Source organism: Amblyomma maculatum, chromosome 3 (assembly GCF_055883805.1).
Source record: "Amblyomma maculatum isolate TAMU_Amacu chromosome 3, ASM5588380v1, whole genome shotgun sequence".
NCBI lineage: Eukaryota > Metazoa > Arthropoda > Arachnida > Ixodida > Ixodidae > Amblyomma > Amblyomma maculatum.
In genome coordinates, this window is record NC_139346.1 from 78568272 (window position 1) to 78712450 (window position 144179).

At 45.0% G+C, this 144179-nt stretch overlaps 1 protein-coding gene and 1 pseudogene across 1 annotated transcript; one reads left to right on the forward strand and one right to left on the reverse strand.

The window, feature by feature from the left end:
* Nucleotides 1-27868: 27868 nt before the first annotated feature.
* LOC146195034 (evasin P467-like) lies at nt 27869-99452 on the forward strand. The gene is made up of 7 exons (XM_084596186.1): nt 27869-27887; nt 32416-32473; nt 35199-35234; nt 46999-47028; nt 65244-65323; nt 77856-77921; nt 99226-99452. The coding sequence occupies exons 1-7, from the start codon at nt 27885-27887 to the stop codon at nt 99364-99366; spliced, it is 414 nt and encodes a 137-aa protein (XP_084452312.1). The 5' UTR covers nt 27869-27884; the 3' UTR covers nt 99367-99452.
* Nucleotides 69070-74393, reverse strand: LOC146195035 (uncharacterized; annotated as a pseudogene).
* Nucleotides 99453-144179: the final 44727 nt, after the last annotated feature.

Here is a 144179-nt window from a genome sequence, read left to right on the forward strand (position 1 = left end):
GTTGTCCTAGCTTTCAAAAAAAGCTTGTGTGCCTATAGCTAGCCCACTAGCTAGGCGCACCAGCTGTGGCTGTTGAGGGTTACCTGGCTCGAGTTTCATTATGCAGCATTCGTTATGAGCCCTTTAATGATTAAGACTATACAATTACCATTTCAACCATTGGCTTCAAGAAAAACTAGCATCAATAGAAAAGCAGTAAACTAGCTTAAAAAAAAAAGCTGACAGAAATGTGTGCACCTAGGTGCTATTTATTTTGCACTGTTTTTTTCCATGATCTTGAATGGGACAAAGCACAAAACGAAAACTTCTGCATAACAGCAATTCCACTTCAATGTCCCGAGACTGAAATGCTCTCCATGATGTTTTTCATGTGCCCTGCGTGAAAGATATGCATGAGCAGCTAGTCAAATGATAGCTCTGGTTAGAGGTTAGTAAAGTTATGTAAATCGTACCTTGATGCAAACATTGCACGTAACTCGATTTCTAGACTACTTACAACTTTAGAATTTATGCTTTGTTCCTGAGGCGATAAGTAAAAATTGCAGACTATGTGTTTTTGCTAATAGGATAAATACGGCAAATGAAAAGCCACTGCAGGTATGGCAGACTAAAACCCCTCTATCCTTAATTCGGACAGACAACTAAACAGTTTTCAGTTGCTTTCACTAGCCTAGGCCACTCTGTCGTATTTAAAGGCTTGATTGCATTTAAGCTTTCCTCTCGGTGTCACCTTCAAGTGAAACGGTCATGAATGACACAGTGGTGGTCCTATGAGGCTGATGTACCCCCCCCCCCCTTTTCTCTTTTAAGAACCATTTTGTAACAAGTAAAATTTCCTACTGGTTAGTTTCGAAATCGAGGCAATGACCTTGGAAGCAGCACAGCATTATTCAAGCTGTAATATTTTAAGATAAATATAAAAATGATTACATATATGAATATCGCTCATGTATGTATAACAGTTGCATGAAAAGAATAAGTTAACTTAAAAGATTTTTGTTGTTCGCCATTTATTGTTTAAAAACAGAGCACGAGCATTTCACAGACAAAGGCAGTCTTTTCGCTCCCCCTAAAACCAAACCCTGTGGCTGCCGCTGCCGTGACATGTAAGAGATTGATTAATCACACATTTAAAATGTATGCATGACATGGACTATGTCATGTTTAGCCAGGCCATAGTGACTATAGCTTGAAGGTTACTCTGCAAAGCAAAGAGACATCAGCTTTAGTCACACTGCACATTGGAAATGCATACAATAGTATGTAACAGTGCTCTGCTGAACAAAAAGGCAGAAATTCTGCAAACTTTTTATCTACAAAGACAGAGCCTTTGCTTCCAGCATCTGCTTGCGCTCTAGAGATGCGCCTAAAGAACTGGCCCCATGATTACTATTTAGTGTTCCACTAGTCAATATACCTTTTCATTGATATGTTGAAGAATGTGTATTACATTTGTTTGTTCTGTTAGACAGATTCACGAGCTGTGCCAGTTGTAATTTTATCTCTAGAAATCACCTGGACAAAATACATTGTCTTCAATATGAAGTGAAGTATCATTCTTGGTTACCAATACATTCTTTACAGGTCAGGCTGTATTGAGACCTAGTACATAGACTGAGCCAGAATAAATAATGTCGGTGGCATATATGCAGGGCTCAAATCAGATGCATGATATTGGGGTTTGTATGCCTTTGGGATCATGATGAGGACAGGCAGCATGGAATGCTATATGCGCCATGGCTGTTTACTGTTTGCTTATGAGGCGTACGAAAAACCAAGTGGTTATGTGTCTTTTCTCTGGAAGGCCACAGTATAAGGTGGAACCGTTGGAGAGGCATACTCAATATTTTGGACCGGAATCAGTTGCAAATGTCAGAGAACACTGTGAAGCACCCATACGAAAGTAAAACTGGTGCCTCCTGATTGTGACTTTACTAACATCTTGATATATGTTCAGTCATTTTTGTAGTCTAAATTAACCCACATAGACTGGCTTTACAATTGGCTCTATTTTCAGGTGCTCATATTGGCTGAAACATAAGATTGGACGCTATGTTTCTACAAAGCCTTCAGGTGTTGACAGGTTGAGGTATGAGATTTGATGAAAAGTGTTTACAAAGCCCTTAATATTAAAGTTTTCAGTCATATATCTAGCTCCTACGGCAGGTTATCTATCCACTTCTTCAAGTGGATAACAAGTTCCGCTTTCCAGTTCCACTTTGAGCACAGATTTTAACAAATGCAAAAAACCCTTCCTTCCACTCTGTGCTCAATGGCCTAAAAAAATTATTTCCATTGGTGCCTGTAAGCACAGAAATACATTGAAATTCATTTTCCAGGTACTATTGGTACAAGTTATTCTATTGTGGTAAATTGAATTCAGTTTATTTCTTCTAGATGTGCACCCAATCTTGGAATGGTGACGCGGGTGAAAACTACTACTTGAATGGGACTGTGCACCGAATTTGCAGTTAATTTTTTAAGTCCTTCTAATAAACCACAAAATGAAAAGCTGGCATAAAGAAAGACTAACTCTACAGAATAGTAAGCAATGTATGCAAACTGCAATAAAAAGAGGCAAAATACAGAAGCATCCTTAAGAAACTGCATGTAGACAGTACAGTATAAAACAAAACTGCATACTGCATAGCTGCGATTGTAACTAAAAGCCCCGCTGGCATTAAAAACGGTATAAATAAAATAGGTATAAAAGCACAGATTATGTGGCAATATTTGTTGTCTAATTTTTTACACTGCACAGGAGGAAGTGAGTAATGCATAATGAAAAGAAACGTGAGGAGGTCAGCAACCTTTGCTTACACATAGTGTTCTGTGCTAACATTGGCAGCAATCACTGCAGCCATAGGAACGAGGCAAGACTAGCACAAGTTCATTTTAGCACTAAGTGTTCAGCGCTAACATTGGCAGCAATCACTGCAGCCATGGGAACGAGACACGACTAGCACAAGTTCATTTTAGCACTAAGAAAATATGGCATAAGGGTGACAAGCGTATAGAATATACAGTAGCCATGCTTTGTGGTTACTGCAAGCAAACCTGTAATCTCAAGCAATGCTACAGAATAAGATGAAATGGTAAGCCGTTTAAGTGTGTGCGTAGCATGCATGCGTATGTTTGCACATATCTTTACAGTGATATTTCTGGCCTTTTCTTGACAAGTAAAAATAGTAAGGGTGAATGTAATGGTGATTCTCTTTTCAAAACCACAAGGTAATAGATAACATTGCTAATTAATAAGTGGTGTCATTACCTTTTATAACGAAAAGTTTCAGAAGGGATTTTGGTTGCTGACTAGTAACATTTTCAACCTAATCTAGCTTCTTTTTTTGTTAGTTTGCTTTTCGAAGAACACAATGCAATGTATCAACAAGCATCAGAAACTTGGAAAAGGCCATGTTGAAGTTGGGCGAACGAACATCGAGGAAAAAGAAGGGCAGCTGTGGCTTGCATCTTTCACTGGCATCCTTTGATGTGTATTGAAGTTTGCCTCTTTTCATTTTATTTGCCTCTGTATGCATTCTTGTCTGCGTACAATTCGCCAAGTAACTGGGGGACTATTAGCAAGACACACTTTGAGGCCAATGTATGATGATGTGGGTGATTATACAGTGTGCATTACAAGTACACATACAAACTGCTTCCTGTACTTTGTCCTGTCATCACATTGGGTAAATTTCAAAGATCTTGATGCAAGTGCACTGTAGGGATAGCTGGTGGCTAAACAAACGAGGAAACTGTGTGAGGAGAAAGGAAAATAACAAGAATTGCTTCCCTGTACAGTGGCATTTATTCTTTCCTACTGACCTTGTCCTTTAGCAGTATTTTTTTGCCAGCACCACAGGACATATGTTAATGTGTTGTGTAAAAGTATTCACGGCAGGTTAAGTCGACTTAATTTGCAATCAACAATTTCTGTTCCATGCAACGCAGTGTTGTAATCGTCTTGCAGACTTTCCAGAGAGAAATGCCTTTCTTGAGTCCCACAGTTTCAAAACACACAGCTTCAATGTTTGTCTCATTTCCATAACTAAAGAAAAAGTTCACATATACAGCTATGCCTCGTTAACACACACCCTGTTAATATGGACGTGAATGACTCTTAATACGAGCAGTTTTCCTGCAGATGAAACTTTCAATGCATTTACACTTCATTGACATGGAAGTTTGGTACTTGGACAATAAACAAGAGCTTATTGGAGCCTTGTGACCCATGTATTCTTCATTAATATGCACGGCAATGCTTGCAAACAAAATCGGCACATTGGTAGCAAGGTTTATATTGTAGAGTTTGAGGTCTTACAAGGCTCTTTCGTTTCAGTAGGAAAGTAAAACAGAATGAATCACATCGGCTGTTACTCTGTGAAACTTTCATCATACTGTTCCACTGTGGACAATATTTTGTGAACCCATGAACTGTGAGGCACATTGAATCTTCCCGATCACCACTGCCTGCTCCCAAATCACTTCTCACCTAGGCACAGTTCGCTTGCCTTGGGTCACCATGGCGTGTTTTTGTTGTGCTCATGGGGTCTCGTCAGCTACAAATTAGTAGCGCTTAAGTAGAGTTCTTGAGTGCTTACATGGCCACCACCGTAAATTTGAATTTGCCTTTGCTCGCACGGTTCGTAGCTGCCACCACATTGTCTGTCCACTTTTCTGACTTTTCTAGTATGCCTTTGCTGATTTATCTAGATGTTTCTACGCCGAATTAAAGTTGAGCACTGTCAAATGAACGCGCATTCATAGTTCGACGACCGATGAGCACGATTGCTACTATAGACGAAGCCGTTTTGCTTTACTGTTTTGTGGGTGCAAGTCAGCCCAATAAAGAGCTATTAGTTGCAAAAGTAGCACGCACCGGTCCCATTGATTGAAAGGTATATGCGTGCAGCGAGGATAAAAGACAAGAATCTGCATTGGCGACATTCACCAGGCTTTAAAATCATGAATGCTGAAAGAAACATTCAAAAAGGAATGATATGACGGTTCGGGCATGTATACAATACAGAAAAGAGCTACAAAAAAAAATTCTAGTGGAGCCTGAACCAGCGCACCCGGGAAAGATAACAATTATGGAAGAAGATCTACCAATGATTAGCCTCAAACCAATGCAAGCTCTCTTTTGCCTTCCACTACATTCCCCTAAAGGAAAATTAAAATGAAATATGTGACAGATTTGTGAAAAGGAAATGGAGACTCAAGGTGTTACCTGAAGATAAAAACAGCTCACTCACAACTGATTGATTTCTTGGATGCAGTTCAGTGCTGTAACATGCAAACTAAAGCATGAGGATTTCGGCATGAAACATGTATAGCTATTGGCAATTGCTATGTGGGAATAGAGCCAGGGTAATTAGTTTCCATGATGGCAAATAAAGTATTTACATTAGCTGCAGTTTGCCATGTTGTTACTACATGTTTGTTGCACAGGGCTCTCTTTGTGCTGCTGCTTTATGAAAGCATTGATGTTGGTTAAATGCAGTTTATTTTAATCTGAGAAATGTTTGTGCAATAAAACACATTATTTTAATCCTAGAGTTCCTGAAATCAATACTTAGCATATTGTGTGATGTACTTAAAACAGAAGGTGGCTGTGACATTAAAACAACTAAAAGAGAAAAAAAACAAGACTATGCAGTGTGTGATATACCAGGTGTCCTAGCTTTCAGAAAATCGATGTGCCCTAGCTCAGTGAAATAATCCAGCTGTGGGCTGTTGAAAGTTTCCTGGCCTAGGCTGGTGTTTCATTATTTAACCTTAAAAGGATTAAGGCTATATAGTTAACATTTAAATTATTGGTTTCAAGAACAATTAGTATCAATAAGCAAGTAGAAAACTGTTTTCCAAAACAGCTGACAGAAATGTTTGCACCAAGGTACCTTCTATTTTGCATAACCTTTTTTTCTCTGTCTTGAACGGCAACAAACCCAATAAATAAAGTGTCTGCATGACAGCCATTCCTCTTCAATGTCCCGAAACGTGGCTCGGACAACAAAATTGGCTTCTGTCAGAAGTGCTCTCCATGTGGTGGAGAGATATGTGTGAGCAGCTAGTCATATGAAAGCTCTATTTGGAAGCCAGCTATGGAAATCATGCCATGAAGCAAACATTGCGGGCAGCTGCTTTTCAGCACTATCTGCAACTTTAGAGCTGATGCTTTGCTTCTGGGGCCAATAAATAAGTCACTAATTAGTTTTTACTACCTGCAGAAAAACCATGGCAAATGGAAAGCCACTGGAGACTAGGGCAATCAACTCTGAATAGTTCTCGGTTGGTTTCACTAGCCTAGACCAGTCTACCTAATTTAAGGTTTGATTAAATTTAGCCGGTATACTTGGTATGCATTGTTTGCTGGCATCTCTTGGGGTCAGCTTGAAGTGAAACGGTGATGACGCAGCTGTGGTCTTAACTGATATGGTGGAAGCTGTCCTATAGTCTCTTATCAGATGCTTTGTATTGGAAGGGGGTGCATGCTTCTGGAATCATGATGAGAATAAGCAGCATTTTGAGGTCAATAGTTTGGTTTGGTTTGTAGGGTTTAACGTCCCAAATCAACTCGGGCTATGAGAGACACCGTAAAGGAGGACTCCTGAAATTTCGACCACCTGGGGTTCTTTAACGTGCACTGATATCGCACAGCACACGGGCGCCTTGTTTTTCGCCTCCATCCAAAAGTGACCGCCAAGGCCGGGATTTGATCCCATATCCTTGGGAACAGCAGTCGAGCGCGCCACCCCAGCGGGGACTTTGAGGCCAATGAGATGAGATGGCTAACTATAATGTGCATTACAAGTACACATACACACTGTTTCCTGTACTTTCTCCTGTCGTGACTAAGTAAATTCTAAATGGCTTGATCCCAGTGCACTGTGGGGATAGCTCGTGGGAAAAGAAAAGAGGAAACTGCATGAAGAAACAAGGAGAACAAGAATTGCTACATAGTACAATTCCATTTATTCTTTCCTACTGTCCTTGTCCTTTAGCAGTGTTTTTGCCAGCTCCACAAGACCCATATTAATGCGTTGTGTAAAATATTAAAAACAAGTTAAGCCGACATATTTTCCACTCAACAAATTTTTGTTCCATGAAACACAGTGTTGTAATCATCTTGCACACTTTCCAAAGAGAAATGTCCTTCTTGAGTTCCACAGCCTGGCTGTTTGTGTCATTACCATAACTAGAAAAGAAATAAGTTCACATATACAGCTCGTTAAAATGTGTTTTTGTGACCCATGTAACTTTCATTAATAAGCACAGCAATACTTGCAAACAAAACTACCACTGTGGTACCGAGGTTTCTATTATAGTGTGTGAGGGCTTTTAAGGCTCTTTGTATTTGCGTAGGAAAGTAAAAAAGACAGAATTGCATGGCTGTTACTCTGTAAAACTGCCATCATAATACCGTTCATTGCACTGTGTACAATGTTTTTGTGAATTCATGAATTGTGAGGCACACTGAGACCTTCAGCTCACACACTCCGCTTCCCAAATCACTTTTTCTTATGTTAAAATAGTTAGCAGTAAATTCACCACTGCAAGGCTTGGCAGCTCATTTGCTAGTCATTGCACAAAATAAAATAGGCTGTCCGCTTAGATTGTAACCATTCTGTTATAACCTTATCCTGCAAAGCTAAGGTAACACTCTGCATAGGTGCAAAGCAGAGTAGTGAATCTGTGAATGCAAAAAGCAAATCCAATCTAAGCAGAAAAGGAATGAATTCAGATTAAGTTACATGTGACCTTAGTGTCAACAAGTCAGGTGTTACATGCATGCCTCAGAGCTTTCATAGTGAATCAACATCACCATTATAGAACCAATACCTATGTGATAATGCTCAACATACGATGAAAAGATAAGGTAATGAATCTTTGCAAATGTGGTATGAGACCACGCACAGTGGTGGCCATACAGCAAATGTAAACTGATATGTGAGAAAACCCAGTTGATCACTTTCCAAGGTGCAAAAAATTTAGGCGAGCAGCAAATGCAACAAAGACAAAAAATCAGTATTGCATTCTACATTGTTGTAAGATTTCCACACGTACATCATCGATATCACTCAGTAGGCAAGTAACCATGGGCGTCACAGCAAAATGGAAGCAGCAAATAGGCACGGACATGAGCATCGACATCTGATTTTGATGGCATCGAAAATATCTCAATTGGTACCCCTCAGCAAAGAAATGCAGCTGAACAGCTACTCAATACCATTGAAACTGAGTTGGCATGCAGTCTGGCGAGAGTAGAGCTGTCAAAGCAACCAGTATGGGATGTAATGTGTGCAACTCCATAACAGCATCATGTCAGTATAAAGCCTACATACATCACTTGTTTAAGCAGTTGTCCAATGAACTTAACTCATCCAAGTTATGCAGGAAGAAAGCAGATTGTAACCACAATAATTTCTTCAATTGTTTTATTTCTTTGTAACCAAATATGTTTTCATGCTCAACATGCCTTAGGTACACCGAAGTGTTCATATCATGAGGCACAGTTGCATATGGTGTGCTTTTTTTTCATAAGCATAACCTCCCGCCATACTGTACTTTTTTTTGGCATCGCGTCTAATTGTTTTTTTTTTTTTAAGACCTGATGTGGTAATAAAGTGTTTAGCCCATCACATACAGAAGTGTTCAGTCGACCGATTCATCGCACAGATACTTATTGCAGACATAGGTGCACCATAGCTAGCAGGAAATAAAAATAAACAGGAAGGTACTCTCAAAGTGACAGCTGCCGTGAAAGTACACGGTATTTTCACAGTTTGCACAGTGCCGTCGAGCACCCATACCAGCACAAAGCGCAAACCGCGGAATAGTGGCATATTAGTAGCCCGAAAGCCGTGCGGCTAACATCGTCGAAGGGCTCGGCAAGCACAGCACATACACGGACCGCGATCAACACAGGCGATTGACACATCGCGGAAACAAAGTCGTGTGCTCGTTTCTGTTGCGGTCACTGCGAACAGTGGAACGGGTGCCAGACTAGCTGTCACCAAGTTAATTTCAGCATTAGGAAAACACAGTGTGTGACGAACTTTGCAAACATGGACAGTCCTCTTCTAGGTGGCAGTCGCTCAAGTCGTAAACACTTTCGCAACACATGCACTTTTCGATGCGCTGAGGAGCCGATTCGTGCGCATGAAAATCACCGTGAAACTGTTGCTGGCTGTCGGCCGTGAAGATCCTCGCGGCTAGCGATAATCACAAACACATCGTGACACCGGTGCGACCTAGTACACTTCGCCGGTTGCAAGATCACTGTCTTCAGCTCAGCGCAGATAACAGTGGCGCATATGATCCGACTTGAGGGGAAATCACAGTCGATAGGAACACTAGTAAGCAATGCGCGCAAAGTATATTGCTTTTTGCGGCAGAGCAACAACTACCATCTACGCTTCGCTCGTCGCTTCGCTATCACCGCTGGCGGCCATATTGACTGGCAAGATCGGGGAGGAGGAGCCAGAGACGTCGCCTACAGCGCAACCAATAGCTGCAATCCGGTCGCCTTGCTGATCAGCACGTGCGGGCAAAAAGTTGAGATTGAGTCAACTTTTCTGCGGACGACGGATGCGGGTGTGCGCTATTGTATGCCCCTCCGAACCGGTCGTCTCGGTGCGGCCGCATGCGTGCGGAGCGGGTCTAAAAAGTAACCGTACAGCGGCCTTAAGGCGTCACCTAAATTTAAATCTTTCTTTTACTGATACTATGGGATCGGCAGTAAGGCAGTTTCATGAGAGATCATTTACTCTAGCGCTGAGCAATTACAAAGCGTTGTCGGATGTGCCTTCGATGCGAAACATTTTTGGCCTAGGGACGACTAGAGAGTAGCGCTCGATGAGATTCCCGTAGTCTGCCGCGCAGGTGGGCGGCGCCGCTTCGTAAGTGCTGCTGTATGCGCTGCGAATGTGTCGTCTTCTTTCATGGTGCAGCTGAGAGCTTACGTTTTTCGACGTTTTGCTCAACCATACGTCGTGCAAACGAAGCTGGTACGGTAAGGGGGTATACGATGTTGTTGCGCCGCAGGACGAACACCAAGGCTTTATAAAAACGTCGACGAATGATACTTTAGACACTACTTCTTTTGTGTGCTGGTCTTGAACCGTGGGTTTACTTGAAAGTATACGTTGTTGAAGCAGGACAGCTCGATCCTATATCGAAATGGGTGACACTTCATGTTATCAATGCGGCGATAACTGGAAAGCATCGTTCGTAGTATCTGCATTCAGCGTTCGGGAGCTGCCCGTACGGTTCATTCACTGTGTGTTTGTGTTTACAGTTACCATTGCGATTATAAAATATAATTGAAAAAACATGGATCGTGAAAGATATAACAGATACATCCTCACTGCGGAAGTGGAGCGCAGTCCTTGGCAGTCGCCCCGGCCGCTAGAGCTGTCTCCAACAGCTGCCGCTATGTCAAACGGATGGTATACGGTTTCCTGGCACGCTCAAACAAAGCACAAATAGCACCAAGGTGTCGGATAGCTTTCACGAGCACCGCGAAACAGCACTTTTACACTGCCGCACCGCAGCATCAACACGCACAGTACAGCCCAAGATGACGTCAAGAGGAGCCGGAGAGGACGTTCCCAATGCGGTTCATACGGGGCTCCACCATCAAACTAAGATGGCTGCACACAGGCATCGAAACTAAAAAGGTCTATACGAAGATGCGGAGGACTGGCTGGACATCTTTGAGCGGGTCACCCGCTACAACAACGTGAGCGACGACCGTAAGCTCAATATTGTGTTTTTTTGCGCTTGAAGACTCCACTAAGACATGTTTGGAGAACCATAAGAACAATTTGTCCACCTAGGAGACATTTCGCCGAAATCTCCTATCTACATTGCCGAACGCAGACCGCCGGGAAAAAGCGGAAGCTGCGCTCTACTCCCGCAACCAGCGGACTAACGAAAGCAGCCGCATGTATGCAGAAGACATGACGCGCCTCTTCAAGCGTGCCGACACCTCCATGGCGGAGGAGAAACTTCGCCACGTGATGCGTGGGTCGAGCAGAAGCTTTTTGCCGGTCTTGTGCGCAGTCCACCGCGTATGGTTGCTGAATTCCTCACTGAGTCGACCACCATGGAAACAACGCTCTTGCAACGAGCCCTGCATTGCAATCAGCACGAAAGCATGCTTGGCACGACTGTTTCTTCGGTGTCGCTAGGGAGCGATGTGGCCGCTTTACGTGACCTAATCAGGTAGATCGTCAGGGAGGAACTAGAAACCCTCCATCTTGCCTTCCAGCGTGCCTTCTATAACATCGATGTGGGGAGTCGTCCGGGATGAGGTGCGCCTAGCAGCGCAGCAACACCTCCTTGAGGGTCCTAGCGAGACTGAGGTCAGACCTACTTATGCATCTGTACTCTGCCGAGCGCCAGCACCTGGCTACGATGTCAATACCGTCAATACCATGACTCAGTCAGTGCAGCTGTCTAGGTTTGCACGTGTGCCTGCTCGACAAGCCTATCAGCGGCCACGAAAATGTGAAGTGTGGCGTGCACCAGACCGGCGGCCCCTCTGTCATATTTACAGGTCCTTCCCGTATCGCCGAGTGGGCCTGCTTGGTTTTGCGCCCGACGACCCTTGCCCACGAAACAGCGGACGACCATTCGAAATCGAATCTCACCTGTCGGCCTGTCATAGGCGTGGAACATACGGCCGCTTCGACTCTAGATCATCATCTTCCTCGTCCGATTGCGTTCCTTTTTCTTGTACCTCTAATGCACGTGTCACTCAATGATCTGCGAAGCGCTCTAGATTTTCAGCTGGTCACTCCTACCATTAATGTTACAATACAACATAGCCGCTGCTTGGATATCTTATTCCAAACGTACCCCAGTGCCATCAATCTGGAGCAAAATTCCGTATACTGCAGTGATCCCAAAGCAGCCATCGTATATATTGATGTGGGCAAGCAAAGTGTGTACCGGTCATGAGCTACAGGACGACATCTTTCCCGACAAGAAAATTGAAGCTTGCACTCACTGTGATATGTCAGACACAGAAGAAGACAAACTACAACACATCAGATGCGTCCTAGTACGTCAGCACAATAGCCATTCACAAAGAAAGAAATAATGGTTTGGTCTCAGTCTTAATTGGCAGTCATTAGCTGTCGAAGTGGCGCAGCAAAGGTTTTCGCCTAGTTTAGGCTGCCAAAGTGACCCCACAGTTTCTTCCGACCGCTACCGTGGGCCGCCATCGTATAAACGGCATCTGCTGCTGCCAGCGCATCATCGGTGATCTCGGCGTTCTTATTGCTCACGATTGCTGTCCAAAAATCATCAGTGGGGGCTCCTTGGTCTTCATTTCCAGTTACGACTAGGGCCCTGTCATGTACGTTGATTTGGTTGCAGTCAACGCTTCATATTCGGCCTCACGCCATGCTGCAGCTATGGGCTCTACAATCACTTTTCCTGCTGGTGCCGCTTCGCCCGCTGCCTGCTGTGTGGACGGTGCCGGTGGAGTTACGCTCCCATAGAAAAAATGGGCGGAAAAAAATCTTATCGCTAAAATGCTTAGTACCGACCGAGAGTAGTACAAAGCATATAACGCGGTAAATTGCTATATTTTCCATTATTAGCAATTTGTACGACCGATAAAAAACTCAGATTGTACCCGCAATCGGAACGCACTCTTCTTCCCTCCAAATTTCGCAAGCCACTCTTGTCGCAACAATCCAATCCAATTCGTTATGGCAGTGGGCGAGTTGGGAGCGCCTACCGCACTTGTGCAGCTGCTACTCGTTTTATGACACGTTTTGTCGCATGCGGCTCTCTTTTTTTTTCGAGAAGTTTGCCATCAGGCATAACGAAAAGGGAGAGGAGAGTGGGAGGAAGTTAGAACAAGGAGTGTAAACAGGTCTTCCTTAAATAATCACATAGGCTGCCCATAAACTGATTGTTTAGATCTCACACAGCGCTTCCGCATACTTGTTGAGCACCGACATCTCTTGTTCTTTTCTTGTAGCACCTCAGGGGAGTTAGTAAAACTGAAGCAGAATAAGGCTTGGCGAGCGCCGGACCCCGAAAGAGGTGTGCACTAGCCAGGCAGCAACACAAAATATTGTAGCGTAAAGCTACACTATGCGGGTCAGAGCAGAGTTTTGCTTGTGTGCGCGCCACCCGGTATGCGCATGCGCGAGACAGTTCGCATTAGCGTCCTCGTTCTTCAAAAACGTTCGCGTTTCCTCTTATTCGGCTACACTGCCTCCCTTCGAAAAGAACCATGGTCCTGATGGTAAACCCAAACTAAATTACCAACCGCGCAGAAATGCACATAATTACGGAACGTCTTAATTGAAGCTGATCAATGTAGTGAGGAGAAAAAAGGAAGGGGTATTTTAATCACAGGTAATATGCGTAAGCCGCACTACGGGCACGTTGTCAGGACGCGAGGAACGGCATGACGGCAGGTGCGTTACACATGGCAGTACCTCGTAATTAAGTTCACCTAATCGACAAACAAGTGTGTACGGCCGAAGTAACGCTTCATGACTATAATGCTTAAAGCTACACTACACGGGTCAGAGCCGAGTTTCGCGTGAGTGCGTGCCTCCATTTTGGCTGCAACATCCGATTAGAGACATTTAAATAGAAGATTATTTTTGAGCACTAAGCTTAACGACTACCTGCAGTGGTGTTGCAGTGGTTAGGGTGCTCGACACCTGCACCCGAAGATTCAGGATTGAATCCTGACCACGGTGGCCAGATTTCGATGCAGGCTAGAATATAGGCGCCCGACTGCTGGACAGTGTCAGTGAATAATAAAACATACGAGGTGGTCGAAATTTCCCTACCTCTCCCTTATTGTATCTCTCGTAGCTTGAGTCACTTGGGGATGTTAAGTCCAATAAATCAAACCAAACGCAACCTTAATATCGGTTACACCTAGAGTTGGTTCGATGTGGTTAAGTGCGCTGCTTAACAGATTGCAGATGCTTTTGCTGTGAATTCGTTATTTTAATACCTGCAAGATATATTTTGTTTGAATCTGTGCAGCAAAGATTTAAACATGCAATAAATTTTTATATGACTCGGGAATTGCCATTTTGCCAAACACGTGCGTGGTATCAGAGTGCAATGGTAAACAATGGGAGACTTGGTGCATGTATGCAAAAGCAGAAGCCCGGGCTACTATATTGTGGTAGGTGTTCACAGACGCACATTTTGTATAAATTTTCTCGTTTTATGGCATACCTGGCAGCAATGCTCGGACCAGCCATGTGTCATAAAAATAAGACGCGCAATACCTGCTCAAAGTGTAACGAGTAATTTTGCCATCAACTTTCAGTGGTCACACCTGTATTATTGACAGTACTTACGTTGCAACTACAGTTTTGCCGACTGGGGAATATATATAGGGCCAACGAAAACTGTCTTATTATTTGCAGGTGAAATATTCAGCAGCATTTTGGTTAACCTTGTATTCAAACGCTTATAGCCTTTTGCAGCACTCCTCACCTACGATTATTCAAATCATGGGCATGTTTTGTTGTGTTAAGTTATTATGTCAACTAAGATTTTCTGCATTATACCCTTGGAGGTGCTTCGAAATCATTAATTTCACCCTTTGAGACCAAAACCTATAACCCTTACAAACTGATGGTTGTTATTCATTCTCGGCTTCTGACTCTGCAATGTGACCTGGTGAATAAATATGAGCATGGCTGGCGTATGTGTAAGGCATCTGCAACTCTTTTGGTATGTTTCTTAAGTATACGTTGTTTTGCTTGTATGATAATATTTCTTGCCAATATGGGCCACACTTTTCTAAATAGTATGGTGTGAAAACAGTGTGCGCAAATGATTTCGCTCAATGTCGTGCTTGTGCTGGTCACATGCTCGCATTAAATCACCTTAAAGGCTACTCATCTCACATATCTGTATGTGGTTGCAAAACCACTCAAAATCCAACACCTTGAACAGGCCGGAATTATACGTAGTTGAAGATTCGACGGAAACCCGTCCGGCAAGGGAAATTCAGCATATTGACGAAAACAGCACTCGCCGGAGTCACAGACGAAAAAAGAAAAACAAAACATAAACACATTGACGTTTCGGCACCGCTACGGGTGCCTTGTTCACAATGGAAATGAAAAGAGATGGGCCGTTGCTTACGAAGTTAAAGTGTTGCGTACAAAGTGCATGTACAGCCTCGTCCACTTCTAGCTAGAACACGGTCACTGCTTTTAAAGCAACATTGCATCCGACCCGGCCACGCAGTAATCTAAAGTGGCTGGCCATGTGAAGCAGCACATCCGTGTCTCTGTGTGCTTGCATCGCTTTGCATCGATATCTGCCTGCGTCAGATACAATGTTGCTTTAAAAGCAGTGACCGTGTTCTAGCTAGAAGTGGACGACCCTGTACATCTCGGGTAGATTTCCCCGTGTCCTGTTTATCGCTTCGCTTGTCATTTGGATGTGTAATGATTCCTTGAGTTGGCGGGTAGATAACAGTTTTTCCCTTTCAAGTATCTGCGCTGAATCCCAGTCAATCAGGTGGCCCGTGTCTTGATTGTGCTCTGCTAGAGCGTTAGAATTCACTTTTTTGTTCTTTACGTCACGTTGGTGTTCCTTCAATCGTTTTCTGAAGTCGCCAGTTTCGCCTATGTAGGAAGCGCTGCAATCTTTGCAAGGAATCTTGTAGACGACGCCAGGGTAGCTTGCCTTCTCCAAAGGGTCTTTGACCCGTACCAGATGGTTTCGGAGCTTGCTGGATGGTACATGGGACACTTGGACGTCGTAGGCAGCGAATATCCTGCATAAGGTTTCGCTGATGCCCTGGGCATAAGGAATGACAGCACGCTTTTTCTTTTCTCTTCTTTCTCGGGTTGGAGGGCCTGCAGCGCGTAGTTCTTGCAACGGAGGACATGGGAAGGGTATCCGTTTTCTTTAAGGTCCTTCCGTATGTGGCTCAGTTCACTACGTGTTCTTCATGGGCTTAAGCAAATCCTGAAGGCCCGATTAAAAAGCGCCGAGGCAAACAATCACTTATGCCCTAATGGGTGCGCTGAATGAAAATTCAGATATTTACCCGTGTGCGTAGGCTTTCTGTATACACTCGTCGCTAAACCGTTTCTTGTTCTTTCAACAAGGACGTCAAGGAAGGGGAGTCGCCCGTTGACTTCTTCCATAGTGAACTGGACGCTTTTTTGGAACGAGTTAAGGTGCCGCAGGAATCTTTCAGCGTCCTCTGGACGGATGAGGCAGAAACAATCGTCAACGTAACGAAGGAACAGTCTTGGTGGAGGGTCGAATGACGTCAGTGCGCGGTTTTCAATCGTTTCTAGGGTCAGGTTGGTACAAACCACAGAAATGGAAGCACCCATTGCTGTCCCGAAGACCTGCCTGTAGAACGTCTTGTTGAACTTAAAGTACGTGTTGGACAGGCAGAATTTGAATTGCTGGCATAGATCGTCCGTTTCAATAGGTGAACAAGGCACCCGTAGCGGTGCCGAAACGTCAATGTATTTATGTTTTGTTTTTCTTTTTCTTTTTTCGTCTGTGACTTCGGCGAGTGCTGTTTTCGTCAATATGCGGAATTATACGACTGTGGGTGGTCTTCTCTCTTTATCTGCAGGCAATACCTGTGAGAGCAAAATGCTGTGGTTGCACAAGTATACATTTTCATGATGCGTACAACTGCTCTAGCCATAGAAACAGCTGTATTTGGCAACAATACTGTAACATATTTGTGTTCGTTTGTATTTCATAAATTATGATGTGGAGTACTGACATTGCGAAATACATTCGAGTACATTTCAAGTACATTTATGGGGAAGAATGCATTAGAATATCTATTCTACAAACTGGTAAAAAAAAATAATGAAAATTTAATTTTGTGCCTCATTTCTGTCTAACATTTTCACATGACTGATGTTGTGCATAAGTGTACAGCATGATATTTTATTAAGTATATTGGCTAGATATGGAGTTCGTGGAGTGCCACTAATTTATTAGAAATTGTCTACGAAACAGGTTACAGTTTGTAGAAGTAATAACTTCAATTTGGGACCACTGTTATTTATAGTGTACATTAATGCTATCAAAAATATTCCTAACTCACCTGATTTAATCCCATACGCGGATGATACCGATATTTTTTACCTACTATTTCTTGTCTAAATTGGAAATTACGGACAATTATTATTTCAAGAATTTAGAGATTTGGTTGACGGCAAATAAACTCAGTTTGAATCTTATTAAAACTACTTACATCCTATTCAAGCCAACCAACACCACTGTTCAATGTAATGTTGTAATTAAATATAACAGCAATGTTATAAAGCAAGTTACGTATCACAAGTTTCAAGGGGTTTGGTTCAATAAAAACTTTTCATGGAATACGAACATTTTTTAGTAAAATACTTGAGCAGAATTATAGGATGCCTTTACAGAATTTCTAATTTGGTACCCGTTTGGCTAATGATTTCAATTTTTATGCGCTTTTTTATTCTAAATTAACATACAGTATTCTCATATGGGGAACCACTACTTCTACAAATATTATTAAGTTTCTTGTTCTTGAAAAAAAAACCTTCGAGCTATTGAAGGTTATTAAGTATACCGCGAGACATGCGTATAGCATAGTTGTTAAAAAAAATGCCATTTTAGCCGTTCATCAGATTTACGACTTTCATGTTCTGCAGTATTTTCACCATAATAGGCTGTTACTACTCTACTTGATAGATCTACAGTAATGTATGATCTGAGACCACAAAAAAAAAAGGTTGTACCTATTCCTCGAACAAACTATGGAAAACAGAAATTAAGTTTTCAGGTCCCATCCCTTATCAACAACACAACACCAAATGTGGAATTTGCATTGGCACCTAGCGTATATAAAAAGAACGTAAAACAATAATTATATGAATTTTCCTTATAGTTTCATGAATGATAGTCATTCCAGTTGTCTGATATGCAACCTTTTTTGTGTAAATTATTTTTTCTCTGAAATATATGATTTCAGTGCGTGGTCTGTTGATTTGAATCTTTAAGGAATACTGCATGTGTTATTACCTTTTATATATCGTATGTAAGTGTTGCATAATGCTTTTTTATATTTTATATACACAAGAGGTATGTGCTGTTGTCTACTGTTATCTGTTTTGGGAGCCAAGGCCCAGTCAGGCTTCTCTTGGCTTTCCCTTTCTTGTAGAAAGAAAGAAATAAACTTCAACAATTCAAATGTTATACAGCTTTGGATATACAATTTGCTTTTCATTAAGGCCCTGCAGGAAACTAGTAGGACCTGCCATATATTGTGGCAGAATGCAGTAAACTTCTATAAATATCATCCTTGAAGGATCCAGACAAAATCTGCGATATATAAAAAAGCTTTGTTTATTTTGGGGCCTGAATAAATTTACAGGAATCGTTTGTACCACAGTATTTGTACCTGATGCGCACATGGGTGATTTTGCCTGCTTTTTAAGTGAAAAATGGGGACGATGTTATTATCGCGTTTCGTAAAGCGCTTTACTGGGCACACCGTCGCAAAGCCTCTTTACAAAACGGTCCCGTCGCGTTTTGAGAATGCTTCACTGCATTGTTCGTGCGATCAAAGTGAAGCGTGCAAGCACTCAAAGTAAGATGATGTAGAAAAGCAGTGGTATATTTGGTATTTTACACTAGTCACAAATTCAAATCAACTTTTCGTAAGACGATTCGTTTAACAAGCATATTTCACTCATACAATTTTTCGCAAAGCCTCTATTTAAAACGAAAACCGCATATCTTGCAGTATGCCAATGCGTCCCCGTTTTGAATTCAGGGGTGTTGCAGGCATGTGTTATAATTTGTTCTGCTGCTAAGCGCAAGTCTTTCTTTTAGTGCTATTGTGGTCGGTTTTGCATACCGCTGGTAAATAGGTTTACAAGCAATGTTCCGAGCGACGGGCCCTCTGCCAGCAGTTGGTAAGGAAACCGTGTCGAAGAAAGGATGCAGTGACGGTTACGAAAATGGGAGTGTGCGAGCGTAGCAGCTAGTGAGGCATTGTCTGAAAACAGAATAATGTTGAATAGGTATCTTTAAGCACGTGCGCCTGGTCTTAGCCTGCTTGTTGTCTTTAGCTGACCGCGCTCATGAAGGCTATTCACGTTACAGCACTGTATACAGCGGATGTGTCTCATGAGTGGGATAGTTCTGGGAAGCTTCATTCTTTCTATACACTTTCTTTTAGGGGACGGGGGGAGGGGGATAAAGTCATGACAACCTTTAGGAATGCCAGCAAACAGAAAAAAAGAAGTTGCGGATGTGTATCCCGGGTAAAAATGGTTATCCGAGCGTAAAGTTTATTAAGCATGACTACACAGTGCGCTGAAACGTATGCTTAGAAAACGTTTTAATAGACACTATTCATTGACATTGCCCGGCCAGGACTGGCACTAACCTCATTCGAAGCAAAACTGCGCAACCAAGCGAGGCGAAGCAGACTGTTAAACCCCCAGCCTGGTAACAGTGTACGTTAAAGAACCCTAGCAGGTGGTCGAAATAAATTTTACGGTGCCAAAAGAGACCACACATAGAGACAACGAGACTCGTTGTCTTTATGTGTTTGTTTCTTTTTGCGGCCGCAAATTTATTTACAGTGAACTAAAACCAAGTAGCCTTGCAGCAATTACCCAGGTGGTCGAAATTTCAGTCTCCAATCTCTCAGGGTCTTTCGTTCACCAGTTATGCGTTTTATCTTTACGCGGCGTTATCCTTCGGGGGTCACTCATTCACGAATCATGCATGACCCGAGAGAAATTTAGACCTCTTCGGGCTATCTCTCAGTGTCGCTAACTCACCAATCATGCGTTTTTATTGACCCAGCGTTCACTCTCGGGGTCGCTCATTCATCAATCGTACGTTTTATCTTCACCTGAGAGTCTCGGGTCAAGAGTTTGACCATCTGAGTGCTTGCTGTATGGTTCGCTGATTTTAGTTCATTTTCTTGGGCCAAGCTCGCAGGATTAGTGAATGAGCGACCCGAGAGTCTCGTGTCAAGATACAATGCACGATTGGTGAATCTTGCGTCAAGATAACGCTCACGATCCGAGAATGAGCGACCCCTTAGAGATAAAGCGAAGAGGTCGAAATTTCGTTACGGCGTATTTTGGCTGAAGGTGAAATTTTAGGTCACATTTGCGGCGCAAATAACTTTATTGTAGTTGCAGTGCGAAGAATGCTTTGAAATTGTGGGGGACAACTCTCAGTTTTTCATAGGTGTTACATTTCAATAGGGCAGTATCTAAATGTAACTGGTCGATCCCTATAATATGCGTCAGTAGCGATTCAACCTGGACGAGCGCCAGCACAATACTTGCCTTTGAGGACTGCAGTTAATTAATGCTCCCTAACAGCGCTGTTACATACACGTCTGACACCCGCGGCCTGTCTGCGTACGCCCCCCCCCCCCCCCCCCCCCCCTCACATACTAAAACCGGTACGCGCGCACGTACATACGCTGCTTACCCAAATGCATATAACCGATGCCCTTTTAGTCTTTTTGAAGTTATCACGAAAATGTGTGGTGGAAGGGCGTGGCGTATTCCTTTAGGCAATTTATAAGGGAAGAAAAAAATTACCCACGCAAAGACCTAGTAATTAAACAAAATGAGCCAAGCGTTTGAGAAAAACTACGCGGCTTGACATTTTCGTTGTCATTGCTAGAATGGACGTTCTGATTACCTATGAAGCACGCACAACGGCTACGGTTTCTGCTGTTTACGACGTGAACATCGCGTCATATGCATGCAGACTTGGGCTCTGTTTAAGGCAGCAACGACTGCAGCACGCTTTAACGTGCGCTCGCATCATGCGCCGAGGAAATTTGACATTGGAGGCGGCCTTCTTAGCTGCTCATCGCTTGAGACCAAGCCCTGCTAAGGGCAAGAGCGACAGCTTTGCCCAGTGGCCTCCCACAATAGGCACTCCACTTAAGCGAAGGGTCCTTGACCTGCACTCTTTTTATTTCTTCATTAACAGTTTGCACCCTTACCATGCCCTGACAGACTGAAAGCGCCGTCAGGTGCCACGGCGCGTTCAATAAGCAGGGGCCACGATTTACCTTGTATAGGTAACCGCTGCTTTCAAACTAAGTATCCATTGTCTCTAACTAAAGTCAGAGCCGCTGCTTACTGAATTCATAGCTGCAGAGAGGTGGTCGCATATTCCCTCACTCCTTAGATAGATACTCATCCTACAGCGACTCTAGAGTCCTTAATAATAGTCGCGAGTGTTCAACTGTAACCCTTCAGTGTATACCATTATACTGATTCAATGCAGGGTTTACGCTCCATTTATACATCCCGCATTACCGAAGAACTGCATGGGGAATTGCTATAAAAGTGAATCGTCAATATGACAACATTGAACTGCGTCTTCGTACCCTTCCTTTTCCGGATAAATCCTTCACGTTTACGAAAATATGCATTATTGACACAGACCTAAACGCACTTCTTAATCCTGCACGATCGTTTGTCTACCCCATTATTTTGCATGCCCCAATTGCGCTGCACCCTATGTTAGCTTAGAACACTGCAGGTTCTCCTACCCTGTTGCAATTGAGACACGTTACCTTCTATACCATTCTCCCCCAATGTGCCGGACTTGGTTAGCCACTGACTAGTTGAAAGATCAGTTGGCTTTGGTGACCGTGACCCAGGAAATTCTCGATGCTTAATAAATATTTTCATTTATTTTGTGAGAGTAATTGTGAGAGCACTTAAAAGTATCTATTGTTGTTGCGCAGCAACTACTCTTCCAATAGGTAAGAAGATTGAAATAATGAAGGATTGTATGCTTTGAGACAAGATCTCTTCAGTATCATTCGCCATTTGTTCAGTAGACGTGGTTCGAGAGCTAGATAGGGGCACTTAACTAAACGGGATATTTGTCAACCTAAGATGTCTCAAACTTACATTAGATTGATGAGTAGGTCTGGTGAAAATTTATAAACTTCATACAACCTAAACATTCAAGGCAAATTGTTTTAATATCATCATCATCAGCCTGATTATACCCACTGCAGGGCGAAGGCCTCTCCCATATTTCTCCACTTAACCCGGTCCTGTGCTAGCTGCATCCACTAGACCCTTCGAACTTCTTAATCTCATCCGCCCACCTATCTTTCTGCCGCCCCCTGCTACGCTTTCCTTCCCTTGGAATCCAGTTTGTTACCCTCAGCGATCATCGGTTATCCTCTCTTCGCACTACATGTCCTGCCCATGTCCATTTCTTCTTCTTAATTTCCACTAGAATGTCGGTAACTTGAGTTATTTCTCTGACCCACTCTGCACGCTTTCTATCTCTTAATGTTAGCCCTACCATTTTTCGTTCCATAGCCCTCTGGGTTGTCCTCAACTTAAGTAGAACTCTCTTGGTTAGCATCCACGTTTCAGCCCCATAGATGAGTACAGGCAAGATGCAACTGTTGTATACTTTCCTCTTGAGCGATACCGGTAAGCTGCTAGTCATAATCTGCGAGTTTTTGCCAAATGCGCTCCATCCCAATCTTATTCTTCTTGTTATTTCCTTTTCATGGTCCGGATCTGCGGTTACTACCTGTCCTAAGTAGACATATTCGCCTACTACTTCCAGTATTTCGCTACCTAATGTAAACTGCTGTTCCTTCCCGAGGTTGTTGAACATTACCTTAGTCTTCTGCATATTGAGTTTGAAGCCTACCTTTCTACTTTTTCTGTCTATATCATCAATCATTATTTGCAGTTCATCCCCCGAGTTCCTTAGCAAGGCAATGTCATCAGCAAATCGCAGATTACTGAGGTATTCTCGATCTACCCTTATCCCTAACTGCACCCATTCCAAATCTCTGAATACTTCCTCTAAACAAGCTGTGAATTGTACTGGGGAGATTGTGTCTCCTTGCCTAACACCTTTCTTTATGGGAATTTTGTTACTTTCTTTATGCAGAACTATGGTTGCTGTGCAGCCACTATATATATATTCCAGCACTTTCACGTAAGGCTCGTCTACCCCCTGATTTCGCAATGCCTGCATCACCGCCGAGGTTTCAAATGAGTCAAATGCTTTTTCGTAATCAATGAATGCTATGTATAAGGGCTGCTTATATTCCGAGCATTTTTCTATCCCCTGATTGATGGTATGGATATGATCGATTGTAAAGTACCGTTTCCGAAACCCTGCTTGATCCTTTGCTTAATTGCAGTCTAAGGTTGTCGTGATTCTATTAGCGATTACCTTAGTAAATACCTTATACATAACGGACAGTAAGCTGATTGGTCTGTAATTTTTAAGGTCTTTAGAGTCCCCTTTCTTGTGAATAAGGATAATGTTTGCACTCTTCTATGCTTCCGGTACCGTCGATGACACAAGGCACTGCGTATACAGGGTGGCCAGTTTTTCTAGCATGATATCCCCCCCGTCCTTCAGCAAATCTGTAGTTATGTGATCCTCTCCAGCTGATTTCCCCCTTTTCATAGTTTCTAGAGCTTTCTTGACCTCGTCCTTCGTCACTGGTGGAACGTCTGACTGTTTTCCCTACCGCCAATCTCATTACGGTCCTGACTACTTTGACTACTGTAGAGATCTGTATAGAACTCCTCGGCTACTTTGACTATCTTGTCCATATTAGTGATGACGTTGCCCGCCTTGTCCCTTATCGCATACATCTGGTTTTTGCCTATGCCCAATTTCTTCTTTACCGCTTTAAGGCTTCCCCCGTTCTTTACAGCATGCTCAATTTTCTCCATGTTATACTTCCTTATATCGGCCACCTTGCGCTTATTGATTAGCTTTGATAACTCGGCCAATTCGATCTGGTCTGTTGGATTGGAAGCTTTCATACTCTGCCGTTTCTTAATCAAATCTATGGGAGACTAAAGTAATATTCCACAACAGCGGAAAGCAAAAGTAGTTTGTCACCTGCAGCAATTCCATGGAAGTGCTAAAGGATTATGTCTGCTTAGGACAGGTAATAGTCGATAATACAAATCATGAACGGGAAATAGTTAGAAAAGAATTATGAGGGGCACAAAAGCGGTGCCTTTGCTAGTATTATGCGATAGAATAAAGAAAAAGCCCGCATAAAAATTTCGCTTCAACCAAGGCGTCTGAATGTGCCTGCGTGGTTTAGGGGTAGAGTGCCTCAGTTTGCATCCAAGAGCACAGGAAGAAAGGTTCTTATTCCGCCGTTTCAACTGAAATAAGCAGCGCAGTCCGAGAACTCGCGCTGATTTCATTAAATCATATGGTCTTACTAAGTAGCAGAAACTATCTTAACGTCACTGCTCATCCGCATTGCTACTAGCTACTAGTCGCCAACTTCATGATGGCGATGTTTCGCTCACAATGCGGACGACACGCCGGAGATCTCGGTGAACGAGGCTATGGACATTATCGCCTTGAAACAAAAGGTTCTGCTGGGTGATCAGGCTAGTAAAGTGTGGCGCGCAGAAAGTTTTTGTGCGGTTCGGTTTGTTTCTCAATTTTATCCAAAAAGAAGTACTGCATGAAAAATATGGGTGATTCTGCAGATTTCAATGTGAAGGTTATTCTTGTGACATTAGGTGCTATTTTGCGACAAAGGAGGTAGCTATGTTGAAGTCAAGCAAACGAAAGAATGTAAAATGATATTAAAGTTAGATGACACTACTTCTGGTGTATTGAAATAAAACCAAGCTAAATTAGCATATTCTGTTTTTCAGCAGCAAGAACTCGGATTTTCAAAAGGTTAACGCAAAACATGCCAAAAACATTGCTACGAACATATGCGAGGTGCAGCTGTGCGCGTCTCTCCCCTGGCTGTAGGCGTTTTGCTTGCAGTGTATGCATCGCGGTTAACGTTTGAGACATGAGAATGCGCTCAAGTACCAAAGACGTAGTTTTATCACAGAGCTATGCTGTCTTCTTTTTGTGATGGTTACCTTCCGACGAAAACAACGGAAAAGCTCCAAAACAGATCTCATATAAATTGCGAAAATTGAGGAATTACACACTACGCGGACGATTGAATGCTGTATTTTTAACTTTTCAAGTCTGTGCATATCAGCGAGCCGGTCTTCTATAACTGTTCCGTGGAGCGAGCAACCACATCTGAAGTTGCGTAATTACCATTTTCTAAATGATGCATAAGCATCTTTATTTTCGTGATCTAATTTCTTAATAACTGATGGAAAATAACTTGCGTGCATATGAGCGTTAATTATGTATGCTCCTAACTCCATTCACTCGGCGAGAAAAATATATTTGATAGCAATACCATGCAATATTCTTTTAAATGAGCTGAAATATGGACCACATGCGGAAAGGCAAGAGCGAATGGGGATATGTAAGCTCTGTTTTGCCGGTACGATTCGACAGCTTTTATGGCTCTCCGTCAGCAGCTATTACTGCATGTCCTCGTTGACGTACACACTGTTCATATCTCTTACCTACCAATTCCTTGAATGGCGCTTTTATTATCGCGCAAGTTCTCATTAGGACACTGCCTGTTGTAAGCGGCCACACCACATAAATATAAGTACACGCTATAACTTACCTATGAGAACGTGCCTGTGTCGCCAAGGACAAGTGTGCCTGACTACTTCCTAGAGCAAGCTAAGCTTGGCACCTTTCTCACCGTCCCACCGCAAATATAGAACTATCGTTCGCAATACAACCTAACGTTATGATTTTGTGCTGTCCTTACACCACCCAGGCGCATAGACGGAGAGGTGCCATGCATTCTGGAATACATGGCATGACACCAAGTGTTCATCGTCCCGGCGCCTAAAATTGCAGTGTTGCTCAATCATGTCCTTTACTTTCCGCTCACAACGCGATGCGAGATTTTTCTGCATAAGGGGGCATTTTAACACTCTCGCGTTAAAGTTCACAGAATGATTATGGCAGGCGATAGTGCAACATTTGTGTATAGGAGTTGCGGTATTTGGACTACAAGCTTACCGCTGAAAGAACACATAAACACCAAAATTTGGTGGAACTTGTCCGAAATGAGGCCTACCTTTCTGCGCTCCTTCCATATAACTGCTGCTCAAACAGGGCTTTTCACAAAAAGCGCTGATAACCAGCCGACTCGTGAAGTAGACTTATTCATTGCTTTTCTTCGAACTGTTCCTTGATTTCTGGTTTGGTTGGAGTTGTTGGGTTTAACGCACTAAAGCAACGCAGGCTGTGAGAGAGCCGCAGTGTAGAACTCCGGAAATTTCGTATACATGGGGTTCTTAACGTGCCTTGACCACGCACAACACACAAGCTTCTTGCTTGTCGCCTCCATCGAAAAGTGGCCACCGAGGCCGGGATTCGATCCCGCTTCCTTGGGAACAGTAGTCGAGCACCGTAATCACTGCGACACCCCGGCAGGGCGTTCCGTGATTTCTATCTTCTTCGCTTTGCTGATTGCGATGTATTTACTATATCTATGAGCCTCCTTCGCTTAATCGGCACCGCGTGCTTTCCTATGCCTTGTTAGCGTTTGTTTTCTGTCCCCGTTAACCTGACAGAGACAGTGCATTCTATATATGGCAACAAACTTCATGAGCTGTGGCTATAGCTAACCCATGGCTGCCATCAGCGTCAGAAGCCAGCCTTATGTTAAGCGATAGATAAGAAGATTCTTTCCACAATCGAGCTCATGTGGCGCTATCGCCCTTATCGAGTTTACGTTGTGCTAGGGGACGCAAAATTATCGAAAGTATAATCTATTTTTGGCTAGTCTCACTGCCTTTGATCATCGGTCCTGCCTGCCGTGAAACCCACAGTGCCCGTACCGAACATGTAAGATACAGATTTTTATAGACAAATATTGTGAGCACTGTGTGCCGCTTCATCTTCCACACGGCTGAACGTGCTGCTTCATCTTCATCCTGCTCCCTCTTGTAGATACCCATCGTCATCGCGGAGTGTGTTTGGCTGCAGTGCGCGACCAAGGCTTCAGGTCTGCAATAAAGCCTGATCCCCCAAGTCCGACCTTCGCGTTGCCTTACACGTGGTGGAGGTGCGCCTTGATTTCCCCGCTGCTTCGTCACCTGCATCCACCTGGAGCTTCATTCTGGCCGCCGTTTGACCCCGACCACCATCGTCATGACTCAAGAGGGCCACTCCGCTATTCCGGCTTCTACCAACTCGACTCCAGCTCCAGGAAGTAGAGAGCGTCGCAGATCTACACAATACAATTCACAAATCGCGAAAACTGTGTAGGCGTATCAAATGCCGCTTCATTCTAGATATTTATCGCGCATATCTGACGAGTACCTGATTGAACTTTCAATATCTGCTGGCTAGAGAAACTTGCACTGGAGATAAGCACCTAGTAAGCAGGCCGCTTTTATTAAAAAATGAGTAAGTTTACAAACCTATCTAGTGAACTGCAATTTTCCTAAAACCGAAACGAATTGATTCCTCCTTAATATGATTGTATTGAACGCTACCGTTCTATGCAGCAGTTCTTCCTTCAATCTCTCATTCTTTATACGTCCTCTTTATATTAAAAGATATACTCGCACAGTCAGGCCCGTGGCTTACATAGTGCGCAGTGCAGGGTGTGCTTGAAATATTTCCTCTGCAACGGCGGTGCATATGCATTATCACCACATAACTGTTGGAAAGAGCACGCATCTGCGAAAATGGCTACGTCGTGAAGAGTATTTAGCAAAAAGCGCACCAAAAAAAAATATATCCTTTAATAAAGTATTTGCGGCTCGCTTTTAATATTTTTGTTGCGGTAACATGAATAGTCAAGTATAGTTTCGGTGTATAACCTATGACGATCAGCGGCGAGAGTACAAATGTTTTTGTTCTATTGAGTTTTTCGTTTTAATAAGACGCGATGCAGTATATAAATGAGTGTCGTGCACTGACTTTCAGCGCGGAACAAGCGGATAAATATGGTAAGCATCTCTTGTAGCTCCGCAGCGAATTTTCTTGTGGCGAGTGGTTTGCAGTTATCATAATTCAATATATGTTGTTAAAGGAGCCTTGAAACGCTCCTTGAACTCTTGACTAGAAGACAGAAGATGGTCTCTGCCCATGCACTGCTCTTTATTCTCTCGCTCTAAGCAAAGTGCACTCGACTGCCTGACACCAACTCACTCCTCAAAGTAAACATTATCAGGCTGTAACCTAAGCTGCCATGGACTTGTGAAGAGTTTCGGGCTCTGCTTCTTTGTGTTAGGGTGTCGTTTTTCGTTTTTACAATATGCTATGTGACAGCAGTACTGCCATCTTGGGTAGCAGTTTTGACATACAAAGGTGGAATAGGAACGAACATTGCAGTCACTTAAATTCCGAGCCAAGCGCGCGCTACAACTAGGCCACAGCATGCCCATTTAGCAGGTCCTTTGGTCATATTACAATTACATTTTCACGTAAGTGAAAACACATGTTGAAAGCCACATATTCGATAAAGCCTAGAGCCAGTAGCGGCATCATCAAACAACGCCCGCTCCGAGAGCGAGTCTGTGCGCTTGGTCTTTTTCAGCCTTATCAAGCTCCCTCCTTTTGCCGCCCCACTGCGAAATTCACTAAAAAATTCACGAGTTGCTTGGAACGGGTGAGGATGTCTTTGCGTATTAGCGTTTCGATCCAATCATGAGGACCACCTGGGGTGTCCGCCAAGCCGTCGTACAGCTACGCGAAGAATGACATTATAGTTCAGGGCCACAACACATGACAGAGCATAACAGGAATCGCAAATGTGTCGCAAGAGAATTTTGCTTAGGCCGCTTATCAGGAATTGCGACTAAATTCTACAAGATCCCGTCTCCAGTGTTCATCGTCCGGGCGCCTAAGATTGCAGTGTTGGTCAACCTACGAACAATTCGTAATTCAGTACTTCATTTCATGTTTATGCTTCGCAAGCGCGTAAACTAAAAACACTTCTGCAAGGAACGTGAATAGCGGTTTGGCTGGGTCCTGCTTTTATGGGTCACAGGAAGTCATCTTGCTGTGATGTGCGACTGAATTGAAGAATATACCAGTATAACCTTTCCGAAAATGCGCCTCCCATTTAGGTAATCACAACTCGTTGAGCATCGTGGCGCAGAACGATCTGTAGTGAAAACAAATTTTGCAGCTTGGTTAGTTATTCCACTAGGAAGAGCAGCGGGCCCTTCATACTGAGTCAAGTAGTCAGTGGTGACTGTGATCAGAATTTTTCTGAGTTGGAGAATGCAAGGGTTACAGCTAATCACTCACCACGTGGGGAGCACTTGGGAATAGGGCGTCGTAAAATTTACGATACTTGACTTTTTCACTGGAGAAACCTCGTGGCACAGCAGCAACCACAATTTGGACTGTAAGGGATAACCTCACGTACTAGGATAGACCATTAAAATTTCTTATTGATACATAGTGTGGTAGGTTTGCGGTTTGAAACGTAGGTCGGATATATTTTTTATATCAAAAGATGTGTTTACTTTGTTTTCTCACTTATGTTTGACTCATTTTTTATGGTTTAGTTTACATCTTTTGAGCTCTAAAGTGAATCAGACGCGAGCGATATTTTCGTCGAGGTCACCGTATATTTGGACCACCTGCTGATCATTAAGGTGCTTGTTCATCGCGCAATGCGGGAGGTGCCCGCATATGAAGGGCGGCCGGAATTGAAATTTTTGCAATTAGCATTCCAGTTCCGTCCCCATTGACCTGCAGCGACGGGCAGCCCCTGCCAAGAGCACTGTCTCACGGCTTCTGAATTCTTATATTACCACTCGGTTTCTACAGAGAGCAATTGCTTCGATCCCTCCCCTATCTTTGGTAATAAAAACTGGCTCTATTGATATGCGCACGACGTCTCCAGTAAAGAGGAATGTTCTGCAGAACGAGACTCCGCATAAGCTTATTTGAAGTGCATCCTTGACCAGCAGTTATAGATGAGTAGTCGAATCAGGATGGTGAGTGCATTAACTACGGCATCTTGTCAGCGCCATCTGCATTAGTCGCATTGCCATTCGACAATTTATGTGATAATAATCTGCCTGTCTTCCTCCTGTCTGCAGGGTGTGCAAACGAAGGCTGTTAAAGGCAATTTAAGTAGCACTTTTACGATATAGTTTAGACCACCAGATTCCTTGGGTTAGATTCCACTTCACTATTGCTAGGTCTAGCAGGCAGGGTAAAACGGCTTGCGTAACACCTTGCTGCGTATCATTTCTGGGCAGACTTTCACATAACATGGGAGGGTATAAGCTTGTATCTTTAGAAATCTGCTAAGCCAAAACTGTAGGAACGAAGTAGGAACCGAAGAGTAAGCGCACTAAGCTCGCAGTTGGCCTAACTACGCTACATCCACCGTCATTTCATCGCAAAAGCTTTTAATGACTCATACTAGCAGCCATTACCCGATCTATCCGGCCACGAACATGTTCCAGCTTAACTAGTAGTATGATTGAAAACATTCGCTGCCCTAAAAATGACGACGAGTGCACACTTAAAGAACAGGTTAAGCGTAGACTCAAAACTAAGTTTGTTTTAACAGAGACGAAATATATACAGAGAAGCAAACAGATGCACCTGTGCGGAACCGCCAAATAGTTAATAAGGTTCATCATGATAGGAGTAATGCGCCAAGATGCAGATCACAATGATAATAATATTATTACCTTGATTCACAACAAAAGCAAGGCGCATTATTTGTCACACTTGCTCAGTGCCCCACTCCTGTCCCAAACCTTTCCCGGGAGGATAGGGAGGCGGCCCTGCTCGGCTGCTCTGACCTGACGGCGCAACAATCCTTGGCCGAGCTTTCTTGGGCCGCGGCCGAAGCTAATGGGCTCCCGTAAAAGAGAGCCCGCCTAGTAATTGAAGGGGTGGCCCCTTAAGGACCGCTGCTGTACACTTGTGTATAAAACGAAATGTTTTTCATCATCATCATCATCATCAAATTGCTTTATTGAAAGGGAGGAAGGTTGGAGAGAAAGTGGAAAAAGAAAAAGAGGAGTCGTAGTGGAGGGCTACGGAGTTATTTTGAACACTTGAGGATGTTTAACGTGCACTGGCAACGCACACCACACGGACGTTTACCCTTTTCGCCTCCACCAAAACGCAGCCGCTGGCAGAGTGTAAAGCGCAATGCATAGCTGCAGCAGAGCGAGATTGAACGTAAGACGTCGAAGAGAGCAGCGGAGACTCCCAAATAGAGGGAGGAACGGCTTGCCAATTTTACGGCGATGCCAGGCTGCCGAGCGTAATATGCAGATCATAGATGCCGAGAAGGGGCCTGTGGAAGAGTTCAGTGAACTGGAACCAACAGAACAGAATCTGAAGGCACGTCGTGCAACTGGTCGCTCCATTCTAGTCTCCGAAAGTGCACTTGCGACCCGCACATTTGAAGCACACTGTGAACAACCCGTTTGGACACATGTGTAGTGTGTGCGAGAGACCATGCCACCAAGTGGACTTGAAACCAGTAAGTAATCTAAAGTATGAGACCTTGCCTTTGGAGACAGCCAAATAGAAACACTTTACAGACAAAATTGAGACCCCTGCGTGTTACTTCACAGATCAGCGGCAGTCTGCGTCTCTGTCATGAAAAATGAATAAAAGATGGGTGTACGGAATGTCTCTCATTACTCATGTCTCTCATGCTCAGCCAAGAAGACGTACCTCTCACTACGTATATCCTGGCGTAGGTGAGCTAAGAAACCGCCATTTTTATCACCGGCTAAAACTACAATTTAAGGCACAGAAAAGAAAACCGCGAATAAGTTCTGTACTGCTCTAAGCTTGTCTAGAGAAGGGCTGTGAGTAGGGGAAAACAGTTTCCGCAGCTGTTTCAAAATGGCCCGACATGGTGATTATTCTTCATAGCTAAGGAAGAAAGGGGCTGCTATTTTAATATACTGGCGGCGTTTACGCTCACAGTAGCAGAGCTTCGCCACGTATGCGGCATTGCGCAGCCAGAGTTTTTTTCTGCTACAGCATGTAGCCTACATGTGAGGAGAGTCCAACGTTTATTCTTGCATAGTCCTGCGATTATGTGCACTGATGTATATCTTCTCTCTAATATTGGCATTTTGACACCTAAAACCAAATTACATTGAAGGGCGGAAGAAGCTGGATAATTTGGCTGTAAATACATACAAGTAGTTCGGAATTTTTTTTGCACTAATTTGAAGGCAATCTTTAATGGTGCAATTTGGATTGCAGAAATATGTGTTATTTTGTTAGACTATGAATAATAAGTAATAAAGTATAGGGTTTTTGGTAACACAATATGTTCATTTTCCTAGTTCTACCCAAATGGTACTCTTCATATTATTGCAAACAAGTTATTCTGAGCTCATATCGCATTCTCAAGCATTTGGTAGTCATTAAAACTTGTTTCCTTGCGCACTCTCGAATAATCTGATTAAGTAAACCCAACTAATTCTTTGTATTTTTTGTTTATGCAATGTTTTTTTCTTTCCGTTTACGCAGGATTTCAAGGCAGCGCTCTATATAATGTGTTCCTTCTCAACACTTCTAAGGATGCTCGGTAAGTTGACTGCTGATGAATAAGAGTGGTGATCAAATTTCAGGGTCTCGGCTAGGATCTTGTCGTTCATAACCGGCGCTAGCTAGGTTCTGAATGCCACAGTCACTTTAATATGCAACAAACTGAAATTTTCTTTGCAATGTCGCTCCCACTCGGTCTCCAAAAGGATGAGCCTGATTACTCGCGCAGCGTATGGAGCCAATGCTTTAATGCCATAGTTTCGACTTTGTTCCGCTCGGGCGTCAGGCATTGGTGAAGACTCATTGAAGGGCGTCGGGGTAGCAGGCTCCATGGGCGTTTACTTTGGTTTGCTTAGTGTTCTGGCTATAATTTACTGCGGACATGTACGTATGTAGAAACTAGTTCCAAGTGTAAAGTGAAAATGCTGCAAACGCTTTTTGAGTGTAGCTACCCAACGCAATTGCAAAGATTCGGAAACGTGGTTATTCTCATACATATTAGTCGAGCGAAACAATGTTCCGTCATAAGCTTCTGTGCACTTCGTCACACAACTAATATGCAAAATATGTGTTTCCCACATCTTCGTAGGATTTTAGATAATGCCAAAACCTCTCTGGGATGTGTTGCTAATGAAATGGTGCAAGAAATCAGGAACTTTTCTACCATGGACTTTCATCCTAAGAAAACATTTGGGAGGCAAAGCTACGTAACATCTCGCGGGAAGATACCCAGAAAGCGAGCCATTTGCAACCAATCTGTAGAGTTTAATACTCAATGTTCTTACTCAAAATGATTATAAAGAGTGAAAGAAGCGCAAAGTGGTTAAGCCTCCTAGCGATTCGACGCAGTTTCACTGCTATCAACATACACGAAGCCAGTAACTCCAAAGAAATGGAAAACATTTTTCGTGTGTCATGTCTCAAACGGCCGGTACAGGGGCTGCAGCCTTTGTAAGCAGTGTAGAGCACACGTCGTATGCTTCTGAGCCGGTGGTAGCGCTGATTTAGCATTAGTTGAGGTCCTTACCATTGGAGAGGTTAGAATAAAAAATCTTCTTACAATTCTTACCAAGACATTCGGAACACAGAAAACGCTCTGCAAGTGCGCGAAATGGCAAGCAAGCAGACTCCCTGGACTCTACACCTGACAAAGACTGTAGATTGTGATAATGAATGAAACAGAGAAATTTACACACACAGCTCCCAGTAACGACAACGGCGAAAGGGAATATTGGAGAAGGATATCTCATGTAGAGGAATGGTATTGTTTTGATGTTGTGCTTATTCATAGACTTAAGTCATATTAAGGAGTGCAAAGGAGACCAATGTCAGACGTGAATCGATTTAGCAGCATTTAAACACAATACCTAGAATAACACATCACCGCTTTGAAATCGAAGAGTAGTTCAGTAACTGGGAAAGGTGCATGAATGTCTTGACGAACTCGGTATACGACGGGAGAATTGTGAACGAGTTCTGTTCTGCAAAGTGGGCTATGAAGGGTGGGCCCCGGTGGGGCCGATATAGGCTATGCAGGACAGCCCCGGTGGGTTCAATGTGGGTGCTGCAAGAGGGGCAGACGTAGGCCTGAAGGAGGCTGTCGACAAAGCCCCGATGGGCCCCACTAGGGACCGATGCAGGCAGCCCACATTTTTCCGGCATTGCCAAAACGGCACATCCCGCCAACTCCCCCCGAGGGTCCTACTTTGGACAGATTCGGGCAGCCGCTTTGGATGAACATTTTTTTTTTAATGCGGTTAGCCCCTCAGCTAATGACATAGGACCGATGCGGGTTCTATAGCGCAAGCCGCACTTGGGCTTGCCCACATTATTCTCATAGGGGTCCGACGCAGGTAATTGATGGAAGGTTCTTGTCCAAGTTTTCCCAATCAATATTTATGCACATAATTAAGTGATCATTTTATACATGTCTGCACTTTCTAAACCGCCACAATATTAAATTTTACAGTAATTCATAACATTCATCTAGCCTAAACGACTTCACGTATATCTTGTTCCCGTTACGGAGATCTATCTATCTATCTATCTATCTATCTATCTATCTATCTATCTATCTATCTATCTATCTATCTATCTATCTATCTATCTATCTATCTATCTATCTATCTATCTATCTATCTATCTATCTATCTATCTATCTATCTATCTATCTATCTATCTATCTATCTATCTATCTATCTATCTATCTATCTATCTATCTATCTATCTATCTATCTATCTATCTATCTATCTATCTATCTATCTATCTATCTATCTATCTATCTATCTATCTATCTATCTATCTATCTATCTATCTATCTATCTATCTATCTATCTATCTATCTATCTATCTATCTATCTATCTATCTATCTATCTATCTATCTATCTATCTATCTATCTATCTATCTATCTATCTATCTATCTATCTATCTATCTATCTATCTATCTATCTATCTATCTATCTATCTATCTATCTATCTATCTATCTATCTATCTATCTATCTATCTATCTATCTATCTATCTATCTATCTATCTATCTATCTATCTATCTATCTATCTATCTATCTATCTATCTATCTAGAATAGTTTCCATCTTATTGCATTTTATGAAAATAAAATTGGAAGGTAGTGTTTCAACGACTTTTCTTATCGCAGAAGTGCTTTATATGCACCTATTCAGTTGCCATTTTTCCTCATCAGTGAAGTTATGGCACTAATATAACATTAGTGCATTTGCTAAAAATTTCTCTTTGTGATTTGCAGAGCTTGCCAATGCCCAAAGTTCGGATGGAGGCAGTGGTGAGTGACATTGGAAAGCCATTCGGGTGACGCAGTGACCAGCTTTATTACCCAAACACTTAAGCAAAATGAACCTTATTTAGCACCGAAAACACCAATGTTGACACGAATCGAGACAAGTTTTACGTACCTGGGCTAAAAAGGTTAATTATATGCCGCCTTGGGTTTAATTAAATTTCGTCAGGCCGTGTATGCCAGCCCGATGATTACTCTTAGTGAGTTTGGACGCCGGCGCAGGTTGATGCGAAAACCTCTTGCGGCGGTGCTTCAGCCCATACAAAGTTCTTCGAACATCGGAGAGCTTAACTATGAAGTCATCCCCGACGGCACTAGCACATCGCAGCGGCGCCGGACGTGCCCTGAAAACTTCCATGTTGCCTGCAAAAGGTTCTGATTACGCGCGCTGAAGGCACTAGTTATTTTATTATCTCTTATTTTGTTTACTTCTGTGCTTATTTTGTAAGCATCCAGGCATTTCCTCATAAAGGGGGGCGGGGTAATGCCAAGAACTACTTATAGCTTTGTTCTTTTTTTGCAACCGCCGGCATGCTGCCTTATCACTGTGATGATAGCGCGCTGATCAATTCTGTATTCTTTGTTTTTTTTTATGCTCGTGGTCGCGAGACGACATTTTATCATTTTCTTTGTCAGGATGCATCGAGATGAGTCTCGAAGATTCCAGGCGTTCACATCTGTTTCTCTAATGTTCCAGGTTATGTTACTCATAGTCTGCGGCTATATCTACACATATATTCGCCCCTTTCAACTGAGCGTTGACGGGCGCGAAATGCATACTCAGTTCGACGACTATAGAGCGGATTTGTTGCTATCACCGCCGCCGAGTTGCCTAGTTGTTTTGCGCGCGCAATTCAGCCCAAAATGAGTCGATTTTAGTGCGACGAAGTCTCTCTTCTTTTTTTGGTGTTTACTGCCTTGCCACCACCGCGTGGCAATATATACTACCACACGTAGGTTGACATGTATCTGAAAGGGAATTTCTTGATCGGATGTTATTTGCGCCTTTATTCGATACAAACGAGGACAACGTTTTGTACGTAGATGATTGAGCGAGCGTGTGCGCGAACATGAAAAAAAGGAAGTGCGCTCGAACCGCCGCTGTAGGGCTGACAGGAAAAAATTGGCAATGGTTTAGCTCAGCTATGCCAACTTAAACATAACAAAATCTAACATTCTTTGCTAAAGTCGGCTTATATTGTTATCAACGCCGACTTACTCACTTAACCTTAGAGTTATATATATTTATTGATAGGAAACTCAGAGGTTATCGGCAATGATTAAAATCTGGTATGCTAATTTGCCCTGGGGGAAGGCGGGAAAAGAGAATTATGATAAGTAACGATCAGGGATAAGGTACATGAAAATATATCTGAGACGGCAACGTGCGTTACAAGCTCGAGGCAGGTACCGTCTCGCACAAAAAACGGCAGACACCGCATTGCCTGTACACCCTTCCCCTTGCACCACCAGGCGCCCATCATCAACTCCTCCCATAGAGACCTCTTGTCAAAACGCTTCAAGAAAGCGGCTAGCAATTTTCGTTCACGCGCATACACTGGGCACAGCAATAATATATCGTCTACAGCCTCTGTGATGCCGCAAGTTGAAGATTCCTGGGGGTTCACACGTCCATTTATATGCAAGTCACTGCGCAAGAAAGCAATGTTTAAGCGAAGTTCACGAAGCAAGCACGCATGATGGCGCGGAATTTCATGCGGGGCATAAAATGGCAGTGTTCGATCGACATTAGGCATATGCTTCGGGCATCTGCCTGAGCCCAGAAAGCTACCGTAGCATTATTCATACAGTCAGTAAGAAGACACGTGGTATCCGTTCTTAAAAAAAGGCACAGCTGTTTGGAGACCGCTGCTGAGTGCAAGTTTTGCTTCAGCATCTGCCTGTTTCTATCCATCTAGCCCATAGTGTGCAGGGATTCATTAAAGCCTTATCTTGTGGCCTTGAATTCAGGCAGATGAAAGGAGCTCCATGATGTTTAGTGCCAGAGGCTGGTAGGCGGTGAGACTAAAGAATGTTTCCAAACATTTGCAGTGCAGTCTTTGAGTCCGTGAATATGCACCATTTTAGAGGCAGTTCCCCACATATGTAGCGAGTAGATTTCCGAAGCGCTACAAGCTCGCAGTGAAGCAAAAGCTGCAGTCTAGTGTACATCCAGAGCTGGGATTCTTCAGATATCTTCGTTTCTTATGATCCACATTCCCATACGTATTGACGCCCTTCAAGCAGTGGATTGGTTCGATGTTTTAGTTTCTTGCCATTACATGTGAGGACAGGCACGAGCTTGCACCACGCATCCCGCTGTTTATAAATAGTGAGAGGGTCGCACGGGACCTGCGGCTTTTTGACATCTGTGAAAACTGGCTCCTTCGCAAGTGACCCCGGGCTCATCATTGTTTCGGCTCCTTAGCTTGGGCAATACTACACTTTTATAAAGAATGGAACTATTGTAGCCCCTCACACGTGCTCTTATTCCTTACTGTCAGGTAACCCTTTCCTGCCGTGCCACCTGTGAATTCTGGTAGGGCTCCGGAGAATCAGAGTAGGAACTGCCATATGTCCTGGCATCACTCGGACTTGGCCTGATTTCATTTATATTGTCACGCAGGGGTGACAAGGTCGACGACACAAAGAGTCGATGATTGCACAGAAGAAACTCTTTATTGGGCTGACTTGCGCCCACAAAAGAACTAAGCAACTCGGCGGCGGCGATACAAACAAACGGGCTCGTCGGTCGTCGGAGAAAGGAATACTCGTCACACTCGGTAACGCTCAATTTAAAGGCTGCACAGAACAATCTAGATAACGTCGCAAACAGCTACCAGCATGGGCTGGAACATTGTGGAAAGACATCCGAGTAGCCGTAACCTTCGAGACAGATCTCGGTGCATCTTGCGCTACAACAAAACTGATAAAGGTGTGACTCGCGACATTGAGCATTAACAAACAAAGAATACGGAACTGATACGCGGTCCAGAATCAGAGTGATAAGCCTGTATGCCGGCGGCTGTTACAAAACAACAAATACTGTTTTGAAGGTAGCGCGGCATTACTCCCCCCTTAAAAAAATCATCGCCTCGATGTTCCAAAACAAACTTCAAGATAAACACTGCAAAGTTTAAACACCACAGATTCTTTAACACGCGTAATATGGCTTCAGTCGTACAAGATGTACAATTTCTGGGCGTGCGCGTCGCCGTTGTGATGCTGACGTTCCGTCGGGAATGACTTCATAGTCCAGTGGTCCGACGCGGAGAAGGATTTTGTAGGGCCCAAAGTATCGACGCAACAACTTTTCACTTAATCCGCGATGGCGAATTGGTGTCACTCTGCGTGGCGTCGTCGTAAATTGTATCGTCAGCTGTCGGTGCGCTGTTGGTCTTTAATATGCAGCCGTGCGAGTCGTCGGGCTTCCTCTGCACGCTGCAGGTAGGCGGCGACGTCAAGGTTGTCTTCGCTGGTTACGTGCGGCAGCATTGCGTCGAGCGTCGTCGTGGGCTCCCTGCCGTACACATACTTAAACGGGGTCGCTCTGGTCGTCTCCTGGACTGCCGTGTTATACGCGAAGATCACGTACGGCAAGATGGCGTCCCAGGTCTTTTGTTCAGCGTCGACGTACATAACGATCATGTCCGCGATCGTTTTGTTCAGGCGCTCCGTAAGGCCATTGGTCTGGGGATGATACGCAGTTGTTCGTCGATGGCTTGTGTGACTGTATTCCAGGATGGCTTGCGTCAACTCTGCCGTAAACGCCGTTGCCCTGTCCGTGATGAGCACTTCTGGGGCGCCATGTCGCAAGAGAATTTGTTTGACAAAAAATTTAGAGACTGCTGCCGCGGTACCATTTGGTAGTGCTCTTGCTTCGGTGTAACGGGTACGATAGTCAGTGGCCACGATGATCCACTTGTTACTAATAGACGAAGATGGAAATGGGCCGAGGAGATCCATCGCAATTTGTTTAAAGGGTAGGATTGGGGGTGGAATCGGGTTTAGTAGTCCTGCTGGCCTGATCGGCGGCGTCTTGCGTCGTTGGCACTCACGACACGTCTTCACGTAGTGGGCAACTACGGCAGGCAGTCGCGGCCAGTAATACTTCTCCTGTATTCGACGCAACGTGCGCGCAAATCCGAGGTGGCCTGCTGTGGGCTCATCGTGCAACACCTGCAGAATTTCTTGCCGAAGGTGATAAATGTCGCCTGAACACACCAGGAGGGGAAGCGGTCTTTCCTTCCCAGTAATCTGCTAGCGCTTTCAGCTCAGGGTCTGATCGCTGTTGTTCTTGCTCTGCGAAACTGCTGGCGCTTACCGGTCCCAAAAAGGCGTCGTCGTCATCGTCCTTCGAGGGAGCATCGACGGGAGCGCGGGATAAGCAGAGTGCGTCGGAATGCTTCCGGCCCGACTAATAGACTACAGTCATGTCAAATTCCTGAAGTCGTAGGTTCCATCAGGCAAGGCGGCCGGAAGGATCTTTCAAATTAGCCAGCCAGCAGAGCGCGTGGTGGTCGCTTACCACCTTGAATGGTCGGCCGTATAGGTATGGACGAAACTTAGAAGTGGCCCACATGATTGCAAGGCACTCCTTTTCGGTCGTCGAGTAACTGACTTCGGCTTTTGTGAGGGACCTGCTAGTGTAGGCAATTACTTTCTCCTGTCCGGCACTCTTCTGGACGAGAACGGCTCCTAGGCCCACACTGCTCGCGTCGGTGTAAATTTCGGTCACGGCATTTCCTTCAAAGTGGCCAAGTACAGGAGGCCATTGCAGGCGGCGCTTAAGTTTGTCGAAGGCTTCTCCTTGCGGCGCTTCCCATTTAAAAGGTATGTCAGCCTTTGTAAGCTGCGTCAACGGTTCGGCGATCCGCGAAAAGTTTCTGACAAATCCTCGATATTAAGCGCACAGCCCAAGGAATCGGCGCACAGCTTTCTTGTCGGCAGGCGGTGGGAATTGTGCGATTGCAGCTGTTTTCGCCGGGTCTGGGCAAATACCGTCCTTGCTAACGATGTGACCTAGGAACCGGAGTTCTTCGTAGGCGAAGTGACACTTCTCTGCTTTTAGCGTTAGTCCCGATGACTTGATGGCTTCCAGCACTGTCCGTAGTCGTTTTAGGTGGTCTTCAAAGTTTGACGAGAAGACAAGAACGTCGTCCAAATATACCAAACAAATTTGCCACTTCAAGCCTGCCAGGACTATGTCCATTACTCGTTGAAACGTAGCTGGTGCGGAGCAGAGGCCAAATGGCATCACATTGAACTTATAAAGGCCGTCTGGTGTGATGAATGCGGTCTTCTCGCGATCTCTTTCGTCGACCTCAATTTGCCAATATCCGCTCTTCAGGTCCATCGATGAGAAGTACCTTGCATTGCAGAGCCGGTCGAGAGTGCCGTCGATGCGGGGTAGCGGGTACACATCCTTCTTCGTTATGCTATTCAAGCGGCGGTAATCAACGCAGAAGCGAAGTGTGCTGTCTTTCTTCTTGACCAAAACGACTGGTGCCGCCCAGGGGCTGTTCGATGGCTGGATTACATCATCACGCAGCATTTCCTCAACTTGATCGCCAATGGCCTGCCGTTCTCGCGGCGATACACGATAAGGGCTTTGGCGCAGAGGTCGGTCGTGTTCGACCGCTATAATGCGGTGCTTGGCCAGTGGTGTTTGTCGCACCTTCGATGATGACGAGAAGCTCTCCCTGTAGTTTCGAAGAAGACTGCGAATTTGGTTTTTCCTGCCGTGGGTCAATACTGGGTTGAAGTCAAATGTCGGCTGACGGAATTGGTCCGGTGCGTCTTCCAGTGGTTGGTCATGGAGGGCGAATACGTCTTTGAGGTCCGCTAATTCATCGAGAAAGGCGATGGTCATGCCCTTGTTGAGATGCCGGTATTCTTCAGTGAAGTTTGTTACCAGCACCTGAGCTTGTCCTCTCCGGATTTTCGCGATGCCTCTTGCGATGCCGATACCTCGTTCCAAGAGCAATTGGATATTTCCTTCGACCATGCCTTCAGCGGTTTCGATATCTGTGCTACCTACGCTGACGGCGACGCTTGATCGGGGCGACACAGTCGATTCTCCGTCGAGGACGTTTAGAGCGACGTGTTGCGTCGGAGTCGTCGTAGCAGGTATGGCTTTATCTGCAGAGAGCTTGATGAGCTTGTATCGGAGGTCGATGATAGCCCTATTTTCATTTAGGAAGTCCATGCCTAAAATCACGTCGCGGGAACACGGCTGCAAGACCACAAAGCTGGTGGGATAAGTACGCCCATTCACGGTTATTCTTGCAGTACATCGTCCCATTGGAGTAATCAGGTTGCCACCTGCGGTGCGAATCAGCCGGCCATCCCAAGCGGTTGTAACTTTCCTGAGATGGGAGGCTAACGGTCCACTGATGACTGAATAGTCAGCTCCGGTGTCTACAAGGGCAGTGACTCTGCGACCATCGATATGAACTTCAAGGTCACTTGTTCGCGTCCTCGCATTACACGTGGGCCTTAGTGTCCGATCTCGGCTCCGTCGTTTCTTCAGGTCATGGCCGGGGCATACCGTTGTTACTTCGCTGGGCGGCGGTGTCTGCTTGCACTCTGGTCGTGTTGTCGTCGTTGTCGTCGGACAAAGGAATGCTCGTCACACTCGGCAACGCTCAATTTAAAGGCTGCACAGAACAATCTAGATAACGTTGCAAACAGCTACCAGCATGGGCTGGAACATTGTGGAAAGACACCCGAGGGGCCGGAACCTTCGAGACAGATCTCGGTGCATCTTGCGCTACAACAAAACTGATAAAGGTGTGACTCTGTGACTCGCGACATTGAGCATTAACAAACAGATTACGGAACTGATACGCGGTCCAGAATCAGAGTGATAAGCCTGTATGCCGGCGGCTGTTAAAAAATAACAAATACTGTTTTGAAGGTTTTGGTTCACCGCACTAGCACCTAGAACGACAAGAAACCCAAAACCAAGGAGAGCAAACTTAGAACTGGTTTGTAATTAAAGAAACGGAATATCTTTGTACATATAAACGTGATCGTCATCAGCACAACGTAAAGAAACCTGGGAACCTGAATAAATCAGTCATCATAGGAATCAAAGGCATACTGCTGGACACAGTCATCGTGATCACCTAAGCAGGTCAAGATTTTATCGTTCTAGGTGTTGGCGCGGTGAAACACTATAAATCACCAACTAGGTCCAATTCTCGCCAATTTAGCCAAGGGTTAACATAAATTAAAGCACTTGAAATAGGCCAGAGAAACTACTTGTAGATAGCTTAGTCATATGACTCACAATAGGCGATTTTATTTATTTTGCAATAATAATTATAAATTAACATCATTTTACTAATTTACTCAAGGCGGAGATATACACCGACGTAGCGAGCGCGCGCTTGCGCGCGCAGCACGGCGACGTCACGTCGGCCAAGACGCGACCTGCTACACTCCGGCGGCGCTCTACGCCGGCGTGTTCGGTGGCTTCCGGCGTGGTCCGACAGTGCCCGGCGCCGAATGTATCCGGATGGATTTCGCGCGGGTCGCGCCGGGGTATTGAGAGAGCGTTGCTCGAGGAAGGCCGCACGTGCACCCTCTCCCCTCATTGCATCTCGCCTTCTGCGCATGCGCCTGTCCAGCTGCAGGCGTCTCTCCGCGGTGGAACCGGTTTCACTGCAGGGAGCCGGTTTTGTGCCTGGTGCGGCGTCGCCGATTTGACGTATCCGACTTCGACCGGCGCTGCTGCGCGCCGAAAACGTCAGAGTATCACTCTGCCTTAAGTGTTCCCTTCACATAATCAAATAATTTTCTAAGTTGGTGAGCCCCTTATGAAACCCCCATTCCGTTTATTTCCATTAAAGAATGCCTCACGCGTATCGTTTTTCCAGCTGTAAGGAAAGTCCTGAGAAATACAAAAATATTACATGACTAACGCATTCCTGCGCTACGATTGTGGTGCTCTCTAAAGGGGCTTGAACGAACCAAATTAGCTGCAGCCGAGACTCGACAGCCCAGCATCAATGGTAGGATGATATGGATATGGTGGGGATGGTTGCAGCCAGCAAAATGAGGTGACATCCACTTGCACCATTACGTCCGCCGACTGCGTGAAGCGGACGAAGACACCACCACAGACATATAGGCCTGCCGCTCAACGGGGTCATGGAGCCGAGGCCGCAGCTATTTTCGTTCAGTAATACCTAGGTTGAGAGCAGTACAAACGTGGTGCTCGAAAGCGCCCATCACGTGATATTTGGGCTTTTCGTGGGCTTTCTTTAGAGCTTGAAAAAACAATGCACGTGAGGCTTTCTTTATCGGAAATAAATAGAATGGAGGGGTTTGGAATGTTCTCTCCAACTGGGAACATCCATTTATTTTCAAAGACAATATTGAGTCAATTAGAAAAATACGTTATTTTCTACTTAATTAATTGAAAAATAAAAAAAAAACTATGGTGCGCCATATGGCTGGCAGCTGTTACAAGTGCTTTCTGTGGCCTACCTCAAATATTCTTTTTAAAACCTTGGCTAAGGTTAGCTTGGGTACTCTATATACCACCGCTCAGGGTGCCTGATATTGAAATTAAAAAAAAAAATATTGAAGCCGACATGAAATACCTGCTGTGGTACTGCCCAGAATTGAAATCTACGCAAATATGCCGCCTGGTAGGAGCAACTCTTTCAATAAGAAATTTAGCTGCATATAATGACTGGATTCAGGGAACACATCATCGGTCACTTTTGGACATGACAAAAATTATGGGGAGTTTAAACTTGGCCTAATCTAGGAATAGGTTGAAATATCTTTGTATCGCAATGATAGCCTCTGCAATACGCATTTTCCTTCATCGTGTTTCTTTAAAAGGTTTTGATGTGGACAAAAGGCAATAGTGGACAGCTACCCATAAACAGGTCAACGCCATGTTGTCATAATCTGTTGCGAAAGCAACACTATGCTAGGTCTGAGCAATGGCGTGGAGCCCCGGAGAGCCCCAACTGTGCATGCGCGAGCAGCGAATGACGTCCAACTGAGCAAAGCCGGAAAACGGTGTCGCAGCCGCCGCCGACTCCTCCGCCGTGTCTCTTCAGAGTAGAATGGAGAAAGTCTACCCTTCCTCTTTTAAAATTTGCTTCTATCTTTTTCCTCTTATCGACGTTAGTTCCAGTAATACATATAATTATAATTGGTTTACAGGAAAGGCAGGTATCCGCCACTTTCTTCAGCGAGTGTGTTTGGACAGTACACCACAGCTCCTGTCATGTGGCGTTCTATCCAGGCGTTCAAGTCTCCTTCGGAATGCTTACGGCACCCCACACCGCAGCGCTCCGTTTGGACCCAGCGGCTGTCACGCTCGGAAGCGTGACAGCCCCCCCCCCCCCTTTTTATGGGAAGCACGCCGCGTTCATCACATCTTTCCTTCTAACAACCCTACCATGCTTCAGAGTAATTTCAACCACCGGGGTATCTTTAATGTGAACATACACCGCAGAGCACACGGACGCCTCGCCGTTTTGCCTCCATCGCAACACAGCCACCGGCAGCCGGTTGTTGCGGTTCCGACTGTAGGAACAAGGAAACGAAAATTCACGGGCCTGCTACTGACTCTCTAGCTAAGCCATCTCTGCTGCCTCATGCGGACAGAAGAGAAAATAGAGAAGAAAGATAGAAAACAAGGACAGAGAGAAATACGCACCACGCTACAGCCGTCGACCACCCCCGAAGTGGCGGGTGAAATGACGGCCTACAAGAGATACAACTCCGCTAGCAGACTTGCCCCACCAGAAGCGGCAGTGACTTGCCAGTCCCAGCCCCGTAGGGCCAGGAGAAGCCACCTACTTCTCCTCCACCCAGTCTCCCCGCCGGCGGTCGGGTTCGAACCCAGGTAGTCTGCCTAGAACGCCGGAGAAATTTGATGCGTTCAACGGAAAACTGGTTAAGTTCGATGCAACGTTCGGTCGCCTAAAGCGAAAGCTTTTGTTTCACATTCGGTTCAGCTGAGTTGAAACCCTAAAATGATTTTTTTTTAACTTTTAAATTGGTTTGTAGGAAATCAAAGGCGCAGAATTTGTCAGGCTAAAGGGAAGGGAGTAAGGCGGGATTGAAAAGCCGAAAGAATGAAAGTGGGCCCGTCTGAAGGCTGCTGAGTAATTTCGGCCACTTCGGGGCATTTACCGTGCGCTGACAACGCAGAACAAGGCTACCGTTTAAATCCCATTGCGCGAGAACAATGGCGTTGTATACTTGTGGGTGGACGTTAAAGAATAGTGGACATTCCCACTTAATTAGGTAAAGGTCACTGGAAGCTTAAATTTCGTGCCATATGTAGAACGGCTCCATCTGGCACAGTGAAATGATCGCTTCAATTGTAAAATCGTTTATAAAAACGAAAGTAGCAGTATCTGTCAAGTTCATTTAAAGGTCTAGTTATCAGACACGCAAAACGCGGATCTATCTAGCAATGAAGCTTTCGCTTAATAGTTAGCAATCCTTTTTGATAATTCAATCATTTCTTCATACTTCACCACATACCCTTGATTATAGTGAACGAGAATACTAGTTCACTATACCCTTGATGCTGTGAGACAGTAAAGTTTATAAAGACAACTCTTCGTTGTCTTGTGTCTAGAAGTGACGAAACAGAACTGCGTCCTCTTTGCGAATAGGCTCGAGCCAAAACCTCTGTGTTTTTGTAATTGTTAATAAGACTGATGGTGGCTAGCACATGTCTGTTCAAGATTTTCGATTTCGAATGTCTCCTTATTCCCGCAAACCAGTTTTTCTTTACTCATTCCTATCGCTGTGACCAGCATAATTTGAAACCACATTTGAGGTTGAAGCTGAAGTTGAAAGCTTATTTTTGCATCAAAAAACAAGGTACAGTAATATACAGCGAGAGGCCCCATGGTACTAGACCGCAGGTGAGACCTCCCATGGCAATAGATTTTGATAGGCAAAATAAAGAATATTATTAATGTAAAAAAATTTATGAAGCAACACTGAAAATAAATAACGAAATACATTGTAAACAGTGCATTGCCAACTAAATTAGCTACAAAAACAGAATACAAAAAAGTACAAAAACACATGAATTTCGCGACACAAATGGTAAATAAAGAAATCAGAAATTAAGAACATTTTTTAATTTCAACTTGAACAAAGAAAGTGTGTTAGTTTGCCTAATGTCGAAATTCAAAGAATTCCAGAATGATATGAACGAAAATTGAAGGTCTTGTTTCCCGTAGTTAGTACTGAGCTTAGGTATTAGAAAATTATTATGTAGAGCGAACCGTGTAACGCTGTTGCTTTTGATCATGCCGGGAGGAAAAAGTCTAAATGGGAACTGATGGTGAAGATTCTTAAAAAATAGAATACCGATATTATAAAGATAAAGAGCCGAGAGGGGTAGAACATTTAAACTCATGAATAAAATGTGCGACGGTGACATTCGAGGGGAGGAGGTTATGATGCGTATGTCTTGCTTTTGCAGTTTTATTAATGGCCAAAGCTGAACATGATACGCGTTACCCATGATGCAATGCATGCTTAGTGTATGATGTTTTAACGAGCTCTCTCATTGATACACCGCGCAGTTTACCGTTGTAGTGTCGTCTACAAACAGTGGGGTCTTACAGATCACTATACCAGGAGTTTAAAACATCTTGTAAAAGTGAGGTACCTTACAATGATGCATTTTATGAGAGCCTTTTTCTTTAAAATTTTATTTCTGAAACATTCACTTTTCTTCCGAACATAGATTATGACTACTACACGGATGAGCCTGAAGGTGAGCAATTCTTGTCATGTATACAGAAACTCTAAAAGCATTATCTCGTATTCTGCAAATAATGTACCGTGCAATAACACCGATGTTTGGGCCAGTTGGTAATGATTCATATTAAAACCCATTCGCAGCACGAATAAAACTACGACAAGAAGAAAGCACGCAAGACAGGACGAAAACACTCAAGACAGGAGCATTCGTCCTGTTCCTGTCAAATCTGCGCAAAGTAAAGGAGAGCTCCGGTCCTCACCATACTCTGGGAATCCATGCTGGTTTTACAATACAAGCGAGAAGAAACATGCAGCCTGGTTACTTTTGGTAAAGACGGTACATTGTTAGATCCCATTCCCAGCACGAATAAAACGACAACAAGAAAGCACACAAGACAGGGCAGCACGAATAAAACAAAGACAACAAGAAAACACACAAGAAAGGAACAGGACGAATGCTCCTGTCTTGTGTGTTTTCTTCTTGTCGTTGTTTTATTCGTGCTGCTAATGGGATTTAGTAATGTACGTTCTTTACCAAAAGTAACCAGGCTGCATGTTTTGCATCTCGCTTGTATTGTAAAGCCAGCAAGGATTCCCAGAGTATGTCAACTTGCTGAAAGGTAAGGACCGGAGCTCTCCTTAACTTTGCGCAGATTTACAGCTTCATAAGTGGTACGAATCGACCTTTTGCGTTTTCCTGTGCTGCCACCTCGTGCACAACGCCGCAACCAAACTGGCGGGATACTGCACCGCACGGACACGCTCCTCCGCACGCTGAGCCCCGCTGCGGAGCATGTTTTCTTGGCGCACATAATTTTGGTTCTGTCGACGATGGCGTGTCCTGGGCAGCACCTGATACCTGGCGGGTATTTCATTTCATTTCATTTCATTTATTGATCCCTTAAAGGCCCGAAGGCATTACATAAGGGGGGGGGCTTATTGGTTTACAACGGCGATGATGGGAACGTGCAAAACAATAAAAAGAACAAACATAGAAACAAACATAAAGGGGGTTGTAGTCATATCAGGGTTTCCCAGCAAATGATACATCATTTATTAAAGATATATCAAGCAATACTCGCTACAAAGAGCGCAGAAGTGATCAAGATCTATGCGAGGTGAATTTTTATTTTCTCGCGGAATGTTTTGTGATCAGTGCATGCAGCGATGTCGTTAGGCAGTGAATTCCATAGTGCTATTGCGTTGGGGAAAAATGAGTTGTTGTAAGCAGACGTGTGGCCACTGATGCGTGCTATCGGGTTACCGTGACTTAGCCGGGAGGACGTTCGTAGTGGGGCGGTTAATAGAGCGTGCCGTGATCTTGTGTTATGATAAAATGTATGAAGTAAGCATAGGCGGGAAACGACTCGGCGTGATTCTAGTGTTGAGAGACGGAGGGACTGCTTGAGGGCGGTGACACTGGCTTCTCTTGAGTAGCATGAAGTGATGAACCGAGCTGCACGATTTTGGATTGATTCCAATTCGATGGTGAGATACGATTGCCATGGGTGCCAGATGGATGATGCATACTCTAATTTTGGCCGCACAAATGTTTCTTACGCGAGTTGTTTTATGTTAGGTGATGCAGATTTCAGATTTCTTCTCAGGTAGCCAAGTGTGCGTGAAGTGTCGGAGCAAATGGTTCTAATGTGGGTGACCCAAGAAAGTGTTGATGTGAGATGTACACCTAGATATTTATAAGATTTTGCAACGGTTATAGGGACGGATGAAATGCTGTAAGTGTGATTCGTCAAGGTGTGTTTGTGAGTGAAGGACAACGATTTGCACTTAGTAAGATTTAAAGGCATCTGCCACTTTTCACACCATGATGCAATAACGTCAAGGTCCTGTTGCAAAGTGAGGTTATCGGTTGGGCTACCTATTGCATTATAGATGACACAATCGTCCGCGAAGAGTCCCAATTTGCATTGAATATTAGAGGGCAGGTCGTTGATATATATTAAGAAAAGTAATGGTGATAACCCGGCCCCTTGAGGGACACCAGATGTTACATCTGTTAAGGGTGACTGGATGTTATTGGCGGATGTGAACTGCGAGCGTCCTTTTAAAAAATGTTCGAGCCAGCATATCAGATTAGTAGGAATTCCCAGGAACGAAAGTTTCGCAAGCAGATGGTTGTGAGGTACGCGATCAAATGCCTTCGAGAAGTCTAAGAAGATTGCATCTATTTGGAGGTTATCGTCTATGGCCTTAAGGACGTCTTGGGTGAACTCTGCCAGCTGGGTTTCGCATGAAAATGATTTCCTGAAGCCATGCTGATGAGGATAAAAGAAATTAATTGAATCAAGGTGGGACATTAAGCTAGATGATATAATGTGCTCTAGAAGTTTAGAAGATATGCTAGTAAGGGATATTGGACGATAGTTAGCTGGGCATGCGCGATCACCTGTTTTGAAAATGGGAACAATTTGGGCTATCTTCCAATCGTCAGGAATGATTCCGGTGTCTAAAGATTGGGTAAATATTAGGTGTAGTATCTGGCTTGATAATGATAGAGTGTTTTTAAGTAGTTGACTGTTTATTTGGTCACATCCTGCAGATGATGAGAGCTTGAGTGAACTGATTAATTTGGAGATTCCTTCGGGGCTAATTTGAATTTCCGGCATTTCTTTTTGACTATTGGTTTGCAAGACTGTGGGTGTAGAATTGCTGACAGGCGAAAACACAGATGAGAAGTAGTCATTTAAAAGTTTTGCGCATCGATTAGTATCTGCTGGTTCGCCATCAGGTCCTACAAGATCGAACCGATTAGATTTATGTTTAGGGGAGAGGATACGCCAGAATTTGGTGGGATTTGTTCTGAGAATGGTTAGCAAGTCAACAGAGAAAAATTTATCTTTCGCAGCACTCAATTCATTTAAATATTTATTCGCGCAGGCGTGGTATCTGTCCCATGCTTCTTGTTTCTGGCTTAGTTTAGCGGAACGATAAAGCCGTTTTTTCCTACTAAGAAGGTGCTTCAAGTTTTTGTTAAACCAAATATTGTTGGAATCCGATTTGACGACAATGGTTGGGATGTACTTATTTTTTAGAGATACGTGACGGCTGGGTGTCATGCCCGAGGAATGCAGCGAAGCTCATTGACGAACAAATACAGCGGTACCTCCAGTCGTCCGGCATGCGATGCGATCGCCAGTTGAGCAAGGGCCGCCGCTTCAAAGATGAGGGCTACATACGAAACGTAATGTTTCGAAACATTCGTATCAATGGGATGTAAGGCAAGAAAAAACAAAGACCAATGAAACCAGACCCAGGAATTAGTTTCATGCTACTATTCCGGCCTTTTTTTCACTGAAATTTGAAGTAACCAGAACATCTGCATTAGTGAAATGTGCTTAGTTGATTTTTTTTTCGGGCTTCAGCTGGGCCCACCCACATTGAGGGCTGGGCGAGTAGTTAAGAATTTCTTTGGGCTCCTCAAAGGCTAATAATTACTTTCCGTGCAGTGCTCTAATTAGCAGTGTAAATGAAAGAAACTGTGCAGTCTATAATAGGTGTGTACTTCTATCCCACCTCATATGTACTTCATCCCGCTTTTGCAAAGTTCATACGGGACTGCAGAATGTACAAATAAATAAAAATGACAAGTTGAAGTGACTGAGCCATGCCACGCTCCTGTACATTACGCTAATGTCTTAAGCAATGACTTGATAACCCTGAGATGCACTGCTATGACTACTTTTTGATGCAGAAGCAGCGACAACATATGTGAGAAAAGAAAATTTAGCAACTCTGCTGCAACCACATATCTGGCAGTTTCTAAAACAGCTCTCTGGCTCTTCTCAGTTAGCATGTGATACTAAATGTCCATGAAGTAATGCAGCAACACCAGTATCCCATCAAGTTTCAATGCATTACGAGCAGATGGTAATCAATCTTAATGTGGATAGTCCATGATACATGAAATTTCAATGAACACTCTCAAACGTAACCAACTTGGTCGTGCTAGGGAACAGCCATCAAAATCTCTGGGGTCTGACTTTGAGAACGGTCTTGCAGCAACTCAAGTTCATCAAAAAAAAAAAAACGAGAGACGAAGGAAACAATATTCGACACCTAGAAACAAGCTTCATATAATGGCAGGTTGATGACAGAAAAGTTTATTCCATGTTTTTGTTTTAAGTGAAATGTTTACTACATTCCATAGCTTTTAGACGTGTGCACGTTTGCCCCCACAAGCATTGTTCTGGCAGGTGGTAGGTGGTCGCCGACTCCTCTGGTTGCTTTTGTTTAGCTGTCCGGTTTGTCGCACGTTGAAAACGGCTCATAGCATTCGCGCGCTTGGCCTCGTTGCTCGAAAAGTTGAATATCGTCGTGATGAAACCAGGGTGCCGCGGTGACATGGAAGGCTTTCCTGCTCATTAATAAAATGTTTCTTTACAGCTTGCACAAATATTTAACTTCAGTACCTAGTTCGTACGTGTTACACAGTGGTTCCCGCACAGTCTTGATGCGCTCGACAGCTCCCAAGGGCGCCCTTGATCGCCCTGCCGACGAACAGCTTTTATCCAAGCTTCGCGTCGAAGACGGTCTCGTGAAGCGCTTGGAAAGCGAAAAACGCCGAGGCCGCTTCCCTTTAAACATTGTGTATCGCAACCAAACGCTACACAAGTTGTCGGCATCGTCAGGAGCGTCGCACTATCTAACAACGACCACCAAAACAACCGCAGAAATGCTGGCGCCCCGGACAGCCGCCGGTTTGTTTACCCCACCGCCGGAGCCGATCGCGGCGGCCACGAACCCACCAGTCCGCTTCGCGACTACGCCGCTAGGGGTTGGGCGCATGCGCAGTCACGTCCCGCAAAAGGCCGATTCTCTGCAAGTCAGCTGCTGCCAGCGGAGCCCTGGACTAGGGGCACCGACCACCCAGCTCCTGCGAATTCTTACTGATTATTATGCTCATTAAAAGTTTTTTCTCTCTCTCTCTCTGCTACCCAATTGAGAAGCGGAACACGCAGCATGATTACTTTTGGCAATGACGGTACATTCAGAAACAGTAAAATTATTTTCAGCTACATAACCTAGTTAGACTATTTTATGTTCAATTTACATCTCCACGGAGAATAGAGAAGTTGAATGTTGGAAAATAGCAGGAATTTTTAAAAATGAAGGGAAAGTACAAGGAAAATTTTTCGTCTTGAGAATACATAATTTGAAAAAACAGTTTTATCTAAGAGATAGTTTTTTCCGAAACGATTGTTCTAAGAATCCGCAAGACATATTATGTACTGGCCATAGAGTTCCTTACACTAACTAGAGGGAAAGCTGAGGGCGCTGCCCTTCAGCCACCATGGGTGCGCTAAGAATCATGGGCCGGTGTGCTACTTGTTGCGGGACAGTCGGTTTTTCTCGGGTACGTGGAGTGGCATTACTGCAATGTTTCTTTTTCGTCATCATCATCATCTGAAGGTGCGTACATAGACCGCGAAAGCCATAGTAGCGAAGGCGCAAAAGCAGACGTCGCCAATAAATGGCTTTTGTTTCCCGAAATGCCACTAAAAACTTCCTTAAGCGATTGTACAACCATAAATATTTTTATAACGCTTTTCTGTTTCAAATTTTGCCTATTAAGTGCGAAATATTGGTATTTGTGCTGCTCAAAACTAAGCCAATAGGAGAAAGAGCCATCGCTTATATCGGATAAATATCACACTGACATGCTGTTTTTCTGTCTTTTTGCAATTTATAGTCACAATATTCAATCTTAGGACATCATTTATGGTAGAACAACGTTTATCTTTGCATTAGTTTTGGCCAAAAGTTGTAGTTCTGCACTCGGTAGCTCTCCGGCCCATGATGCTTTGAGCGCCCATGGTGGCTGAACTGGCCGTCTGGAAACTCCACGTAAACTCTCATAGACGGCAGCACAGCTTTCCCTCTAGGTAAGAGTAAGAAACTCTATGGTACTGGCGATCTAAAGCGCGAACGCCGATATCAAAACAAAAAGTACTATCACTGGATTACATCGCTAATAACGTAGGAGTGCGTCAACAAAGAGCGTATATTTTATGGAACGACGAACTATCCCTGTTTAGCGTTTTGTTTACATCTAGAGCGGAGCTTTCCATTCATGCTTTCATTCATGCATTATATTTACAGAAAAAAAAAACTGGACTGCCTAATGGGTTAAAAGCTAAATAAGCAGCTTTAAGAATCCCAGTGTTTCGAGGAGCAAACATACATAAAGATTTACAGCAGTGCATATTACATAGTGAAGAAATTAAAAAAAGGAACATGGTAAAACACATTGTGATTTATTAAAGAAAGAAAAATAGCAATCAGCAGGCATCAAAATAAGCAATTAACTGAATATAATATAGACATAGCATTCTAGTACTACAGAGGGGTACTATAGGATGATAAGAAAAAGAAACATCATGGTTCATAATTTCACAAAGTACTGAAGCAATTGATTAGGGCTTAGGTTGTTCACGTATTTGTACATTTTAGGCGCTAATGGCTAGTTATGTGCTAAATATTGGCATTTGTAATTTATGGGAGAATTTGCAAATTTCCAAACATCTGGACATATTGTATGCATATTAGGAGTACGAATTGTCAGAGCTGCTAGATATAATAAAAATTCTTTGATCTCTGCAGATGAAAAGCAGGCTGCTTGCAGTAATCGATATATGTGTATAAATTACTATACGTACGATATTTAAGGAATCGAAAGCATGCTTTGTAGTTTACATTAGTTCGATATTTGAAAATTAGCGGAAGGCATTTGTTTTGTAAGCGAAGAAATTTGTTAAGAGTAATTGGCGTTCAGATGCAACAAACTAAACAATAGTTTAGACATGAATTTAACTATGCGAGATACACTAGAAGTTTAGCTTTCACTAGGAGCTGCCTATGGCAACGCGATACAATGCCTGCAACGGAATAAAGTTTTTCCTAATGTTGTTAGAATGTGCATCTCAACTTAGGTTTGAAGAAAAATAAACGCCAAGGATATTATGGACAATAACTACGTCGATGTGCCAGAGTTCAAACAATTATAGGGAGGCTTATTTTAAGTGGTTTATTATGAGCACGGAATATAACGGCTTTTGTCGTCTTAGGATTTATCGTAATGACATTTTGTTGTTACCATGTGACAATATTTTCGAGGATTTTATTGCACTTGTTTATAAGGTTATCGACATTGGCCCCAGGGAAAAGTACAGTGCTATTGTCAGCATGTATAATAAATTGTACAAATTCATGTTTAGAACGTCATTGATATATGTTCTAAATAACAGCAGCCTTAAATTTTATATTGGAAGACTGCAGTTGTAACTGGTAGGCGGGAAGTCATGCATCTGTTTATAGACATACATACTGGGCCCTGTGGTTGAGATAAGACTCAAGCAGAGATAAATAATTTTTTCGGACACCATATTAATGCAGCTTATTAATAAGACTGTTGTGATGAAAGCAAGCGAATGCCTTGCTGAAATCCACAATTAAAATATTCAGTAAGATATTTTATTTTAGTGCTAATAAAGCGAATTCGGACGACCTACCTTTGCGAAGCGATTATTGTGCATCTGCGATGACATTATATATATATATATATATATATATATATATATTGTAGTGTGGTAATCTTCATCGTTATAGCCACTGACATGCGTCGCGTGCTGCCGCTCTCAAGGACGAAGAAGTTGGTCGCTGCCTAGCTCAATCGCCATGCCTGACGCTCCACTGCGAGTTCCTCCTGAGCGGCTCGATCCATCTGGGTTTACCGAATAAACACACCCCTACAATTGGTGGAGATGCTGGGTACGTTCCCGTACACCCTGGAACTAAGAAGCCGCACATTACCCTCTGCGTCCAGCATGCCGGACGACACTGCCTCGACATCGTCGCCCCTCCCAACCACCGTGCTGTGTTCTGGAGCTTTACGGCAGCGTGATCCGTGCCACTTCAGCGGCACAGCCGACCAAGACGTCGACGATTGGTGGTCGGCATATCAGCGCGTCAGTAGCTACAACAGATGAGACGACGCTACCAAGCTAAGTAACGTAATGTTTTAACTGACTGACGTGGCGAACCTCTGGTTTCCCAACCATGAGGCAGACCTGCCATCTTGGTCTGCATTTAAAAAGAATTTTGCGGAAGTGTTCGGCCGCCCTGCAGTTCGCAAGCTCCGGGCAGGATAACGCTTGCGTGAGCGCACTCAGCATGTCGAAGAGTCGTTCACTAGTTATATAGAAGACATCGTGGACCTATACAAGCGTGTCGATCCGCTAATGTCCGAAGCTGATAAGATCAAAACCATCATGAAAGGCATCTCTGACGACGCGTGCCAGATGCTCTGGGTGAAAAATCCTGCAACAATCAGTGACGTGATCAAGCTTTGCCAGGCGCTGTTGAGGGAAAATAACAGGCGCAGTTCCCGGGGCAAGAACTACGCTTCGTTCGAACTCTTCAAGTCCTTCGTGTTCTCCCGCTAACGTAATACAAGTGTTTGTCGACGGCGTCGCAGTTCTCGCTCTTGCGACTCGGGCGCTGCCATATCCGTCGTCAGTGAAGCTCTTTACCGCCGTCTTCGTAAGGTGACCACCGCGCTTTCCGACTTTTCGCTTCGCACCGCCTCATCACAGCGCATTCATCCCTCAGCGGCATGCACGGGCCGTGTTCTCATCGAAGACGTCTTATACACCATCGAGTTTATTGTACTGTCTCACAGCTCACACAATATCATCCTGAGCTACGATTTCCTTTCCACTGATCGTGCCGTCATTGACTACGCCCGCGCGGAAGTTTCCTTTTCACCTCTTTGTGATACCGTCTTGTGTGACGTCCCTACCGGGTCTGCAAACCTTCTTGAAGCCAATGACACAGACATACCTCCCTTTTCTGCTGCCTTCGTTCCACTCTCCTGTGATAGCGCTACTGCGTCGACTGTCTTCTTCACACCTTCCGACGCCGCTTCACGCCATCCCTGCCTCCTGCTTCCATTTGCTGTTCTCAAGCTCGAAGATGGCCTTAGTGCAATGTACGTCTCAAATCCATTTTCGTGCCCGTCCGTCCTGCTACGCAGAGAGTGTCTCGGTCGTATTGAAGAACTTGATCCCGCGCTTGTAAATACTCTTCCTGCCACGCCTACTTCATTAGACGTTAATGTACTCAGCTCTTGCGATATAGCGACCGCTTCGACACCACCCGATTTTCTTCAACAAGATATTGACGCAGATCGTCCACCCGCACAACGCGATCAACTCGCTGCTCTTCTACAGAACTCCACGTCTGCCTTCGACATTCCTCACAATGCACTGGGTCGCACGTCTATCGTTACGCACACAATCGACACTGACACAAACGCACCTTTACGACAGCGTCCTTATCGCGTGTTGGCCTCTGAGCGCCAAGTCATTGCTGGCAACGTGGACGACATGCTTCGCCGGGGCGTCATACAGCCATCCAGCAGTGCATGGGCTTCTCCGGTTGTTTTGGTAACTAAGAAAGATGGTTCCATCCGGTTTTGCGTCGATTACCGTAGGCTTAACAAAGTCACGCACAAAGATGTCTATCCTCTGCCGCGAATCGACGACGCCTTGGACTGTTTACAGGGAGACGAATATTTCTCCTCTTTGGACTTGCGCTGTGGCTACTAACAGGTACCGATGGCTGATGATAACCGCTCGAAAACTGCCTTTATAAAACCGGACGGCTTATACCAGTTCAACGTTATGCCCTTTGGCCTCTGCAATGCCCCAGATACTTTCGAGCGCCTGATGGACACTGTTCTTCGTGGACTCAAATGGCAGACCTGTCTTTGTTACCTGGATGACATCGTAGTTTTTTATACCGACTTTTCTTCTCACCTTCTCCGCCTAAAGCATGTCCTCACATGTCTCGCCGATGCTGGGCTTTGGTTGAATTTGAAGAAGTGCCACTTTGCCGCTCGAAAACTCACAATTTCAGGACATGTAGTCTCTAAGTACGGCATTCTTCCCGACCCCACCAAGCTTCGCGCAGTTGCAGAGCTTCCGAAGCCAACCTCCCTGAAGCAGCTCCGGAGCTTTATCGGCCTCTGCTCCTACTTTCGACGTTTCATCTTGAACTTCGCCTCTATCATCGCTCCTCTGACCCAGCTCCTTGCCGGCAGCTCTGACCTTTCCGCCTGGACTCCAGCCTGCGATAAAGCCTTCGACACTTTACGCCTCCCATTCTACGCCACTTTGATCCGACTGCGCCTACAGAGATCCAAACTGATGTCAGTTTCATTGGGCTTGGTGCCGTCCTTACCCAACGTAAGCCTGGTTACAGCAAGTATGTTGTGGCATATGCCAGCCGAACATTGACGATGGCAGAATCTAATTATTCAGTAACAGAAAGGGAATGTTTGGCCATTATTTGGGCCATCGGAAAATTTCGTCCCTATGTGTATGGTCGACCATTTTACGTTGTGACCGATCACCACGCTTTGTTCTGGCTTGCCTCTCTGAAAGACCCATCCGGTCGCCTTGCTCGCTGGGCTCTTCGTCTCCAGGAGTTTGACATTCATGTCATTTATCGATTAGGCCTGAAGCATACGGACGCAGATGCTCTTTTCCGCTCGCGATTGCCTAGATATACTTCGTCTGACCACGTCTGTGCCTACGATTTGTCGGCTCTTGCCACTATCGACATGGCTACCAAGCAGCGGAATGACCCCTGGATCAATGCATTTTGGGATTCTCTCTCAAGTCCTACTCCCGGTCATTCATCCAAAGCGCTCGTCCGCCAAGCCCACCACTTCTCCATTCGTGACGGTCTTCTCTATCGACGCAATTATTTGCTTGATGGACGGAAGTGGCTTCTAGTCATCCCGCGTCATCTCCATGCCGACATTTGTACTGCGTACCATGGTGACCCACAATGTGCTCACGAAGTCGTATTGAAAACCTACACGAGCCTACGTCTGCGATTTTACTGGCGTGGAATGTACCGCTTCGTACGACATTTCATGCGCGCTTGCGAATCTTGTCAACGCCGAAAAACTCCTCAGAAGTCCCCTGTTTCACTGCAGCCGTTACCCTGCTCTGCTCGTCCGTTTGACCGCGTTGGCTTAGATCTCTATGGCCCTCTTCCTACTACTCCTGCTGGAAACCGGTGGATTATTCTGGCAGTAAACCATCTTACTCGCTACACTGAAAAATCACCGTTACCCTCTGCCTCCGCAAGAGGCGTTGCTTTGTTGTTTCTCAACAACTTGATTCTTCGCCACGGGACCCCAAAGGAACTGCTCAGTGACCGCGGACGTGTTTTCTTGTCCGACGCTCTCGAGGCGCTACTGAAAGAATGTCACATCATTCATCGCACCGCAGACGAATGGCCTGACAGAACGCTTCAACCGTACTCTGAGTGACATGCTGGCCATGTTTGTCAACGACGCTCATTCCAACTGGGACCACGTTCTTCCCTTCGTAACCTACGCGTACAACACTGCGATACGGACCACCACTGGATTCTCTCCCTTCTTTCTTCTTTACGGGCGCGAGCCAACCTGCAAAATGGACGCGCTTTTTCCCTACCGCCCTGATATTTCTGAATCGACGCCACTCTCGGACGCCGCCCAGTACGCAGAAGAATGCCCTCAGCTCGCTCGTTCGCTTACAAAGGAAAACCAGTGGCAACAAAAACACCATTGTGACACTGGCGAGTCGACTTCATTTGCACCCAACTCCCTGGTGTGTCTCTGGGTTCCTGCTATAACAGCCGACCTTTCAAAGAAGCTTCTTGCTCGGTATCACGGTCCATACCGAGTCCTTCAAAAAACATCTCCTGTGAATTACGTATTTGAGCGCGTTACGCCCTCAGTGGACTTGCGTCGCAGTGGACGCGAAATAGTTCATGTGGGCCGAATCAAGCCCTACAACGATCAGTCTGTCCTTTCGGCTCCATGAGTCGCCAGGATGGCTCCTTCTCTGCCCGGGGGGAAACTGTAGTGTGGTAATCTTCATCGTCGCGTGCTGCCGCTCTCAAGGAAGAAGTTGGTCGCTGCCTTCCTTATTCGCCACGCCTGACGCTCCGCTGCTAGTTCCTCCTGAGCGGCTGGATCCATCTGGGGATACCGAATAAACACACCCCTACAATATATATATATATATATATATATATATATATATATATATATATATATATATATATATATATATATATATATATTTATATATTGTGAGAGAAGGCTAGGTCGAGACGGTAATGTCGCGAAGGCAAGGCCAGCGATGTCTTGCTAGCATTTTATTCCTATGACGAACCCAGACGTGTGCCGGAGCCGGCGCTGCGAGACAATGACGATCGTATGTACAAAGGAAAGAAGATCCATGGAAGGCTCCCACTATCTTCACGGGGGCTCGGTAGCGGTCAGCCTGGTCGCTCATAACTGAGATATGCACCGCGGCGCAGAAACGGTTTCAAGCGAGAAACATGAACAATTTCAGTTACACGGTGGCGTCGATCGGCTGGGGGATCAACAGGCGTGACTTTGAAGTTCACTGGGGAAGTTTGGCTCTGGGGGGGGGGGGGGGGGGAGTTTGGCTGTTGACGTGGGGGAATTATTCATCATGGCCAGGAGTGCGCAATGGTGTATAAAGCAGTACTTCGTGACCCAGACGAAAAGAGACCACGCGATGTGTACAATCGTAGCGAGAATTGCGGTCTTCCTGGCCCGCTGCTGTGTTGAGGCGGACACGATTACGGCGTCTGGCCACACGAGAGCACGAGATAAGAAGTATATAGGTACTGATTTGAAGTAGTGGACGTAGAGAACAAGAAAGTGTCGAGAATTGTAGTGGGAGGACGGTCATAAACGATGAAAAAAATGGAGAGCGCTTTACTGCTGTATTATAGGCGAATGTAACGAATACTAGAATAGTGTCCCAATTTTGATGATCTGGTGTGATGTACATGGATGTCATATCCGATAAGGTGCGATGAAAGTGCTCAGTCAGACCGTTAGTCTGGGGATGGTAGCTTGAGGTTGTGTAATGAAGGATGGACGACGCCTGAAGAACTTCGGCATCGACTGTCGATAAGAACGCCGTCCCGCGGCCGCTTAGGAGCACACGAGGAGCGCCATGACGCAATACAATAGATCGCAAAAAGAAATTTGCTACTTCTTGAGTGGAACCGGTCGGTACAGGTGCTGTCCCAGCGTAGCATGTAAGGGGGTCGACAGCTGTTAATATCCAGTGGTTACCTCCATCGAAGAGAGGTGGGGGACCATATAAGTCGGCGCGCACTACGTCGAATGACGTGGCGGGACAGAGAAGAGGTTGTCGATGTCGAGCAGGCGAAGACGTCGGCTGTTTGCAACGTTGGCACAGAGAGCAGAACGCGACGCATTTGGCAACGCTGGAAGGTAGGGCAGGCCAAGAGAATCCTTTTTTACGCGGTCGTAGGTTTTGTCAAAACCAAGGTGACCTGCAGAAGCGCCGTCGTGTAGAGCCGCTAGTATACGTGGGCGAAGCACACGCGGCACGACTGGGATCCAGCGAGTTCCATCAGGGCAATACACGTAGCGGCGTAGTATGCAATCTTCGAGCTTGAAAGTGTGAAGGTGTCGGCGAAGGCTAGCATTAGGCGAGTCGGAATCGCGCGGCGGCCGATGATGGGACGGCAGTAGGCATCGGCTCATGGTCGTTAGCAGATTACTGTTTGTTTTCAGAGTCGTCAAAGGAAACTGTTGTGATATGCGTCGGGGGAAGAGACTGTCGCCTGTGGTCAGAGGTGGAAATGCGAAGAAAAACAGCAGGCTGATCCCGAAAGGAAACATCGAGAAAGAGCGTCGGCGTCTTGGGTTGGCGACCAGATTTATAAGTGATGTCGAAATGGTGTTCTTGCCAGCGTAGAACCCAACGGTCAAGTCGGCCTGTCAAAGTTTTGAGCGAAGACAACCAGCAAAGAGCATGGAGGTCGGTCACAACTGTGAAGTGCCGCCCGTATAGGCAAGGGCGAAAGCTTTGGACAGCCCAGATGACGGCAAGACACACCTGGTCGGTAATGGTGTATTTTTTCTCCGCTGGAGTCATAGTGCGACTGGCGAAGGCAATCACGTTCTCATGCGAAGTTGCATCACACTGCAGACGTACAGCGCTAATACAGTGACCACTGGCCTCAGAGTGCAGGATGGTTGCAGCGCTGTTACTGAAGTGAGCAAGAACAGGATCTGATGTGATGGCGTGCTTTAGGTCGTTAAAAGCAGTCTTGCACTGTTTGGTCCATAAGAAAGGGCTGCGTGCTTTAAATGGTTCATGAAGTGGAGCAGCAATAGTGGCAAAATGCATTATAAAGCGCCGGCAATTAAACGCCAGGCCAAGAAAACTGCGTAAATCTGCAGTCCGTTATGTACGAGCAAAGTTCAACACCGTGATAATGTATTCACTGTCTGGACGAATGCCGCCATGGCTGACCAGGTGTTCCATTATTTTAATTTCCTTCTGTGAAAAGTGGCACTTTTTGGTCTTGAGGTGAAGGCCCGGTGAAGCGAGACACGTGAGGACTTCATTCAGGAACGTGATAACGTCGTTAAAAGTTGACGAAAAGATAACAATGTCGTCCAAGTAACATAAATAGGTTCTCCATTTTAGGAAACGAAGTACAGTATCGATTATTCTTTCAAATGTCGCTGGTGCGTTACAAAGTCCGAAAGGCATAACAATAAATTCGTAAAGGCCTCCTCACAAATGGTTTCATTCCTTAGGTTATCTTGCTGTCAAAGTGCACTGTTGTGATTTATGTCTATTCACGTTCCTCAGATTACGTCGTGTGCTTGTGTTTCCTTTTTCCTTTTCTAAGAAATAAAACTTCAGTTGGTAGATTGTGCTTAACCTCAGCTTTTGTCCAGTTCCTTTGTCCGTGTAAAACTAAGCAGCGCAGCATTTGTGAGAAGATGTTCCAACTAGCGCAATCTCAAGCACTTCTCAAAGGCCATCCCGAGTTGCGAAAATCAGTTTTTTCTTTGTCGTCTTCGTACATAGGTATTTGAAAATAACCTGAGCGGAGGTCCAAAGTCGAGAAATATTCGGCGCCTTGCAGAGAGTCAAGGGCGTGATCAATTCGCGGCATCAGGTATACATCTTTGTGTACTTTTGTTGAGTTCACGGTAATCAACACAAAAGCATAGAGAGCCGTCTTTTTTTTTTTACTAAGACTACTATGGAGGACCATGGGCTTGTTTAGGGACGAATAATATTGCGACGGATCATGTTATTTACATTTTCTTCAATTACTTTTCATATTGCCGTGGGCGAACGACAGAGTTACCTTCAGTAATGATGCGATGGTGCACAACACTAATCTGTCCCAGTGGTGGGGGAGGGGCATCAAAAATGACTTGGTGGTGTCGAAGCAATGTCAGCAGTTCTTGGCGTTGGTTCGGCGTGAGGTTAGGATTAGTAGTCTTTATGAGAACAGAAAGAGAAATGCCTGACAAAACACGGCACTGAGGCAGAGGGGCGGTGAGCACCATGAGGTATAAAGGTTGAACATCCACCATGCAAGGGAGAGAAGTTCCCTTTGGGAGCACGAGAGATTCACGTGAAGTGTTAGTGGCCGCTGTTGTCGCTGAGCCGTTGGGGAACCGGACAAGACTAGACGGGAAGGCAATGACGCGTACAAGGTGATGATAAGATGGTGCGATGAGTATGTCCCTGTGAGTGATGTGGTCAGAAACAGCAGTAAGTAGTTTTTCGCACTGAGGACGCAAATCAGCATCAGTGGCGGCAGCGAGGGGATGATGATGTCACAAAATTCAAAGCTGCTGTCTTAAATATGAATAACATGGTCGCCAGAAAAAATTAACACCGAAACGGTTGACAAAATATCCCATCCAAAAATCATCAGATGCGCACAAGGTGCGAGCATAGTAAACTGCACATGATGGCGGACGCCGTCGATAACAACTCGTAAGGTACACTTCGCTGAAGGGCACAAATAGGTACGTCATTGGCTCCACGGAGTTCAGGCCCATCATATGGTGTCGTCAATTTTCGCAAACGGTAGTACAAATCAATGTGAATGATGGAAATTGCAGCCACTGTATCAATCAAAGCTTCGACCGGTAATCCCTCGGCGAAAACAGAAATCATATTATACGGGCACTAAGGAGGACTTTTAGTAGTTCGCAGAGTGCATTTTGACCCCCGGAAACTGAAACGCTTAGTTTTTATGATGGCGGAGAGGGAGAGTTCTTGCAGGTCGGAGAGGGAAAACTGAGCGGCGGTACGGGGATGGGGACCGGCGTCGAGATACATGGGTCCCACGAGACTCAGACGAGGATTCTGGAGGTGGGAAGGATCGTCGAGGTGGGCTTGGAATAAACCGGCGTTGGTAATACGAAGTTGACGGCACGTCACTTTCTAAGGTGTCTTAACCACGGCGCTCGTTCTGAAGGCGGCGACGGCAGAAACTGGATATATGTCCTCTAATGCCACAGTAATAGCAAACTGGCCGGGAGGGGCACCAAGGTGCGTAATAGGGTGGTGTAGGTTGAGCCGTCGCTATTACATTGATGTGCTTGAAGGTTGGTGCCGGTCGGGGAGGGGGAACCAAAGGAGGAGGAGGGTAGAGCGACGTCGCGTAGCTCGGTTCTGGGCGGGTTGCAGGAGGTTCATTTGCCATAGGGTGGGTGATGGTTGCTAACCTTTCTTTAATGTGGTTGCGGAGAACGGCGTCATTAGAAGGTGCGGAAGAATGATCGCAGTCGTGTCGACAGACTGGAGGGCTTGGAGCTCCTCGCGGATGATGGCTCGAATCAGTGCCCGCAGATCGAGGTCAGCAAAAGTCGGGCCAGTAGCGATGCCGGGCTGCTATCGGGAGGACTGTAGCTGATCGAGGCGTTGGCAGGTCGTAATAATGGAATCCACAGTTAAAGGATTTTGGGAAACTAGGGCATTATAAGCCATAGAACTGATTCCTTTCAAGGCATGGTGTACTCGTTCAGGTTCCGGCATGGTGGAACTAATATGCCGCCAAAGTGCACGTATGGCCTCTATGTAAGACGCATAAGACTCATCGGGACCTTGGAGGCGGGAAGCGAGCTTATTTTTTGCGATCTCAGTCCGAACTGCCGGGTCGGCGAAGTATTGGCGGAACTGCTGTTTGAATGTTCTCCACTTAGTGGTGTGGGGTTCGCGATTAATAAACCAGTTTCTGGCGACCTCAATGAGATAGAAACAAACATTGAGAAATTTTAGAGCATATAGGTGTCGAGCCAGTCATCAAAGTCTTCATCGCGACGACCAGAGAACAGCGGCGGGTTGCGTGTTCGTATGGGCCCTGTCGGAGGGGGTGCAGCCGAGATAGAGGGTCCGGCTGGATCGTGGGTACTCTCGGTAGACATAAGGATGGTGGCTGTTGCCAAAGGGTTGCCAACTAAAGAAAATTTTCTGATGTTACGACAAAATTTCTGTGCGGTTTTTGACGGGAAACTTGTAGTGACAACAGAACATTCTGTCGTAACATAAGAAATTTCTGTAGTTACAACAGAAAAGTGCTACAGAACTACAGACAACAGAAATATACTACAGAAAAACTACAGAACTACAGAAAAGTACTACAGAACTACAGAAAAATCTGATGGTTACGACAGAACTACACGACTTCTTGTCGTATTTTTGACACAGTTCTGTAGTTTTTTCGACTGGGCGCAACGTAGCTCCAGCGAGAGGCAGGGGTGAAGGCAGCAAGGGGGTCGAACTTTACCTCCACCATTTGCGAACGAAGGCTAGGTCGCAACGGCAAGGTTGTGACAGCAAGGCCGTGACGGCAAAGCCAGCGATGCCTTGTCTAGCGTTTTAATCCCATCACGAACTCAGGCGCGTGCCGGAGCCGGCGCCGCGGGACGAAGACGATGGTATGTACAAATGAAAAAAGATCATAGAAGGCTCACAATATATATATATATATATATATATATATATATATATATATATATATATATATATATATATATATATATATATATATATATATATATATATATATATATATATATATATTGGTTCACAGGATTGGTTCACAGGAAGGGAAAGGCGCAGTAACTGTCACACTTGCTCTGTGGACACCCGAACCGCGTCGTAAGGGAAGGGAGGAAGGTGGGAATGAAAGTGATATATATATATATATATATATATATAGGGAGAGAGAGAGAGAGAGAGAGAGAGAGAGAAAGAGAGTTAGATGAACTTCAAAGTAGCCAGTCGTAAACTTATGGTTTTTGTTTATTTCCAGAAAACACTACTACAACTCAGATCCCTTCAACTGGAACACCTTGTCCAGATATTTTGCATCTGATGAGTGGTGCCAACGCAGTGAGTGCTGATTTATCACTTATAATTCATAAAGAGAACGTCCGTCTAGATCGATATGAAAGACCGTCGCCTTGCTCTATTATTATCAGCAACGTTTTCAGAATGGACATCCTTTGAAAAAAAACAGTATCTCTGCATTTAGCTACATTCACTGGGTATTGCTATCAAATCATAAAGAATGCTGACGCGCTCATACGTAGAGCAGTTCAAGTGATTCGGTTATAGACAGCACCCATAGAGTTATTTTGTACGATTGTGTCCGATAAACCCTTTCGCTATCAGCCAAACATATCTATATACATGTTTAGCAAAAGGTGCGTACTGAAAAGAACAATTCGTGCTGCTGCCCACAGAGAAGGCCCTGCGCGCGTCTCGATCTGCGCTGGTGGATAAACGAGAACCAGGGGAAGCTTACTCTATCCCGGCCTCGGCGGCTGCGTTTCGATGGAGGCGAAACGAAGAGGCGTCGTGTGCTGTGCGATGTCAGCGCACGTTAAAGATCCCCAGGTGGTCGAAATTACTCCGTAGCCCTCCACTACGGCTCCTCTTTCTCTCTGTCCACTTTCATTCCCACCTTCCTCCCTTCCCTTACGGCGCGGTTCGGGTGTCCACAGAGCAAGTGTGACAGTTACTGCGCCTTTCCCTTCCTGTGAACCAATTTAAGCTTACTCAGTCTTGTGACAGCGTTTCTAGGGCCAACCAGAAGCGCCAAGAACTTAAGAGGAGACATTTTGCACATAAATAAATGTGTTCTGACGCCTATTTATGAAAGCAGTGATGTGAATGTTAATGCGCAGTGCGCCGTAATATATATTGAATGTCCGTTCCTTGGTGAAGTTCTCTGCTGGGCGCCAGTTTAATACGTTTGACGTTTGATCAAAAGTAAATGCCTTCCTTCTCTCATGGGCGGAGTGAGCAGATGGGCAGCATGTGGGGAAAGGAACTAGTCATAAGGATAATGTGAATTTACATCACAGTTATAACGCAATCATTCTTTGTGTCGCGTTCAAGTGTTGTCACAGATTACACTAGTCTAGTTTACGATAAAGAAATGAATCGACGCGATGCGTACCTTCAATTTTATAAATTGGTAAAGCGACAATGAGAAACTAAACAACTAAGAGAAACACGGAACAATGAATGAAATGAACCTTAAAAATTTCTTGAAAAAATCTCTGTGCAAAGAGAAAGAAAAGCTGCTATGCATCAAAAATTCGAGAAGACGCTTGTATTATGTAAAGGAACCCTTCGAGCAAAGCTGCCTCTGCGTCACTGATCGAAACTGTCTGCTTGCCGACAAACAATCTTCCTCATTTCTTACATAAAAGGCATAAACTATTTGCTGCTCTATATTTTTGGCGCCGGATTTCAAAAACATCTTTATTTCCGGACGGCAATTTTTGCCGGTTGTTAGATCGGTATGCAAATAAACGTCCATGTTTGTAGCGCACTTTCCGCAAGCGTTCAAAGGCGCGTTCGTAGCCCTATATAGACAAGTCCGCAGGTTAAAGGAATCTGGTACACTACTCGTGACCTAGATATAAAGAACTTCGTTTTATTTTTTATTTCGCGATTTCCTTTTTGCTTTTAATAGTTAATGAGATAATTTTCAAACGTTTTGATGGTGCTGAAAAGACAATTTCGACATGGTATATTTTTGTCAATTTTTATGCAATGGGATACCTTATGAACGTAAGGAACAGCTGCACCGGTTTATTCCTTGTTTCTGGATTTTTTTTTTCTCGAAGGCGCTTGAACTGCTACAGAAGAATTTCACAAACAGCCACAATCAAAGAGGATGGGTACCGTTCTTTCTTCAGTTACAACTGAACCTGGGCGCTGGAGATCACACATTGTGTGAAGGAAAGATTTCCCCAAAGCATTCTGCAGAGAATTGCTAATTATATCTCTTGTGATGAGCTTTGAATGGCTACTTGCGATTCATAACAAGCCTTTCTGAGATCTGCTGCTGTGCTCCCAACATAGTTGATCCTTGTTAAACAAAAGCCTCAAGTCTATAGGAACGGCAGTTCACCATTAACGATACTCCGAAGTAAGTGTAAGACCCTTGCTGTGATTGGTGAAAACGAATTGATTCCATTCGACAGCTGGGGCCTTATTAGACTCCAAAACATCTTTCAGAATAATAAAAAAATCGTTAACGTAATGCAACACAGAAAGAACATACCGATCACATAGCAGACGTTTGATTTATTTGCAATGGCGGACAAGAAAATGACACAAATTATGGGTGCTACACACACCTAGTTTCTCAAAAAAAATTTGCTTCAAACAATATGGCGGTAGAGCTCAAGTAAAATTCAAACCAGACCACGCAACTGTCGCTGCTGATTCCACCTGAATTTTGCAACGGAACTTCGCCTGCCATTATAATTCTTCTAACTGGACTCAGAAGCCGTTGATGAGGAATAGAATACTATAATCCTCAATGTTAATCGGAAATTTACTCGATTCCAGGGGAGCTAGCTATTGAAGTTCCTACGCGGCTTGAGAAGAACTACACACAAAAAGTGGGTTCTCGCTGATCGAATTATCAAGTATTTTGAAGGTAGCAACTGACGACCCGTTGCAATGAGCGCGAAGAAAGTTTTAAGAAGCCTTTGCGTATATCTGCAGTTTTCTTCAGAGCATCCAAATGAAAATAATCCAGGATCTTCATTACTTCTCGTCTTCAAGTAAGTCTATTGGACTTAACACGTTTGAAGTTCTTCTCGATGGCCGTGAAAGCATTTTTCCTGAAGGAGCCTAGAGGCAGAATGCGAATCCACTATATTTGTCAGCTAGGAGGGATAAAAGGCTATTGTTATTGAGAGCCTTTCACACTTTTTCCAAGGCGCAAATGCCGGTACATTGCGCGCAGCACATCTCACCACGAATCCTCTGCACGGTTGTCACTTTCTCTCCTTAGCCTGAAACACCTGACTATTGGCTGCGGTAGAAAACTCAATTTTGTACCTACTTTCCTAAATATCCTTAACTTTTCCTTTAGGATCTGTCTCTCCAAGAACGGCAAGTCTGGACGATCGGTCCCCAGGAAATGCCCTGGGCTGGCATAGCAAAAGGAAACTTAGCGGTCCTTTCCGTAAACCATCTCAGTTCCTGCACCTGTCTGTCCTCCTTCATGGGTTCTCTTCCGAGAAACAAATAACAAATGGACGCGTGCTCAATCACGAATGAACTGGACTTGCCTCCTGCATTCAGATTTGAGTATCTTGCAAATGTGCCTTGTGCAGCCGATGGCTACGTTTCCATGTACTGACCGGAAAATGCCAAAACGTATAAGACAAACATTGTGACATTTTGCTGTAAGCCGTTGGAAATGAAATCAAAAGTCAGGCATGTAATCGGTATGTTGTTTATGTGTTTCCTAATGCTGACGATTTTTTTATTATTCTAAAAGAAATTATTTGAACGGACGCTCTCCGTTTTCACCAATCACAGCAAGGTCTCACGCTTACTTGGGAGTTACCAATTAATGACGAACTGGAGTTCGAAACTTAAGACTATTGTTAAAAAGGATAAGCTATGTTGGGCGTACAATCCAACCCCAAAAAGGCTGTTACCTTTCGTTAAAACAGTGAATATTGCAAATTCGCTGAAGAAGGGAACGTCTTTTCATTACATGATGTCCTTGAGGTCTGGCGTTCAGGTTCAGAGGCTAAAAGAAGTAGGAACCCAGCCTTTTTGATCGTAACTGTTTGTGAAACGGTCCTGGGGAAGGTTAGTCATCTGCAAGCAAACAAAATTTGAAAAATAAAAAGAAACCGCTGCAGGTTATTCTTTACGTTCATAAGGTATCCCATAATCAAAAATATTGCAAATAAGTAGCAGGTTGGACTTGCCTTTAGTACCTCTTGAAAACTTTCGAAAATATGCTTCATGAAGAAGTAAATTAAACGTGAGTTTGTGGAATTGCACATAAAATGAAATTCACAATATTTTTAATTCACGAGGTTTATGAAATCTGGTAGAGATGAATTAGAGTGGGAAATAGTTGACGCTAATTACATACAAAAATGCAGGGCGCTTGACCGTGAGCAAGCCGCCCATTGCCATGAGTGTCGCGGAGAGGGCTTTCCTCTAGGAGTTCTTTTAGGTGATATAACCGCAATCCTCGCATGTACTTGTCATCTAAAATTTGTTTTTCCATAGGAACCTTTCTGTCACTCTGGCATCAAGCTCTTTTCAAAATTTTTAAAGTTCGTTTGCTGATTTTGTTCCTAGTTCCTGTTGGTAATTTTGTTTCCTAATGTCACTTGCTTGTTTGTACAATCAGTAAAGTTTCATGGCACCTTGTTTCACGTTCTTATTTGTGATTTTAGTTTTCATATAATAATAATAATAATAATAATAATAATAATAATAATAATAATAATAATAATAATAATAATAATAATAATAATAATAATAATAATAATAATAATAAACTGGTTCACAGGAAGGGAAAGGCGCAGTATCTGTCGCATGTGTAGCTGTGGACACCCGTACCGCGCCGTAAGGGAAAGGAGGAAGATGTGAGGGAAAGTGTAAAGAAAGGAAGGAGAGCCGTAGTGGAGGGCTACGGAGCAATTTCGACCACCTGGGGATCTTTAACGTGCTCTGGCATAGCACAGCACACGGACGCCTCTTCGTTTCGCCTCCGTCGAAACGCACCGGCTAAGGTCAGGTTCGAAACCCGGGTGCTCCGGCACAGTAGTCGGGCGTCTTACCACTGCACCACCCCAATTCTCACTTGTTTTGGTTTGGCAAGGAAGCTCAGAAAAACTAAGCAAATAATTGTTTACCGTAATTTCATGACACGTTATTTTTCTTTCATTCTGCAGTAAATCGTGCGCTGATTGCGATTTATACGTTTTGTCGTTCAGTGTTTTCCTTGTGTTTGGTTTCGTTGATAAGGCTGAGTGCTTCGTATAAATTGCAAGGTATGCCGAAGGAATATGGCCCGTAGCTCACGTCACCCGATTTGTTATTGAGAACTGCTTGATCCATTAGTTTTATGGATTACAACGAGCCAGCTTCGAAAGAGATGAACATAGGCGTCTTATACACTATATATAGGGCATTATGTGCAGCAAATCCGCCAGGGGCCGTGCATTACAAGCTCGTTAAACTGCATTCGCACAGCGATGGCGGGGGAGCATATGACGCATCCCCTTCTTGCCTTGTCAGATGGAAGGGAGGATGCACCAGGTGCAGTCCTCCTGTGAGGGTACAGACCTCAGTCAGCGGTTATCATCATGCTACAGCAACCCCAGGCAAGGCCTCCCGCACCACTGGGCGGGGAGGGGGGGGGGTTGTTCCGGGAGAGAGCTTTTCCCAGCCAAGGGGCTCAATGCAATCTGACTTATTCCCGCCGGGGCGGAGTCGCAGTGCAAGTGCACCACGTCCGTGCCACCCCGGTGGGTCAAAGGCTGACGCGAGTAAATCTTCTAATATCTGACTTCGATTTTTTTTCATTTTCTTCTATGAAAATTATCATGGTGTGGGGCCCCATTCTTCATAGAACATTTTCTTGCCGAACTGGAGTCTTTCGCGTTCAAGGTGGAACCCCAGCTCCTTCCTAATTTTCTTTTTTACCTCTAGGAGACAGGGTGTTTACGCGCTGTAGACTGCTCGACATCCAGCGATATAGATTTGATACTTTGTTTCAACGAGAATTAGCACGAACTGTTTTCGTGCTTCGCTGGGCAGCGGGCTGAGATACCTGACGGTGGCATATGGTATTCCTGGCAGCTCAAACAGTTCTTTCATACGACCCAGGAGTGATGCAGGGAGGATGCACCCGAGAAAAATTTGTTCCGCGGTCTCCTGCACTCAACAGAAAGGATATGCATCAATGGATCCTGACAATGTCGGCACAAAGGCTCGGCGGCATCCCCTCCTTGCGAGCAGCACGGCATTCGACGAACCTCATCATGGTCTTGGTCTCCAGATGCAGTGGGCTCGTTTATGTAGCCTGCAAAAGACATTAGCATTCAAATTGTCAAATCCGCAGGCAGCACGTGACGGCGGCCTGAGAGGTCCAACATCGAGAGTGCTGAATACTGGCTTCAAATCTGCCGCGGTACGAGGACGACTTGCTGCTAGGGGACTGGAGCCGTATCGTCTGATATTGAGGGCGTATTGAAACAAGCGGCCCGCCGACGCTTCCTGCCAATGCACCGCTGCGTTGCGAACAGCACCATGGTTTGCGAAGGGGGTGTTAGCAGCAGAAGCTTGACGTTCGGTGGTGCGCAATTTGGGCGGCTTGCTCGGGCACAAATAAGGTGTGATGCGATAACCCTTAGTTATTAGTTGGCGCCTGTCTTGTTCGTTTCTGTCCATTCTTGTCCTTGCTCTATTCAGGCTGTTTTTCTGTTTTAAACATGTCGAACAAATACCCCATACCAGAGTACTCCTAGATGGTATGTTAATGTTCTACAAAATGCTTCGCTGTGTTTTGTGAAGACGTTTTTTACAGCAACGAGGGTTACGCATATCGTAGAGTCTAATCATTCGGATGTTCGTTAATTGTTATACTTTTTAATGGGTTCACAGGAAGAGAAAGGCGCAGTATCTGTGCTCTGTGGACAACTGAACCGCGCCGCAAGGGAAGGGATGAAAATGGGAGTGAAAGTGTAAAGAGAGAAAGGGGAGCCGTAGTGGAGGGAAAATGAAAGGCGCTGAACCCAATGTGAGCACTGTTTTTAAACTGCACTAATTCCCAGTGAGATCAAAACATTGATTGCCAAAATCGTCATTAGAAAATGTCAGAGCTCGCTTTCTTGCACTCCATGCTAGTACAGTTATGTTCGGAATGTTAACAACCGCAAATCAATTATAAATAGTAACAATAATAATTGGCTCTAAAAAGTGGAATAACGCAGTATCTGTCACTCACGATCTGTGGTCACCTGACCCGCGCTGTAAGGTAAATGAGGTCGTCGAGAGTGAAAGCGGAGATAGAAGATTGCCGCAGTGGAGGGCTCCGGAGTAAGTTCGACCCCCCTAAGATCTTAAACGTGCACTGAACTACAGTGGCTGGAAGGGGGAAGTGTGAGCAGCCGGCCCAGTCAGGCGAAGCGCTTCGGGAGAAGAGCGGCAGATGGACCTGCAGCCCGTTTAGACGTCAGATTCCGCCGCGGGTACCGCGGCTTCAGCGCTGGTAATGGGCCACGGTCCGTTTTTTTTAATCGTATTTTCGTGGTACTCGCCTTCTAATAGGATTACATTATACTATGTAACTTGTTCAATAGAGCCGGGAACGTTATTGAGTTGGCTCTCAATTCAGAAACAAATCAAGTGGTAACAGACTTACCGATTCCATGTCTGCTCGCGTCGGCGCAGACTGTTTCGTAACTAGTAGACTTGTTAAATTCAGACATACAGAGGTTTGAATGCATAACACTCTTGAAACAAGGCTTTATTTTGTTACAGGAAAATGGCCTTGGCGATTGCAACAATGAAAGGAAACGATTTGCTAGCATATCTTACAAAGTCTCTAAGTGACCTGCTTCAGCTTCAAATGCTTTTTTCTTTCGCGGGACGACTCTCTCTCTTTGTTAAGAGATTTAGCATAGAAATGGAGGCGTGTTATTAAGAAAAACTTTGTGATTTGGGTGGTAATATCTACCCTATGAAGTGCACAGCCAACCAAGACATTGTTCTTTCTGATACAGAATGTAAGGTAATCAAGGCTGTCACAGTGCAATTCGTTGTTATTAACCACACAGGGAGAGTGAGTTCCAACACCTCAACGAATGAAAAAAGCTCTACGGAAGGGTACAACAGGCCACTATTGTCACAGAATTTTGTGAACATTGACAGTCCTTTGTCAGCATTTTCTCGATCCACAAGGAGCTGATCAAAGCAGTCTTTGCTACTTGATTTGTGTATGGTTTTACGTGAAACGTGGCCTGCCATGTAAAGAACCAGACGGCTGTCCCTTGTTTTTTCACTATACGAGTGGTCAGAGTGGACCACAGAATTCTTGAGCATTTCTGCAGCATCTTCTACCTGTCCTCTATCAAGTAGTAGATCGACTTCACTACTCACTTCCTTTTCACCAAACAAAAACTGTAGGGTGCCTCCTTCGCAGTCGCCACTTTTTGGCGCCTTCACCAAGTTGTAAAAACTTAGGCAATTACCGGTGATGAGGAACTGGGTTACATTCGGGTGGCCATTACAGCCAGAAAACTGGCAAATGACGCCAAAGAGCTTTTCCAGGCTGTCTTGAGAAAGGCAGATTGTCAATACGTACTTGTACCCAAGCTTGTCTTGGACATACTTCAGAAGATCCAATGTGGCATGAAGAGTAACCCTCAGGCCTTCAGCGGTACTAGCCGACAAAAACCCTACCTTGGAAGGTGCCAAGGATGCTTCCCATTCCTTCAGGTACTCAATGAAGTCTCTGATGTTCTTTACATGAACAGAACCAAGTTTTAGAGCTCCAGACAGAACACGTGCCGTCATTACTCCTATGAGCATGGCCATTCTTCGGACAAATGCCTCAGTTGGTCCTGAGTCACCCCAATTCCTTCTAATTTCATTCTTGTAAAAGAAAAGCCCTCACACCACTTCTGAGCTGAAGAGTTGAAACGCCAGGTTCAGTCTCATTTTTTCAAAATTGTTGGGTTTCACGTGGTATGTCGTAAAGTTTGGCATGACCTTTGGGGTGACTGCACATTTATCCTCTTCGTGTGCAACTCTGATGTAGTCAATGTAGGCAGCACCATCTGGAGTTTTATAGAAGTATTTTAGAAAACCATTTCTAATGCATTTCACCAAGGAGGGGGAAGTCAGATGCAATGAAGAGGCGTCTTTCTTTGTCTACAGGATGAGGAACAGAGGACCTCACGGAGCTCGTGGAACCAGATATTCCAAACATGCGCCACATAGAGCGGTTCCATGAGGCCCCGTAAGCTGTAACAAAATCTACTTTCAGGCCAGCCTTTTCAGCAAAAATGACGGCTTCTAGGACAATCATCGACAAAAGTGCTGTCTTCACATTGCCACTCGAGGCAAAGACACCGAGTATCTGATGCCAAGATCCTGTTAGTGGTTCGAACATGACCACCAGACCGTGATCGCAGGGCACATGTTTCTCACTTTCGGGCGTGAATTTCCCCAAATCCACAAGCCCTTCAATTTTCCCCTCTCCAACTACACTGAAACACTCTTACAACTTCATTTCATCGATAATCAGACCACCGTGGAACTTGAATTCGTCCATGAATTTTGTTTTCTTTTCAATCCCTGCAAGTACGGGACAGTTAAAGCTGAACCTGCTCTTATACTTGCGCATATACATCTTCAAGCAGCTTCTGCTAGGGAGTATCAGTATTCCCTCCCTTCGTACATGTTCATAGAGCCTTGGGCTTTTCATTCGCATAATAATGCACTCCAGTAGCCAGTCAGGGTTGTACTTCATTCCTCTCACTGATTTGCGGCGAGCAGCTTGAAAACATTGCATGACAGCTAGCTTTTGCTTTGGTGGAAGAGCTTTTAACCTGTCTTCAAGGACGCTTTCTTCCAGTTCTACGCTCTGCCTTTCAAGTTTCTGTGTAGTTTGCGCGTAGGATGACAACTTGGCTTTGAGCCGCCGAACAGTCTGCATTTGAATTTTTTTCTTGTTCTTGAAAATCTTGGAGCTGAATTTTTACTACGATTCTTTTTTGATCGTTGATTCAAAAGAGCTTTCCTTAGGTGCTTGCACATGACACATGGCTTACTCTCATATGCGACGCCCTGGCACTTCAAGCTAGAAATGACTTTATCAAAAAGCAGGAATTTCTTTCCAACGCAAATGGAAATTCATAGATTGTGCCGGCTCCAACGCAGACGCATATGCTATCTACCTCTTTCAAAAGAGATACAGGATCAGTAGATGAAAGCCCCGATTGTCGTATGCCCTTGAAGAAAACGTCTTGCTGAACACAGTTCGCCTCTTGGGAGAACACAACCAACTTACTTGCGTATAAGGCACTTTTATCCTGCCCTGGTTGGCACACACTGTAAGCCACAGTCAAGGGCGAAGTGGTCTATGGTGGGTGCCCCACGAACACGATGGTAAGGTGAGGTCTTGAAACGACGCTATACACGGCACCTCCTCGAAGTCGATGCTCACAAGAGCGGCACTGCCGTCAGTGAATTTCTTGCTGGGCGGAGCTGTGCGTTCGGGTTTTCCTGGCCGCTTTCTGTCAGGCGGCAGTTGCTTGGATAGGTATTTCGGAAGGTTTGGAAATAGCGTGGGTACGGCTCCGGGAAGCAACAAAGGCCTGCTTATTTCAATGCGGGCGAGCTCTCCATTAACAGCATGGTCAAAGTACCTTGAGGTACCTTGCTTCGAAATGAAGCTCGCACACCGCGAAGTTGTCCTTCAGTCGTTTGTCAGCACGCGGAATTGCCCGCTGCCATTGCGCCAACGCCATTTCGTCCTTGCGAACTCCAAACAGCGACAGTTTCATCTTGCAAGATTTATAGCCACTTGTGCACCCTGGCACAAAACAGTGGCTCGTGGCTCTGTTTTCTAGGCATCGCTGTAAATGCCCCACACAGGAAGTAAAAAACTATCCGGGCAAAGCGGAGAATAACATGAGCTGCACGGCGCACGCCGGATCGTAGTCAACGCGATTTGCCTTTCAATAGACAGACCGACGACGTGTAAACGGAGTCGAGCGCCGCCTGGCGGATCGTTCTCGACGGCTTCGGCGCGCCCCATACCGGGTGGCCGCGCTCATCTTACTTCCCCCTTCCAGCCACTGCAACTGAACTCGCACAGCACCCGGTCGCGACTTCGTTTCGCCTACATTGAAACGCAGCCGTCTTCAGTCCAGATCGAATCCGAGTACTCAGATATAGTAGTACGACAAAGTAAGCACTGCACCACACCAGCAAGGCAATAGTACCTAGTCCATCATTACAAAATTCACAAATCACATCTTTATTTCAGGCGCAAAAGTTACGATAGACGCTGTTTTTTAAAAGTGCATTTATTAAATCCACATTGGAACCCTCGCTTAAGTGCGTATTTTTATTTTCGAATATTCGAACACTGCCAATTAAGAGCATTTAAACACAGAGCTACCTTTTCTGCTGAAAACCTCTAGTTTTGGAGCACAAAATTCCACTTCAACTCAAATATATAAAGACGATGGCTTGTTTCTAGCGCCCTAACCATCTAATAATAACCTCTCTGACTTAAAGAATAATTTTCGAGTTACTATAAAAGTAACCTGCACCATTCTTTACCAAGAGACACTAAGATACCTATAGCACCTTTAGTGCTACTCTAATTCTCCTTAAATGAGTTCGTAAAGTAGCAAACTTGCAGCTTTTAATGCTTAGAATGACACAATTCCTTCAGAACAGCATGTTTACAGATGGTGTTAACATCTTTTAATTGCGAGTAGGTGAGGAAAAGCGCGGTAAGGGATGATTATGATGATGAGAGAATATGGGATGAATTTTACGTGCTAAACATTTAATGATATTGAAAACAAATTACTGTTTTTTATGTGACTATGTAAAGCAGACCTACTGAATTACAAATACCTGCTCATGATAATAAAGAAATTCTTAACTGTCTTTGAAAGTGACAGTGGTTTACAAACGGCATATAGCGACAATCCGAATTAGTGGAAATGTCTCTGCGTAGACAATATAGTGACCCTGGATCAAGATGGCATGAAATAAGTACAAAATGAAGGTTTTTTTGAATCCCTATCGGCAGTTACTTTCAGATGAGCACCAGCTTGCCAGTAACAAAAGTGTACGTATAACCAGAAAGCCATACCTGTATTCACTCTCCTTTATCCTACAGGCTAAATACTATTGACTAAACAACTGAAATAAATTAAAACTGAAAATAACGCAGCAAGTAACCAAATGAATATAAACAGACGTTTATCCAATTTGCAGCGTTCAGCGTGTGTCAGGAAAAAAGGGCTAGTGGCTGATATTCTGGTTGAACCTAAGGACACCAAAATGCGCACAAACAGTGCACGCAATCAAATGAACAAAGTGCAGTCGTCGCTATGGTAGCAGACTGGATTCTGAAAGTCGGAACTTGTAGAATGGGTTGCCACGAAATTTCTTAAGAGAATACAATAATAAATCTGAAAAAATGCCTTTCACTGTCTCTTGAATTGGTAAACTCAACAGACAGTACGAGGTCATTTTCCCTTCAGCAAGCATTTAATTTCTTATATATTTATTTAACTATTCATTTATTACTGATACTGTCAATCCCCGTCGGGATTTTTACGGGAGGGGCACGTAATTGAACACAGGCTAAAATAATGGCGATACAAAGGCTACAAATACATGAATATAATAGAAAAACAGTTAGCAGGTGATAAGCAATGTCATCCATGATAACATAGATGAATATCTGAAAGTTGATCTCTGCTCAGCTCACTGAATGCTGCGCATTGTAACGAACAAAAAAATTATAGAATGTGTACAATATGTACTATCGTTTTCTTAGTGCAGATGTCAATTTATTGTTTGCCATTCAATTCTCTTCCGACAGAGACCTCTTGGATGTAGATATGGCTGTCACGGATCAAGCATACTGCCTGCAAACATCTCCTGCTATGTATGTTCATGTTTTTCACCCTAAGTTTCGAGTAATATGTATGAAGGAATTAGGCCTCTCGAGGTTCTCTATTTATGGCGGCGCCATAAATAGAGAAACTCGAGAGGCTTAAGAAGGGCATGTCGTCACTGCATGTTTTGCTGTATATTTATTTATAGAATACTGCTGACGCTAAGGTCGGTCCAAGTAAGAGGGGCAAAAAAAAAACACACTAGAGAAACGCGGCAAATTACATCGCAGAAAACATATAATATATAGGACATAAAAAATAAAAAACGCAACTCCGCTATTATCAAAAAACAATTTGTGAAGGGCATCGATACTGTTTACGACCTCAGGTAGGAGTTCATTCTATTGAATTGCTGTGTAGGAAAAAAAATGAGTTTTTAATTGCATTGATTGTACAGTTGTACGGTGTTAGGGATTCTCTGTGACAACTTCACGTTAGTCGCGTTGTGAATGGCTTAACAAATAAATCAGGGTTCATAGAGAGTTTATTATTTTTGAGAAAGTTGAGAAAGACATGTTTGCGATGTCTATATATTCTGATGAGCTATAGGAGTGGTTGGAGAGTCGGTAGAACGATATTTATTAAAGATTACTCGTACACATTTTCGCTGGATCATTGCAGCGCCTCGATGTTCTGTTTTATTTAAGCATCCCAGACGGTGCATACATATTCAAGTTTGGGTCTAATGATGGATGTGTGAATTAAATTTTTTGCACTAAAAGGGGCACATTTTAATCCGCCTAAGGAGGCAAAGTTTCCAAACGGATGACGAACATGGTGATTATATGCTTATTCAGCTAAGATTATTGGTTATAGTAACACCTACTTCGTAACATAAATGTTTTGCAATAAAATCTAACAGAACCCAGCATTGGCGGCATCTGCGTTACATTGACGCAAAGACCAATTTCATAGCACTAGCAGGTATAAACGAACGAAACGTGGTAAAGTGACTACTTAACGTTCTACTATACGTTCAGAGCCAAACATTATTAACTGATAAGGCTCTGAATGCGTACTATGAACCAGCAGAAGCTTATTTTCTGCACATTGAATCTTGTACTCTACACTCCATCTCCATCTCTAGGACTTATAATAAAGGGCCAAAAAATACTCGGCATTCCAGCACACAACCGTAATACTGCATTTTGCGCAATAATCGACATATTGCATGACACATACCGGAAGCCGAGACGTCGCGGACGCTAGAAATTTCCCGCGGACAGGACAATATATTATAACACACTTTTTTTTTACTATACATCAATATTGCTTCCGTTTTTTTTTTATATTTTAAAATAATCCGGGAAAAAGAAGTGCATTCTGGCACGGATTTAGCTCAAGGACGGCCCATCGGTCGTCTTGCCGCTTGCCAGAAGCAAGCAAACACGAAGTTGTACAATCGCCTACACGTTATTCGAGCAATTTAGTCTTTAAGGAAAGTAGATTGACTGCTGAAAATGCCTACGAGACTTGAGCCCCATTGAAATGCATCGCATGCTCTTTTATGTAACAATGGAAGGATCATGACAACGAATTTGCGGGCTCACTGCGCAATATCGTACTCCAATATCGTACTCGAACATGCTTCACCGGTTATCTTTGATTGTTATGTAGTCAATGTTTGCGAAGTAGAACCCTATTTAGCGCAACTGATGAATGTGCAGGATCGACTGTCTTCCTGCTTCTCCCTTTTGCCGTTTTCTACAACGAAGGATTCCAGGTTGAAAAGGCCCCATGCACATAAAACCTCACAGGAATGGCCCTTCGCTTTACAGCGCACACATCTGCTGCAGTTGCAACTTATGACAGCCCACTCAGCCTATCGCAGCTCAGGTAGTATAGTTTGGGTATCGGTCGGGACCCTTGGTGTTCCTTGGTGGCACTCTGTATTTGTCGAAATCAAAAAGATCATAAATATGAAGTAACTCCTCCTTTTTCCTGGGCGCTTGTCAGTTTTTGGCTTGCCATTTTGTAGGCAAGCCAGCCAATAACCCTCCAAAAAATTTTACTTTCAGCCGAGAGGTAAAACGTATTGGCCTTTATCTTTAGCTTGAATTAGCGACAATATCAGAGAAGCATGCGTAAGGGTATGTGTCCACGTAATAATATTGTACCGAAATCAAAACACATGCATCAGCAGAGATACTAATCAGCAGTTAAGACCGCCGAAATTCAGTCTAACGAAGTGGTATTCAACAGAAGGATGGCGTAAAACGGTCGTAGAACATTTAGGGTGCGAGTGAGAATAGGAGGTTTGTGAGATTTAGGCTGCGGAAGTTGCACAGCATGGGGTATTTGAATTTCATTCGTAAGGCTTTTCCCTATGATGCGTTTAGCTAAGACCGCGTCTTCATTAGCATATGTTTATCATCGGTCACCCCAGGCGAGAAAAAAACGTAAACTTAACTGACCGTTGCTGAAAGAGAGTAAATCAAAAATACCCTTAATCTTATCTCACAAGTGGCTGAGGCGCCTCTTGGTCCCCGCATCCGATACGTGGACCGACCCACCATTTCGCACTTTCTTTATATAGAGCCTCTGTAAAAAGTAGCCTGCTTCCTCCGGGTTACAATGTTTTCCTTGCAGCCCTGCTCTTCAGGCTTTCAGCCAGCGTACTAATACCATCAGTTCCAGCCAACGTGATTCTTATTTTTCCACTGGCTTCCGAGGCGACGACGTGGGGAGGTGGGGAGGTGGCTATAGCACTGCGATGCAGTCAGCACATTCAATAGCTGGATCGCATCTCTGAAGCCCCTTAGATGTGGTTTTATGTAACGTGGTCTATGTTTTCATAAGTAATAAAAATGCCTTTCTAGATTTGTTCTCCTTCATGGCACAGATTTGACACCTCTTTGGCACTGATTGTGCTCGCCGAATTACTGCAATGGCTCACGCGCCCGCGTTCATCATAGTCTACAAGTCCTCGGTCCGTAATATTTCTTTGCCCTTCAAGAGTATCGGACATTCTCCCCACTTGTTAGTTACCTGGCAAGCTACATTTTGCTCAGGATTTAGAACACTCGTAATTACAGCCACACTCATTTTGCCAACATGTGAAACCTGATCCGCTGGATAATTCGTGATGAGATCCACGATGACACTTCATAGTTCCTGTCTCTTCCAGTATACCTGCTCACTCACTTTGCTGTCTGGCATCATAAAGGTTGAAACTGCCTCCTTCACTCGTTTAATTACCCCGGAACCGCCAGCCGCTCTTTATGTAGCCACAAGAGGCGGCGGCAACCTATGCACATTGCCTTCTTTCCTGATTGGTGCCCCTGTAGTCCAGCATCCCCGCTTTTTTCTGGAGACACGCCGTGTACAGTGCCCAGCGACTGCTCTTCCCTCCTCCAGTTTGCCTTATTCACACATTCGTAACGCGTTACACCTGTCGGTCGCACATCGCCGTAACATGAACTCTTGTACCATGATTACCGCAAATATGACAGCAGGTATCAATTTCTTCATGCACTGACCATGCTGCAACAATGACCTCCGTCGCACCTCATTTCCGACTTCCTCATCAGGCTTTACAAAGTGCAGTCATCGCGAGCTAAATCATTATCATATTTCCCTGCCATATATCCGCAGGCCTTCGTTACTCCTTCTCCAGCCATCTTATGCCTCAGTCCACCGCGTGGAAACTTTACGCATTCACCTTCCGGAAGTAAAACTGTGCCGTAATGCGTAACTCCTAACTCTTGCATGCACCAAAGAGAATCTTCACTGTTGAAATTAGAGGCAATATGGTGAAGCTTTATTTTATGCAACAGATGTTTGGTTTGGGCTAGTTGGTAGCAGTTTCTTGAAGACATAGCGCAAAAAAGAGACGGGGACAACACAGATGTAGACAGGACAGGCGCTAACTGACAACTTTATTTTCGAGGAAAACCGCAGCACAATTTATGTCAAAACTCACGTGACAATCAAGGGGCCTTATACTACGACCAAATACAGTTTGACAAAGGGCGGCCGACAATCTTGACCCGGAGAAACCAAAAAAGAAACAAGGGGGCCGGGTAGCATTATCAACAGATTATATAAAACTCATTGTGAATATAATACAACAGATGGGGTGCGAACAACATCATGGCCAAGGGACGGTGCCACCCAACCACAGCAACGAGCGAGCCTAAAAGGGCTCAAAACAAGGGAAGCAAAAACAGTCATAGGTCAATACCAAAAAAACGTGCGAGGCAAAAGCAGAGTCAGAACGAAAAACAGATAAAACGTGCGAAGCAAAAGCAGAGTCACAACTAAAAACAGATGACACGTGCGAAGCAAAAGCAGAGTCAAAACTAAAGACATATGAAACGTGCGAAGCAAACGCGGAGTCATAAGCTAAATCAGACCATACGTGGGAAGCAAAACCAGAGTCAAAACTTTTAGGGTCATTGTGTCTGAGAACGGCACATGGCAAAAGCTAGTGAGTTCATACCTGCAACGGTGTCTTAAAACCTTGAAGCTTGAAGATCCCTTCATCATTCGAAGTTCCAAAGAAATGGTCGGCATTCTTGAACAAAATTCCTTCTGCGCAGTGAGTGGCTTTTCAGTTGACATAGAAGACCTTTATTACTCCGTTCCTCATGAAGATCTGCTCATGGTGCTCCGCGATTCGATCTCGGAAAGCGGGGAAGTAGCATTCCAGAACAGTGCGGGAACTAGGAGCGATTCTTTCCTTTCTCTGCTAGAATACTACCTTGATTCAACAGCTATTTGCTCAGACGGACAATTCTTTATCCAGAAAAAAGGCATCTGCATCGGTTCGTCGGTCGCTCCTGTGCTGTGTGATATATTTTTATCTGCAGTCGACAAACGTATTCAAACCAATCTTTCAAACCTTCCAGTTAAAAAAGTGATCAGATACGTTGATGACTTTTTGATCATTTTTAGTAAATGTCAAGCTAGACAAAGTGATGTTGTCAAGGAGGTGCTCAGCATCTTTTCTGATCACGGTTCCGGTTTAAAGTTCACATGGGAATCGCCTACAGATGGCCTCATTCTATTTTTAGATATTGAGCTGGATTTTAACGGCCACACGCTGTGCTGGATGTACCGTCCGCGCACAAAAAAGCGCCTGTTATGTTTTGACAGTGCACACTCCAAGGTTGTGAAGCGTGGCATCGTGTTTTCCTGTCTTCACGGTGCCACAACAAAATCCTGTACCCACCGCATGGCTACTAGCATGAATGAGCAATTCAAGCGTCTACAAGACGCAGGTTTCCCCCCTGACGTTATTGTAGCAGTGTGTGAAAGCCTTCTGCAAAGCCTAAAAGCCTCAAACAGTCAACGTAGTAAGCAGGGAAACGAAGTAAGCAAGAGTAAGATGCCAGTCCAGGTGATTCCATACTTCCACAGGTTTTCACATAACTTCAAAAAACTGGCAGCACGTTATAACGTCAAAATTGTTTTCTCTGCACCATGCAAACTATCGAAAGTATGCACTAGAAAGATGAAAAAGCAAGTAGCATGCACGAAGAAGCATCAAACTAAATTCACGGAATGCAAGGAAAATGTCGTGTACAGGATTCCAATCAGTTGCGGGCTCCAGTACATCGGACAAACTGGAAGGTGTTTCAATGAGAGGGCGAGAGAACACAGACTATGCGTACGCAACAAATCGGGTACTAACCTCGCCGAACATTGTAAAGCTTGTAAAACTGATCCAACTAACGCATGTCATCCGCTCTTAGATAGTACAGATTTCTTAAGAGCAGCCAAAGAAAAAACTGAGCGCGAAGTCATGGAGGCATACTTCATTAGGAAGGCCGGTCAGGATTGCGTCAGCGTACCTTCTATCAACCTTCTTGAAAGCGAATTTGAATTCCTTGATGGCCACATGTAGGTGTTATAACCCTTTTTGCTTTATTACCACAAGCAACCGGTTGCTGACTGTTATGAAACGAGTTATCGTCTGTGGAATTGCTTTTACTTCCCGGTTTTTGGTGTGCTTACTCCCGTGATTTTCTCATTCTTCATAATTGTTCTTCCACTCGCCCATCCTGATTATTCTTGCTTAGCACTTCAATGTTTTAGTGGGGAGCCTTCTACACTCCTGAGTCTGTTTTTAGTTTTTTTAGTTTTGACTCTGGTTTTGCTTCCCACGTATGGTCTGATTTAGCTTATGACTCCGCGTTTGCTTCGCACGTTTCATATGTCTTAAGTTTTGACTCTGCTTTTGCTTCGCACGTGTCATCTGTTTTTAGTTGTGACTCTGCTTTTGCTTCGCACGTTTTATCTGTTTTTAGTTCTGACTCTGCTTTTGCCTCGCACGTTTTTTTGGTATTGACCTATGACTGTTTTTGCTTCCCTTGTTTTGAGCCCTTTTAGGCTCGCTCGTTGCTGTGGTTGGGTGGCACTGTCCCTTGGCGATGATGTTGTTCGCACCCCATCTGTTGTATTATATTCACAATGAGTTTTATATAATCTGTTGATAATGCTACCCGGCCCCCTTGTTTCTTTTTTGGTTTCTCCGGGTCAAGATTGTCGGCCGCCCTTTGTCAAACTGTATTTGGTCGTAGTATAAGGCCCCTTGATTGTCACGTGAGTTTTGACATAAATTGTGCTGCGGTTTTCCTCGAAAATAAAGTTGTCAGTTAGCGCCTGTCCTGTCTACATCTGTGTTGTCCCCGTCTCTTTTTTGTGCTATGTCTTCAAGAAACTTTATTTTATACCGGGCCATAAATTTATGATGCAGTTTTGCTAGTAATTATGTTTACGAAACGTGCGCGCAATTTAAGCTGATCTCTTATGTGCTGCCAATGGAGCGCACCTAACACTTTTCAGCGGTATGTGAAAAAGTAGTGATATTGGGGGCGTACTGCACTACATTAAGTCCACTGCGCTTCCTTCCTACGTCCATTAGCTCATGGATAGGAATATTCTTCACAATGCAAAAACAACCACTTCATGTTCTTCTTGTATCCTTCCACTGATGAAATGCGTCATTGCTACTGATTCAGAATCCTTGCTCCCGCTTGGTTCCGACGGCCGAACACGTCATCTTTCTTTGTTGCAAATTTATTCATTCTATGACCTCTGACCACGTGACCGATGGGGACATCTTGACGACAACAAACCGGTCTACTCTAAAAAAGTATTTTACTAATCATCTCACTTCGGGTCTCCAGTGGTGCTTCTCTTCTCGCTGACATCAATAAAGGGTCAAATGCAATTGGTTTGCGAGAAGGCTTTGATTTTTTTTCACTCCCGTGCAGACTGCCACCAACCCCCTTTCGACATCAGACCACTTCTATGCGTCGATGGCTTTTTTTTTCAGAGAAGCACCTTTCAGAATGGTCAGCACTGATCTCCGATACAAGAAGCATTGATGGCAGTCTTCAACAAGAGTGGTCTCGATATTTCAATTCAACGCCTTTGTCCAGGCATCACATCTCAGCCTCCCACCTATATTTTAAAGAATAAATGGAGGCTCCCTTTTTGTGTGTATTCTTCCGAACGAGAATATCTCGCATAATATTGCTTACATGATCAAACTCATCATGCTAAACTCTTCCTCGCCTCCCTTGTCTTCGCAGGTTGTTAGTGGCGAAAATTAAGTTTCATTTGTGGTTTTGTTGACTAGCGTGCTCTAAACCGGAGAACTCGTATGGGTTCCTATCGCATCCCTTGAATTCATGACGCCCTGGACTCTCTACAAGGTGGCAAGTAGTTCGCAATTTTACTCCTACAATCAAATTAGTAGCAAATAAGTGACTACAGGCACATTTTCATGCATGAAGGCGACAAAGCAACCGTTTTTGCTGCACCTGACTGCTTATCCAAATTTGGCGCAATGCATTTCAGCTCTCCAACTCTATAGTAAAAATGGGGAAATAGATTCATACAGTTCTTGAAGGCCTGAATTCGAAGACATTTCTATTATTTGGAAAACGTATTCGTTTTCTTTACGACTCTTCTGATCACCGTACTCATTTGATGATTGTTCAACCGCCCTTGCCGACTCTGGCCTTCAGTTAAAAGCGATAAATGTTGCCTTCCTTTAAATATCTAATAAATGTTTCGGAACATCGGAAACTATGAAGAAACTCAGATTTTAGGAGAATTTATTGTTTGTATCGACTGTGCGTGTTGTAGCGAAATAACTACAGCGCAGCAAAGACAAACACAGAAAAGACCACGATGCACCAGCGCTAACTTCAGCTATCTCTATTCACATCAGTTCAGTTCAATCGTTCTGTCATGTCCGACTCTTCGCGACCTTATGGACCATGTCACGCCATGCTTTCCGGTCTCTCACTATCTTCCTAACATCACATAACTTCATCTGCAGCGCCTCGAGGATGCCATCTAACTATCGCGTTCGCTGCCCACCCCTTCTCCGGCGACTCTCAACCTTTCCCAACATCAAATCTTTTTCCAACGACTCCTCTCTTCTCATCAGATGACCAAAGTAGCTGAGCTTTAACTTTAGAATTTGAGCCTTCAATGAGCAGTCAGGGTTTATGGTCGACAATATCGACTGATTTGATCTTCTCGCAGTCCAAGGAACTTTCAAGAGTCTCCGCTAGCACCACAATTCAAACGCGTCAATTCTTCGGTGGTCAGCCTTCTTCACAGTCAAACTCTCGCATCCATACATCACAACTGAAAAGACCATAGCACGAGTTATACGGATCTTGGTTGGCAGACTAATGCCTCTGCTCTTTACTAGGCGGTCAAGGCTAACCATGGCTCTCTTTCCCAGAAGCAGGCGTCTCCTACTTTCATGGCTAAGGTCTCCTTCCGGGGCAATCTTGAAGCCCAAGAAGAGAAAATCTGTCACAGCTTCCACTTCTTGTCCCTTAATGCTCCAGGAGTTGATAGGGCAAGACGCCATGATCTCTGTCTTTTTAATGTTCAGTTTAAGCACAAACTTCTCACTCTCTTCTTGTACGCGCATCAGAAGTCTCTTGAGGTCTACTTCACTTTCTGCAATTAAAGTGGTATCATCCGCATATCTAAGGTTGTCGATACATTTTCCAACAATCTTCACTCCAGCTGAAGACTCGTCCAGACTCGCCTTCCTCATGATGCACTCTGAATATAGGCTAAATAGGCAGGGCGACAGTATACAGCCTTGCCTCACTCCTTTCTCAATCGGTAACCAATCAGTAAGACCATGCCTAGTACTGACTGTGGCCTCTTGCCCTTCATAGAGGTTCCTGATGAGACAGATGAGGTGAATTGGAACTCCCATCTCTTGGAGAGCTTGCCACAATATGCGGCGATCTACGCAGTCAAACGCTTTCGCATAATCAATAAAGCAGAAGTAGATGGGTTTCTGGAACTCTCTTGCTTTTTTCATGATCCAGCGAAGGTTGGCAATTTGGTCTCTGGTTCCTCTGCCCTTGCGAAACCCAGCTTGCACGTCCGGAAGCTCCCGATCCACATATTGCTGCAGCCTACCTCGGAGGATTTTCAACATCACCTTGCTAGCATGCGAAAGGAGCGCGATCGTGCGGTAGTTGGAACAATCTTTCGCACTGCCTTTCTTTGGAATGGGAATGTAAACTGACCTCTTCCAATCCTGTGGCCACTGCAGGGTTGTCCAAATCTTCTGACATAATGTATGCGGAATGTTAACAGCGTCATGGTTGAGGTTTCGAAGCAACTCATCTTGAATGCCATCAATTCCGCTAGCTTTTCTCTTAGCAGGACTGGGTAGGGCCCATTCAACATCACTCTTCAGGATGCCCGGCTCGAGATCAGTAATCACAACCGTCTTATATTGGGTTTGCACATCCGGGTCCTTCTTGTACAGTTTGTCTGTGTATTCCTGCCACCTCTTCTTTATCTCTTAGGCTTCAGTGAGGTCCTTGCCTCGTTTGTCCTTTATCACGCCCAGCTTAGAACAGAAGCTTCATTTGATATCTTTGATTGTCTTATACAGAGCTCTTGTGTTCCTTAATTGGCTGTTGTCCTCAACTGCCTGCTTGGCACTGTATGTTCAGGAAGGCATTCTTATCTCTCCTTGCTATTTTCTGAAACTCCGCATTCAGAACCTTGTATCTTTCTCTTTCCCCCATAACTTTTGCCATCCTCCTTCCCTCAGCGATTTGCAAAGCCACTGCAGATAACTAGTTTGCTTTCTTGCATTTCTTTTGCTTTGGAACTACCTTAGTAGCAACTTCTCGTATTATATCACGAACATCAGTCCACATCTCTTCGGGCTCTCTGTCTTCTAGATCTAATTCTTGAAATCGATTCCTCACTTCCACATCATATTCTAATGGAATTTGATCCAGATGATACCTGAAAGGCCTTCTAGTTTTCTGCGTTTTCCTCAATTGAAGCTTAATTTTGGCAACAAGAAGCTGATGATCGGTGCCACAATCGGCCCCAGTTCTTGTTTTTACTGCTTGTATAGCTCTTCTCCATCTCTGCCGGCGAAGAATATAATCAATCTGATTCCTGTACAGACCGTCCGGTGATGTTCATGTGTACAAGCGCCTCTTGTGCTGTTGAAAATGAGTATTTGCTATGGTCAGGTTGTTTTCTTGACTAAACTCTACTAGCCTCTGCCCAGCCTCATTTGCCCAGCTATTCACATACAGCGCAGCAAATATAAAAATTGCTTGAACATGTGCAGCTACCAGTCCAAACACGCACACTGTTAACCGAACGTTTCAAGATACATTTTCAAATTGAAGAGGGTAACATCGTATCGATAACACAGAAAGCACCTCTCTTATATGAAATTCTTCCAATAGTTCCCTTGCCCTTCTATCATTGTTTTAACTAAAGATTTATCTCATGAAACCGTGGTTAACACTCCTTCAATACTTGCATCTAACCCGCTGCGAAACTTCGGCTGCTCTAAGGCAGTCTAACACTCAGCGTGGTTCACACTTTTTCAATACTTGCATTTAACCCATTGCGATAGTTTGGCCACTCAAAGGCAGTCGAACACTTAGCGGAGTTGTTGAAAAAAGAGCGCACCTCCTACTTCTCTTATTACCCCATCGGGGTGGCGCAGTGGTTATGGCGCTCGACTACTGCTCCCAAGGACCCGGGATCGAATCCCGGCGAAATAAGGCGCCGGTGTGCTGTGCGATGGCAGTACACGTTGAAGAACCTCAGGTGCTCGAAATTTCCGGAGTCCTCCATTATGGCGTCTCTCATAGCCTGAGTCGTTTTGGGACGTTAAACCCCAAACCAAATTAAACTTCTCTCATTGACCGAACATGCTCACCGGCCCTTTCATTGATGCATCTCCGTGTTTAGCTCACATTGGCCTTTTATAATGATAGCGGCATTTCGTATGCTATATCAATGCAGAAATTAGTAAACGTATTGCTATGTTTCATGCGGTAACCATTCTTGTCCTTGATCACAATTCTCTTTTCGCGCCGACCTGTGCCAGCTTGCTTGGGCCCGACAAACAACCGGCACGCCGTTCAGTTCAGTTTCGATGTGTTGTACGCGTAACGCACTGAGGCAGTGCCTTATATGCACAAAATGGCGCACCGTGTGAAAACGTGGCCAAAACCAATAGCTTGGTGGTTGTTCTCTCTTTTAAATTCTGCTATGCTTTCAGTTAAACAGGCATGCCATACTGCTGAATTCGTAAGTAGATAACATTCCAGGCCACAATATCCAGACGCGACTCCGGTGGGCGCTAATAGAGAGGTGACAAGACCGAGCACTGATCAATTTGCTTATGTGTGAAGTAGTGAGCACAGATGACATTTCAAAAGCATACAGCATTGTAACCAGGTAGCAAACGGCAAGGGCCCAGTATTGGTACTCTGTTAGTAAAGTCGGGCCCCAGATACGTCCAGTGTATTACCAGCATACTGCTCATATTGGTGCAATGGCTCACGCTGCTTCTGTAGTGTCGTTGATATGCGCTTTGAACCCAATGGGATTTATAGGTCCCGATTTATAGACGCTACTCCTAGGCTCCTCAGGCGTGCTCTTGAGGTTTGATTGCAGCGAGGCATTATGCAACTATTTGCTTTGGTGATTTTTCCCATAAATTTGATGATTACGGTTGTGCTCTGATAAGTATTGGAGAGATAATAGAAGCCAAAGTTTAGGCATATATAGTTAAGCGATTAGCAAAATGGGTTTTGGCCTTTGATGTCTCACAAGTTGAGGCGCTCATTGGGAGCCGTTAATGCTTCAAATGCTTTAAAGCCAGAAGTCACCGTTCTGACAATTTTAAAAGGCGTCATCACAGGTTTATGGTCTTACAATCCTCACTAAGGCAATTGATATATAGGTTTCTACGGATGATTAAAGAAGACTCTCGTGTGCATGCTTTTAAAAAACTGATCAATATGTCGAATTTACACGAAGCACACTACACTAAACTATGTTGCTATGGCGCCTGCTCAACAAATAAACTGGTACTGTTAATCGCGTTATTCATTGTCAACACAATTTTATAATCTGTGATTGTGAAATGCAAAATTTCTAGCTTTCTGCTGGGAATATTACTTCTATTTTCCTTTCAGTGACTTTAGGGAACTTCCTTGCAGTGAACTGCCTTTTAATTGTTTACGTCAAATCCTCGAAAACAAAAAGGAATCCACTCGACACACAGCCGTCTCTACTATCAATCACTTCTTATAATAACATTATGTTGCCTGCATGAAGATATTCACACCCCATAACCAGACCCTGGGAAATATGCACGGAATAGCACCTCAAATCCAGGATAAAAAATTAGAGGGTCACTAAAAAGAGGAAAATGGCGAAAGCCTACCCTTGCTGTCCTATCATTTGCCTCTAATCGTTCGCCTGTTATGGGTGTTCGTTAGAGTGCTACATATAATTATAATTGGTTTACAGGGGAGGAAAGACGCAGTATTTGTCACACTTTCTACGGCAGGTGTTTGGACTGCACGCTATCGCTCCTGTCGTGTGGCGATCCTTGGCGGTCATTCAAGCATGTGAATGCAGATGGCAGGAACGCTAGACAAGAACACATCTCGCAGCATCTTGCGGAGTATGACAGATACTGCGCTCAACTCCCACACGGGATTCGTCTCATGAGTCTAGAAACTATTTCGCCTTAAATTGTAAATGCATTCGCATAGCCAAATGCAATACAAAACTGCACTCTTATCGAGCCGAAGAGATTCAAAGCAATGATTGTGCTGGCGTGCATCACAGGCAGCTAGTAGGCTAAGTGAAACTTTTGTCTATTCTATCTTCTTAACCTCTGTGGTTTTTGATGATTAACAAATTTGTCATTAGATCTTCTTGAAGCCCCGCCGGGGTGGCGCAGTGGTTAAAGCGCTCGACTACTGTTCCCAAGGACGCGGTATCGTATCCCGGCCTCGGCGGCCGCTTTTCAATGGAGGCGAAAAGCTAGGTGCCCATGTGCTGTGCGATGTCAGTGCACTTTAAAGAACCCCAGTTGCTCGAAATTTCCGGAGTCCTCCACTGCGGCGTCTCTCATAGCCTGAGTCGCTTTGAGAAGTTAAACCCCACAAACAAACCAACCAGATCTTCTTGGAGCATAGGGCTCTTAGAAAGCGTGAACAAAGTAAAATGACAGCGTAAACAAGGAGGCGTATTTAAAATCAGCTACCAACATGTCTTGTTTAGGAAAGATGATTTCAAGGATTAGAGGTGGGGCGAGCAAGTTACCCTTGTTCACATTGTACTGCGTTTTACCTCTTGTCAAGAGGCCTTGGTACATTAGAAGAAGGTTACGTGACACGCAAGGCCAATCCAATTTCTAGATTCCAAAACACCCACATTCCGATTTCGAATTTTCAAACTCGTAGAGTACGCAAAAAAGCATTTGGTTTGTATCTAGCGCATAACATCGTCCCTTCGATACGATGTTACGCGCTAGATGTAAACCAAATGCTTTCTCGCATTGAGACATACGCAACTGTACACTACCATGTATATCGCGAGTCTAGGACAGCAGATAAAGCCAACGCCGCTGCGTTGAGTGTCATATTCGAGCACAAAATCGTACTATTTTGCTGCACTTTGTTTAATGCTGCACGACAAAAGGTTATGAAGAAGTATGTTATATAGCTCCATTGACATTGATGCCGGTAAAAGCACCCCGAAATACGTGAAGGTTTTAAAATGGCTCCCTATTACAATATACCCGCTACAAACGGGAAAGGAGATATTGCAAAGTCATTCATTCTGACGGTTATTCTGTGCTGCAAAGTACGCGGTATATTTTTAATTCGATGAATGCGTTGTTTATTCCTCAGAGGAGGCATTCAACATTAATGGTAGAAGCAATTTGCCAGATGGTGTTAAGGAACAGAGCAGATATAATGATAAAAATGCACCGTAATCTGACACATTGTCTGTGCGCACCGAGATTGACATAACACCCTACCCTTCGTGGATGACACGTAATGTTAAAAATGTCAACACAGAAAACTTTAGCAGAATGAGAACTCTCTTCACTTCAGTTTCACTTTATTTCTCACAAGTACAGGACATGTAAGAGGTGCAGCGAGGATGAAGGGATAAAAGCTGCATCGTGGGCAGTTTGAATAGCCCCGTCTCCCCAAACAACGAGGCAGCAATCACGATAGTTTGGAAGCTCGGTGCACATATATAACTGAAAGATTTACCAGGAGCGGTCATTTCGTTTTAGCAAAAATATATATACTAAAACAAGAGCAATATATATATATGTTAGCTGAAATGCAGTCCGATTGTAGAGTACCGGTTAGTAACTTGAAATATAATGCCACCTGACTGTTCGAGGTAGCGCTTGAACGACAAAGAAGTTGGAGACTCTCGCGCGCTTCGGATAGTTAACCCCTGTGGACTCTTGAGCTTGTGTCTTCGTGCTACCGTTTCTCGGGAACCTCTCTCTTGACTGTGTGCATCTTCCCCTGTTGCCGGTACCCATAAATCCCTGTCTTCGTGACAGTTTTGGTGGAGGTGCTGGGTAATTGTCCTCTCAATGTCGCACACCCCTCCGCGAACCAACGACACCGAGCTTTTGCCTGTGGACACGCCAGTTCATCGCGTCAGCCGGAGGAACCTGGGCCTTCCTCCCGAACACGGGCCCTTGGAGTCCACTTCAACAACGAGCCTCCGGCCAGCCACGCAAAGCACTACGACATTCATGCAAGGTACTCCTGTTTACGTTCAAAACCCCCGAGTGCCGAAATCGTTCCATGGCACTGCGCATGAAGACGTTGAGGATTGGCTAACTCAGTTCGAACGAGTCGCATCCTTTAATCAGTGGGACGACAACTTAAAGCTACGGAACGCCACTTTCTGCCTGGAAGACCATGCTTTGACATGGTATGAGAACCGAGAAGGCACAATAACATCATGGCCTCAGTTCCGCCGTCTTATCGTAGAGGCGTATATCAGCCTGGATAAGCGCGAACGAGCAGAACGTGCTCTACAATCTCGAAAACAGATGCCAAACGAGTCCGTCATGATGTATGTTGAGGACATGACGAAACTATTTCGACGTGCGGATCCAAACATGTCTGAAGAGAGAAAGCTGCGCCACCTCATGCATGGGGTTAAAGAACAGCTTTTTGCTGGTCTTGTACGTAGCCCACCAACTACAGTTACCTCATTTTTAACAGAGGCGGTCACCATGGAAACGATCCTACACCAGCGCCGCTCGGCGGTCTACGACAGCCCAATCCTCGCTACGACTGCTGCCGAGCCTTTTACAGCTGCTGTAAGAAATACTGAACAGCTCCGAGATCTTATTCGTGCGATTGTACGCGAGGAACTGCAGAAGGTTTGGGGCACGTTCCAACCCAGGGGTGATTCTCTCGCACATATGATCCGCGAAGAGATTCAGCAAGTCACGCAGCCATCTCTGCATGTTGCTGAAGCTCAAAGTACCCCTGTTCCTGATTATTCTCGTCCGACTTACGCTGACATTCTCCGACGCCCAGTTCCCGTCCAAGCTCCGTTGTCTACGTTACCACCAACCCAGTGCATGCCCGTCCAGCAGCCAATGCAATACATTCCTGTACAGCAGCCTACGCGGTACGTGCGGCCACCGCGATCAAACTTTCGACGAACGGACGTCTGGCAGGCCCCTCGGAGCCGCCGCCTTTGCTACCACTGTGGGGAACCTGGTCACATTTTCCGGTGGTGCCCTTATCGGGAACTCGGACCGGAGGGTTTTTACACCAACGCACCTAGACGCACGTTCGGACAACTACCTCGTGACATTGGAGACAACCTCGCACAAGAGAGCCTCCGGATGGCGCGCCGACAATCCAGGTCTCCATCCCCACGTCGGCAAACCGCTTCAACAACTGGTAACTTCCCGCGAGCACGGCCTGGTCGCTCGCCAAGCCCCCACCGGGAAAACTGAGTAGAGCGACCTCCGGGGGCGGGGCCGCTAAAGGTCAGCACAAAGAAGTCCCCCCAATGAGAACAGATAGTGATTTTCGAGCAGGAACGACAGCATTTGGTTCACGAGACCGGCTATCGCTGGACATCCCTGTGTGCATCGATGGTCATAATGTCAGCGCTTTAGTGGATACCGGAGCAGACTTTTCGATTTTGAGTGGGAAACTGGCAGCGACCCTTAGGAAGGTTATGACACCATGGTGTAGCACGCAAATACGCACGGCTGGGGGGCATGTAATTACTCCTATTGGACAGTGCACGGCTAGAATCCAGATTCGTACGTCAACGTTCGTTGTCAGCTGCGTCGTTCTCCGGGAATGTTCTCGTGATTTGATTCTCGGTGTGGATTTCCTGCGGGAATATGGCGCCATCATCGATCTCCGACAGCGAACGGTCTCGTTCTCAACGGAGAAAGCGGCTGCCAGCCCCACCGATGGCCAACGTACGTGCGCCCTACGGGTTTCAGCCGAGTGTGTTTCAGTGCCTCCCCGCTCCAGCGTGTTTGTGAGTGTTGTGTGCGACGGGCTTCGTGACGGGCCGATAAGAGCTGAAAGCAACCGTTCTCTTTTATTTTCTCATGGCATCTGTGCAGCTCGAAGCTTAATTATTCTCAATAATGGTCACTCTGAGCTTCTCGTCACGAACTTCACGAATGAATCTCGCCACCTCTATCGCTCTACTGCCATCGCTTTCGGCGAACTGTTAAAGGAAGTTTCTGAATGTTTTGCGTTTGACGTTATTGATACTCCCAGTGTTCTAGACCGCATCGATGTTAGCAGTGACCTTTCTTTCTGTCAACAACGCGCCCTGCGTGGCTTACTGCTGGAGTACGCCCCGTGCTTTGCCTCATCATCGAAAGTCCGGCAAACTTCTATCGCCAAGCATCGCATCATAACGCCTGACGATGCCCGACCTATTCGACAGCAGCCGTACCGTATTTCGGCCAAAGAACGTGAGGCAATTCGGACACAAGTCCAGGAAATGCTTAATGATGATGTTATTCAGCCGTCTAAAAGTCCGTGGTCGTCGCCTGTCGTGTTGGTTAAGAAAAAGGATGGCACGCTGCGTTTTTGCATTGATTACTGGAAACTGAATGACATCACAAAAAAAGATGTATATCCGTTGCCCCGTATCGACGATTCACTCGATCGACTTCGCAACGCCAAGTTCTTTTCCTCCATTGATTTAAAAAGTGGCTATTGGCAGATAGAAGTGGATGAGCGCGATCGAGAAAAGACTGCCTTTGTGACACCCGATGGCTTGTATGAATTTAAAGTATTGCCTTTCGGTCTGTGTTCAGCGCCAGCGACGTTCCAGAGAATGATGGACACCGTACTTGCTGGTCTTAAATGGCAAACCTGTTTGGTTTATTTGGACGACGTCATCGTGTTTTCAGAAACGTTTGACGAACATCTTAAGCGGCTGCGAACGGTATTGGACGCTCTTCGCTCGGCCGATTTGACACTCAACCGGAAAAATGTCACTTTGGATATCAGCAGCTAAAATTTCTCGGTCATGTGGTTAGCGCTGACGGTGTCCGGCCTGACCCTGAGAAAACAGCCGCTGTAGCCAATTTTCCCATCCCTACCACGAAGAAAGGACGCTGCCACCGAAATTCACACCGACGCCAGCAATGTCGGTCTGGGTGATGTTCTGGTCCAGCACCAGCAAGGCGAGGAAAAAGTGATCGCTTATGCCAGCCGCACCCTTTCTCGGGCAGAATCAAACTATTCAACTTCTGAAAAGCAGTGTCTCGCTGTCGTTTGGGCCACAATGAAATTCCGACCTTACCTCTACGGCCGTAAATTTAAAGTTGTGACAGACCATCATGCTTTGTGTTGGCTAGCTAATCTTTGAGATCCATCAGGACGTCTTGCACGGTGGAGCCTTCGTATGCAGGAGTTTGATTACTCTATCGTTTATAAATCCGGACGTAAACATGAAGATGCTGACACACTGTCTCGATCACCCATGGAGTTGGCCCATGACAGTACGGATGAAGACGCCCATTTTCTTGGCATTATCAGTTCCTCTGATTTAAAGGCCCGGCAACGGGCTGACCCAGACCTCAAAACTGTGATCGATCATCTGGAGGGTTTCGATTCTACAATATCTCGACTGTTTGCTAAGAACTTGTCATCCTTCTGTACGCGCGACGGAATCCTCTACAAGAAAAGCGCCGGCAACAGTGACCGAGCCTATCTTCTAGTCATCCCTGCAGATCTCCGCGATGAAATCCTTCATGCTTGCCATGATGAACCCACCGCTAGACACTTGGGCTTTGCACGCACTCTTACCAGAGTGCGCCAGGCCTACTACTGGCCCAAACTTACCGCCACCGTTCATCGATATGTTAGAGGTTGCCGCGAGTGCCAGTGACGCAAGACACCGCCATTGAAGCCAGCGGGTGTCCTGCAGCCTATTCCCCCACCGCTAGTACCATTCGACCAAATTGGTATGGACTTTCTTGGCCCTTTTCCTCTATCGTCAGCTGGCAATAAGTGGATTATCGTGGCTACAGATTATCTGACACGTTACGCGGAAACTATGGCGGTGCCACGTGCAACATCCTCCGAAGTGGCACAATTTTTCATCACGCAGATTGTCCTCCGCCATGGCGCCCCTTCATACGTCATTACTGATCGTGGCAAGGCATTTACAGCGCGTCTTCTTGAAGAAGTTTTCCAACTAAGCCAGACACATCACCGAAAGACAACTGCTTACCATCCTCAGTCTAATGGCCTTACTGAGCGACTAAACAAAACAATAGCGGACATGCTCGCCATGTATGTCGATGTCCGGCATAAAACATGGGACGAGATATTGCCTTACGTCACATTTGCATATAACACGGCCGTCCAAGAAACAACTCGATTCACTCCGTTTCGCCTAGTATACGGACGCGATGTACAGACCATGCTCGACGCTATGCTGCCATGTGCGGCTGACGACCAGCTGCTTACCGCTGACGCAGAAGAATTCACCAACTACGCTGAGGAAGCTCGCCAACTCGCCCGTAATCACATTACAAAACAGCAAGCAACAGATGCACGCCGATATAACGACCGCCATCGCTATGTCGTGTTCCAGCCTGGTGACAAAGCCTGGGTGTGGACACCTGTCCGGCGCCCAGGCCTGTCAGAAAAACTTCTCAATCGTTACTTCGGACCCTACAGAGTGTTGCGTCGCCTCTCAGAAGTTACGTACGAGGTTATTCCAGACGGAACTGTACCGAGTTCTAGTCGTCAGTGCTCGTCTGACCTGGTGCATGTGCTTCGCATGAAGCCGTATTTTACCCGCTGAAAGTCATATTTGCCATCCGGAGCAGTTTTTTTTTCTGTGAGCTCGCGGTTTTTTTTTTTCGAGGGGGGGGGGAATAATGCCACCTGACGGTTCGAGGTAGCGCTTGAACGACAAAGAAGTTGGAGACTCTCGCGCGCTTCGGCTAGTTAACTCCTGTGGACTCTTGAGCTTGTGTCTTCGTGCTACCGTTTCTCGGGAACCTCTCTCTTGACTGTGTGCATCTGCCCCTGTTGCCGGTACCCATAAATCCCTGTCTTCGTGACAATATATTTCTTCGTTAGAATACGCAACTGCTCATTCGTTAGCTCATATTTGTTCTGTGTACATGGCAGGTAGCTTGAAAGCATCTGAAGACCATAGTTCGTACGTTGTCGCGAACGTGCCAATGTTCATAATTCAGGTTGGAACAAAATTACTTGTTAATTTCTAATTTGGCAGCATCCCGTTTTTGTTCTATATTTATGGACTTTCGATTTCAGGGATGCTAACAACTGATGCTCCTAGAGGGTATAAAGTTTATCAGTCTTCTATTGACGGACCATAGATCGGAAGTGTGGGCGTTGTATGGAGCATTTGCAATTGGTCGAATTGCATTTTCGCAAAGTAACTAACCTATTCACTCATGTCCTGGTGCCCTTACCCTGAAGCAAAGGACATTATCGTAGATGAGAAGCAAAAATTGTGTTATAGAGCGTTAGCTTTTGCGATACGGGTAGAAAATGCTGCACTTTTCTCAACATAACTAACACTTCGCATATTATAGTTGCTATGCTGCCTGTGTGAAAATCCCAGAGTAAATTGTCATGAAAACGACATCCAGTGTTTCTCCTGAGGAAGAAAATTCTATTTCAGTATTATTGCACTGCAGTTAATTAATGTGATCGTTAGAGGGTTTAGCTTGAAACAAAACTTCTTTAGATATAGAACAGTTTATTTTTTTGCTGTTACAACTTGAACATTTCCAAAGTTTATCTATGAATTTGTAATTTGTTTGCGGTTTTAACAAGGCCATTTCCATTGCTTCCATTGCAAAGTTGATAACGGCAAAGTTGAAAGTATATACCGTAATTTATGATGTTATCTAGATTTGCAGGGCCATTATCGTAAGCATTGAAAAATAGTGGGCCTAAAAAACGCCCCAGAGGTACGCCATGCTAAGTTTTCGTAGCGAAGTTATTCCATATCAAATGCATATTGCTTGATATTGATTGATCAAAAAACGAGGTTAGAAGACGTACCACGAACTCTATAGCAATACAATTTCTCTAGTAACCTATTATGATTGATTCTCTCAAACGCCTTTGAAAAATCCACGAACAGTCTAAGCATTAGTTGTCTCCTTTCAATATTACCTAAACTTGGTTCTTTTTGATACAGTACATCTGTTACAGTAGATCGATCTGTTTGGAAACCATACTGGAATGATGCAATAAAAGAATTAGCGTTAAATGAACTAGCGAGCCTTATAAAGACTGTTTTCTCAAGAGGTTTTGAAAAAATTGGTAATATTGAGTTAGGCCTTCGACTTGTGCCTTCGATTTATGACTGACTGAACATTCTTTATTGATTGCCGGTGCTCGGTAATCTCGTGTGCCATTCCTCCTAGGCATTCGGTATCTTTATCTAAAATGCACAATTCCACTTTTCTTTCTTTAGGTCCTTCCTGATGGTCTTAATCATCATGTATTGAAACAACATTTTTCGTACACATGCCTACTCGGTGTATGCAGTGAGTCAGGAAACTGCGTTCCCAATGGACGAAACGAAACATGCTATTTCAGAACGTACACAAAATGAGTGAAATAAATATGCAAGTTTTTATTGCATAGCTTCCAGATACCTAATGCAAAATAAATTTTTATGGTTGCAAATTTGAGCGCTGATTTCTACGTGCTTTGATTTGCCAGTGTGTTAAAACAAACCATTTTGGAGAGTAAATATAAATCTTTTATTTATCTTTGCTCAGCATGTATCAATTTACTAAGCAAAAATTATTTTATTGACATAATGATTCTTCAAATCATGTTTCTTTCACACATTATTTTAATGAATGGCGCCTATTCCTTAGAGCAATAAAGGGAGATGTTTGTGCCTTCTGCACGAATAACTGATTCTAAATTGGGAGAAGGAAATTTCTGTTTAATGGGGAGTGTCCCGCGCAGTGGGAAAAAATTACGAGGAAGAAGAGCGGATGCTTGTTTGATAATGGTTTAAATTCCCTCTCTCTCTTTATCTATAGGTTTAAGCACCTGGTTAGTGGAATTTATGCGGATATATCTGCGGTACAGTCCTTGCATGGGCAGTGCATGATTTTTAGATTGAGCGCATTACTACTTCCCCAAAATCCGTAATGAATGTTTTAACGTTCGCTCGGCCCGTAGGATTTGCTTACAGTATAAGTCAAGCAACCAATCTGTAGATGCATTCCTGCCAGAACGGGTCCTGGTACAGCATTTGCGCCATTTTCCTTTCCAATCGCGGGTCTTTAAACCCAAATTTTGGTCAATAGAACTTGATTCCTCTGAAAATTTTGAATTGTCATCTGGCGCAGTTTTATGGAAAACAACCTAATAGTGATAAACTATAAATGCTTGACAATACTCAAGCGCCCTATGTGAGATGCATCAAAATGAAGGAACAGTATTTCGATACTACCCTTAGAAAGGTTACTAGCGAGATTCTTCAGAGCATTTAAAGAATGCTAATAAAAGTCGTTTACACTCAGCAGAAATACTTGTAAGGCTACCTATCAACGCACTTCAGACAATTAGTCAACGTGATTCAAATTAATATTATTAGAAAGATTTTATATCGTCAACATTGGCTTATCAGCAGCGTTTAACATCGCATTGATGGCCTTCTGAGAATTCTGAACGCGAAGCTTGAGCGTTCCACTAGCTGAAACCGCTAACCTTTGTAAAAAACTTTTAAATTCTGGAAACTTCGCATTTAATAGATCTTTTGGTGTTAAACCTATGTCCACGCCGTGCTTAACCTCCCCTGTTTTTGTATTGACAGTGTTTAGAAGCTCGTAATACTTTGTGAACAATGCACATGGTTTAATTAAAATCCCAATTCCGGCCTTCATTCATTGCAATAACCCGTGACACAAAAGCGCCGTTTCACACCGCTAGTAATGACGAGAAGGCATTTCCGATGAAAGAACCTCGTCAAAAATATTGTGCTCTCAAATATAAAACTTTTTCCAGAATTTCATTAGCTTCTTGCTGGCCTTGACATCATTTTTACTCAGATTGCCGTTATTCCTTAGCTATAGGGAGCTTGCATGAAGCGATGCATGCTGAGTAATCCCCCATGATGTTGTCGCTGGCAGCAGACAACTCAGCATGGCTCTGCCACATAGCTTCGTCTACATGGTAGCATAGTGCGCGAAAACAGTGCTGGCGCGATCGGGCAGACCGACTGCGAGTTCTTTACGATTCAAAAAATAGGTATGCACTGGGGCGAGAAGGCAAATGATTCCTCTAGTGACGCCGACGCGAATGGCTCGCACGGGCCTGCACACGCGAGATCGACGCCAATCCGGGCAAGTATCAAATTATTTGCCAGAAATAGAAATCATGAATGTCGTCGATGTCGACGTGCGGCCAGGTCCAGACGCACAGTGCCGTCAGTCGTTCTCGCGTAGCTTGAACAGGTCCCCATCGCACTGCTTTTCTTAATAGCGTGCCCGATTTTTCAGGCATAGCGTCGACGCGTACGTTCCTCAGGAATATGACGACAGTTGCACGCACGTAAGGTCAGCGCACGAAAAGCCGCATATTAGCTCGGTGGACAGTCGACGACGTCAAGGCACTTGCTCAATTCAGCCTGGCGGCGCTGCGTGCCCTCTGCTGCCAGCGACATCATCATGGCGAATTAACCAGCATGCATCGCTTCATGCAAGCTCTCTATAGGATGTGATTTGTACTGGACATTTTCAGTAGGAAGCACAAGCTACCAAACATCATTGGCGAATATATGTTTCTGCTGTCTTTAGTTGTAATCGCGGTACTGCTCTACATTGTTTCATCTATGCGACTTGGTTACTATAAGCTGCAGAATCGCGGCAAGGACCCTTTATATACAGTGTTCTGCAACTTATTGGACCCCTGTTTGAAAACTTCTCCCGTATCACCAGGAGGCTCATTCGCACTGAAACTGCGCAGAAAGCATGCGCGTTTTGTACCCTTCTTTACTACGAAAGTTTGACCATGGTGCTTACTTGGTTTGGTCGCGCATGATTAGAAACCAGAACCGTCTGCGACGAGACTAAGAAGCAAAAGACGCAAACGTAAATTTTCCGCCGAAGGTCAGCAGTGGCGTCATCTAGCACTATTACAGGAACGTGCCATGCTTGCCTCGGCGCTTTTAAACCGCAGCGCCTTCCTTCAGTGACGCCAGAAGACGTCACTGCTGCCTTTTGCTAGAAACTCTGCGCAGGCGTTTCTTTCTTCTCAGTCTCGTCACAGACGGTTCTTTCTTCTCATGTGCGGCCAAACGAAGTAAGCACCATGGTCAAACTTACCTCCTAAACAAGAGGACAACAACGCGCAAGTTTTGTGCGCAGTTTCAACGCAAATGAGCCCCCAGTTGGGGCGGGAGAATGTTTCAAACGGGGGTTCATTAAAGTGGCAGAACGCTGTATACATTTCATAGTGCTCACTTAAACGATCGTGGTGACTTCAATCAACTACTTTGAAGTGGGTCAGATGATCGCGAGGCACTCCTTTTCTGTCTTCGAGTAATTGGCTTCGGCTTTTGTGGGGACCTGCTATCTAACGCAATAACTTTCTCCTGTCTGGCACTCTTCTCAACGAGAACGGCACCTAGGCCCAATCTGCTTGCATTGGCGCGAAATTCGGTCTCGACGTTACCATCAAAACGATCCAGGACATGAGAATACTGTAGGCGGCGCTTAAGTTTATTCAAGGATTCAGCTTGCGACGCTTCGAAATTAAAACGTACCTCAGTCTTAGTAAACTGCGTCAATGGTTCGGTGATGCGAGAAAATTTCTTTACAAATCATCGGTAGTAAGCGCACAGCTGATGGAATCTGCGCATCTTTCTTTTCTGTGGGCGTTGAAAACTGTACGTTTACAGCTGTTTTCTCTGGGTCTGAGCGAAAACCATATCCTTGCTAATGATGTGACCTGAAAACCGCAGTTCCTAGTAGGAGAATTGGGGCATTTCTTGTGTTTCAATGTTAACCCTGACGACTTGATTGCGTCGAGCACAGTCCGAATCTTTTTCATGTGGTCCTCAAATTTGGGAGAAGAAAATGGCATCGTCTAAGTATACGAGACAAATCTGGCACTTCAAGCCAGCTAGCACAGTGCCCATTACGCGCTGGAAAGTGGCTGATGAGGAGCAGAGGCCGAAGGGCAATACAGTGAATTCGAAAAAGCCACCTAGTGTTATGAACACTGTCTTCTCGTGGTCTCTTTTGTAAACCTCAATTTCCCAGTACCCACTCTTATGGTCTATCGATGAATACTACGCAGCGCTGCAAACCGTTCGTGTCTCGCCGATACGCAGACTAGCAGGCAGACATCTTTCCTCGTTACGCTATTCAAGGGGCGTTAATCAACGCAGGAACGAAGTGTTTCTTCCTTATTCTACCGCCCAGGAACTCTTCAATGGCTGAATAAAATCACGGCGAAACATTTCCTTAACATGGTCGTGGATAGCCGGGCGTTCTCGTAATAATACGTGATAAGTGCTTTGCCGGAGAGGTCGGGTGTGTTTGTCGGTGATAATGCAGTGCTTGGTCAGCCGAGTTTTTTTAACCTTTGATGTTGACAAAACGCATTCGCTGGAGCTTTGAAAAAGATGTGTATCAAGTTTTTCTTTGCTTGCGATAGCGCTAGGATTCACGCCGAGCCTTGGATAGACGCATCATCTTCGAATTCTTCGGGGAGGGCGAGGACATCCCGGATGTCCGCTATGTCGTTGAGGAAAACAATCTTTGTTCCCTCTTTTAAGATGGTCTATTCAGTAACGTTCGTGACCAGTAGAAGAGCTTGTCCATGCTGGAAATTGGCGACGCTTCTTGCAATTCCCAGTCCACGCTTCAAAAGCAACTGGGTGTTTCTGTAGACGACGCCTTCAGAGGTTTCTGTCCTCGTTGTCGACGCAGGCGCCGACGCTTTATCAGAGCGGAACGGTCAAGTTTCAGTCGTGGACATTTAAAAGAGCGATATGACGCGTCGATGTAGTCTTGGAAATTATGGCGTTGTCTGTGGAGAGCTTGATGTGTTTTGAGCGAAGGTCGAAGATAGCCCGATGCTCAATGAGAAAATATATACCTAGAATGACGGCTCTCGAGCAGTTCATTAGGACCACGAAGCTCCTGCGAATAGTACGCCCATTTACTGGCGCTCGTGCGGTTCATTACTCGGACGGCGCAATAAGGTATCACCAGTGCGGCGGATTGGCGGGCCATCCCAAGTGTTTTACACATTCTTGAGCTGGGCGGTGAACGCTCCACTGATTGCGGAATAGTCAACTCCGGTCACGGCCGGTCTCGAGGGAGAGCGCACGCTCTTTTTTACGGTCTTCTCAATCGCCGCGGGAACAATAGGAACGTTTCTCCTTGACTTACGCTCTTCGCCGCCGCAAGCGGCGCGACTTGCTCACTGTTTGTTCCGCGTCTGCTTCAGCGGCGGCGGGTGGCTTTTTGCCTGGTTTCGCGCTGTCGCTCGCGGATTCCGTGTTGAGTGTAGCCCCGAAATGAAAGAACACAGAAAGTAGATGCTCCAGCGGCATGTCGTCAACGTACTACACACGTGAACGGAGTCTTTATGTAAAGAACACTGTCGCTAAGTAAACGTTCGACAAGCGTATGACATACATTGTGGCATGGTGGTCATTTTTGTCCATTTTAGTATGAATTATTCCCAAACATGTGAAAGAACATGAATTAAAAAAAACCTGAATGAGCAGTGATCACATCGAAGCTTCTTCAAGGCTAACATGACAGCATCTCGTCTGCAACAGCAAAACCGTCTTTCAGCGCTAGATGCTAAACCATCCATGTAGCACCGAAGATGAGAATAATTTCATAAAAATGTAATGTAAACGTCAAAGTGCTTGCATGATATGAATTATTAGTATGAAAGTCAAAGTAAACCTAGTAATGTTGAGTTTTAAATGTTACTATAATTCATATATTAGCAAATGTGTAGTATTATAGACAATAATTTTGCAAATGAGTATTGTTTTAATGAATCGTTTACATGATATTAAGCTTATGAAAACAATCAAAAATGGTTTGACATTTATGACACCACTTGTGCTGGAACTGCCAAAAGAGGCCAATAAATGACACAGCGGCTTACAAATGAATTCACCTGCTATATCGAAAGTATGCAAGAAACTTCTGAAGCGTTAAAGAAGGACACTCTCACTCAAGACACATTTCAAGCCATATAGCGACCCTGTCGAGGCTCTCTTCGGGAAAGTAAGCTAATGTGCGGAAGGGAACGACATGCTAGATGTGGGGCCCATAACAGCTAGCGGCACTTGACTTCATTGTCAAGACGGATGTTTCATCTGAGAGCAAAATCAAGGCCCCTTGCGTCGATGCCCACCCCCCCCCCCCCCCAAAAAAAAAAAAGAAAGAAATCATTTGTGCTGTGCCGCAATCAGTAACCGAGGCGCTGAAGGAAGTTATATCTCCTGCCATCCCATTACCCAGGTCACATATTCCGGTTTACCTTTACGTCGCTAGATATATCGTTTAGCAAGTCAACTTCGGGTGTGACGCTTGCGCTATTCTTTTTGAAACTAGCGAAAGAAGCAGTTCCATGTGCATTCTTCTACGACGACAATATTCTAGTGGAATGAATTCTCCGACACCAGTGCTTGTTGCCCTGTTGGACAAGTTTTATGATTATTATTATTTCAAAAAAAAAAAACTGCCATGCACCTACTACACACAAATGCTCTCCAAGTACTTAAGATCCTGAGTCAATCAACACTTGAGAATTTACCACGAGTTGCCCGGAAGCCATTGAGAAGAGCCATGTTATAATTAAGGTCCGCTTCTTTCATATTTGAAAAAATTGTCAGAATCCTTCTTGCCAATAATTATCCAACAAAGTGACAGACAGCAACGACATGCCAACTCCGTATGTGCACGAGCCGTGCAGGAAGATTTTGAGACAATATTCTAGCCGCAGCTCGCATTTTTATGAATTGATGAATATGCAGTACAATTTGTAACTTTGAAGGACCATTGTTTTCGTGTTTGCCGATCTTTTCAATTATTCATTTCCATAATTAAAAGTTGTTTTTATTGATGTATTAATGTCATACATGCGCGTCTCGACAAGACTACATACACATATTCGGTATTTCAACCGACTGATACGGTTTGAACGAAGCTAGAACAGCCCACTCCACCAGAAAACTGAAATTTCCACTTTATACGCAAATTTTTGTTCCTTACTCTGAATCTGAGACGCGCCATGAACGTTCACCGGTCATCTTTTGCTATGAACAAAAACGGGAGCAGTTGACAAAATCTCCACCATCAGTTTGCCATGCTGTTGAGTCAGGTCGCCCTACACCTATTTACAGCCTTCTAAGGCACATTGCTTTGCCTGGTACATTTATTTTGTTACAAAATGTAGGGGCAAAAATTGTTGAGGTAAGTGTACTCAAACCTTCATATTCGACAGTGTGCGGCCGCCCTGACGAAGGCGCGCGCGCGCGGAGTATTGACTATTTTATTCCTCGTACAAGATAAATCTTAGACGTTGAATGCGGCGTCTTTGTATAAACCATAAGGGGTGAAATGTCAGGACTTGTGGGTTGTTACTGAAGCGGGCGGAGCGACGAGCGAGCACACGTTTTCTAGCGCGTGAGCGGCAGTAGCAGAGGCGCAGCAGTGGGGCAGTGGCGACCCTACCGAGGCGTGGCGGGTGGTGGAAACAGACCCCATTGTTGAGGCCGTAAGAGAAGAGAAGCGCGCTCTCCCTCGAGACCGGCCATACTAAGGTGTCCACAAAGGCGGTAATCGTGCCACCGTCGACAGCAACTTCGAGGTCATTCGTTCGCGTCCTCATATTGCATGTTGGCTTCGGTGTTCGATCTCTGCTTCGTCTTGCGCTGACGTTGCGGCCGGTGCACACGGTCGTCCCTTCGCTGGGCGACGGTGTCAGCTTGGCGTCTGGTCGCGTCGTCGTGGAAGTTGGCGACTTGCGTAGCGGTGCTGTCACTTTGAAATCTGGGAGCGTCGAGGGCATCTCCATAAGGAGTGCCGACGTCATAGCGGCGTCGGATACTCCCATATGTTAGTACTCAATATAGCAACCTCACCTTCAGTTGTTGCTGCCTTTAGTTTCCCCTACGGGCGGGCGCTAGGGGACCTTCCTCGCATCTTGTCACTATAGTGACAGCCTGGCGACGCAAAGAGGGCCCTGTCCAGCGATGGGACTTAAACCGAAGCTCTCAGTGGCGCAGATAGCTCTCAATTTCAAGACTTCGTTCACCACGGCAGGGCCGTGGGTCATCAATTGAGAAAGCTCGGAGGCCGATTCGCCTGTACGGGCATGGGCAAATGATATGTGCAGCCTCACCACTCTGGAAACAGAGTGGTCGGTTGTTAAGAGTACTCTAGGCGTAACATTTCCTGGGGCTTCAGGGTAATTAGCAGACTTGGCGGGGGGGGGGGGGGGGGGGGGACCAAGTGGCAGCGTTCGGGAACATGATGGTAGCGGCGAAAGATTTATGTCTCACGTCGTAAAGGCGAGCTAAGTAGTACGCCGGCATAGCTCATGGTCGGTGGCGGTTCTGGAGCGGGAGTCGGTATCGGAGTTGCACCAAGAACCTGCTGAACCTCTTTGCAAACGGTGTCGAGCGTGTCAATGAGTGTCGCTGACTGAGGCCGCTCTGGGGATGACAGCAACCGGTTCAGCTGTTTTGGGACAATCTCGCGGATAAGGTGCCGAATGTTGCCTCCGCTAGCCAGCGCGCTGCTTTGTGGCTATCGCAAACCGGCTTAAGTGGCCGGTCGCAATAGGGTACCCGGATATCCGTCGTCTTCTCGATGGTGGACGCTTCAGTTTCGAATTCGGCCATCGTTTTTAGACGATGTCTGACTAGTTCTGCGAATATCGTCACTTCAACATCTCTCATCAAAACTTTCACTTTGCCTCTTCGATCTTGTTAAGGTCTGCGCAGCAAAAGAGGCGCTTCATTTCCTCAATGCACACAAGAATTGGATGGCTGTTGTTGTTGTGGTTATTTTTTGTATATACAAAAGGCAGGAAAAAATGTTTGCCAGCCCCGGTATGTGCTATCCGATATTTGAAGCACCTGAACTGGGGCGGCGGAACTAAACAGTTTGCGAGGAAGGGGTAGGGAAATCAAAGAGGTGAGCGAATTGGAGAAAGAAAAGGGTAGGTAAAAATCAAAAGAAATATATACACTGTGGTGCAGCATACAGTAATTTGCTTGAGGCCCAACCGCAACTGTTTTAGGTCACTGAACACTCGGCACATCGAGCGGGCCTCCGCAATAGCTCTGTGTCCATCCAACTGCAGTGTTCACGACGCACGAACGGGCACACTGCATGCACAAAACACTGACGGCCGTCGCGGGGCGAAACTGCACACGCGAAGTCAAATTTTAGATTGGAGCAGGCACTGTCCTTTTATTTTTTTGAAGACAGTGGTGAATGTCTTTAAAAGCTTCTGCTTGAATATATCCCATTCCTTCAAAAACCCCTCATTATTTTCGAACCAGATGTTCGCAGAACCCTGACGTGCGAAGTACGCTTGCCTCAAATTTGGAGCGTCATCCCAACAATTGAATCTCATGACAGAATCGTAGAGTTCAATTCATTGTTCCGCATCTTCACTGGGAAGTCCTTGTAAAGAGGGAGGGGGGGGGGGGGGGCTCACAAAGCTGCACGAAACATAGAGGTTAAGTCTGACGGCAGGCTTCGCCTTCAAAGGCTTGGGATCGTTGGCTGCCCTATTGAAAAAATTCATATATAGGACCTATTCATATCGGGGTATTGGACATGGGAGTTGTGGGAGTTGAGGGAGTGGCAGGAGTAAAAGGAGTAGTAGGTCGCAGGCTATGTGCGTTGTAGATTGTGGTCAGCGCCCCTCTTTGTGGGGAAAATGCGGATGCAGGCTAAAAAGACGTTCAGGTAAATAAAAAAAATGCACGTAAATAAAAAAAAATGAAAAACAAAAACTTCTCGCGCCAGGAATCGAAACATCATCTCACGGATTACACCGCATACAAGCCCAGCACGCTAAAGACTACACCACGGCGACCGATGATTTGCACGCTTATATTTGTCGTTTTCTATTGCGATTTTCTGTTTCGCACTTTGCATCTTTTTCTTAAGTGCGGTCGTCCTTCGACGATTGCCCTGTAAACACGCTGAACCTTTTTCTTTTTTATTAATACTGATAGGCAATATCATCTATCATTCAAACGTATCAGTGTTTTACACGTACACCTAAGAATATGCGAATCGTACTGACTATTTTTTTCGCCGTGTTAGAGCGCATTTTTCTTTCTATTACAGAGATATCTCGTTCGGAGCCGCTTGTCATATATGGCCTTTTAACTTCGCACGCTGCCAGCGCAGCAGCGGCGGCAGTATTATACTTCCCATCACTCCTTTTATATGCAAAACCTTAGATGAACATTGCTGTTGATATGCAGCTATCAATGAATGGTTCGGTGGGCGGCGACGTGTGTTTTGAGTTATGCCCGAGCATACTTATGTTCATGTGTAAAGGCGAATTTATTCCCTGCAGTTCCGTATTGCAGACTCGTCGTCAGTTACAGATATGAACGTGCGCCATAAGGTCGGAAGACGTGCAACGATTGTTGATTGTAATTACCAAATGCGCTCACAGCAGCGCATACAGAGATCGAAATGCAAAACAAACTTTTCTGTTCATTTCATTCAAATTTGAAAAAGGCTTTCTTGTTTTTAATTCTTGATTCAATTTAGCTCGGCACCGCATGCGTATATCAAACTCTGCCTTTTCAAACTTGCATTAACAAATCCTGATTAAGGAGCCCATCCAACTCCTCTATCATATGGTACACAGGACCCATTCGCAACTCTGATAACTCTTAATATATATCCCACATGTGATATACAGGAGTTAAAGGAGTCTGAAAAGGAGTGGCAGGACCTATATTCATATCCTGTGCGTCCTCCTACTAGTCCTGAATGCTTCTTTATGGGTCCTTTATTCCCCATTTTGGCTCCTACATACTCCCATATTATTTCATACAGGACCTGTTAAACGGCAAATATGTTTTTTCAATAGGGTGGGTCCACCACTTCCACCAGATTTCACGTGGTTGTGACAATGCTGTAGGCCACAAATATACAGACCAGTAGATGAAGCACTGTAATCAACTCTTCATTGAGCTGACTTGTTCTCGCAAAGGAACTAAGGAAATCCGCTGCGGTGATAACGTCGGTCGTCGAAATAAGGATGCTCGTCGCACGCTCCAACGCTCAATTTAAAGGCGACAAGGAAACATCGAGATAAAGCCCAACACCCTGGCTAGCGTAATCTGGAAAATTGCAGAAACACGCCTGAGTGCCAGGGATCTTCCAGACTCCTCTCGACGCATTTTGCGCGACAAAACAAAAGATAACGCAGCGTCTCGCGACCACAAGCATGAACTACAAGCACAGGACAGAATTGATCCTCCCGCTAGAAACACTGTGATAAGGCCGCATGCCGGCAGTTATCAGGAGAAAAGCAAATAAGGATTTAAATCGTTCGCTGCAATATCCCCATTAGAGATTTCGGGCTACAGAGTCAGCGCCGCTCACAATAACTTTATCCTGGTCGTAGGTCTTATCTCTTGAAATATTGACTGGCATGTTCCTTGTGCACTTCTTCCTCGTCACATTTAGTATATTAGGCGGAGAAGTGCACAATGGGGGACAAAGGATGCCATATGTGCTTTGACGGACAAGGTCTGGCTGGTATCCGCTGCATAGCTTGTGCATGGTAGGTATAGTTTGAACGCATGTTCTGTCAAAATTTTAATATCGATGACTACTTTGTGTGCACCTTTTGCACAACTGCCTTTCTTTTTCATTTTTATCGGCTATCATCAATTTAGGAGAAAAGACGTAATTGCAAAGTTTTCAAGCTGTTTCTTGCGAATGTATCTGAAACTTCTAAACTAGAGTGGCACGTGTCGACTGAAAGTTGTTTTCTGAAGAGGATTGTTTATAAAATCAGTAAAAAAAACATAGCCTAAGAAAGAATACTGGGATACCAGCTCTGAATGTTGATTAGAAAAACTAAACCTTGTTCAGGTAATTTTCGAGGCAAAAACTAATAAAATGAAGGAAATGAAAGCGAGCCATTTCTTTAAGCTATTAGGAAAAACACGTTCTGTATGACTCAATATGTATGAGAAGCGTATGGTCAACAGCATGAATATAAAATATTTTAAACTTCTATGACTGGAGCATCCGAGAGCGGCATGATTATAATGGTCGACATAATTTATTTAACGGAAATATTGTACCTTTCCTTTCCCTGCGCGCAAAGGCGAAAAAATGACTGTTTAAGCTGGTTGTAAAAGTTTAGGAACCGTAAAAACGTGTGGATCGACGTACAATTTCTGAAGCAGGCATGTCTCTGTAACCGAAGCACCAGCCATTTTCAAGGCACTCGCGTGCGCTTTTTTGTGGCCTCCGCATGCGCCCGGCTAGAAAGGAAAAAGTTTCTCAGAGCCTTGCGCAACCAGTCGTCATGTTTGCGCGCTACGGACCTGCCCAGGGTAGAGTCACTCGATAATTTTCAGAATACCGCGAAGGTCCCATCGCGTGCTGGAAACCATGACCGGCGCGGCCATGAAGCTTCCAACTGCTCGAGGCGCACCCTTCGCGTGGCTATATTCAAGCCAAACGAAGAGGTCATTTTGAAAGCCGCATGGGCAGCAATCTACCCTATGTATTAATTTGAAGAGCACTGCAGCTACTTTATAAACAATCATCATTATCATCCGTCTGACCATAACCACTGCAGAGTGAAGGCGTCTCCCATATTTCTCCAATTAACCCGCATCTTTGCTAGCTGCATCCCCTTCACCCCTGCGAACTTAACCTCATCCGCCCACTTAAGTTTCTGCCGCCCCCTCCTACGCTTTCCTTCTCTTGGAATCCAGTTTGGTGCCCTTAGCGACCATCGGTTATCCTCTCTTCGCACTACATGCCCTGCCCATGCAAATCTCTTCTTCTTAATTTCCACTACAGTGTCAGTAACTTGAGTTATTTCTCTGACCCACTCTGCACGCTTCCTATCTCCTAATGTTACCCCTACCATGTTTCGTTCTATAGCCCTCTGCGTTGTCCTGAACTTTAGTACAACCCTCTTGGTTAGCCTCCACGTTTCCGCCCCATAGGCGAGTATAAGTAAGATGCCACTGTTGTATAATTTCCTCATGAGCGATACCGGTAAGCTGATAATCTTAATCTGCGAATGCCTTTCAAATGCGCTCCATCTCAATCTTATTCTTCTTCTTAGAAACAACAGAATTTGCCACTGCGAACGGTAAGCATGGGCGGAAGGCTGAGTGGCGGTCTGAAGGCGGATTATTCCAGTCCTGCCAAAGAACTCTATCGGCTAATCGGAAAACTTACTATTGTGTTGCAATTTTCGTGGTATTGTAATCATTTGCACTTTCTTCCATTCACCACAGTAAATAATCACATTGAGAAATTCTCTATGGCGAGCTATGCAGATTCCAACTAACTTCGTCGCACATGCGTGCGCAGATTTCACGCAGGTTCAATCATGTTGCTTCCTAAACATCTTTATTGAAGCACTCAAAACCATTATCATTATTTATTATCACTCATCGCTAATCATTGTTACTGGTATCCAGTCAGTTGTGGCAATTCCAATTGTCGTTTGACGCATGGGTCGTTTCCTTAGTTGTGATGAATCATGTCTAGTCAGTGGAATCACTATCACTCATTGCTAAGTTTTACTCGTTTCCTGTCAGTTGCGGCGATTCAACTCCTCTTTTGACATATATTGTTGCTTTCGTAGCCACGGTGAGTCATGTTTGGTCTGTATAGGCATTACCACTCATACTGAAGCATTTTATTGCGTTAGCAATAATGCGGCAGGTTTTAAGCCATCGCGCGGTCCTGGCGGAGGCCACACTTTACTTGAGCCACCGAGGAGGAGGAGGAGGAGGAGGAGGAGGAGGAGGAGGAGGAGGAGGAGAAAGAGAGGAGGAAGAAGAAGGAAAAGGCTGTTGACGTACGCTCTCGCGTCATACTCCTAAGGAATGAGAAGTGTCTCCAATATTATTGTTACGGACTTGTTCTGAAACAGAGCACGGACGAGGAAAGAAGGAAGAGGAAGAAGTGTGCGCGCCCGTTCGACCTTTGTCTTGTGGCACCTGTGTCGTTTCCGCTGGCCGTGTATACCTAGCGTACGGAACCGACTAGAACGTCTCGGTCGCGACGTTAAGGGCGTAACATTGTGGTGGAGGTGCTGGATCAATTGAATTGCTGGGCAAGCAAAAGCAATTTAATTGTTGCCTCCTATTAGACTGAGGGGTGTGTGGTTGTTTGATTAAAACAGGTGTGGGCCATTTGAACTCTCCTGCTAATGCACAAGATTTTACCAGCCCCTTCCCGCCAATGTACCATGCTCAAGAACAACTCTTTTCCTCAGGTGCACGGATGGTGTGCTGAAAAACGTATCGAAGAAATTTAAAAAGCCTGAGCATTTGCTATGACTCATGTGGGGGTGTTCTGGTACTAGTACAGAACTGCTGTTCTTCTGGGGCAGGTTTGCAGTTTGTGAAGAACATATGATAATTTGAAGAAAGAAGGAGGAGAAAGACGAAGAGGAAAACGTGGAGGTTGGCTCGAGGAACAGTTGCAAAAGCGAAGGACGAGTATGATGCTAAGCATTTTGATTTCCTCTCTAAATCTGGCAATCGAACTGCTTTTTGGTTTTTTGCGCTCGCGGAAAAAGATTCCGCAGGCACAAAATCTACATTCCTTTATTTTGACTCCACATGAGGCAATAGACACAATTGAAACAATTGCCAAAGGACTGGAGAAGCGTTTTTCGTCTGCACTTCCTTCGGGCTCGATATCTGTAATGCCAATGGAACCAGTTAATTATGATCCTCAAATTTCCGTTTCTGAGCTTTCTCCTATAGTTATGAGATTACCAGCCGCTGCTCGCGGTCCTGATATAAAGTAACTTCAAAAATGTTAAAAATTCTTTTTGACGAGTCACCTCTGACGTTATTAGAGCTAGTAAATTATTCCATCAAACATGCTTGGATACACCCAGAATGGAAACTTGCCAAAATAATTCCTTTACTTAAGAATAAAGGCGGTGCCTTGTCCATTGATAATATTAGACCGATTGCATTAACATCAAACATTGTAAAATTAATTGAAAGAGTCATACTTATACGTGTTTCGGAATTCATGAATAAAGAAAATATCCTCAGCCCTTGCCAAATTGGTTTCCGTTCAAACTGCTCCATCTGGAATGCGCATGCTGATCTCGAGAGTCGAGTTCTTTTAGCGCGGCGCCAAAAAATGCATGCTGCCTTAATAACGCTAGATATAGCCAAGGCCTATGATAGCGTTGAGCATAGCATTCTATTGCAAAAATTAAAATCTCTTCAGTTTCCACATTATTTAGTAGCCTGGATATCTGGATTCCTCCAAAACCGAGAGTTTTACTGTGCATTAAATGGCGTCCATTCTGGCCGATATAAGCAAGCCAGGGGAGTGCCGCAAGGAGCAGTCCTTTCACCAGTCCTTTTCAACATACTACTCAGCTCAATACCAGTTAATCATGATGTTGGCACTTACGTATATGCGGATGATGTTGTGTTTTTTGCAACTGCATCGGATATTCAATCCCTTTACCTCCACTTGCAAACGTACCTAAACTCTATTGAGAATTGGTTGTGTGGCTTGCGTCTCACATTAAATGTCAACAAAAGCGCAGTCCTCGTATTTAATATAACAGATTCTGTAAGTCTGTCTGTAATGTATCAGCAGCAAATAATACCACAGGTTAAATCATTAAAGTATTTAGGGGTCACTTATGATGATAATCTTTCATGGCAGCCCCACATTAACCATATTGCTACGAAAGGGGCTCGGGCCGTGGGCATGTTGCGCCGAATTAGTCGTCCCAGGTCTGGAATGCGGGGAGATGTCCTTTTAATGATTTATGCTATGTATGTGCGTCCAATTTTAGAGTTCGGTTCAGTCTTGTTTTCTGGATCAGCAACTTATAAAATTCGACCGCTTGTTCTGTTGGAGCGAGAAGCACTTCGGTTGTGTTTGGGACTTCCAAAATTTGTTGCCAACAATGTGCTCTATCTTGAAGCCCGGATTCCACCCTTGATATATAGATTATAAATTCTAACTGTTCAGACGTACTTAAGGATATATGAATCAGAGTTTCACCGATCTATGTCTATTTTTTGCTGTCAACCGACCTCCTTTTTCGGTGTCCATTGGTCTAAATTTCACACCCCGCAGGTTGTTATGGTCAAAAACTTGCTGGACCCTTTAAATGTTTCCCTTCCTAGTATTCTACCCATACAAACCATCGGTTCATCTATTAAAATTGTCTTTGACGACATATTCCCAAATAATGCTAAAAAGTTATCATCCGTTATTCTAAACGGATTATTAGAAGATCATTTAAGAAGTCTTTCTGCTAGTTTAGATGTAGCTACTGACGCATCTCAAAGTAATGAAAAGGCGGGTGTGGGTATATATTGTCCACATTTAGACTGGTCTTTTTCTGTCCGGCTTCCGGACTTCACCCCAATTTTTGAGGCGGAGTTTCTGGCGGTGGTACTCGCTTTACGGAAATTAGACTCCTCTTTTTCTAAAGTGGCAGTAATTTCCGACTCTCTATCCTTGTGTTCATCTCTCTCTTCGTCGGTGGATTCTGCAATAGTAAAAACCTTTGTCTCCCTGATCCCTAGACATTTGAAAATTGTACATATGGTATGGGTACCAGGCCACAGCAATGTGACTTTAAATGAATATGCTGACAATTTGGCAAAAGAGTCCCTTAATGGCCCCTTATTATCTATCCTTCCGGCGACCGCGTACATCCCCGCAGCGAGGTTTCAAAAAACGCCCTATTAAATATGAAAAATGGACATCTTTTAATATCTGATGACTACCTGCATCTAAATTATTCTTGGAATAGAAAATTATGTCATTCACGGCAACTTGAGATTTCACTAACAAGGCTGCGATGCCGTATCCCACCTTTAAATTTCTATCTTTACAGGTCTGGTTTGGCACTGTCTCCCGTCTGCGCATTTTGCGGTGAGCAAGAAACGTTAGATCACTTTTTATTGTTTTGCCGCCGCTTTACTACGCTGAGAAAACAGTTGATGGAAAGGCCATTGCAACAGCTTGGCCTTAGTTTAAGCAGCCCGACATTGTTATCATTTGGCGCCACCATCCTTGGGCACAGTCACAGGTCTGTGTTTACCGCCATGCAAAATTTTTTACTGCACTCAAATCGTTTGCCTTGCTAAATATTTAAACATCACTTGTTCTACAATTGTAGTGTCAATCTCCCGTGAGTGTTACCACTTTTCATTTTATGTTTCACTTACTTCCCGTTTTTTTTTCATTTACTCTACCCCTCAAATCATTTTTTAATGCAAGTATATTAAAAAAAATTCTTTGCTACCCAATTCTTGGCCGATCCCCCTCTGTGGGTATGTGCCATAAGTTATTTGGACAACAACAACAACAACGTGAGACACGAGCAGGAGAGAACAGGCGAGCAGCGGAGCCTATAGGCTGTCCAAGGAGCTCGGAGCGGTGCGTCTTCTGCCAGGCCTGACCCGGGGATCCAGACCTGGGGCCTGCCGGCCGTATCCTGTCCTGTTCTCCTGTCGTCCACGAAAACTCGGAACGGTGGTCGGGTCCGGGAGTGCCACAGCGCCAGCTCTTCACTGGCACGAGCGTTCGGCGCCGTGCTGAGCCCAGGCACGTCGGGGAGGCCTAACGCATCGGCCGTGGAAAGGCATCTCGAGGCCTCTTGCCTCTACTGGGCCCCGTCCGGTGGCCTAGCCTTCCGCTGGGCTTACCGAGGCCCTACTGCACCGACCCTGCAGAACTCTGACTACCCGGAGCGTCTGCACCGGCTTCTCCACCCAACGAAATAACGGGTGACTGTAGATAACTTAGTGTTAAGTCTTTGACCCACTTGATCGTTCTACGCCCGTCCCGTTCATGCCTGTACATAAAAGTATTCGTTGTTAGCTTGGTCAGTCTGGTCGTCTATTTAGATTACTGTCTCGGAATAAGCCACAGAATATGGTGGCCAGAAGATTCAAAGAAAAGAACCTCACACAGTTACACATGCTTGCAATTTGGTTGTGCTCACCCGGGTTGACATCTTTCAGATCCTTCGGTTCTCCTGCAGCCTAATGTTTAGACAATGGCTTATAGATATTTCCACAGTACAGGGGAATGTAATTGACATTTCTTTGCAGTTTAGCTATCACGGGCAATGCTTGACCACACAGTGTGGCTTTACAATGCTCTCAGAATTATCTTTTTCTTACCGCTGTTTCTTTCTCTTTACCACGGAGACAACAACATCGATTCGTGCTCCCTTTCCAATCTTTTTTTGGGTTGTGTGATATAGTATGTAGACACAGTTATGAAAAACACTGAAAAATGCTTCAGAGGGAGCCTCAGCTCACAAGCCTAGCCCACGTTTCGACAAGAAGACTTGTCTTCAGATGTGCCCAGATGAAGACAAGTCCTTATGTGAAAACGTTGGGTCGGCTTGCAAACCGGAACTTCCCCTCAATCTTTGTTCAGTGCTTTCTTATACTGTATAGCCATCTTCTCTCTCTCGTTCTACCCAGTATTATGGACACTCTTTTGACAGTTGTTTGCTATGTTGTTACTTCTTGATAGCCGAGAGCATCCTTTTAGCGTTCTCTCTGCAACATCAATTAAAGAATTTGCTGGGTATCTGGCTTTTTTAAATCGCGCAGTTGGCTCTCAAATGCATCTTCCTGGTGGCGTCTGCATGACTTCTCAAGAGCGCTCATGAAACAAGACCTTACTCTAGATCCCTTTGCTTGTTCCGAATGTGTCAAGACATGCACAAGAACTGGCTTGCTACCCCTTAGCTCATAGGCTCATCATACATGTTCAGGGCCAAAATGCAAGCAAAAAACTAAAAATCTAATGTGACCTCAGCTGAGCACTTAACAGTTACCTTTAACGTTTGGAGGCAGACAGTAAACTGGGTTACAACTTCGAATACTCGTTTCGCAGAACACCCTGTGACGTAATTCAGAACTACAAGGAAGGCATCCATAAACCCAAAGACTATGGCTAATTCGATCTGTGTGCACTGATCCTGAAACTTGCAGTCTCGGCGAGATAGATACATTTCACTCGACACTGGCTGTTTTTAAATGCTCATGAAAATGTTAAAGATTGCAGGTAAGGACTGGAGAAAAAAATTATTCATTTAGCAGTAGCGGTACATGTTTTTTGCTTATTTTCTTTGTATTGTCTTCGAACTGGTGGCTCTATAAATCGGTTAAAGTCTATAAACAGCGTCGTTAGTCAGCCCTTGTGTTTGTATTAGTGTTCCTTGCCCCTTTCACTGCTGTACTGAATTCTGTTTAAAGCTACAATTTAAAAAAAAATGTAACTCAACACTTTACTCGACTCATAAAACGAAAAGTAGAACAGGAGAAAGAAGATGACTACAGTATAAAAAAAAGCACTGAGCAAGATTTTAGGCGAGCCTGAGTTCACAAGTCGAGCCAACATTTCAAAACAGGGACTTTTCTTTGTCTCGGCAGCAGAATCATCGTGCTGCCGTAGAAAAAAAATTCGCGAGTGCCTGTCCGAAACATAGTAAGCACAAAACCAAAAACAAATCCGACGCAATCAAATTGCGAGAACCCACAGTCATGACAGCCAGACAGAAGGTGGGCATAAAAAAGGCCCATGAGATCAAAAATCTAAATTCAAATGCAGATAAGTTTACCTTTGTTTGTAATACCAACAGAATGGTTGGTTGGATTGGTTTATGGGGTTTAACGTCCAAAAGTCGCTCAGACTATGAGAAACGCCGTAGTGGAGGACTCCAGAAATTGCGACCACCTGGTGTTCTTTAACGTGCACTGACATCGCACAGCACACGGACGCCTTGCTTTTCGCCTCCATCGAAAAGCGGCCGCCGAGGTCGGGATTTGATCCCACATTCTTGGGAACAGTAGTCGAACGCCGTAACCACTGCGCCACCCCGGCGGGGTAATACCAAAAGAATAGCAATGCTAGGTTGAATGGATCCAGCAGTCGATAGACACAGCCAAAAAGGTGCATGGTAAACTGCTATGAATGCCTATGCCCCCCAAAAAATGCTGTTATCTGAATCACCAACTATAACTTTAAACTCGCAAGGGCATACATGAACACACAGAACAAACACAAATACAAGATTACGGGAACTAACGCGAGCTGAAGTGCGTAGAACGGGACAGATATGTGGGCATATACGCTTAACATCAAGCATTTTAATTAAACAAAAGACTCAATCTGCGACCTGCTGAAGCTTAAATCATAAAAATCATTGCACACGCACGGTAGCACTATTTCTTAGATACAAAAACGACCATGTCTATACCAATTCTGCAGCCTTGCTGCATCACACCCTCTCGCAACAAATCACCGCGACTTCAACCCACAGGTGTCGTGATGACTTTACGTCATTCGAAATGAAACGACTACAACACTGTTGAGAGGCTGTAAAGAGGAATACTGCAGCAGTATGATACAAAACGTCGTCTTTCTAACTTGTGTTATTCCGCAATGTGCAGAAGTACTTTAAATTGAGATTACAAACATTGCTTACCTCTGAAGACATCTGCTTATTCACGGAGACAGCTGTTCACTCTTATACCGGTTCAGCAAAGAGTACTAGCGCATAATAGGCAGATCTAACATGTAGTCGCACTGAGCAGAACAGTGCAGGCCTCCTCCTTACGATCGTTTCAAACTGGACACATAGCACCCATCCTTTAGACAGAGCACAGCACAATGAAGCACACACTGAGAAGTTACCAAGACTCAACATAGCCCTTTATGTCGAATATACATTTCGACAGCACTGCATGAGCGAACGCACTGCTACAGTAGTAATCGCACGCCGATCACAGCACACTTCATGATGGTTCATAATTAAAGAAGGGCGTGAAACACTGAAGTTCGCCGACGTCCGGCATAGCAAGCAATGACAAAGACGAGGCAGTGATTAAAGTGATGGAGCCAAGCACTTTAACAACGGCGTTGAAGATGTAGGTAAAATTTAGTTTCGTTCCAATTCCACTGGGAGAAAACACATTAAGATATTACTCGATATTTTGCTTTTACACTTGTGTACGATGTCGCATCAATGCATATAAAAATTACAAGCGTTCAACGCTGTTGAAACAAATATTGAGCGAAAGCATTAGCCCTGGGTGACCAAACGTTCTTTTTCTTCTCTTTTTCTTCCTCAGCCCACATATAAAACCCGCTTTAACCAAGCTATATGAAGGTTCCTTAGTTGCCTATAGGGGTAGCGTGAATGCCAGGGTCCAAGCAGGCTGATTCTGAAATAACCGTCCCATGTGAAACGAGAGACTCAAGTTGGCAGCTCTTGCCGACCGCTTGTGTTGGTAGCTCAGCTCTCGCTTTTGTGTCACGTGGGGTGTGACGTCACATCGTCCCGTGGTGAGGCGTGGCTATCGCCGCGCTACGCTGAAGGCTCGAAACCGAGAGTGGCATTCCTTTCGCAATAAAACCACACTGATAACATCCTATGTTGGCCAGAATCGTCAGTAAACGGCCCTTTTTGCAGTACATCGCAGTAGCAGTGGTGCCTCTCAGCAAATGGCCCCGTCACATTTTGTAGATGCTGCACTGCATGGATAGTTCAATTAAGACTGCGGTGAAGCTTCTTCAAAACATAATAGGTCAGCGTAATTTAAGCACAAAGGAATAGGTTAACGACCTGCTGTTTTCACTGCGAGTAAGAATTGGGACGAAGATGGCCCCATCTCAATATTTCGGTGCATAGTTCATGGTGACATGTCGATCTGATTTTTTATAGCCCGCAAGTCTGTCACATTGAATTTGGTTTCTATTAGCAAATATACAGTTGATAGAGGCAAGCCCTGCCTTGAGTGCTTTACCAAAAGATAATATTGTGAGACCTGTCAGATTTAGCAATACTGCTTCGACCTGTAGGCCGCAACGGAAGGGAACAGTGTACCACGTCTGCGTAATGTGCCTTTAGTACAGCCTAAAATTATAGTTACTGGATGCACAGTATATACCTGTAAAATGTTTTTCAGTTCGTCCGACACACTTGAAACCAACTATTTTTGCCCATAATTTAAGTTACGTTTGCGGGCTTCTTCCAGAGACGAAGTGTTCACCGCGGCTCCACGGTCGCGAGGGAGATTCCGAAATGGCGGCAAAGGTTAAGTGGCAGCTTGGCGCAAGGCTATTTACGACAGTCGCGCAGGCGGCTGCTCTTCGGAAGTGGTATCCGAAAACATAAAAACGGGCGACGCTGCCTTACGGTCCCTTCCCATTCTCGGAAGATGGCCCCAGAGTCGCACTTTGGCCGGGCCGCGAGGCAGGCAAACCAGAGCTGTTAGAGAGCAACAGCGTAGGCGCAGTTGTTGTGGGCTCGGCGCTAACTGCTCCGTTTCTTGCTTGTAGAGAGGGCTCGGACGGCCATAAGTCCTCGAAACACAGGCTGGGAGAACGCGCGGCAGTGAGAGTTAAACTATTGGGGGCGAAGGCGTGGGAATGGATGGGCTTCCCTATACAGCGAGTATTTCTTACTGTTTATTGTTCTGCCTTCGCTCGGACAGAGTGGTGTTGGTGACCACCGCTGCGTCCGTGGCTCAGCGACACATTGCGGTGTGGAGATGAGAACTTCCCTTTCCTGACTACACATTTATTTACACTTTATTACAAATTAAATACAATAACGTCGTCAGATGCGACATCAAACATGGAAGGCTAACTGCAAATAGGTGAACGATCAGAGGTCAGAGGCTAGCAGAATCAGGCCTTGGCCTTCTGCTACACTTTAGGCCGGAGTCCCTTGAGACCTTTGTCAACCTAGCCTCTCTCCTCGAACAACCCGTCTGCCCTCGACTCTCGTTCGGACCAAACTCTCCTCGGAGCCCAACTGGCTCAACCCTTTCTTCCTTAGCGTTACCGATATTCCGTTCACCAATCAACGACTAGTCACAGTTTGGCCAATAACATGCAGTGTTTTAAAATGAGCTGGCCAATCACTGTGCCACATATACCCCTCTCCTACGCATGTTAAGTAAAACAAACACAACGCAGGCACTGAGACAGCAAGTGGTTGCGCACGCACACACACATCTGCGATTTACTCTCTACAGAGGTCTTCTCTCAGTTCACGCAAGAGGCGCCAAGCAGTCGCAAAGACAAACGGTGTCGACGGTTACACTTCCGAAAACACACACATATAAACACACACACACACAAACCTCGGGCGCAAACGTTTCGATCGCTGCCCTTGGTCGGTTGTGCGCGGGCGGCGGATTCAAGGGGACGTCCAGGCGTCTTCCCGAGAAGAAATGTCAACAGCGGCTCCATCTGCAGCGCATTCTCCCAGGCCCGTGTTACGCCGCGTTTCAGGATTTATGGCCTCCGCACTCTCTCCACTCAAACCGAGAGAGATAGCAGTTAGCGCCGAAACCACAACCACTGCGCTTACGATGTGCTTTCTAACTGCACAATTTTGCCTCCCTCGCGGCACGGTCGAAGCCCGACTTTTCCGAGAATTGGAACTGACAGAACTGGCAGCGTCGCCCGTTGCCATGTGTTCTGGCATCACTTCCAAAAAGCGGCCGCCTGCCCGACCGTCATAAATCAGCCAGCGTCAAGCTGCCCCTTGACCTTGGTCACCCCTTGAGATTCTCCCCCGCGACAGTGTACTCGCGATGAGCACTTCTTTTCTGGATGAGACCCGCAAACTTACTGTGGGAGCCACTGTCGGTGTCTTCTCGGAAAAAAACCTGGACATACGTCCCTTTGAAACCGCCGCCCGCGCGCAACCGACCAAGGGTAGCGATCGGAATGTTTGGGCCTAATGTTTGCGTGTATGTGTTTATTTGTGTGTTGTGTGTTTTGGAAGCGCTACCATAGGCGCTGGTTATCTTTGCGACTGCTTGACTCCTCTTGCGGGAGCTGAGGGAAGATTTCGGGAGAGAGTGCAAATCGCGGATGTGTGTGTTTGCGTGTGCAATCACGTACTGCTTTCAGCATTTTTTGTGATTGTTATGCTGTAACGTGCGTAGGAGAAGGGCATATATGGCACAGCGATTGGCCAGCCCATATTAAAGCATTGCATACTTTTGGCCACATAGTTGCCTGTCGATGATTGGTTTACGGACCAGACTGTTTTTTGGAAATGTGAAAGAAATGTATGGTTTAGACAGTTGCGTCCGGACAAGTGTCGAATGCAGGAGGGAGGCTAGGCCGATGGAGGTCTGAAATTACTGCGACCTAAAGTGTAGCTGTAGGCCAAGGCCTGATTCTTCTAGCCTGTGACCTCCGATCGTTCACCTATCTGCGGTTTAGCCCTTCTGATGTTTTGATGTCGCATCTGACGACTATCATGTAAATAAGTTGTAAATAAATGTATACAGACTCCTAAAGGAAGTTCATTCTTTGCACCTGTACGAGCGATGGCAGAATAAGAAAAGCAAGAAATACCTGCCATACAGGGAAGCCCACTCCCATGCCTTCACTCCTGAAATTAACTACCCATGTAACAGTTCTCCTGTTTGTGACCGTAACAAAATAAAATGAAAAAGAAAAGTTAATGTGACCTGCACCGAAATGTGTCATCGCGAACTTAATCCCATTAAAAATGAAAGAACCATGGGCCTGACACTTGCGAATACAGGACATTTGTAAAGTGAACCAGTTCGATAAAAAGGAAAACATTAGGCACTGTAGAGAGTTTAATAAACGGCCTTATGCACAGCGTTAGTTGGATTTCAATTGTCGCGTACATTGTGTACATCGCCGAGAGCCACTACAAAAAAAAAAGGCTCGATGCAAGTTTAAGAGGCACCGAGAGCGTCAAGCCATAGAAAAATGGTGTTAGTCTGCAGGAATCAGGCAGTCTCGCCGGTAAGAGAAGCGCTGACGCTCATGTGAAGTCGATCGACCCAGCAGCTCTTGTTTTCTTTTCTTTTTTTTCCACGGTGCCCGGTTGGCGGCAAGACGTATAACGTTGGTCTAAATGCACCCGTACTAAAGCCTAAGTATCACGCTCATGCATTTCTTTTATATGAGGTCTACGCTTGTTCAAGCAGGCGCCGATACCGACAGCTTTTGTGAAGGAGTTATAAAGTCCCGCGCATAGTCCAAACAAATGTTGTTGCTGCCTGCTTCTGGCTTTGCAAAACGCTCGGAAACCTAGATAACTCAAAGAGGCGTGGACATACATCCCGTTAGGCAATTTCGCACTCGCATGGGTAAGAGAGGCTGCCTAACGACCGCTACCCGGTGAACTCACGGAACGAATCAACTGATAGCGTTGGTTCAAATTCCTTCTACGGTATGAGGCGCTTGAGAGAGTGTGTGGACCAGTGGAATAAAAAATCACAGTGCACTTCCAGCGCCATATTGAATAAATAATTAAATCTTGCTCATGCTGGCAAAAACGATGTCTTCATTTCTTTTTTTCAATCTGTGTTGCTCGGTTAGATCAGCATTGCAATTGCCGCACCACCACAGCGACCACAGTTGCACATGGTTGCAGATCCCTAATTTTTCAAAATCGTAAACAGGAACACTCGGGAACTTCATAGAAAGGAGGACATATAAAGGCGCATACGGCTACGTGTCAGCCCTTAAGGGTGGTAGACAGCGCCACCACGACTCGTACGCATTGCATTTGTGAATTTGGTTGCTTATCAAAACCAGATCTACATTATATCATTAATGCAAACAGCACAAAATAACCCAGCACAACATAACCTACCATCTAGTAAGTCTTTAGGAAATGTCGTGTTTCACTTTCCATGAATTTTGCTAACAGCGATTTTCTGCGATCCCCACAGAGAGCTTAGTTTGAAACCTTTTATTTCTGTTGTGCAAATGGCAGCACCATCAACGCCATTCATCGTTCAAGAGCAGGGAAGGACAAGATAAATTAGATTTCTTAAAGGATGGCGGTGACATCGTGCTAGAAAAAATTACCACACTGTATACGCAATGCCTCGTGACATTGACGTTACCGGAAGTTTGGAAGAGTGCTGGCGTTATCTTAATCCATAAGACATGGGTAGCTATGGACTCGGAAAAGTAGACCTATTAGGTTACTGTACGATATGCAAAAGGTATTTAATGGCACTGTAAGGTACAGAATATTCCTGAGAAGCACTATTTGGGCTATGATGTGAAGCCCATGCTGGGCCCATGTCGGCAGCCTTTGTGAGACCCATGCGGAATTTGCAACCAGTGCCCACAAAGGCCCCTCCTGGGCTGGTCACATATGCACTGATTCTTTCAAATTCGTACCTGTGAGGCAGCCCAATATAGATTCCTTGACTCGGCTCTGATATCCGTTTGTTAGAACCGTACCAAAATATCTTTTGGGCCCCGCTTTGGTATAATCGGGGCAACACCGTTGATTAACGCTTAGTTCAAACATAGTTCAAGCTTAGCATCAAACCCGATTAGTTCGAGCACTAGTTCTATAGAGGAAAGCCCGATTTCTGCTCTCTTACGTGCTGCCTTCATTTGCGAATGTATCTTTTCGTGTCCCCAGGCCCCATTAACCAACAGCTATGAAGTCTTCTCTACTTATTTGTACTTGGTAATTTACACTGAGCAACAAACATATTTATTCCTAACACTATACTTACATTTCATGCCCGTATTACTTCCCAAATGTTTGACAAATTTTTTTTGATGCACTGTGTCCTCCAAAAATGCTTGGGGAAGCATTGGAAGTCCCTTGTATACATACCTGTAGGATGGTGCAGTAATTGCAGCATCTTTTCTGCCGGCGCTGTTTATTTGACATATTGCAGAGGCGAAAATATAATCCTAATGGTATAAATATGCTCAGAAGTCTTAGTGAAACAACAAGAAGAGTCAGTTACCGGTGTGTGTATTATTGGTACGGAATATCGGAAGAAAGCAGAAGTGGTATCTGGCGTGGGCAGGCGCACTCGCGTTTGGCCCGCCGACTTTCATTAAACGTCATCATCGCCATCGGGCATGTGCTGTTTCCTTTCTTCATTGGCTTTCCGCCTCGTAACAATACGAAAGACAAACTTTGCATCCTAAAGGATAAGAAGCTGGCGTTCCAGAGCGCTAGTCCCCACTATTGCTCATTTGGGCGCAATGCAGCTGCCATCAGCAGCGCCGATTGGACTCAGCTTGTATTTGGTTATGAAATCCGAATATATGTGATATTATCCCGCAAATACCCAACAAGAGGCCCGGCACGCAACATGCTGGCGTGCCTGTTTTTGAGCCACACACAGGGCAATGCAGGACCTATTCGGCTTTTCAGTGAGCGGTCCCATTTGTCTTATATGACCGATCTGCTTAAGGCGTGCAGTTGCATCGCATCTGACCTAAAGGCTTCACGAAAGACCGATATGGGCAGCACACGAGCATGTACGCTTTCTAGCCGTGCCACCGTCCATGCGGAATTTACAAAATTCTTCAGGTGGACAGCACCATTTCCTCTAGCCATAGCTTCTCTGCTGAAAGCACAGTTCTGTCGGACCTTCCCTTGAGCACCCGACAAGGCACCCAGCTTCGCAACATGCTAGCATACCCAATTTCAGACCCGCTACACCCTATACGCTACCTATTGGGTTATTAATTGGCGAACCCCGTTTAGGCTAGCCCGGGCTTTTTCTACATACAGCCCACACTTTCCTTGCATCAGCCTCAAATCTGCCCACGACAAACCCTTGATATGTGAGAATATGGGCTCAGATATCCCTTGCTGCGCCTATGAATACCCCGAAATGGGATGAAGTTGGCCAAGCCCAATTTGGGCTACTTCATTCCTAGAGCGGGTCCTCACTGTTGCCCTAACAAAACTTGCGCCTATGGGCCCCAGAGTGCCCAGCCTTTATTGTGTCATGCTTGAGTTAAACTTCACTCCATGACAGAGTCAGGCTGGTTTTCAGAAATGGGGCTCTGTCATCAACTATCTATCTATCTATCTATCTATCTATCTATCTATCTATCTATCTATCTATCTATCTATCTATCTATCTATCTATCTATCTATCTATCTATCTATCTATCTATCTATCTATCTATCTATCTATCTATCTATCTATCTATCTATCTATCTATCTATCTATCTATCTATCTGTCTGTCTGTCTGTCTGTCTGTCTGTCTGTCTGTCTGTCTGTCTGTCTGTCTGTCTGTCTGTGTCTGTCTGTCTGTCTGTCTGTCTGTCTGTCTGTCTGTCTGTCTGTCTGTCTGTCTGTCTGCCTGCCTGCCTGTCTGTCTGTCTGTCTGTCTGTCTGTCTGTCTGTCTGTCTGTCTGTCTGTCTGTCTGTCTGTCTGTCTGTCTGTCTGTCTGTCTGTCTGTCTGTCTGTCTGTCTGTCTGTCTGTCTGTCTGTCTGTCTGTCTGTCTATCTATCTATCTATCTATCTATCTATCTATCTATCTATCTATCTATCTATCTATCTATCTATCTGTCTGTCTGTCTGTCTGTCTGTCTGTCTGTCTGTCTGTCTGTCTGTCTGTCTGTCTGTCTGTCTGTCTGTCTGTCTGTCTGTGTCTGTGTCTGTCTGTCTGTCTGTCTGTCTGTCTGTCTGTCTGTCTGTCTGTCTGTCTGTCTGTCTGTCTGTCTGTCTGTCTGTCTGTCTGTCTGTCTGCCTGCCTGTCTGTCTGTCTGTCTGTCTGTCTGTCTGTCTGTCTGTCTGTCTGTCTGTCTGTCTGTCTGTCTGTCTGTCTGTCTGTCTGTCTGTCTGTCTGTCTGTCTGTCTGTCTATCTATCTATCTATCTATCTATCTATCTATCTATCTATCTATCTATCTATCTATCTATCTATCTATCTATCTATCTATCTATCTATCTATCTATCTATCTATCTATCTATCTATCTATCTATCTATCTATCTATCTATCTATCTATCTATCTATCTATCTATCTATCTATCTATCTATCTATCTATCTATCTATCTATCTATCTATCTATCTATCTATCTATCTATCTATCTATCTATCTATCTATCTATCTATCTATCTATCTATCAACTATCATCCAGGTGAAAAAAAGTGCAGTTTCAACTGTGCAAACTTTTTTATAGCTGTCATGGTATTTAACCCACACACAGTGAATATATAATAAATCTTGAGCAGAGTACTAGTAAATTCCCCGACACTCAGGTTCTACTGAATATTATAGCATCCGAATAATGAGGCTTGAAAATGTGTTTTTCGAATGTTAAAAGTATGAATACCTTTATGACCGTTCTTCTCTTGTATCGATTAATTTTATAAGTTGCGAGGTGGCTGGTCGCAAGGTGATGGAAGTCCGCCTGTCGGAAATTACGATAAGAAAAAGGACAAGCACGAACGAAGCATTTTTGCATTTACCAAATTTCTATTTTAACCACTAGGCTTAATGTGCGATAAATGCAAGTTATGCAAAACGGTTCTCTGACTTTATCCCTATCGAAACCTCCATCGCAGTGAGACTTTCATATCAAAATTATCTATAACGTTACCGGCCTTGTGGCGCCTGGTCGCAACTTGACGGCTATGTGGACATCAGATGTTATAATTTACGAAAGGACAATCAGCAAAGTGTTTCGGTGTTCTAGAAAATATAATTTAACCACTGGAATTAGTGTGGCGATAAATTAGAAGGTTGAGATAAGCTGTTACCTGACTATTAGGAGTACTAAGGCCTCTATAACTGTTCAACTCTTGTATCAACAAATTTACTATGCTTCGGGGGTCCGGTCGTAGGTGGTATGTATGCCAAACAAAAGTATAAGCATAAAAAAGCACATTTTGGTTCACCAAAATCTGATTTTAACTACTAGCTTTTAAGATAGCTTGGATATTTCCGTAAATATTTATGAAGGCTACCATTTCCTTAAACTGGAAATATATTCCATAAGTTATAATCTTATGTTTGTGAAAGCAAAAGTTTATTTATTTGAATCAGTGCAAGAAGCATAGACATATATTTTGGCTTATTCGAAGTATGCTCGGGGCATACTATCAGGTCTACCATTTGCTGCAGTTTTTAAAACTCCGCTTTCAGTATCGAGTAAGAAGTGTATTTTAGACACATTAATTTGATATTATGAAACGCATATTTTTATTTCTTGTCAATGGGCTTAAAACGAATATTGCCAAATGCCTGACCGTTCTTTTGACGCAGTTGTGCGGCTAGATGGCGATGCTTAATATTCGGCCTCGCTTTATATACATCAGTGGTAATTAACACTTCATTTCTCGAGCTCGCTGATGTCTTGTGCGCGTCCCAGTACTTTTCAGAAAAGATATCTTTACTGTTTTGACTCTTTACATGTGGAATATTTGGTGCAGCCGTGCGTGTATCTGCTAATATACGTGTACTTCAAAGACACCTTTGAAATGAGTTCTGGCTGCATGGACACGCCACCCGTCAAGACGAGCCAACGGCGCCTTTGAGGTATACAGCTTGAGTTGAGCGGCCTGACAACACCTGCAAGAACTATGACTTTTACAACGGGTAGCTGTAATCCTCAACCTTCTGGAGCTGTCCCGCCGATTGCACTGGACGCGCCTCAATCACTGTCTTCGTTCCATGTTTACCAAGATACTTTGTTGGGCGAGTTGGTACTTATTCATTATTAATATAATATAATATATAATATAGCCTTAGATGATGACTTGCAGAAAGGCGCTAAACAGACCAGTGGCAATGACACAAACTTATTACCCGTGCTCCAGTACTTGATATGCAGTGCGATATGACAGCTGTAGTCGCCATGCCTCAGGTGTACTCGCCCACCCTGATAAAGCGGACGCGTGACGAACAACAAAAGCTGTCCACTGTGCTATCACTGGTGCCAGCCCGGCCACCTCATGAGAAACTACCTCTATCGCCAAATTGCCTTGAAGGGGATTTCTCCTGACAAACCCCACCACGCTATGCTGACGACCGCATCAGATAGAGTACTATTACAACACTAACGCGATGCTCCCGACCGCAAAGCAACGCGTCTCCACGCCACCACCAGGAAGATCCCCTTCTCTCATTCGCCTTTGACCTTCGGCCAGTGCAGATGCATGCTCCCACGGCGGGAAAACGAATGACGGCGGCCCCAGGGCGAGAGCTGCCGCACGTGGATAGAATCAAAAACCTGCACCTGGCTATTTTTCGCTACAATCTGATCGATACAACCTGACCCAACGAACGCAACGGCCAACTCTGGAACCTTGGTTTCCGCGAAAATTACCGTAACCGCCGACACCTATTAATAAAGGCACTTGTGGATAGCAGAGCTGATTTATGTGAGGTGCAGCCGTCTAGCTACGATCCTTAGAAATGTTTTGGCACCTTGCACTTTTGCTGCAGATGAATACATCTGATGACGATGTGGTGACGCATCTGCACCTCCCGAATATAGATCGTGCACACATCGTCCGGCTGTTTTGCTATAGTTCCTGAGTGCTCCAAACACCTGAAACTCGGGTTGGATTTGATGCTGGAGTAAGACGCTGTCATCAATTTTAAGAAGCTAATCAGGTCCTTTTCCGCCAACTTCGTCGTTGACGACGAAGTCCAGAAACACTCGTGGAAGCTGCAAGCCTGAGAAGGCCGCATTTTGATGCCGTCAAGTGCTAAAAGTTTTATAGCTGTAGAGTATGATCGCAGCACTGTTATTCATTGCATCGCCGTAGCCAGCATGTTGCTGCTCATTAGCCGACAAATCTGTGTAGCTCGCTTACTTATTGTACGAAAGAGCTGGCGAACAGAAATTGTGGTGACGAATTTAGGTACTGAATCGCGGCATTTTGAGAGAATACACAGTGGTGCATTTTAAACAATTCGCAGAATGCATCAGATAATCCGGATTGTCAGAAACCACAGCCAGAGGAATTGGGTTTAACCAAAAGAAAAAACAGCGCTAAATATTAGAAAGAACACACAGAAAGACGAACGGGACAGGCGCTGACTCCAACTGAGTTTATTGAAGGACACATGTGTACAAATATATAGCTCGAAGACGGTGAACGCCCGCGCATGTCCTGAAAGGTGGGACGAAACAAAAACATAAAAACGCACTCAGGTAAAACTTGTCATAAGCTCGCATCTTTCAACATTCTATGCTCACTTTCATGCAGAGATATAAAAGTGGTGCTGACACACCTGCCCCCCCTCTCTCCTTGATAAAAAAAGGCTTCTGCGAGCTCGCGAGCTAAACTGTCTTTGCTTCTGGTAAGAATTCTAATCTCTCCAAATCGTGGTTCACATCTTTTTTTTGTTTTCATCAAAAGCAGGAGCGGGAATGTGTGGGTATGTTTGGGAACGAATCTGATGCGTTACCTGAAGACCTGTAATGTTCACTGGCACGCTCGTTAACGCAGCGCCCGGTCTGACCGACATACACCTTGCCACACGTAAGGAGGATCTCGTAGACCACTCTCGTGGCACACCTTACGTAGGACTTCGAGTGTTTCTTCCCACAACCCGATGTTGCTTTAGCACTGCTGGTAGCCGTGGGGCACATCTTGGCGAATTTGCAGGAGGCGGAGAAGACCATGGCGACCCCGTACTTGTTGCCAACTCGTTTTAAATTGTGGGACACTTTGTGGATATAAGGTATCACCACTGGCTTGGCTCCACGAAAGCTTTATTTCCGGCGTCGCCCCTTTGGCTTGCCCTTGGGCTATAACATCGGGCTATAACAGTAAAACAAATGTGATATGCAGTTCTTGCCTAATCAAAAACACTACCTTGAAGTCATTATCGACTCATTTCGTGACCTATTTTCATCGTCGACCAGGGTTATATAGACTGGGCTCACAAGCATTGCATTAGTGTCGACGAAAGCCATAGGCCCTTTATGACAGACCCTTATCGAGTCTCTTCAATGGCGCGGGATGCGATTCGTCCGCAAGTTCAGGATATGCTCCGACAACGGGATACAGCTATCGACGAGTCCTTGGACATCACCTGTTGTCATGATGGCTGGGAAAGATGAGCCCCTACTGTCGTGCCTTGCTAGCCGGTTTCTGGGAAAGTAACTAAAAGGATGTTTATATTATGCCGCGCAATGATGACTCCTAGAGAAGCTGCGCCACGACAAATACGGTTCATCCTAGATTTACGCAGTTCTTTTCAGATAGATATGGAAGAACTCGGCAGATGCGGAAACTGCCATTGTTACTCGGTGCGGTGTGTGCGAAATGACAGCCGCCGTTGCTGCTTTTCTTATTTGTCCCTAAGAGCGAAGAGTACGTTTCGTTCTGGGCCTTTGTGCCTATTAACGTCGGTTCGTGAAGACCTCCTCGCAGATAGCTGACCGCCAAATCCGCCTCATAAAAGATAAAAAAATTCTTCTGAGACCAGGAGCAATAGCCGGCTTTTGAAGAAATAAGGACAAGTCTTCAAAGAACACCAATACAGCGCGAGCAAAAAAACTGCGCACTACCGTATAATCATCGCCAGAGATGCGAGTTACCACTCTGCAAGAGATGTTTAGTTCTGCAGCCAAATTCGTTTAAAGGTTCGACTGAAAAACCCCTTCGCCAAAACTTTGGCCCTAATAAAGTAATCCGCCATCTCCACAAAGTAAACTATGAAATTATGTCTCAAATAATTATTTTTCCTCTAGAAGTTGTTCACATCGCTAGAATAAAGGCTTACAACGGCCGTTGGCCGCGCTCGTGTCTAGCACAAGACCCCCGGGTTTACCGGTGTTCCCTGTTCATCGTTTGTCCATCCCAAGGCGGGCGCATTTTCACTTTTCACATTCCTAGCCATTCTTGTGGCACCGACAACGGCTAGACTGCATTGCTTCACATTTGGCCTCGCCTTATTTACTCCTGTGGCCAGTGACGCCTGGACTTCTGTCAAGCTCGTTGCGTCCCAAAACATCTTAGTAAAGCTATCTTGGCTGTTTGGCTCTTTGACGGCGGCACTAAATAGTTCACACATTCGAATTATCCACGACATATACTTTCAGATGTGTTATTTCTAAGGTATTGTAAGACAATATTTGAATATTCATCAACGTATTTGGCAAGCATATCTGCAGCATATTGTGAGCACATTCATCAATACAAATTATATTTAGGATAGATTAAGCATATCTCATTGTATATCCCAAACGTATTACGATTTTCTAATCGGTAAAAGGAAGGCTATAGGAAAAGCTTAACCGGTACTGTATTTGACCACTTTCTACTCTAATTGAGGAGCCTAAAATTAGTAATTACCGTTGGTGTGTCATCTATGTTCACGTTAGGACAGTGGTATACACTTGATAGTGTTCTGTTCTCTGAACATGCATTCAATTTTGTGTTCTGCAAGGCCAAAGTCAGCATGAGAGAGGAAACTCTGCCGTCTGAAAGAAAGGAGCTTTGTTATAAGAATCCCTATAATTCTTCAGGTCATGTCAGAATAGATCTATACTTCCACGGTTGTTGTAGCTGACAAGAGTGGGCGGTCCTGCATCGCATTTGAGTTTCAGCAATTACTTCTGGAACTGAGGAATTTCATAAAGCACAGCAGCGGCTCTATAACTACATAACGATTATTTGTTTGTTGTCGGAATTTCTAGTACTGCAGTCTTCAGCCTCAAAATGTTGGGCCCTGACTCTTGCTTTTCCATTTATCTCTCTGCATATACAAGTACACCAGCGTTAATTTTGTTCGTGAAGTCTTTGAGGTCAACGCTCAGTGCGTCACAGTATTCAATATGAATAGAGGGGTTGCGTCTGTTGGAGGGGGTGCCTAGGCAAGCAATAGACACATCTAACTCCTATGCTTCAGGTGTGTTCGCTATCATGCTCACCTGAGTCTTATAAAACTAATTTCCTGGAGAAAAACGCGAATTATCTCGAAAAGGCCGGAGAATAATTTCACATGTATTTTCTTTCTCGTGGAATCTGTTAGATGTCGTGATAGATGCACTACGGAGCTACCGAACGCCCCCGTGTGCTTTGTATTTTGAGTATTTGCTTTCTCTACATATTTATTAGAAGTTTTGCGCTTTATTTAATTCTTCATGATGGCACATTTCTGATATTTCTACATTAGAGAATATAATGGGACTGCGTAGCAATACATCACCGCAGAGGAGGACAAACAAGGCACATAAGTGAGAGGAGCAGCGCCGCTAACCATTGATTTTTATTTCACATCTAGCTTGCCTCCTGGAGGGCAATCAAGCCGTATACGAAATGCAAATACCTGCAAGCGCATACCAATCACAACTTTCGACGCAGTTCTGAAGCAACAGCAATTCTAATTAGAAATAAAGTATATCTAGTGCGAAGCAGAACACATGATCGTATACATTTTTTTACAATGTCACCTTGGACGAAAAAAAGCAAGAAAGGGTAAGGAACTGACTACTACGCGGAAAAAAAAAGCAAAACAAAGCAAACAAGCAGCACAGAAGTAAAAAATAGAACAAAACTACAAGCATCATTTCAAGGCCGCAGTCTGATTCGAAGCTATACAAGTTAAAAAGAGGTCGAGGCAGCCCGAGGTCACATGGTGAATATTATGAAATAATTCATATAAATCATCAGCAATTCATCTAAATCTAAATCAAATCATTAGAACAATGCTTTTCTGAGCCATTCCTGAAATATTCCCAACATTAAGACGTTATTTTGCTGTAGTACATTTTCTAGGCATAACCACTAGACAATACTCCTTTTACGAAACGAGAAAGGTTTTTGTAGTTGGCATCTTAGCGTACCCATCTTAGGAAGCCATTTTTTCCATAGTATTTTAAGTGTCCAAGCCCCAAGTGGGGCAGAAGATACCGCTTTCCAGCCGGCTACTCGAATCCATTTTCATACCGGCCACCTACCAGCAATGGCAGGCAAAAGCAGACTGAAGCACCATCAGCCGCCCGCCTGTCACCTGTCACAGCAAGTAGGTGGCAAAGAGGGGGGTGGAAAATTATCTTACCTCGTCTAGAAGAAAGGGAGAGAATATGTGAGGCAATGGGTAGCACAGCGTTTCAGGATGTGGCGAGAACAGAAGCATATGCGTCTGCTAAAGCAGCTGCTAAGCGTGAAGAACACACAGGTTGAGCGCCTAATATTGCGCCACCAGTCGGATATGCTACGAGAAGAGTGGCTACCGTAAAAGTATCACAAAGAGCACTGAAAAATGGTGGAGGGGGGAAGCCTCAGGTCACAGGTCAAGGCAACGTTTCGACAAGTCCACTTGTCGAAACGTTGGCTTAACCTCGTGAACTGACGCCCCCCCCCCCCCCCCCCCCTCTCCTTTATACCCTTGTTCAGGGCTATTTTTGACCCCGTGTACTCAACATCATCTCGTTATACCATAAAGTAGTTTAATGCGAAGACGGCGAAAGGGACAGCGCGAGGCAAGTATGTGGGAGACAATGTGGGAGCTGGTGAGAATTGATGGATGCGCCTGGATAAGGAGGGATATAGCGGATGAATGGGAGTGGGCTCATTAGATGAGGAGATCGTAGCTAGGGCAAGAGAGAGGGTATCACTCAGTCTGCGTCATATGGTGCTTATTGAGTACTGGTGAAATATGATAAGCCAGAATAGAAGGTCAAGCCGCACTGCTCTAATCAAGACCATGTCGTAGAGGTGAAGTGAGGCAACCTCATGTAACTCATGCATATACGTCGTTTTTTTTTAAATAGGGCCTGAGCGAATGTGTCAATTATTTCATTGTAGGCTTCTTTAGTAACAGCCTTAATGTGGAAAAGGAGACAGCTGTAGAATTATTGTAGGGGGAAAATATAAAGTAACGTTTAAGTAAGAATATAGCTTGTATTTCACCCATTCTTTAACACATCACTATGGAACTTCAAACCATTGCTGTCCAAATCCTCAGTTCTGTTTCCTATATTCAGAAGAACTCTATTCAGACAAATGCAAAAATTATGGTGCCAAAACCGATCTAAATCATCAATTCAGTTCAGTTCAGTTCAGGCGTTCAGTCGTGTCCGACTCTTCGTGACCCTATGGACCATGTCACGCCACGCTTTCCGGTCTCTCACTATCTTCTTAACATCACATAGCTTCATCTGCAATGCCTCGAGAATGCCATCTAACCATCGCGTTCGCTGCCTACCCCTTCTCCGGCGACCCTCAACCTTTCCCAACATCAAATCTTTCTCCAGTGACTCCTCTCTTCTCATCAGATGACCAAAGTAGCTGAGCTTTAACTTTAGAGTTTGACCCTCCAATGAGCAGTCAGGGTTTATGGTCGACAATATCGACTGATTTGATCTTCTGGCAGTCCAAGGAACTCTATGATCTGGAAATGCCAACAGACTCTACCTGCGAGCCACTTCATACCAGGCTCTACTGCTCATCCCGGCGCGGGACACAGTAAAACTCATCCATCTGGCTGAAAACGCCGCCGCTGTTCAAGAGATAGTAGCCGTCGTTTAAGTGGGGGGCGGCCATTTTAGACGCTCGTCTGTATCCTCTGGAAATAGTTTCCCCATCACGAAGCGTTAATCCAGAGCCTGTTATAATCAGGAAAGATGGAAGAAAAGGGCAGAAACGCTGCAGAATATATATCAAAGACAGGGCGTTGTCTATGTCAACGCCGCCAAGTATGAGGACAGGCATGTTGTGGGTGCGGTAGTGTCAGATGAACAACATCTAAGAATAAGGGGCTCAGTTAGGACGAGCCTAGCTCACACGGCTTAAGAGGTTGCGATTGCCCTTGCAATAGCATAGACAATGGCTACTACAATTACAAGTGATTCGAAAACAGCAATATGCAATTTTTCAAGTGAAGATTCTCTACACAAGCAAACAGGATACTGAGAGCCTGTTAGGATGTCAGAATAATGAGGCTAATATGGGCACCAGCCCACGCCTAGTTTCAATGAAATGAAGGAGCTCATAAACTTGCCAGCGGTCTCACCTTCCGGGTAGGATCTGATCCTCACTATACACTTAGCAGGGATAAGCAAGTGAGCTTTTAAAAGATTAATGAGCGCTATCGGCTAAACACGGTAGAATACCCGCCGGCAGATAGGACACAAAAATCCAAGATAGTATTTGGAGGCACTTGCAAACAAGGACTTTTCCGAACCCAGCTACCCTAAGTCAGCGGTACTCGGAACAATTCTCAGATAGGTGAAAACTATGTCAGGATAAGGCGGATCTGTTACTTATGATATGGACTTGTCCAGAAGTAAAAAAACAAATGAACAGAAAAAACGGAAGAATTGTGGGAGACTAATACTGCTCTCATGCCCAGCGACTCAGCTAGGAGTGAGTGAGTGAGTGAAAAACGTTATTGAGTTGAGATAAGGAAGGGGGCTGTGTAGGTGGGTTCCTAGTCCGGGACTCGAGCGGCTGCCGCTGCTATCCGCGCGCGTGTCACGAGGACACGTTGGGCCTCTAGTCCAGAGCTGGATAGGGCAGCCTTCCACCGCTCAATTGTTGGCAATTTATTTAGGTCATCTGGAGGATTGTGAGGGCAGGTCCCCACCTTGTGGTGCAGGCCAGTCTTCTCACCGCAATATCTACAATTGGGGTCACGTAGCCCAGTGTGTATTGTGTTTAACGGGCTCGTGTGTGATATGTACCTGACTGTAGGCGTCGCCATCTAACATCCGCCGCTTTGGAGAGCCCCTTGACTGGGGGGGGATATTTTCAGCGAGAGAGTCTGCAGTGCTGTAAGCTCTCCGCCTACGTCGCCAGAGGGCGGGGATGGGGTGTGGAGGATGGAGGGGTTAAGTCCTGTGGGAGGAGAGCTCGGGCAGCGGCATGTGCGTAATAATCCGACTGTTCGAACACACCGCCCAGGTCCAAGTGCTCCAGGCCGCCGTGTAGGGGGTGTATCTGTTGGAGATTAAAGGTTTACCGCCCCCAACCACCACCACCACGGAAAAGGAAAGACAAAGTATATCTGCCAAAACCAGCGTCACCCAGCGTCCCCCAGCGTCTTCCAGTGCGAAACCAGTAAGATTTTCGTGCTGGTTTTGCGCTGGATCTCCTGAGCACACCGGAGGTCCGCAATATTCACTGGAGCAGTAACGGGAAGACACTGTTTGCACTGGTACGATGGGAGAAAAACGCTGGGATTACAGTCCAGCCCACTTATAACGAACTTGATCGTCACGCAGCATTTGTTCGTTGTATCCAAACTTCGTAGTAAGTGGACCACCTATAATACGGGTAAAAGGAGCAAGCGAGACGAAAGTTAACTTTATTTTTGAAAAAAGTCCGTGATGCATGTCTGCTTCTTCAAAACTGATCGCATCACTGCCGTTTCTCATTTTTCCAGCGCGGTAATATGTTCATCGCCAAGGCCTCTGCTCCACACGAGTTCCTTAGGCGACGCGATGTAACCGATCGCGGTTGAAGCGTTCACAGCAACCGGCGGTAGAGCAGCATCCTCGTCACCGTCCTCGTCAGTCTCTGGGCAGTCAGGAAGGGCTCGCACTTCGCGCACAATAGCTTCGTCAGTGCATGGCTCCGCAATGTCGGTGTTCATCAGCAGAAACGAAATCGTCCCAGGCAACGTCAGCTCCGGCCAGCTGCGTGTCCACGACGCGTTGCCACAAGTTCTCGTGCGTGATCTATGGCGTCCTCCTCGGTGCCTGGGCCCATAAAACCCGCCTTGCGGAGGCAATTTGCTATGCACTCCGCGGTGAGTTCCATCCACACCGCTTTCAACATCTCCACGGCGGCAAGCAAGCTGATGCGAACTGGCATGGCAGCATCAATCGCGATCAACAAGCGTTGGATGCGCGCCGCTGGTAGCACACATTGAACGCATGAATGATGCCCATATCCAGCGGCCTAATTTTGCAGCTTTCATTGGGAAGCAAGAAGAGCACTGTCACCGCACTCAAGGAAGGCTGCACATGGTGCGCCGCGCAGTTATCCAGCACGAGCAGGACCTTCCTGTTTTTTCGTGCCATGTCGCGGTCGAACTTGACGAGCCACTCGGCAAATAAGTTACGACTCATCCAGGCTTTTGTATTGTTCCTGTAGCGTACGGGCACGTAGCTTCCAACGCATCGCGACTTACGTCACTTGCCAATGACAAAAGGCAGCCGCCGGTCACTGCCGTCCATGTTGACACACAGAAGAATGGTTATGCGCAACTTGCCGTTCTTCCCTCCTGCGCACTTGTCGCCTTTCAAGGCATGCGTTTTAGATGGCAACATTTGATAAAACAACGCAGTCTCGTCGGCATTGTAAACGTCCCGTGGGCGGTTGTCGGAAAGCCACGCATCGACGTCCTCGTTGTTCACAGACGCGGCCTCGCTGACGACCGCCTTGAAAACCATTCCGTGGCGAGCCTTAAACCGGTAGAGCCATCCATTGCCTGGGCTGAAATCAGGAAAGTCCGAAAGGAAGGCGAAGTCTTTAGCCTTGGAGAGCATCAGCGGTCCACTGATCGGAACGTTGCGAGAGCGGGCGTAAGCGAACCACTTCAGCACTGCGTTCTCAACGTCCGCGTAGGTCGCCTTCCGAAGGCGCTTTCTAGTCGTCGGGTCGGCATTCACGGTAGTGCCAAGAATCTTTTCCTTGCCCTCAGCAATAGTTGAAATGGTCGATTTCGACAGTCCGTACTTCTAGACCAGTTCGCAGTTTTTTGCACCTTGAGCAAGTTCATTAACAATAGCCATCTTCGTTGCGATGTCGACAGCTTTCCTTTTAGCACCTGAAGAGGTCGGCGTACAGTCCTCCATCGCACCAGGCGCAAGTCAAGCCCTTGGGCTCGCGCGTTGAGGCAGCCTTCAACTCCCCGATCTGGGAAAGGCACGGATGCGGCAACGATGCCAACGCTGTGCCATCGCAAAGAAAGAATCGACGGCGCAATGCCCTAAGCGCGGGGTGGCAAAGGAGCAACAAATGGAGAAACGGTTTGAGCCGGTAGAGCAGGCGCCTGACTTTCCGGATTGGCCGACGCAGATCACGTGGATGCATCACAGCGACGCGGGCGGCGCCACTTTCTCTTTCGTCTCCGCGCGCGCGCGCTTTTTCGTTTTCATTTTTCAACGCGCGCTTTTTCTTTTTTTACTTTATTTTGTCCGCAAAGGAGCGCCGGGGGACTCTTTGTGCGCTCTGTGTTCGCGTCGTGTCAGGGGAACACAAAGTGCGCGGATCATTACTTAGTTGGTGTAACTTCGCAGTTGGGTCCATTCTCTTGTACGCAAAAACACCTGACATACTACAGAGATTTCAATAGAGCTGATGACACTACCATACTTGATGAATTGAGCTACCGTTATGACTACTTTGACAAATTAAGCCACGATGAGTCCGCACACATAAAGGAACTATGGCTAACTTTCAAAGAAACAGTTCACAAATGTATAACACAATATGTACCCTTGAAATGTAAGAAAAAACGTATCCACAATCCGTGGATTACGAGAGAAATTCTTCAACTAAAAAGAAAAGTGTCCAGACGTAAAGCAAGGTTCCGGCGATCAGTGAACCCGGCGTTATGTGAGGACTTAACGACATTAAGTGAAAGGTTGAAATTAATGATTAAAGAATCGGAACATAAGTTTTACAACATCACAATGAGTAAATATCTTCGTGAATCTCCCCAAAAGTTTTGGAGACACTTGTCGGCAACCAAGACACCAATAACAAAAATGAATACGCATCAGGGTCTCATTGAGGATAAGACTAAAATTGCGAAGGCTTTCAATGGGTTCTTTGCAAGTGTTTTTACTTCGGATGACGGAGAACCGACACAGTTTGCGTCGCATAACAATTTACACGAATTAGACGAATTGCAAGTGTCATACGAGGGAATTCTGGCTTCACTGCTGAAGCTAGACACTTCAAAGGCTGCAGGCCCGGATGAAATACCGAATTTATTTTTAAGGAGGTACGCTGAATGGACGGCCAGATATCTCTTCGTAATTTTTAAGAAATCTTTAGCCACAGGTATGCTTCCTGATGATTGGAAGATTGGTAAGGTTACCCCAGTTTTTAAGGATGGTGACGCTGCTAACGTTTCAAATTTCAGGCCAATAGCACTAACATCAGTGTGCTGTAAGCTTTAGAGCATATTGTATCAAAACATATTCGCCAGCACTTAACGCGCAATGATTTTTTTAGTGAATACCAACATGGCTTTCGGGAGGGCTTGTCAACAGTGACACAACTATTGGAATGTTGTCATGATTTTTGTAAAGTGGTTGATTGCAGGGGCCAGATGGATGTTATATTCTGAGACTTCAAAAAAGCCTTCGACAAGGTTAACCACAGAAAGCTTCTAATTAAGGTAAAAACTGTTTTGGGACATAACTGTGTAGTTCGATGGGTAGAGGACTTCCTAAGAGGTCGCAGACAGTATGTTGTCATTGGGGATAAGAGGTCCGATTGTTGCGAAGTTAGATCAGGGCCCGCTTGCACAAAACAATCTTTAGACTGTATTAGCTAAGTCCAGACTTAACTGGAGTCTAAAGAATAGGCCACTAGCATGGACGCTTAAGACTGGAGTCAAGACTGGGCTTTAGTCCTGACTTGAATAAGTCGCTTGTATGATTACGACTCAAGTGCTGTCTTGGTTAAGACACAAGGACGCCAGATGTCTAAGTAGAGAAATTAGGGAAATACAGGGACGCGCTGGCACTGTCCCTGCTGTAAGATGTACACATTCCGTCAATTTTGCGTTGTGTAAAATCCGTGCCATTGCTTTTTGCGGCTTAAGATTGTGTTACGAGGAAAAATGCCCCAAGTGGTTGCTGAGGCCGTTCTGGGAAGCCACTCTGGTGAACATGAACCCGAAGCGTTCGACGTTCGGAACCCGAGCCGTCTTAAATAAGCTTGGTCTTTCTAAAGACACCATTTATGTCTGGACTTAGCTCGGACTTTATCGTGCAAGCCGGCCCAGGTGTACCCCAGGGTCAGTTCTTGGCCCCCTCTTATTTCTGATATACATTAATGACATGATCCGGGATTCACCAATAAAAGCGAGGCTATTCGCAGATGATTGTATTATCTACCATGAAATCAGATCCGTTAATGACCAAATTCAGCTTAATGATTATCTACTCCAAATCGATAATTGGTGCACGGAATGGCAGATGTCACTGAACCCACACAAGACACTTTGCATGACAATTACTCACAAGCTTGAGCCCCTGAACTATGTGTATAGCTTGCAAGGTAGCCCGCTTTCCAGAGTAAATGAATACAAGTACCTCGGCGCGACAATCACTTCAAATCTTAGCTGGGCAAAACATATTCACAACATTGTCGCGAAGGGAAACAAGCGATTAGGCTACATTAGACGCGTCCTAAAACAGGCTTCTACGGACACAAAACTGACAGCGTACAAGATGCTTGTACGGCCTTTACTTGATTACGCATGCGAAATATGGGACCCATATCACAAAAAGTCGGTCTCTAAGCTTGAGCAGATACAGAGACGGGCGCTACGGTTCATTTTCTCCCGGTATCGACGATTGGATTCAGTGACCCCTCTTTATGCTCAAGCCGATGTGTCTCTTCTTTCCCACAGACGAAACGAAAAAAGACTAACTTTGTTTTATTGTGTAATAAATGGTTTAGTTCTGGTTAAGAAAGAACAATACATAAACGAAGCAAAGACGCGAGTCACTCGGAATAAGCATAATAAACACATCCAGGTAGAAACATTTTTTAAGGACTGTTTTAAATACTCTTTTTTTTCCTGCCACATCATCCAACTGGAACAGCCTTCTTAACCACGTTGTGAATGCTCAATCCCGAAAGCAATTTGCTACCCTTATATGCAAATATTTAACGCAGGAGTGCACATAATTTGTACATTACATTGACTGTATTTTATAAACTGTGTTTTATTGACTGTACTTGCTGTTTATCGTACTGGCCTGCGTTTATAAATTTTGATGTCAAACCCACTCCTATCTTAGTCCAGGTGGACTGATAGTATGTGCAAATAAATAAATTCGCCTGCCGCGGGTTCGCAGTCGAGCGAAACCGCGCCAAACACCGCCGGCTCGGTCAACTACGGGGGCCCGACAGCTTCGCGTTCGCTCTAACCGAGTGTTGAGGCCACAACAGTTCGTTCTGTGTGAGACACTGTGCCATTGCCCCAATATATATTTTGACGGTAGCACCGCCCACGTTCGTACTAAGCGAGCGTTCGTTATATCTGCGGCTGTTATAAGTGGGCTGGACTGCAGCTTTTTGACGCTTGGTGTGTCGCTGGCATCCGCGATGCACTAGTAGAAGTGCTGTATGTGCGCTGGGGCAGCACTGGTGCCAGTGTCCTTGATAGCCGGTGCGGCCTGCGGCGTCGACCGGTGTAGCATCCCTCAGCTGCCAACACGGCAACAGCGTCCTCGCAATCGAGCATCGGGGCGCATATGAAACATTCAGTTCAAGCAAGCGCTTTCTGCTGCGAAGTAGTTGCGCACCTGTAAGGAAACAAAGGCAGTATCGTTTTTCTAGAGTTTCCATGTTTCGATAGGTCGTTTCGAGCCTTTGGAAAGAGACCACGACTGCCGCGCCTCTGATATCTCATGACACACTGATGATTAACGTACAACTAAAACTGCAATTGAATAATGTGGGCTACCATGCATAACAAACTTCACAGCTGATCTTAAGGGCACTCTAACATAATTATTACTTCCAAAACGTTCAGTGCGGCCTCAATCGCAGGCGAGCGTAACCTGCACCACGGCCCAGTATAAACAGCAGACACTGACGATTAACGTGCAACTAAAACTCGAATTGAATAATGTGGGCTACCATGCATAACAACCTTCACAGCTGATCTTAAGGGCACTCTAACATAATGATTACTTCCAAAACGTTCAGTGCGGCCTCAATCGCAGGCGAGCGTAACCTGCACCACGGCCCAGTATAAACAGCAGAAAGAAAAAAATAAAACGAGGAAGAGAGTAGTTTACCGAGCGATGGGCCCATGAGAGAAAAAAAAGACAACATACTGCGGTTGTAATGCATAATATGTTGCGTGTTTCTCTAGCTTTTGCGTTCCTTCTTACTCTGCGAATAAAGCAGCCGAGCCCTCGGTAATCGCAATGCTTCCCGAAATGTTTACGTACAAATAAGGTTTAGTTACACGCAAAATAGTTTCGTCGCTGCTGCGCTTGCCGGTATTGAAGCTTAGACGCATTTTTTTTCCTTGAAGGTTTGCACTAAAGCTCCGTGTTCAGCGAAAAGTACGCCCACAGTAGCAGAGTACCATCGAAGAACCGGCGTTGGCAAATGTGCCAGCGATGTCAAACTCCACATGTTAAAATGGTTACGGCGCTCGACTACTGTTCCCAAGGACGCGGGATCGAATCCCGGCC

Excerpts from the sequence above, each read along its gene's own strand:
- LOC146195034 (XM_084596186.1), top strand. Across the intron at positions 47,029-65,243 it reads CTACACGGATGAGCCTGAAG|AAAACACTACTACAACTCAG; the intron begins GTGAGCAATTCT and ends GTTTATTTCCAG. Across the intron at positions 65,324-77,855 it reads TGATGAGTGGTGCCAACGCA|AGACCTCTTGGATGTAGATA; the intron begins GTGAGTGCTGAT and ends CTCTTCCGACAG.